The sequence below is a fragment of the Pseudochaenichthys georgianus genome, chromosome 15, assembly GCF_902827115.2.
Source record: "Pseudochaenichthys georgianus chromosome 15, fPseGeo1.2, whole genome shotgun sequence".
Lineage (NCBI taxonomy): Eukaryota > Metazoa > Chordata > Actinopteri > Perciformes > Channichthyidae > Pseudochaenichthys > Pseudochaenichthys georgianus.
This window is the reverse complement of record NC_047517.1, coordinates 5586604-5714759: the sequence shown is the minus strand read 5'-3', so window position 1 is coordinate 5714759 and position 128156 is coordinate 5586604. Positions and strand designations below refer to the sequence as shown.

The 128156-nt window shown below is 41.8% G+C and overlaps 2 protein-coding genes across 2 annotated transcripts; one reads left to right on the top strand and one right to left on the bottom strand.

Moving 5' to 3' along the window:
• Positions 1-1099: 1099 nt before the first annotated feature.
• cdt1 (chromatin licensing and DNA replication factor 1) lies at positions 1100-6964 on the bottom strand. Its single transcript, XM_034100128.2, has 10 exons — positions 6386-6964; positions 5617-5760; positions 4827-5098; positions 4535-4729; positions 3877-4022; positions 3628-3728; positions 2667-2855; positions 2345-2497; positions 2024-2225; positions 1100-1608 (listed from the first exon to the last, which is right to left on the bottom strand). Exons 1-10 carry the CDS (start codon positions 6851-6853, stop codon positions 1445-1447), a joined length of 2034 nt encoding a protein of 677 aa, XP_033956019.1. The 5' UTR covers positions 6854-6964; the 3' UTR covers positions 1100-1444.
• A 4127-nt stretch (positions 6965-11091) lies between these two features.
• piezo1 (piezo type mechanosensitive ion channel component 1 (Er blood group)) lies at positions 11092-127607 on the top strand. Its single transcript, XM_034100629.1, has 54 exons — positions 11092-11540; positions 44157-44252; positions 47562-47727; positions 47936-48077; positions 51473-51761; positions 53275-53488; positions 57287-57458; positions 58750-58848; positions 61738-61810; positions 62590-62696; positions 62844-62923; positions 65685-65865; positions 74366-74471; positions 80512-80693; positions 80919-81067; positions 82096-82254; positions 84008-84093; positions 84641-84807; positions 85547-85723; positions 90027-90152; positions 90729-90929; positions 91106-91310; positions 92135-92239; positions 92709-92865; positions 94453-94696; positions 94924-95020; positions 95239-95404; positions 95735-95824; positions 97926-98008; positions 99153-99221; positions 99309-99403; positions 99541-99685; positions 101687-101758; positions 102443-102615; positions 102698-102804; positions 104924-105094; positions 106165-106423; positions 107696-107884; positions 108704-108913; positions 109020-109260; positions 111109-111241; positions 111417-111564; positions 113354-113506; positions 114540-114601; positions 114733-114891; positions 115022-115169; positions 122230-122418; positions 122888-122980; positions 124006-124178; positions 124301-124423; positions 124509-124588; positions 125487-125670; positions 125872-126013; positions 126187-127607. The coding sequence occupies exons 1-54, from the start codon at positions 11477-11479 to the stop codon at positions 126313-126315; spliced, it is 7830 nt and encodes a 2609-aa protein (XP_033956520.1). The 5' UTR covers positions 11092-11476; the 3' UTR covers positions 126316-127607.
• Positions 127608-128156: the final 549 nt, after the last annotated feature.

Genomic DNA, 128156 nt, shown 5'->3' with positions numbered 1-128156 from the left:
GTCTGTAGGAGCTCGTAAGCCTACTATTTGATTTGTTTTAGATGGGCACAACATGTTTCATACGCAGACCTTGTTTTCCAGCTTACCTGTTAAATACAAATGTTTCAGTGCTACTGCTGAGAAAGTCATTGTTTTGGTCATGGAGAGGTGATTGGTGACAAAGTGTATGAACCCTGACTATAGTAAATGAAATAAGTTGTGCTCTTAAATTATTTCCACTATTTTCTAATAACTTATATAATTATACTTCTCTACAGAGAAGAGACTTATTTTATTTGTGAGTGTACTTTTTAAGAACCATGGAAATACGTTATCATTAGACATACAATGCCAACCATATTATGAAAATAGTGCAAAGGTCAGGGGTCATTAGGAACATGCATATCTCCAAACAGTTACTTAGGATATTTGAATCAGGTACGAAGTGAAGGACCATCAACTTGTCACTCCTTTGATGGGGATTAGTGTGTTCAAAAATACATAGAAGGAAAACTGGGTCTTTCCTATTTTATTTCTCAATAAAAACAATACTTTAAATCCTAGCTAATACAAAATCTGAAAATGTAAGTAAGATTCCTTATGAACAACAAAAACACATGTATTACTTAACCACTATAACAACCTATTTGTAGGTTACTTGTGTTACCCTGGTTTTCAGAGTAGCATGCGTGAGGTGTCGCTATGGGATGGACCTCAGAAGCATCACTCTCAGTTAGCATGTTTGTACTAACGCTTGGTGAGGAACAAGTCTGGTGTATCGCTGCTATAACGATGTACCAAAGCTTTATGGATCAGCAATGCCTTCCAGCTGCTTTGACCTTTTAGCAAGCCGTTTCATTCTCATCTTTACCACTAGAGAAATATTGATAAAGAAAGAGCAGGAGGCACAAATACAACCGCAGAAAGTCTCAATTTATTCACTTCAAGTTTAGATCAGCTTATGTGCAGTTATCGAGTGAGACGCATGTTGTGTATCATGGAGAACAAAGACATGTCTGAACGCAATACGTCTTGTTGGATCTCCCTAATGATTAGGATTTTCTTTAGAGGTAGCATGAGCATTTTATACCAGTGGCAATATAATAAAAAAAAGTCGCCGTCGCTTTACGATTGTCATGTTTAATTAACTGAATTCACAGAAAACAGGCATCGGGATTCTGACAAACTTGTACTTGGTAAACAATGACTTGTAAAAATGTAAACTTTCATCAGTTCTACATTGTAGAAAATAGATCCAGAAAAAGACTGGAACAGCAACAACAGTTTCACGGATGAAACAAAACAAAGCACATCTTCATATTCTTTAACAGAACTGTGGTTAAAACAACCTTTTCTTTTAAAAGAAGCCCTTTAGACGGGAGCTCGCCTTCAGTTCACAGGTCCTGTAGCATGGACCTGAGAAAGGGGGGGGGGGATCACTGAGGTCATCATTCTGTCAGTCCTCTCAGGTCCTCTCCTCCTCGCGCAGTCTGCTGCTCAGTTGGTCCAGGACGATGTTGAGCTCCATGTTCTTGTTCAATTTCAGGTAAAAGTCCTTCCTGATTGGATGAATTTTCAGCCATTCACCGGCCACTTCTGCCAGCAGCCGGATGTGCTTCTCCATCTCACCTGTTCATTAGAGAGGAACAGCCAATCAGTAACAGTTGTTTCAAAATGATACAATAAGAACACGCTTCACATCACATGATAATAGTGAATGCTACAGTAAGACGTGGCTGATCCACCCCTTTTACTTCATACGATGCATAAACAATGTATGCAGGATGGTTCTCAGCTTCTCGCGCAAGTGGTGATGTGGATTCATCTCTGGTGGCTCTGGTTATTACCAAGCCATTCACATTTGTTGTCATGCACAAAAAAAAAAGTGCAGAATAAGTTGGTAATTTTAAAACAACAGGGGCACTTCCTGTCTGAACCTGGCACTGAGGATCTACACAGTATGACAACATGACCTCTCGAGTAGAAGTCAATGCAGTTAGTTCGTACTGAAAATAATCTCTGTGAGCTTAATATCACTACCAACCTGAGCTGAGGGCAGATCTGAAACTGGCCACCATCTTGTTACAGGCCACCTCCATTATTAAAGCTGGTTTCTTCTCTGCCACAAAAACGTTCCGGAGAATTCTGGCCAGCTCGGGGAGCCGTGACATCATCAGCAGGCGCCCCTCCTGGATGGGGTTTCTCGTCATGGCTGCCTGGAGCTTCTGGGCCTCCTTCGCACGAACCTGCAACACCAACAGAGCACCCAAATCAATATGAGGATAACAGAATCCATCATCTAACGGGGTGTGTCCCCATAAAGCACTGCCCACCCAGCACCATGTTCCCCTCCTGGAACACCTACCCTCTCCAACAGGGACTGGGACACTCCTTTCAGGGCCGGTGGGGCCTGAGTTTCTGATGGAGCTGGGGGTGGGGGGGTTGGTGGGTTCTGTGGAGGTGTGGGCTCTTTAGTCTCTTCAGTCTTCAGAGCCAGAGCGGCCAGAGCCTTCTCCATCTGAACGCAGGAAGAGAGGACATTTCCGTTTAGTTTTGACAGAACAATGCTCAGTGAATGCAATCAAAACACTGATAGTGAAATATACAGTTTCCTTATCAATCAACACATAGTACATCAACACCGTTACCCAATGATTATACTTAAATTGTTTTAGCACATGCAGTACCTTGGGCGTGATGAGGGAGCGGGCCCTGTCCAGCACCTCCTGAGCGGTGGACAGTTTCTCGGTGTGGGGGGGCTGGGGAAGCAGGCCGGTGGAGATGACTGGGACCGTGTCCACATTGAAGCGGGGGTGCCAGCGGGTCAGTCTGTCCTCTGGAACCGTCACCACAGGAACCAACGTGGAAAGAAACACCTGCAGAAACAGAGGTCAGTCTTTCATTCAGGGCCAACATATATGTTCTGATTGTCGCTGTGGAAAACAATCCCAGACCACAACACGGCATCTAGTCGAAAACTTGGGACGTGGCCGTGGTTGGAACTCCTCAACATTGGCCTAAAGCCAAAACGAGTGGTGCAGCGATGACGTGTAGTTGGAGACAACAGTAAGCATTGCAAGGGCTCCCTTTTCAAAAAGGAATGGGATTTTTCAATTGGAATTTGAATTATTGAAGAAAATAACATTTGTAGCAAAGACGCACATTTTTGCCAGAGGATCATTTCTACATATTAAAACCACTTTTTTAAATTGTTGAAGCATAAATGCAATCACTAGAAGTAAAAAGCTAACGTTAGGCTAGAAGGAAACTACAGCATAGAAACACGAGTTAAAGTAACCGCCGCTAAGCTAAAGGCGGCTAATGTTGGGCGTGATGACGTTTATTTGTCTAATTTAGTCACTTGTCGGCCAACTGCCGTTTTAAAAAGATACGTAAAACCTTCAGACATTCACCAGTGGGGTATTGACTGATTTATTTGATGTTGTAGAACAAATCGTGAAAATATGGTAAGCGCATTTTAACCACAGACCTTATTTTTGGCATCTAACAAAAAACAAGTTAAAAAAAACACACATCGACCGGCCGACCGGCGCTCAGTGCTGACTCATGTCCGGGTTGTAGGACTGGTTCCTGCACCACTCTATTGTGACGCTTACTGTTAGAAATAGTACTGAAGCAGCGGCTGACCTTGTGGTGCTGTTTGACGACGGAGACCAGACTGCGGTGGAAGATCTGTCTCCTCTCCAGGAGGTGAGTGGCCGAGAAGACAGGACGAGGTTCATTCTGGTCTGAGGAGGACACAGCACACAGGTTAGTGCATGAACACGGCAACACATTATCATGGACACTAAGAAAAGGGGAATCAGGCCCACAGTTTAAAACACTTAATTAAACGGTGTGCTAAGTTGTATTAGCTAGAAAACGTTAAGTGTTTACCGGAGGGGACGACGGGCTCCACAGTGAGCTGGTAGCTGCCCTTCTTAATGCCGCTGGTGAAGGTGGGGATGTTCTTCTCCTGTCGGAAGGTGTAGGCCTCAGGAAACACCATCTTTATCTGACCAACGTGGCTCTCCTCAAAGCGCCTGCGGGGGTAAGAAACGTTACCGTCTGCAGCCTGACCCTACCTCCAGGATGTCGTCAAATCCCAGAGCTTTTGGAAAATCTAATTCTTGTGTGATGAATGAATATTACAAAGGGGTGCTAACGGTAGTTTACACAGACATGACAACAGCACCTCTACTGGACAGTGGGGTGTGCTGCAAGTTCCCTCTTTCAGTTGGAACAATTGTTTTAAGGAGTCCCTTCAAATGTCTTCAACAATGTGTTTTTTCAACAGCTTTCTAATTCATGTCAGTGAAAGACACTCGAACCAGGAAACAATACTACTTAATGATAACTCTTTTTTGTGCATGTAAATTGTCTGCAAAGGCTAACATCCCTGTATTCCCTGCCTGAAGCTCCTCCTCTGTCGAGACAGATAAAGAGCTGTCTGAACATTAAAGCATGGAGACGTGTCACAGTAGAGGCCATACATGCATATATGAACATAGTGTGTGCCCAAAATCACTCAACATTCCTCCACCTGTCCACCTACTTGTGCATCATGTCCTGGACTCCTTGTTTGAGCTTGGTGAAGGTGGTGGTCTCACAGCGGTTGTACAGCATGGCCACCACAGTGTCCATGCTCCTGAACATGTCAGCCAGCACCTTGTACTGGTACGGCAGAGACAACCCCGGGGCGGCGGCCTGGGCGAGGTTGTGGTACCGCTGGTAGGCCGGCTGCTCGGTGCTGAGGGACAACAGGAGAGGGGGGAACAGTTAGTGGAAATGTAGCGTTCAAGCTGCACTCTGAGGGTCTTGCTGTAGCTATGCTTCACTTTGCTCACCTGTCCTGGGATGGGGCTTCACTCGGGCTGCTCTTCTTGGCCTCTCGCTCCGCTTTCCTCCGCTGAGCTTTAACAGCGAGCTCTTTAGCCTGTGCTACAGTTGACTTGAGGGTCTTAGCATCAGAGATGGCAGGGGTGGGGGTGCTGTTGAGAGCTGAAGCAGCTGGAGAGGATGGTGTGGGGGCTGAAGCAGGGCTGGGGATCCTCTCTGCGAGTTTCTTGATCCTCTGAAGGCGAGACTTGAGGGCTGCAAGGTCCTCTTTACCCAGAGCCTGACAGAGAGGGGTTACCATGGGGATCAATTCAGGACGTTCAAAAAGGGAAATGTGACAATATTGTTTTGGTCTTGTTTTTAACCAATCCGACGTACAGAGCAAAACCAACATTGAATGTATGTATCCTACGAATGAAAGAGTGTGTGTGTGTGTGTGTGTGTGTGTCTAAAGACCCGTGCTACATATGCTGTTCATGATTTCACCACATCCTTACAAAGTCATCTAAAGTTTACTTAAAAATAATTCCAAGAAATACTGCCATGCTGCCCAGAACAGAACAACACTGTAGATATCATTTGACATGTTGACTTTACACAGCCAAGCCCAACACAACAATATCATGCATGAGCTGATAACAGTTAGGCGCCTTCATTCCCCACACAGCGTTGGGTTGCACTTAGAAATGTGTATTTATTTAGTTTGCGAAAACATATGAAATAATGATGGACACAAACTGCCCAGATAAAGTGTGGTGACTGGTGAAGCAGTCGGATTATCCAATCACAATGCGTTACCTTAGAAGCCCCTCCGTCAGTGTTCCTGCTGGGGACTGGACTCTTCTGTGGGGGGGTCTGGAGGTTAAGGTGCTTCTCATTGTGTGCAGACACAGAGGCTGCAGGAGCTGATAGGGGGGTCTCCTCCCTGGGCTGAGCGGCAGCCTGCACACACAAACAATCGGGGATGGACAAAGGGTTCAGATTCTTCAACTGAGTGAAATCAAGATAGCAAACGTTTACATTTTAAGTACTGCATCAAGAATGGTACCAAGTTAAAGGTATTAAAAGTACGATTAATGCAAGTATGGGGAGTAAAAGTACTCATTGCAACAACCACAAAACTCTTCACATTTAAGAAGCTCGAAGTGTCTTTCAACTAAAGAAGTCATGACAGCAATTGATGCTGTTAACTAAATATGTTTCTGTTAAACAAATCATGATTTTAGTTATTGATTACAATCTCGGATGGTTAATTATATCTATCCCAAGTGATCATATTGTATAACTTTTTTAGTATTAGTGTCTAGTTATGCATTGCGTTTCAAAATTAATTAGTAAATATAAATCTGTAAAATAAATGTAGTGCGGTCAAAAATAGAAGTATAAAGTAGTATAAAATGAAAATACTCGTGTAAAGTACATTAAATGTGTACCTAAGTACAGTACTTAAATGTTACTTTACACCAGTGGGTTACCTTAAGGCTGTTTATTTGCCTTTTTAAAGCACATTAAGATGTGTTGTTTACATGCATCTGTCCCCATGGAGGAGTCAGAAGCCGAGCATTACCTGAGGCGAGTCTTGAGGGAGGACTAGTTTCTTCCTGGCCTTCCTCTTCGGAGCTTTCTGGACCGCAGCTTTAGCCTCTCTACCGGCCACCGCATGTCGTCTCTTCTTCGCCGTGCTGTGGTCGGCGGTGGCCGAGAACAGCGCAGACCCGAGGTCAAAATCTGTGTCGGCCGAGGTCCGCTTCGGTGTCCGGGGGCTGGAGGGGAAATCCTTCGCGGGGTTAACGACACATGATCCGGGGTCTAGTTCCGATGCCTCATCGATCATTCGGACAAACTCTTCATGGACGGAGGAGGACAGACGTAAATCTCCTTCGTTGTGTAATGACCTGGACCTGGGGACATTGGAGGTGATCCCAGCAGAGCCACGGCCGACAGCGGTGCTCCTGCTCGGCTTGCCTGCTTTCACTGGCTCGGCGATGCCTTTCTTTCTCTGGGAGAAGAAGTCGGTAACTCTAGCCTGAGACATGTTGCTGCTGCTCGGGGCGGACACCGGGACCGCGGAGTGATGAAGGTGCAGGTCGCTACAATAACCTGAAGTCGGTGTGGTATAAATACTGAGCACCCACAATAGATCTCCGGAAACGCGCAACTTCGCAGGAAGAAGAAAGAAAATTCGCGCGGAATTAACTAAGCCACGCCTCTTCCGGTCCACGTCCTAGGAAAATAAAGGATGGATGGGGCAGCCTTTTAAAAACACGATAGATATTATTTTAAACGTGTTGTTGTTTTATACACATAATGTTACCAGTACACATATCTTTATTCATACTTTGATTATAATTTTTTATAACAAATGTATGTATGACGACTTTGACTGATCCTAAATGGATTAAAAAGTAATATACATAAGACTTACTTTGGAGAAAATGTGAAAATAACAAACGTTTCCACTTCACATCAGCTTCTATAACTGAAAAAGTATAATTACATGTTTCTCTTAATGTATTTTAATTTCACAAAATGTCATTACAGTTCTTAAAAGCTTTACATTTGAGGTAATTGTATTTTAATTATCTCAAAACTGAGTTCTCAAAAGTTTAAGAACCTGATCAATCATTTGGCATCACAAGTAATGATCAATGGCTTACACTTGAAACGTAATGTAATGTATAGGTGTCTCCATTGGTAACAAGATATCAACAAGCTATTGTCTGTTTGTTATTTGCCCTTTATTATATTAATTCAAATACAACAATCGAATTTATTCAACTGTTGAGTGACGCATGTCTGGTATGTTATTTGAAAATCAAATGTCCATTGCAACCAAGTAAAGAAAGAAAGTATTAACAATGATTTGACGTATTTAAGCCTACATAATATATTTTACTTCAGAAGCAAATGATAGAAGAATAAACCTAGATGAAATTTCCATATAGTTTAACTTCCCAATCATTTAACCAGATTGCCATGTAGCCACAACACTCATTAACATAGCAATATCCCCATTCTAATGAGGCTTTTAGATTTGAGTACTCAGTATTAATCCTCTCTTGATACATGCACACACTTTTTACATATTCTCAGGGTCCCTTAAATCATGAAGCCCTCTTTGTGCTTCACAAAGGCCTCTTAATTGCACCATAATCAAGACTGAGTAACTAGATTAAGTCTGTAACGCTTAAAATAACTAGCTTACTCCACTGATCATTGTGAAAGGCTTAATGGACATGTCAGAAATAAAATAAGTAATGTATCTCCTTACTTATTCAATACAACTCATGGTTGAGTATTGTTCCCACTGTTGTATCACTGCTTAAGAAGCCTGATGGTTTTAATCAGGGCAGTGGTTCCCACATGGTGGTTATGACCCGGGGTCAGGGCCGGACTGGGACAATAAGTCAGGCCGGGAGTTATACACCCAGCCAGGCCACTACCAGTTTTCTTTGTGCCATTTTGCTGGATTTATTTGTCAATATTTACAGCGGTGCTGCCCGTAGTGATAGCCCTATAGTTTACAGTATACCCAATAACAAACATATGAACAGGGGTTACTATTTAAACAAATGTGCAAATGTATTTGGGAACCTATCCATGTGAACATATTTTAAGTGGGGGTGGACCTCAAATCCTTAAGGAGGGTCCGGGGGCTTGCCCCCCGTAAGATTATTTTTTAAATGTTGGAGTTAAATGCATCAATCTGGTGCATTTTGAGGGGGAAATAAAGAGACTAAACCAGGCTGGATTACTGCAATGCACTCCTCATCGGGATCCCTAACAAAAGCATCCAGAAGCTCCAATACATCCAGAACAGCGCTGCTAGGATCCTGATGAGGGTGCGCAAATATGATCACATCACCCCCATCCTTAAAGCACTACACTGGCTACCCGTGGAACTGAGGATCGAATTCAAGGTCTCCGTCCTCACCCACCAGTGTGTCCATGGAACTGCCCCTCCCTACCTCAAGGAACTCCTCACCCCCCTTACCTCCTTGCGGACCACCCGTTCCAGCAACTCCAATTTCCTCAAACCCCCCAGGACTAAGCTCCGTACTATGGGAGACCGGGCCTTCTGCTCGGCTGCTCCCAGCCTGTGGAATGCTCTCCCCGACCAAATGAGAGCACCACAGACCGTGGAGGCTTTAAAAAAAGGCCTCAAACCCCATCTCTTCAAAAGAGCCTTTGCCTAGACATTTTTATCACCCTTTTATTTTTATTTTTTTATTGCTTTTTAATTAATTCTACCGTGTTGTGTAATGTTTATTTATACTGTTCATGCTCACTACTTGTAGCACTTCGGGATTTGCATTCAAATATGAAGTGCTTTATAAATGGAACTCATTATTATTATTATTATTACTATATCTATGGAAACACCCATATGAAACAGAACTGTACATTTAAATAATCATAAAATCATGGCCATAACCAATTACATATGAAAAAACACTGAAAGTTGTTTATTTATTTATTAGTGATTCATGTATAGTTGTGAGTGTGTCTGTGCTCCTGAACCAGCCTCTCCTGTCTCCCTCCTCTCCCCCCTGCTCCTCTTTGAGGCAGCAGCAAAGACTAGTTTTAGCTCTCAACAAGTTTTAAAAGTTTATATTACCTTTTTTCACCTATTTAACATTTTTTCTTTTTATTCATGCATATTTTACTATTCACTCCCTCCTCAAATGGAAATATGCGTTTACATAAATGGTGACCTGCCCGGGGTCACGTGACAAATCTGTGGGGTCACCAAAAGGAATAAGCAGGACAAATGTGCTGTTCCTCATGTTTGGGAGGGCGGTGGTGGCGAAGTGGATAGGGACTCGGCTTGGCAACTGGAAGGTCACCAGTTGAAGTCCCGGCAAGACCAAGTGCTACCGAGGTGTCCCTGAGCAAGGCACCGTTCCCTACACTGCTGGGCGCCGTTCAAAATGGCAGCACACTGCTCCTAACACTAGGATGGGTCAAATGCAGAGAAACAATTTCCCCACGGGGATTAATAAAGTATATCAAAATAAAAAAATGTTTTATATTATTACAGACTTTCCACTAACCCATGCACACAGTTAACCACAAGCTGGAGACTTACTGCTGGGGTCGGGATCATTCCCCTCTCACAACCAACAGTGTGTGTGTGTGTGTGTGTGTGTGTGTGTGTGTGTGTGTGTGTGTGTGTGTGTGTGTGTGTGTGTGTGTGTGTGTGTGTGTGTGTGTGTGTGTGTGTGTGTGTGTGTGTGTCCGCTGGGGGGCGCCACCGACCCACAAACAGCCCATGTGTTTATGTGTCAGATCTGTCTCGTGGCTTTTAGGGACACCTATTTCCAGCTCCAGTATTGATAGACGTGGTCATGACAGAAATGCCAATCTATAAACATGCCACATCTTTAAAACCAATGCCAACACACTATCCGCCAATCATATATCTGTATTTATTACAATAGTCTTTATTAAGCATATGCTTACACACAGTGGTGTAAAGTAACTAAGTACATTTACTCAAGTAGAAGTAGAAACGTATTATCACCATAATATAGTGAAAGTAGTCGTTGTGCAGATTGATCCATTTCAGAATAATAAATATGATATGTTTTATAATGATTGATCATTAAAGTGTTCTCAAAGCTGGTGAAGGTGCAGCTAGTTTGAATGACTTTGTATACTGCAGGGTTGCTTGTGGATTTACTCCAGGTGGAACTAAAGTCTGATTTAACACTTGATTAGATTTCACATCATTCATCCACATCTGTGAAGTAACTAAAGGTATTAAATACATGTAGTGGAGGAAAAGTACACCATTTACCTCTGAACTGTAGTGGAGTAGAAGTTCAAAGTAGTATGGAAATAGGCTACTTAAGGAAAAATTGTAGGCCTACTTAAGTATTAGTTAATTCACACCACTGAAATAAGCATGACAAACATGTACCAACTATCAGCCAATAATACATCTGTATTACTTTGTATTGGAATCGTCTTTATTAAGCATGTGCTCACACTTTATACAATATGGTGTAATTAGCTTATAGCCGTAAGCAGGAGTCATAAGCAGTGTGTGTGTGTGTGTGTGTGTGTGTGTGTGTGTGTGTGTGTGTGTGTGTGTGTGTGTGTGTGTGTGTGTGTGTGTGTGTGTGTGCGCGCGTGTGTGCGTGTGTATGCGTGTGCAGTGTGTGGCAGTATGCTGTGTACGTGTATGTGTGCGTGCGTGCGTGTGTGTGTGTGTGTGTGTGTGCGCGTGTGTGCAGTGCAGTGCAGTGCAGTGTGTGGCAGTGTGTGCAGGGAGGTGACCGGCAGCAGCCCGCTGGAGAATAGCTCCTCTATGATCGCCCTTCAGACTGCCTGCCTGTGAATCACATTTTCCACCTACTACTGTAACACATGCTCAGCCTCTCCCTGATCTCCCGATCACTGAAACCACTGGGTCTCTGCTGCTGCTGCTGCTGCTGCTGCTGCTGGGAGAGCACAGGACTCCACTGATCGGAAACTATTGTCGGAACTTTCCACAAAAGTTTTGTTTTCTTTCATGGAAGATCAGGAGCGAGTATCGGATGGTGTCTTCACTCCTCTGTCACATCGGATCAATCCGCCGCGATGGAGCCGGACGCGCTAAGTGTTTCTGAAGCTTATTGACTGCTGATTATCGGGGACCTATCGATCTGCGCAGATGGATCTACAGGTGATCGTGTGGCTGTTCTACTGCCTTCTGATGCCCACCGTGCTGCTGACTGGTAACTAACTCTCATTTGGCTTGAATTAAAGGAGCGATCAGCATGTGTCAAAGCCCTGACTCGGAGCCTACTGGGTGGTTCGTGCCCCCGCAGCTGGAGGGAAAACTGTAAAGAGTTCGCCACAGTGCCAGATCTCTGGTGTCTGGTTACTGGAGGCACTGCAAACAGGATCTCACATGTTCCCACTTCAGCCACATCAGGCTTTTTTAGTTTAAGTCAAATCAAATCTCAGTGTGATTTGTATAGGTGTCTCCTCCCGTGGTGTAGCGTTGTTGTGAAACTCGATAGTGAAGTGTTCAGCTGTGGACAAAAGATTCATTATTTAAGGGGTCAGTGATCACTTCTTCAGGGTTGCCAACTTTGGGTACCTGGATGGAGTGAGCTTTTGATATCATGGGTTTAATTTCACATATGCGCACTAAATGACTGCTATCGTGTCAGTACCTTAGCATATATATAGGCCTACAATATATACAAATACACAATATTGGACACAGAGTATAAAGGGCACAAAGTTTCATTCACTAATGAAAGTCAAACACACTGTTTTATTGTGTGCCTGTCGCGATAAACAATTCATTGACTTATCCTACGATAAATAAAAATTAACCCGATACATTTACATTTACATGAGGATGTGACTAGCAGTTTGAAAGGATGTACTTGAATTCTTATTATATATTATCATTATGTCAGTTGTCTAAAAATGGTCATACAACGGTGCCGACAATATTATCGTTTATCGCAATAATTTCCGGGAAAATGTATCCAACAAAATTAATTATCGTGAGAGGCCTATACATGAAACACACACACACACAAACAAATCTACAGACTTACTCCAAACTGCCAAATATATTAATTAACACACTCTCACTCTCATATAGTCTTTGACTCTATTTTGGCCTAGTAGAACAATAAGCAGCAGACTTTAACTCTTGTATAATTTCTATTGGATCTTAGATCTGCGCATGCGCAATACGGGTCGGGGATTGACCGACCGGCTCCCACTGCTCTGCTGTCTGTTAACGTTGTTAATAGTGGTGGGGGCGGGGAGGGAGCGGATCGACAGCTTGAGCAGCTGTCAACTCAACATTGTAAATAACCAACCAAAAACGATTGCCTGTTCATCTTGTTTTTGGCGTGAGAATAGTTTGGGCAGCGTGAGAGCGTGAGATTGAGAGTGAAAGCTTGTGTTACACGCCAGATGCGTGAGAGTTGGCAACCCTGACTTCTTTAGGGTTGGAGTATAAGCCGAATTAAACATGACTTCAAATGTATTTACCAGGTCACAAGCAGTGATGGAAAGTAACTAAGTACATTTACTCAATCAATGGACTGTGCATATTCGAGCTACTTGTAGCCGACTCAGTTGGGAGAAGTACTCAGATCTTGTACTTGAGTAAAAGCAGAAGTACCAGAGTGTAGGAATACAAGTACAAGTCCTGAATTGGACTTTTACTTTTGTACATTTTCTCAAGTAAAAGTACAAAAGTTTTAGCATCAAAATATACTTAAAGTAACAAAAGTAAAAGTACTCATTATGACTGAATCCATTTCAGAATATATATGTATTAAATTAAAACAGGATAATATCATAACTATAATAAAGTAAAATGTGAAAAAATATCCATTCTGCACAAGTACTTTGGATACTTGAAGTACATTTAGCGTATAATACTTCTGTATTTTATATTATTCTGAATTGGGCCATTGTGCCGAACGAGTACTTTTACTTTTTGTACTTTAAGTACATGTTGCTACACATAGACATGTTTACTTTTGTACTTTTACTTAAGTAACATTCTGAAATCAGTGTTTTTACTCATAACAGAGTATTCCTACACTGCAGTACTATTACTTTGACTGAAGTTTAGAATGTGAGTACTTCTTCCACCTCTGGTCACTTACAGGTTGTTGTCTGCCAGTGTTGTAAGTTAGCAGATGAGCACAGAAGTCCTAAAGTGAGGGATATTTCAGGGAGGTTCATCAAGGGAAACAATGTGCCTATAGCGCGTGTGAACCCTGATGCTAATGAAAGTTAACAATTTAATAAGCTTTGCAGTGCATGATTTTCTCAATTTTCATAATAACGGAAACTGTTTTTCAGGGGTGTGGTCATGGTGCACAGAATAGACCCATTGTCTTGTGTAAGTCTGGTATTTAGATTACTCACCACATCTGACCTGTCATCCTGTCGGTGTTGCTGTTAATACTTCTTCTTCTGTGGTATCTCAGCCTTTGGCTTCAAAAGATTTCAGCTCAAACAATTATCCCGCTCCAAGAAGTAACAGGATCCTCCATGCTTTGATTGTTTCCTTTACAATGACTGTCTTGTTTGCATATCTAGTTGAATTTGGTCATATATCACCTGTAATAATGAATTCCCAATGCAGATTTAAAGGTGCCATCCTATTGTGTTTTTCTCCATATTCCATTGAAAAGGGCATGTCAGTAAGGTCAATAATTTACCTTGTTTTATGTTTGAAATGTAATCATGATAGCAGTCTTTCTAGCATGGTTGTAATTGGCAGCAAGTCAGCTTTTTTATGGGCATATTCAGCATTTAGAAAAATGGTAACTCTTTAACAACATGGCTCGTGTTATCCAACATTTCCAGCTCTAGCCAGCTAACATGACACATATAATTCATAGAATTAACCTGGCAGCGAGTAGCAGTAATAAAACTAATCTCGGCTATGCCAACAAGGTGCGACTGCTATTTCCTGTCCCTCATGCTTTTTGCCACAGTTTTGGAATTTTTTTCCAGTCAGTTATAGTCTTAAATGTCTTTCAGACTAAAGCGCTTGGATGCAGTGCATGAGGGGAATCAATTCGAAAGCATTGTAGGATAGCAGCATTGAACTGAGATGTTTAAAGGTCACCTATCATGCTATTTTTAGGCAATAGTATAGGTCTCAGAAACAAATATATAAAAAACATGAAGTGTTTTGCTCAAAATACCAAACAGATCACCCATTCTAGCCATGCCTCATAAACCTCCATTTCACTTCCTGTTTCAAAAGTGCTGATTTGGGGTATAAAGCTTTAAAAATAAATCATCAAAAGGAGGGGGCTGAGCTCATGCGGGACCCGGCAGCTACTGTCTAAACTAAATACTGCCGTGATGAAACGCCATATCATGGATTATTAAGGATTATCTCTGAAACAGTCTGGAGCTCAAAGGCTTTCTCTCTTGCCGGTTATACCACAAGGTGAGTTCCTTTTTATTTCCTGCTTCTTCACACACATGCTCTCCAGTACAGGTTAGCTCTGAGTGTTAGCGATGCTAATGTAAACACCGACCATATTACGTCCAAAACAGTCGGGCATTGTTTCTGATAGCAACGTTTCTGATAGGGCCGTGGGCATAAAGCCAGCCTACATATCCGATATTACGTCATATCGGACGCAAATCTGGATCAGCTCCGTTGTAGCCCCGTTTTTAGAGATTTGGGTATGGAGGAAAAGAGAGAGGGTTTTATTTTCTGATGCTACGTGAGTTCCCTGACACACTGGGGACACATGTTTATGTATAAAAGACATCAAAAAGTGCATTTTACATGATAGGTCCCCTTTAAAAGTTAGATGTGTAAAAATGAGTGCATTATTACACATTAATTGTGAGTTACGTAGGATGGCTACAGATCAGTGACGGACTGCCCATCGGGATTCGCCCGAACTCGGCCGGTACCGAAGTGGGCCGGTCGGACGATGTGGGCCGATCGGATAAGTCACTAGCACCCCCCCACCCCCCCGTTGACAATTTACTAGCGGTATTTACTAGCGGTATTTACTAGCGGTATTTACTAGCGGTACCGAGGTGGGCTGGTCGGATAAGCCCCCCCCGTTGACAATTTACTAGCAGTACCGAAGTGGTCCCGGGCTAATTTTTAGTCCCAGTCCGCCCCTGCTACAGATATAGGGATTGTTAAGGAATACAGGGGATAGGTGAACACTTATCAGATGTCTGTCGTTTTTTAAATATTTCAGTTGAAGAAAATATGTTTCTGGCATTTCTCTTTTGTATTAGCTTTCCCAGCTAAATATAAATGCACATACCAGTAAAATAACGGGTTTGTTTATTAACACAATTCTTGCTCAAATGCAATGCTTGACTTGCATTTGTGGTGAGAATTTCATTTATAGTGGAAAGGACATGCTGTGTATATTGTATGAATCCTTTTCAGGAATAAAAGAAAAGTAGTAGAATTACCGGATATGCAACAGTTGATATAACTCATATAAGCATGGTCAACATGCTTCTCCATGTTAAAAAGAAACATTTTAAGTGATCAAATGGTTCTTATACCTGGTCTTTGACTTTATGACACCACAGCATTTTGCAGAAATTATTACTTTATTTCCTTGTGATTTGACTGTTGAATAGCTAAGCTGTAAATTGATCCAATCCACTGTGTTGCGATGCATTCAGGGGCATTCCATCAAAAATGAATCACTTGCTGACCTGTTGAGCTTTATAGGTTCTACAACATAGTTTTATTAACCAGAGAGTCGACCATTCATAGGGGAGCCCTCAAAGTGGACCTGTTTTGGACAGTCTCCTTCTCCTAATATGGTTGAATGTCATGAAAAAAGAAACACAACAGTATAGATTTGATAAATACTTTTGGTCCAAATGTTTTAAAAGCCAAATTAGATGATTCCTATCTTTTTAATTAGGATGTCAGTCTATGCCTTGGAAAAGCTAACGTGCTTGCACATGCCTGTAAGACATCAAATCAAAATGAAAGAGGATGATTCCTGATGGATCATTACCGGAAAGAAAAAAGCTGTTGCTAAGACCAAGATTACTAAACCACTATCTCACTATTTGATACAGGCCTCAAACCTCATAAATCACAAGTCAGATTTACACACACACACACACACACACACACACGAATTGTTGAGGAATTGTTCCATTTGGTGTGTATGTTTGGGTGACAGAGAGACACAGAGACAGAGTGTGTATCCTGACAGGATGTCACTAGCTAGAAGTGGCAGTGTTTCTGTCTACGGTTGAAATGAGTCTATAGTGAGTCAAAGGAAGTGAAAGGAGCCAATGCCAAAGCTGCGGAGGCAGAGGCAAGAACACACGAACATGCACAAACACACACACATACCATCTGTCTGCAGCTGGTAAAGTAGTCAAATAAAGTAAATAAATGGAACGTCCAAGAGAGTTTTTTTGCAGCTTGTTTTATTTTTGGCTGGACCAGAGTGAAGGGGGGACAGCCCGATGAACACCCCCCCCCCCTGAGTGATAACGTCACGCCACTGGTTGATTTTTCTGTCTGGTGTTTCATTTGCCCCTATAGTCCCGTCACCATGGCATGACCCAGATCTTAACAGTTAAAGTCTAAAAACGAAATGTTATAATAACTGATTAGAGTGATTAACAAATCCATAAAAACAGCTTCTTTCTGTTGAATCTTGTATAAAGAGGCTGGTTGCTGCATGTGCTGTGCTCTGTAGTGACACTGTCACCCTGTGGAGGCAGAGTGGAACTGACACATTATTTACTGACAGGAAAGCAGATTGTCACATGTAGCCTGTCTGGTCCTTTTGTCGACTATGTCCTTTACATGGGTTTTACAGGTTTTCCTGGACATATAAGTTGCAAAAGAAGTTAGAAAAGTAAACATTCCTGTGGCTTTACATTGTGATGATGGCCTGTTTACCTCAAGAGTACATTATGGTACTGAAATCGGTCACTGTGCAGAATAAGTCATTTTGTACTTTTACTTAAAGGACACCTATCATGCTATATTTGAACAATATATTGTAGGGCCGTACCTATATAAAGTATATAAATATAGTTTTTTTTTCAAAATACCAAACAGATCCTGCATTTTAGCCATGCCTCATTTCGCTCTATTTGCTCTTTCCAGCGCTGTTTTTGCAGGGGGCTGATTCTGTGAGCTGCAGCTGACCACGCCCCCCTGCAGGAGAGGGGAGCATGCTCTGAGATCAGCTGCTGGGCTGCAGTGGGGAGAAGAGGGGGAGAAAAAGAGATCTCCGTCCACCGTGTTTTATTCTTATAGAAGTAAGAAGAGAAGTAACGGGCAGAAACCCTCCTTTTTACGCAGCGGTCCAGACATAGACATCAAACGGCGACACATATTCAGTTGCCAGTTCCTTTGGTATTAGGGCAGGGATATCTAGATACTTTCCAAGGTTTGACATAATGAATTGTGCTACTTTTAAAGCAAGCAACGATGTTTTCAAATCTGTAATCAAAAAACTCCTCGAAAACGCTATCGAAGCAGTTCCTGCCGTTGCTACGTTAGTTCAAACAGTAACAACGGACTATTTTTCTTAGCGGATGCATGTCAATTTAAATCAATACAACTATTTTTTAAATTAATAAAATCATTTTCTAAATCCATAAAAGCATTTCAATTAATATTGGGAGTCATGTCGTTACTTTGTCGAGAATGTGGCCATGTAATAAGCGGGATAATGTGCACATTGCATAATGTGCCTTCATGCCGACCTAGATCCCTCCGCTTGGCGTCGGGCTCCTGATCAGCCTGTCGGTGTTCTTTTCCCCATAATGACCGCGTCGCTGCACATTATCCCTTACATATGATTATATATAGGAATAAACAGAAGGGCAACCATGGCAACCATGCAAGGGAAGTCTTCTTCGCTGCTTTTGTGGCAGACTACAGCGCCACTTACAGGCCTGGCATATGTACTACAGCGTCTCCAGTGCTTTCGAGCAGCAATGGCCGGCCGTGGCCCAACCGCTCATTCCCCTGATAGGTGGAGAATTGACCAATAGCCGTAGCGCCACTTTACTGACGTCAGTAAAGTGTTCAAATCTGGATCAGTCTGTATCAGATCCGTTGCAGCCCCTTTTTTAGAGATTTGTGTATGGAGGAAAATAGAGAGGGTTGTGTTTTCTGACACTTTGTGAGTTCCCTGGAACACCGGGGACACATATTCATGTATAAAAGACGTACAAAAGTGCATTTTGCATTAACTTGAATTCAGGAGTTTTACTTGTAATGGATTTTAACGCCATAGTGTTTCTACTTTGACTCAAGTACAGGATCTTAGTACATAATCCACCTCTGGTTAGCTGCCTGAAATAAGGTCTGTGGTTAACACAAGCACAAAGTAGATCTAAGTTTCATTCTACTATATACAACATTTGAGTTAATAGTGAATGTCCAAAGTTTACAGTATATGTGTCTTAAAAACAGAGGTTGCCAACAAGCGTCTCAATGAGACTGCTAACCGTCATCACACCGAACATTAGCCGCCTTTAGCTTAGCGGTGGTGACCACGATGTACTTCCTTTATAGCCTTACGTTAGGCTTTTACTTGTGGAGATTGCATTTATGCTCTAAAGACCAATAACATTTGTGTTAATGCAGTATTTCGAACCCCAACGGAAAAATCCCCTTGTTTTTATCGGGGGAGCCCTCGTGATGCTAACCTCTGGGTCGGCCTACAAAAGTACATCATTACTGCAATACTACAGACCCTTTTTCACGGCGGTTAATTGGACATGACATTGCAGGGAGGGTACACAAAGCGTGTGTTGTGTGTATTGTGTAAGAGTGTTGCTAGCAGTGAGTCATTCCACATCAGAGCTGTTTAACAAGCCTTCATGGCTCAGTGAGAAATACTCAGAGTGTGTGTGAGCTGTGGGGTGTGTGGGAGTGATCCACAGCGAGGAGTGCAGATGCTTTGGAATAGTTTCTCTCTTCAGAAAGAGGGAAAGGCAGAGGTCAGAAAACCAGGGGCAGAGTTGGGCTTTTATCTCAGCAGGAGAACGAGCTGCTGCTGCCGACTGTAAAACTCCTCAGCCTTTTCTTGACTTTGCAGAGCCAAGTCAGATTTTCCTAAATGCTGCCTCCCTTTTCCGCCTCACTTTTAATGGTAAAGACGTGCTGTTGCATGTTTGAGCCAACCTGCTGAGAGCGAGGCGCATTTGGAGAGTTCAAAGCCAGGACAGTATCGGCTGCTCTGCGCTCACTGCCAGTCTGTAATGGAGCATTAACTCATGGAATATGTGACCACAAAGTGATCTGATGGGAAATGTAGAGGTTGTGTACACATGTGTGAAACAGGCCAAAGTTAGAATAACACTGCACAGGGGATAGGTGAACACTTTTGTACAAACACTCTCTCACTAGTCATTTAGTGTATTGTGAGTAACACCAGAGGGAACAATGAGGCCCTGAGGGAAAGACTGTCCCTCCTCTACTGCGCTCTCCTTATTAATACTTTGATGACACACTAAATTACTTTAATTAAATGTATTATGTCAACACATTTCACATAACTGTATTAGGTTTGTTGAAAGCAATAATATTAACTTTAGGTTCAACTTAATATTGTTGCAACATTTCAGTTTTTTCATTGCTTGGGCCAATCCAATAACTAACACATATCCATAGTTTATACAATTAAGGGATAGTTGTCCTTTTGTAGCTATAAGAGAGAATGCATGGAGACCATCTTTTCACTACGGGAAAGCACGGACATACTGTACAGTATGTAACAACGAACAATGTTTGGCAATGTACGTAGCTTGGTGTTTTGCTCTTGTACTTACAGGGCCCTGAACATTAAAGCATGTAAACATGTCCGATAGAGGCACACAATACAGATATGAAATTAGCATGATAGGGCCCCTTTAAGCACATTTGATCCAATTATACTACACCACTGGCTTCTTATTTGACAGTGGTATATACTGGCAGTGTTTCCACAGGCTACAGTAAGGAGACTGAAACAGTTTAGAATAATGAACTGGGTGGGTGTCCTTATCCGTCTCAGCTGCTGATTCAATGTCCCTCATCACAACAGAACATTATCTGTTCTTCCTCGGCCTATATGGAAACAAATCAACTAAAGTTGGCACTCACCCGCTTGTTCTTTGGAATTCCACTTTATCAGACAACTCTTATCAGCAGGTTGAATTTACTCAGAAACTGTGGATGTTACATTACATGTCACTTTTATCCAAAGCATTCAGTACTGTGGGCAGTCCCCACAGGAGCACTTTGGGGTGACGTGTCCCAGGGACACAAGGACATGCTGACTGCAGTGGGAGTCGAAGTCCAGCACTCTATCCACTGAGCCACAGCCACCCATGTTCAGCTTGATACGAAAGCTCCAGAACAAAAGGGTAGTTGATTTGTTTTGTTTCTCATTCTGAACTACCTAATTGTATTTCTATGTGCATCAGTGTAAGCATTACAGTGGCCCTTATGGGTCTTCCCCCTCTCCTGTAGTGTGCTATGAAGTGTTGTGTGCATGTTAATGATCTGCAAAGACTGAAATCCCAAAATAACATATTGTCATCACTACGGTATGTAACACTCACGCTTCAATTGGCTAGCGCTCCAACACATTGTACCTGATAGGTTAAAGGGCAGGACATCTAGCGGTTGACCAATCACAACAGAGCTAACCAATCAGAGCAGACTGGGCTCTGGTTTCAGACAGAGGGTGAAAAGAGGACCTTTTTGAACAGCATGTCACAATAGAGGCACTAAATACTAATATGGACCTGAAAATGAGCAGAATATGTCCTCTTGAACTATGTATTGATAACACAGAGAAATGCTTCTCTTCGACTGGTTGCATGCTTATTGACAGTCAGCTGGACAATAAAACCCTTACCCAGGCGATTTACTGTGAATCAGTTTGTCAGCCTGCATTTCATAAGCTAAATGTCATGATCATGGTCCTTAAAGCAATAAGCCCCAGGAGGCAGGGGTCTGCAGGGGTCTGCAGGGTTCCAGCATGGTGGATCCAGGACATTTTGACCGGGGTGTCCAAGTTGGGACACAGAGCCAGTGTGGGGCGGCCAATGTTCCCATTTACAACTTACATTTCAATATCTGCTGAGTCATTGTTGTAATGAGTGTGTTCATGTATCATCATACTATCTGTTCCATGTTCCACAACCAAGACATTTTGCATTTTGTTGAACATATTAGCGAATGGAAATACCCACAAAGTCATTTGCTATAATTTTCAAAGAAAGAACACATGAAATACTGTATTCTAATATCCTCACAATTAATACCTTTGTTTTTGGTGTTAAAAGACCATTTTTTAGTGTTTTGAGAGCTTTCTCGGGTCATAATCAGGTCATTTTTAAGCTTAGACTTCAAATGCTAAAGAACTGGTAGTTCCATGAAAATGCATGCGTTTGATCCTTCAGTGACAGTCCATTGAAACACGGTCCCTCCAACCTGCGGAGTCTTCAGTGTGTCCTGCAGCTGCTGGCAGACTGCTGTCTGATCACTGGCAGTCATTAAAGGCTCCTGTAATCATCATGTCCATGTGTGGTGTGTTTGTTTTCACTGCCATGGAAGCAGTGGGTATGAACACAGGGGCATGCTGGGAACTGAGCAGTTGGCTCTCTGTTAACATGTGCACGCAGGGGACCAATGATTTTAACATCAACTACCCATCAATTACCTACAGCACCACCTCTGTAGCACACTGTGTAATTAGACAGTGTGTGTGTATGGGTGTGTGTGTGTGTGTGTGTGTGTGTGTGTGTGTGTGTGTGTGTGTGTGTGTGTGTGTGTGTGTGTGTGTGTGTGTGTGTGTGTGTGTGTGTGTGTGTGTGTGTGTTGTGTGTGTGTGTGTGTGTGTGTGTGTGTGTGTGTGTGTGTGTGTGTGTGTGTGTGTGGGGCGCTTTCTTTCCACAAAAACAGGAAAACTGGATTAAAATAGACACACACACACACACACACACACACACACACACACACACACACACACACACACACACACACACACACACACACACACACACACACACACACACACACACACAGCAGCTTTTGGTATATAAAATATAACTGACTGCGTTATCGGTGGATCGGTGGAAAGTTTGGATGTGATGGACTCTCTGACAGGATTACTTTGCCAGTGGTGAATTGGTATGGATTACATGTCATGGATACCCTCATCTTCAGAGGAATAGACAAGGGGAATGCAGGATTCAGGGAGTCAAATGAAAGAGTTTTAAGAGTTGTTTGGGAAGAGGCTGCAGTGAAGAAACTGAAACATTGACTTAAATGAACAGAATTCACATAACTCGAGGTTAGTTGAAAGCAATATTATTAACTTGATTAAAAAAAAGATTAGGTTCAACTTAATAACACAGTCTGTGGCTGGCTGAGACTAGGAGAGGAAAGAGGACTCGGCACTCAGGCTGTAGAACATAGTTCTGCAGGGTGGGGGGTGAGGGGCTGGGGGGTGAGGGGCTGAGGGGTGAGGAGATGTGGGTCACATAGGGCTGCTTAATTAATCGCAATTACGCTTTTAGCTTGCAACGATTATGAAAACAACATAATCGAAATAAAACTATTATTTATTTTATTTATTTATTTTTAATAATGTATTTTATTGGTTTTCCAGTTGAATTATACTTAAAGTTCAGGGTAATGAACTGTTAAAAACATACCGTTCACATTTTGTTTTTCAATAAATGGATGTTTTCAAAGTAAATGGATAATCGTTTTTGATAATCGTGATATCAATTATCGACCAAAAATAATCGAGATTATGATTTTTGCCACAAAGCAGCCCTACTGTCACACCTCACAGACCGGGGTCTGTTGGTCTGAAATCCAGGATCCAGTTAGAGAGTGGTGTTGATGCCCAAGTCACTGAGTTTGGAGAGGATGGTGGTGTAGATTTCTGAACTGATTGTTGCAGCCATTATTATGAACACTGGATGGCATACATGGTGCAACGGGGTGTTTCAGTGACCTCACGGTACAGGTGTGAGTGATTGGGCTGTGATGAGCAAACCATGTCGACATACACACACTATTTTTGGTTGTAAAATTAATTATATTTCAAGCCATTACTTTGTTGTCAACTCGTCCAACTAGTACATCACATGTTAGCAATGCCTCTGCGATAATGAGTGGCAATAGTCACCTGACTGATTTTGATGAACAACAGTCTTATGTCAGAGCTGTTACTGCTGGCCAGGTGGTAAAGTCTAGCACCATGGAGACGGCGTCCTCAAACACCTGTTCTGTCAGGATACCATTTAGTGAGAGTCCAATGTAAGTGGGTTCAGAGAAGGAGTTCCAGAGGAAGTGTTTTTAAAGAACATGGGGATGCTGGTTGTGTGAGTGACAGGTGGAAGAAGTCGCTCAGCACCTCAGTCAGCTGCGCAGCACGCTCCCTGAGCATCAGGTCGGTGTCAGGAACACTAATCCTGCTCAGAGCAGCACCTGTCAGTGAGGGGTGGGGGGGGGGGGTCTTCAGGGTGGGAGCACTGAAACACTGAAACGTTGGCTTCAATTAAATGTATTATTTCAAAAGATGTCACATAACTGTATTATGATAGTTGGCAACAATGATATCAAGTTTCAATAACAAATATTAGGTTCAACCTATTGTTATATCTTTCAATGAACCTAATACAGTTATATGAAGTTTGTTGAAATAATACATTTAATTAAAGTCAACGGTTCAGTTGTTTCAGTGTGCATGCCTTCAAAGCATTCACAAAGGAGGCCTCCCTGGTGCTGTTGTTGGCTTACCTCTGGATGGCCTGGAGGCCTTCCCCTGCGTCCTGGGACACTGTTGTTGTTGAAGGACTGCTCCATCCCTAGCTTGCTGCTTTGCTTGGCGCTATTTGAGATGTGGTTTCAACAGTAATTGCAAACTCTAGAAAGATCTACACTGAACCACGAGTCATTCTGCGTTACAGAGCAGTGACTCTGGATCATAGTAGAGCTTCTGCATCAAGCTTTGTAACGGTAAATGCCCACTCCTCTACATCTGGAGGCTTCCGCCATAGGCCTTGAGAATTGTTATTCAATCTGAAACTAGTGTCCTCACCTGTAACCCTACAGTGCAGTGTGTCATCAAACAGTGTTGCACTGTACGCACAACTGGCTTCCATCAGTTACATGTTAGGTCATTTCAGAAAGTTTGATATTTAAAGCAAATAAACAAACAAACACATTTGCTCTGATTGTAGGGAAAGGGAAAGTGAAGTGTTTGTGGTTTCAAAGGGTAGTTTGTTAATTACCTGGTCCTCTTTTTATTGGTTAAATAGCTTTGTAACGGTAAACAATCACCACGAGCTAACGCAGGCTGGTAGAGAGGACTGCTTCTGCTCACACACACACACACACACACACACACACACACACACACACACACACACACACACACACACACACACACACACACACACACACGCACGCACGCTCGCGCGCACGCACACACACACACACCCTAAGTATACGGCAGTTGTTTGCATGTCAGCATTGTAGTATGCCGTGTGGGGTAGTGAGATGTGAGGAGCTGGTTTCACATTACTGTTCCTCTGATTTGATACATGTGAGGCATAATGTGTACTTTCTGTCGGGGTTCACGTCACAATAATGACAGGGAATACAAATCGATCATTTGCAAAATATGGATTTCCAAATGAAACCCATGATGCAACAGCATGGTGCTGTGATGACATGTCTGCAGGCAGACCTGGACGTCAGCATTAAAAGGGCTCCCTCCACACATGGGAATCTTCCATTGGATTTTTGGAATATTGCGAACTTAGTTCTGTGGAAAACACACATTTATTACACTGACACGTTTTCCTCAGCAGGATATTCTCTATATATGAACACAACCTTGATGGTTTTTAAAGCGTAAATGCACTTATATCATGCCACTAAATATTGACACACTATTCTCAAATATAGTCAAACAAATGTAACACTTCAAACTTAAGCCATTATGATCTAGCAAACTGGTAAACTACATTTGGAAACATATCCAATCATAGTGACATCACTATACCAATCATGCTCTTATTAGCCAGTGCCAGCTAGTTGTGTGTGCATGTTGTGTGCAGCACAGGCAGTATGACACTACATACTGATATACACCTGAACATCAGCAGGAGAGGACTCTTTAAAGTAGAGACACTACATACTGATATACACCTGAACACCAGCAGGAGAGGACTCTTTAAAGTAGAGACTCTACATACTGATATACACCTGAACATCAGCAGGAGAGGACTCTTTAAAGTAGAGACACTACATACTGATATACACCTGAACACCAGCAGGAGAGGACTCTTTAAAGTAGAGACTCTACATACTGATATACACCTGAACATCAGCAGGAGAGGACTCTTTAAAGTAGAGACACTACATACTGATATACACCTGAACACCAGCAGGAGAGGACTCTTTAAAGTAGAGACACTACATACTGATATACACCTGAACATCAGCAGGAGAGGACTCTTTAAAGTAGAGACACTACATACTGATATACACCTGAACATCAGCAGGAGAGGACTCTTTAAAGTAGAGACACTACATACTGATATACACCTGAACACCAGCAGGAGAGGACTCTTTAAAGTAGAGACACTACATACTGATATACACCTGAACATCAGCAGGAGAGGACCCTTTAAAGTAGAGACACTACATACTGATATACACCTGAACATCAGCAGGAGAGAACTCTTTAAAGTAGAGACACTACATACTGATATACACCTGAACATCAGCAGGAGAGGACTCTTTAAAGTAGAGACACTACATACTGATATACACCTGAACATCAGCAGGAGAGGACTCTTTAAAGTAGAGACACTACATACTGATATACACCTGAACATCAGCAGGAGAGGACTCTTTAAAGTAGAGACACTACATACTGATATACACCTGAACATCAGCAGGAGAGGACCCTTTAAAGTAGATACACTACATACTGATATACACCTGAACATCAGCAGGAGAGAACTCTTTAAAGTAGAGACACTACATACTGATATACACCTGAACATCAGCAGGAGAGGACTCTTTAAAGTAGAGACACTACATACTGATATACACCTGAACATCAGCAGGAGAGGACTCTTTAAAGTAGAGACACTACATACTGATATATACCTGAACATCAGCAGGAGAGAACTCTTTAAAGAAGAGACACTACATACTGATATACACCTGAACATCAGCAGGAGAGGACTCTTTAAAGTAGAGACACTACATACTGATATACACCTGAACATCAGCAGGGGAGGACTCTTTAAAGTAGAGACTCTACATACTGATATACACCTGAATATCAGCAGGAGATGACTCTTTAAAGAAGAGACACTACATACTGATATACACCTGAACATCAGCAGGAGAGGACTCTTTAAAGTAGAGACACTACATACTGATATACACCTGAACATCAGCAGGAGAGGACTCTTTAAAGTAGAGACACTACATACTGATATACACCTGAACATCAGCAGGAGAGGACTCTTTAAAGTAGAGACACTACATACTGATATACACCTGAACATCAGCAGGAGAGGACTCTTTAAAGTAGAGACACTACATACTGATATACACCTGAACACCAGCAGGAGAGGACTCTTTAAAGTAGAGACACTACATACTGATATACACCTGAACATCAGCAGGAGAGGACCCTTTAAAGTAGAGACACTACATACTGATATACACCTGAACATCAGCAGGAGAGGACTCTTTAAAGTAGAGACACTACATACTGATATACACCTGAACATCAGCAGGAGAGGACTCTTTAAAGTAGAGACACTACATGCTGATATACACCTGAACATCAGCAGGAGAGGACTCTTTAAAGTAGAGACACTACATGCTGATATACACCTGACCATCAGCAGGAGAGGACTCTTTAAAGTAGAGACACTACATACTGATATACACCTGAACATCAGCAGGAGAGGACTCTTTAAAGTAGAGACACTACATACTGATATACACCTGAACATCAGCAGGAGAGGACTCTTTAAAGTAGAGACACTACATACTGATATACACCTGAACATCAGCAGGATAGGACTCTTTAAAGTAGAGACACTACATACTGATATACACCTGAACATCAGCAGGAGAGGACTCTTTAAAGTAGAGACCCTACATACTGATATACACCAGAACATCAGCAGGAGAGGACTCTTTAAAGTAGAGACCCTACATACTGATATACACCTGAACATCAGCAGGAGAGGACTCTTTAAAGTAGAGACACTACATACTGATATACACCTGAACATCAGCAGGAGAGGACTCTTTAAAACTGGAAGCTCATCCTTAAGGATTATATAGTAGTTTACAATTCATTCCATGTGGCCTTCCCCTCAATATATTCAAATATATCATAATTCTTTATTTCCTAATATGTTTTTTAGATATTGATGGTGAGAGTTTATACTACAGAACTTCCATCGGTCTAAAAAATTAGAAATATTAACCCAAATCAGTCATGTTGTTTCCAACTGAAAAGGAAAACTGGACAGAAACTGATTATTCTCTGTGGAATTTGGAAGATTGCCTGTGTGTGTGTGTGTGTGTGTGTGTGTGTGTGTGTGTGTGTGTGTGTGTGTGTGTGTGTGTGTGTGTGTGTGTGTGTGTGTGTGTGGTGTGTGTGTGTGTGTGTGTGTGTGTGTGTGTGTGTGTGTGTGTGTGTGTGTGTGTGTGTGTGTGTGTGTGTGTGTGTGTGAGAGAGAGAGACTGAGAGGACACCTGTGCCATGGCATGAGTAGAGGCCTAACCAGGGTGCGAACTGGAGGGGAGCAGGGGGAGCTATAGCTCCCCTAGTGGTGACATGAGCTCCCCTGGGAACATGGTTTGTGAAATTTGGTTGGAGCTCTCTAAAATACTGATATGATGACCAAATAAATTTGGGCATGTTTTTTTTTTCAAAGGTGTAAAATAAGTGAATTAAAATTATATTTAGAGTTTATGATTCATGAAAAAAGTGTCGCCTGCTTGCACGCTGCCCGCAGCTCCACCCACTACCAAGCTCGTTTAGTTAGCACTGCATGTTTACCAGGCATTGTTGCTGCTGCTGCTGACATGTCGAAAAGAAAAAAACAACTTACCTTGGGCAATTTCTTTAAAAAGACGGCCAAACAACCTGATCAAGAAGACCAACCGAATGTAGCTGGTGGTAGCACATCATACGTTGTGACTGCTGCTACAACAGAACCGAGAGAGGAGGGAGCTAACGTCAGTGCTCGTGCTAACTTGACAGCTAACGTTAACTTGGGGGCTGAAGAGACACAAGAAGACGAGCCGTTGTGTTGTGTGTGTGGCGTCGCGTCTCTCCAGGCAGTGAGAGGGTTGTGTTGTGCTATAGCTGTATTATTAATATTAATATTGTTCATGGTTGGTGCCGCTGGCTGCTCTTATCGCGTGTGTTCGGCTCTATGTAGGCTACAGCCGTAATAGGCTATAGCCCATGTGAAATAATGTAGCCTGTTTTTGAGTCATTTTAAGTTGATTTAATTAAACAGTCAAACGTTACATTGGTGGTCCGTGGATTATGTATTATCAAGTTGATTGAAGTTTGCGTAGCCCATACATGCTCGGGAAATCTGTTGACATGAACATGATCCATCGGGACGTTTCATGTAAATGTAGACCTGTGGCACCACCCCGTGTGCAACGGATTTTCTCTTTATAATAGGCCTATGTCTGTGCTGCTGCTATTAACGCATGGATCAGCATTCCCCCCCCCGCAAAAAAAAAAAAATCACGGCTCCCCCGGAGACCGTGGTATAGTTCGCACACTGGGCCTAACCCTTCAATGAAACAACAGCAGAAGACAGTGAACCACATTGTTACTCATCACACGTCACAGATATTGCATCAGGACATTTCATGTATTCATACAAATGATATTTTCTTTTTCCTTTTATTGGTCGCAGTTTTTTCCCTTTAGATAAACTCTGGGCTTTGTTGGAGACACCCTCTGGTATCGTCCCTGAAGGCTCTTACCGCTGAAAGCATTCTTCACTTTAAGTATTTTGGGATGTTGGTTTCTTTTCTATTCTTTTCTTTTCTCTGTAGTTGTCATATCTGTGTGGATAAGGGCTCACACAGGTAGCCTGAGCCTCATGCATTGTATTTGTCATCATGTCTAGTTCTTCGTTATTTCCCTGAGTGAATGTGGTCTGTTATTTCCACCTTGATGTGAAGTTTCTCTGGCTGTATCTCTATTTAGCTGCTCTATCAGAACTGTAGGGTCAGGGTGTTTCTGCTCCTCCAGACCTGACTGGTACAGTTTGTATTAACTCCCGTCATTTAATGATGGTATAGATCAGGGGTGTCAAACTCAAGGCCCGGGGGCCAAATCCGGCCCGTGACTTCATTTAATGTGGCCCCACAAGAGCCTGCAAAGAATATAATATGTTTACTATACGGTTACATGCTACTTTACAGAAGCACGTTGCCCATAAACTACATGTCCCACAATGCATCTCAAGTTTGACTTTTCTTCTCAGAATCAGACTTTTTTTTTCAAAATGTCACTTATTTTATTTTGACTTTCTTTCCAGAATTTGACTTTTCTTTTAAAATCATTTTGTGACATTCTCACTGAAGAGACTTAAGTTATTACCCTATCCGATAATAATCCAATGCAGACGGCAATAATGTAATATAATACATTCTTTTAAATATATTAAATATTTATATATGTATTTTTTGTATGTATATAAAACCGGCCCTTTGAGTGCGACCATGATGCTGATGTGGCCCGAGATGAAATTGAGTTTGACACCCCTGGTATAGATAGACGGTGAACATTTTAAACTGGTAGCAAACAGAAATCATTTTGATAGGTTTTTCCAATTTTATAGCATTTATCTTTATTTTGGTAAAATATAATGTAGAGTTGAACATGAATGTCCCGAAGGTGCATCTGGGTTTATGGTTAAGTTGTACTTATAACCCAAAGCAGTGAATAATAACATTACACAGGTTGATGTGAACTTCAGTGATGTCTTCATTCAGCAGACACCGAGCACCCTGTTCGATCAGATCAAACAGACCCACATTGGGATTGTATTTGTCACAGCAAGTTAACATATTCATATCAAAAATATGAAAAATGAAATACAAATACAATACAAATTGTATTTAAAAAACATTAAATATAATTAAAAAAAAAGATATATATACTGTATGTGTCTAAATTATACACAATATAAAATATACAGAAGAAGCTAAAATACTTGATCATAAAAGAAAAATGTACAAACATGGATACTATATTATCAAAGTGTGTAAAGTAGTTAAATAAATAAAAAAACAGTGATGAATGCATGATAATGTGCAAATAGTTCAGGGTTGTTGAAAGGGAAAAACTAAAGAAACGATAGAGCTGGGAGTTCTCTGCAAGCTAAGGTTGTTACATTCCTGGTCCCCAATGACATCATGTCAATATTGAATATATCTCATAAACCTGTTTTATGCACCTGTAGGGACGTTAAAGCTCTCTCTGAATGAAGGCCGCTGGGGGTCCTCTAAAGGAGCTCAGCTTTCTGCATGGATCTGACATGATACAAGTATTAATGATTATTTAAATTGATATCAGGGACTGTATGACACATTACGTACATTAAAAGACACCCACTTTGCTGGAATGGTGATGTAAAGAAACTGTCCTGACTTGCATTTCCTTTGAGCCCTACTTGGATCAGGCCTGAGATCTTAAAACAGATAACAGACACACTGAAAAGGTGCCGTCAATACTTAAAATGGCAGTTTTGGAAATGTTTGCTAACTTTGTGAGATGCAGAGCACAATGTCACCCCAGGAAACTGTAAAACACCTCCTGGTTAACAGGCTGTGGGCGTTTCTTGAGGAGTGTTTTGTAGAAAAAAACCTGAGCAGAGTGAAAGCACTGAGAGGACGAGAAACAGAGCGCACTGGAATGAAGTTTCCTAACACCGCCTGCCAATAAGGAGAGATGTGAAAAACAAATGAAACCATAACAGCTATGTGTTCAGAGGCTGAATACGAGACATGCAGGGGGACAGACGGGGGGTGCTGCAGACTGATAGGTGCTGTGCTGACTGCACACTGTTATCACCCCGTCCACACGCTGCATTCTGGGTGTGTTGATGATTAACCGGGCAGCAGGGTGGAGCTCCTGACACAGAGTTGTTCTGTATGTGGGGGCTAGTTCTGTACTTTTTAAATATAATGTGCTGAGACGTCGTTTTATTAAGGAAGTAGGACCTGGATCAGCATCTTTGATGACTGTGCAAACACTATATAAAAACCTATCCAATATCCGTGTTCCAAAATGTTTACAATATTTGCAAATCATAAACCTTGGAGTGGCAGATAAGGGACTTTATGGAAGCCAGCAGTGGATGATATGGCACTTTGTGATCAGTGTGTGTATATAGCACTCTTCTAAGTACTCTTGAAAGTGTTGTGTATCTCAGGATGGTGATTTTGCTCGGCCCAGTCATCGTCCTGACCTTTACACACAAACCTGCTAGGATTACTATTCATTGGGCTTTGGGCCATTTCTTAATAATAATGAACATCCCCTTTGGTTTGCTCCAAACTGTTCCTCTCCTGCCATCATCATGACCGGCTTTACAATTATACGCTTGTTATGTGTTCTGAAAGTATAGATACACGTTCATACTGTAGCCAATACCATAGACTTAGAAACATGTGAAAAGATGCCTTATAGTGTGTTTAACTTTAATATCCTTGTATTCCCCTCTTTATTTAGTTTTTCCACCAAAAGCTTATTTTTTAAAAAGCATTTAGTTATGTCTTGTACCAAAACAGGCTAAGATCCTGGTGGAAGAGTGTACACGTGAGAGATGAGTTCTCCACCTGTTGGAGAACAATGGGCTGAGTGAGCGTGTTAGCGGCAGTGAACTAGCTCTCATGCTACAATACCACACAGTCAGTGAATTGGCATTCCCACGTCAGATGACTGACCACATGAGTCACATGTGGAAGAGAGGAAATACTTTCTCCGTCTCCAGGCCAACGATGTGCACTGTTTGTTAGAGCTGCAGCGGGTCACAATGAAATGTCTCCTCCTGTCAACACCAGGAAGAGGCAATAATGAGCTGAACAACACAACCTGAACAAAAACTCATCTCACCCTAATTTGAACACATTTACTTTCCATCTGCCCCTAAGTATCTCTTTATCCAGATACTTTTAGTTTTGTTTGTCCAGATATCCAAAAATGTGCGCCAAGCAAAGTCTCTCCCTCGCCTCCATTGGACTCCCGTGACATTATGACATCACGATGAAACACTCATGCTCAGAGGCGCGGGAAGGTATTTTGAGTGGGGGTGCTGAGGTGCTGGACTCCAGTGAACACTATTACGGGCACTATAGAGCTCGCACAAAAGCACTCCCCACACGCAAACACACAGTACACCCGCGACTGTTACAATGAAGGCTCGATAATCAGCTCACGCCATATAGGCGGGGGTAAAGTGCTATTTTTTACGAGTGGGGAGCGGACCTCACCTCCTCTAGGGGGGTCCGGGGGGATTCCCCTGGGAAGATTCTTTTTAAATATTGAAGTTAAAAGCATCAATCTGGTGCACTTTGAGAGCAACATTAAGAGATCTATGGATACATCTCTCAACATCCAGATGAAACACAACTCTAAGCAGATGTTCTTTTTCTTTATGGATATTTTACAAATCACTCCCCTTTCAAACTATATTCTTGTTTTACTGCCATATAGTATTTCATAACTGTTTTTCCTTTATTCTCTTATTTGTTTTGTAACGATAATGATCATATGAAGGTGTGCCGCGGAAATAATCTTTTGAATAATTTGTGACCAAACCCTTTGAGACCCACTGAGATAACTTAGACTAAAGTGAACTATCTAAACACTCAGAGAGTCCTTTAGCTCACCTGAGCCTCTCAGTCTGAGAGGAGAGCTCTCCTCCAGCTTGTTGTGGAACAAACAGCTCTGTATGTCCGTTAGTGCAGCTAGCTAACCAGATGCCAACAACACGGTCTGGTCTGGTGTCTTGCCTCTGTTGCATTCACTGAACATGGGAAATTACAGTCCTGCCGTCCTCTCTAGTGTCTTGATGAGGTTCACGTAAAACACGGTTAATGTATTATATTATGGAGGTAGAATTGTCCGGGGCTACAGAAACAACATTCGGGGCAGGCCAAAATATTATTTTACCAACAATGTGGAATTTATTGGCTACATATTACACACGTTATGCACAGCGGGAGCAGCAATAACCGTCAAATAATAATTCAGACAGGGGAGCTCCGCACCCCCTGCCTGCCGCTAGGGGGTGCTGCAGCGCCCTCAGCACGCCCATGCTCATGCTTCTATTGGCTTGCGCTCCCACACATTGTACGTGATAGGCCAACGGGTTGGACATCTCTAAGTGGTTGACCAATCATAACAGAGCGGCCAGCTAACCAATCAGAGCAGACTTGGCTCTGGTTTCAGACAGAGGGTGAAAAGAGGTGCTGCAGCACATGAGAACAATAAAGAGCTTTTTGAACATTAAAGCATGGAGACATGTCACAGGAGAGACACTACATACTGATATACACCTGAACATCAGCAGGAGAGGACTCTTTAAAGTAGAGACTCTACATACTGATATACACCTGAACATCAGCAGGAGAGGACTCTTTAAAGTAGAGACACTACATACTGATATACACCTGAACATCAGCAGGAGGGGACTCTTTAAAGTAGAGACCCTACATACTGATATACACCTGAACATCAGCAGGAGGGCACTCTTTAAAGTAGAGACCCTACATACTGATATACACCTGAACATCAGCAGGAGAGGACTCTTTAAAGTAGAGACACTACATACTGATATATACCTGAACATCAGCAGGAGAGGACTCTTTAAAGTAGAGACACTACATACTGATATACACCTGAACATCAGCAGGAGAGGACTCTTTAAAGTAGAGACACTACATACTGATATACACCTGAACATCAGCAGGAGAGGACTCTTTAAAGTAGAGACACTACATACTGATATACACCTGAACATCAGCAGGAGAGGACTCTTTAAAGTAGAGACACTACATACTGATACACCTGAACATCAGCAGGAGAGAACTCTTTAAAGTAGAGACACTACATACTGATATACACCTGAACATCAGCAGGAGAGTACTCTTTAAAGTAGAGATACTACATACTGATATACACCTGAACATCAGCAGGAGAGGACTCTTTAAAGTAGAGACACTACATACTGATATACACCTGAACATCAGCAGGAGAGGACTCTTTAAAGTAGAGACACTACATACTGATATGAACATGAAGATGAGCAGAATGGCCCCTTTAACACTCACATTGCTTTATGAAGTCGCACTCAGCCAACAGTTCTTACGTCAGACAAGCTAAATTAAATGTACACTCAAGTGACATTGCTCGAGTACACTAAGTTCAGGCCTGGAGAAATGTACGACATAAAGCTAAAATTACCAACGGGGGGTGATATCTATGGGCTCAGAACAGTCTCATAATACACACATGCACACAGAAGGATTCACACTTGTATTTCCGGATCCACACTTGTGTTTTTCAATGCACACACATGTATTCCGTTTCATATACATTTAAATAAAATCCAATTACAGAAAAAAGTTTTACATGTGTATTTTTGATCCTCACATATTTGTTTTCCGTTTAAAACCTCTGAACCTGCAAACACAAACCGCTTCCTGTGCACGGATCGCTGTGCATTCGTGTGTGGGTTTTTTGAGACTCTCCTGACGGTCAGCCGATTCGTACTTGTAATTTTTTCTATCTATAGCCAATCAGATGTCTCCTCAATTCTAAGCCAATCACATGAGCCCCGCCGGTCATTATCGGCCGATATTCACTCTTAATAGTTTGATCGGTGCTCTCTATAAAGGCCGATCAGGAGAGCTGGATCTGATCGATATGGACATAAACGCAAGTGAAGTATAACCGGACGTGAGAGAGAGATCAGATCAGCTGCTGAGTCTGACGGAGACACGCAGCTCTGCATGATCACCTGATGCTCCGCCCTCTGTTTAGCGAGCTGACCGGACTGCGGAAAATGCGTATATGAAGTAATCTTACCCTCGTGGGGGCGCGCTCATGTGATTGGCTTAGAATGAAGGAGACATCTGATTGGCTATAGATTAGAAAAAATTACAAGTACGAATCGGCTGACCGTCAGGGGAGTCTCAAAAAACCCACACACGAATGCAAAGCGATCCGTGCACAGGAAGCGGGTTGTGTTTGCAGGTTCAGGGGATTCAAACGGAAAACTAATATGTGAGGATCAAAAATACATATGTGAAACTTTTTTCTGTAATTGGATTTCATTTACATGTATATGAAACGGAATACATTTGTGTGTGCATTGAAAAACACAAGTGTGGATCCTGAAATACAAGTGTGAATCCTTCTGTGTGTATGAGTGTATTATGAGACTGTTCTGAGCCCACAGGTATCTGCTATATAGAGCTGACATGTTTAGACCGCCTTCTTGGATTAAAATAGTGATTGCAACTGAAGACAGCTCCTTTAATTGCAACATCTCAGGTATCATTTGGTGGATAGTGAGAGGTTGTTATGTAATCCTCTAAGAATGTGTAAGATGATCTTTGCAGATTTGATCACTATGGGGATTTCAAGTCCATTTTACAGGACAGAGAACAACATTCTCTTGATTGTGTGATTGCTCTTATATCCCCAATTGATTGAATTCTTTGATTTTCAAATTGACTGGTTAATGTGCCATTTCATTAGTGTTTTACGACCCCTGTATTCATCTGCCTGTCTTGTTTGTGTTTATTTGTTGTAACATTGTTCATGCTGCCCTCTTGGCCAGGTCGCTCTTGATAAAGAGATTTGAATCTGAATGACACTTTTTACCTGGTTAAATAAATGATATATATATATTATGAACAGGCTGAGAGAATGCATGCAAAGGAAAGAGTTGGTTGGACCTGTCTTAGCTTGGCTGTATGGGTTCATGTCTGTGATTGGCAGAATTCACATGAAATAGTGTGAATGTAAGGAAGAGGAAACACTTAAAGAGGGACACAGAGAAAGGCATGTGTCAGTGACATCACTCCCAGGGTACGGACAGGAACACACACACACACACACACACACACACACACACACACACACACACACACACACACACACACACACACACACATACACAGACAGACAGACAGACAGACAGACACACACACACACACACACACACACACACACACACACACACACACACACACACACACACACACACACACACACACACACACACACACACACACACACACACGAGTCAGGCTGCAGTAGCTCTCCGTGGTTTGTGGTTTTTCAGGGCTGGGTTTGTTTGGTCAGTGTTGTTGTACAGATTGAACCAAATGCCAGGACAACCTTTGGCCTTCTGACTGGTTCGGTGGACACTAAACAATCCCGTCTGTCCTCTGTGTCTTGTCCATGGTGCTACTATGTGCAGGAAATGTAATAAAAGTTGAATGTATAGGAACTCACGTGCCTGTTTTATAGTCCTGACCACCTAACAAAACAAACTGATGTCAAAAGAGAGAGAAAGGTAAAGAGGTACAGAGATGGAAATATGAAACAGTCTGTTCATCATGTTGAATCCTGCTGAGGTCTATCCTGCACACAGGCAAACAGACAATAGGTGTTATCATAGGCGGCGCGTGAGCCTCAGGTTTGGGAAGGCTAAATAACTTTTTTTACCTGACGCTGCCCGCCTCCTGCGTCTATAGAAAAGAGATCAACTCAGTGAAAGCACCGCCTGCTGACCAATCAGAGCTCAGTGTGCAGAGTTTAAATCTCTCAAGTCATATTAAAGGATAAAGGAAATACAGTTTAAACTGCTGTATGCAGAGAAGACGCCGACGTGTCGCACTTATCATTCATATCACATTCAATCAGATCATCGATCATATAATATCATAATATATCACATATTTCCTGATCTGAGTCAGCTGAGCCGTATCTGGCCGTGCAACACTCACAGTGTCACATACTGTATGCAGAAGTATTATTTTAAGCAACACATTAAGTTGACGAAACACTCAACTCAAATGTAATTAAAGTCAGATCCACTCGTGTCTTAGATGGGGTGTTGCAGTATAACTTGAGACATGACAACTGGCTATATTCTATTATTTTCGTCCTAGGAATCCGGGGCGTGTACAATACATTGAGGATACTGTGGTGGAGTTAAAATAACAATAGCCTATTTCTTTTTGAAATGTGATGGAGTACAAGGATAGTAACTGTGATTATTCATGTTAAGTAGCCCACAAGTAACTAAAACAATTGCAAGTGCAATAAGAAGCTACAGGAACGTTAATCTACGTCGGTAATATTAACTTTATTTAACATTTACGGTACAAGATTTACATCATACAGCCCATGTAGTATAATATTTTACAAATGATGAATTACAGCAAACATGTGCAATATATCCATTATTACAGCTCCGTGGGCTGGCAGTAAGGCCATATGGGTCCGTTCTAACGGAGCGTCCACACTACAGCTCCAAAAATAGCTTGGAGCTGGGCGTGTCTGGAGCTTGGGGATTTTATTCAAGCAACACGGCCAACAACCAATCACATGAATCTCCCGCCCCCGACATACAAAGCAAAAACCCCCGGGGATTTTATGCGAGCAATATATATATAAACTCCCCAAACAGGCGAAAACATACCAGTTTCCCCCACTGTCTCTGCCACCTCCCTCCATGCCTGGTTCCTCCGGTTTGTATCCCGGGAGGTGAAGAGGGTCTGGTCATACAAAACCGGGTGATTCGCTACGGCGATAGTTAGTTTCTCCTCCGACTTTTTTTGAAAATATAGAAATGAACGGCGGGATATCTCTCCCAGCTTAGACGCGGTTTGATTGGCTAGCGCTTCAGCTGTCAGATTTTGGGAAACGGGATTTGATTGGCTGGCGCTGGCTACTCCGGCGTCCAGGCGACCAGAAGTTGAACAATGTTCAACTTCTGGTCGCCTGGGTCGCCTGAGACGCCTCGCTCGGCTACCCACAATTCAGTTCGGCGAAAAAGCGCGGCTACGTGACGTCATCCCATTGAAAGTGAATGGGCAGCTTGGAGCTGCTTGGAGCTTTCGACGCTGTAGTGTAGACGGGCCGTTATTGTGCATCCATGGGTAAAGATAAACGCATGTAGTGCTGAACACGTAACATGAACGTGCCGGGCGGCGCGGTCCCGTGGGTTAGATGCGCGTTCATAATGCCGAGGGAAATAACTCTCAGAATAACGTTATTAGCACATTTTTACAACTTGAGGAACGAATGTTTTTAATAAGGGCTATACAAGTGTTCATACTGGGTTGTTTATTTAGTTTAAAAAAAAGTATCCAACGAGTTACAGACCACTCTTTCCCAATGTAAGTCAATGGGAAAAAGTGTTTCTGGGCCCAGCAACCTAAAGGAAGTGTAGTATCGCCGTTTGACCAGCACGAATATTCTCATCAGACTCCGGCGCACTTCCTGGGGGCTTGGTTGCGGCTCGCCTCGAAAGTAGACGAGAATAGCCGATCGCAGCCGGGGGAGGTCTCAAAAAGCTCGCCTGAAGCATGGATGTATAATAAGAACTGGATACAGCGTGGGAGGCGGGGCCTCATTCATTCCTATGAGAGTTGCTCATTAGCGCATGATGACAAAATGGCCCAATTTTTGAGAGAGCGAAACGTCACAGATTACCCGGCATGCCTGAGAAGTACCCGTATGTGCGCTCATAGAGCATGCGCAACTTTAACCACGCCGCACAAAAGGCTTGTTCACATTAAGCACGTGAATTTGCGTACACGTAACAGCACCGCGCTTTCATGACAGCATGGTACTGGATTTATATTAACGAGGCGGCAGTTAGCGGCTAGCTAGTAAATTATTCTAAATTACACTTCATGTTAAGTAGCCCACAAGTAACTAAAACAATTGCAAGTGCAATAAGAAACTACAGGAACGTTAATCTACGTCGGTAATAGTAACTTTATTTAATACAACATTTACGGTACAAGATTTAATCATACAGCCCATGTAGTATAATATTTTACAAATGAAGAATTACAGCAAACATGTGCAATATATGCATTATTACAGCTCCGTGGGCTGGCAGTAAGGCGATATGGGTCCGTTGTTATTGTGCATCCATGGGTAAAGACAAACGCATGTAGTGCTGAACACGTTACATGAACGTGCCGGGCGGCGCGGTCCCGTAGGTTAGATGCGCGTTCATAATGCAGAGGGAAATAACTCTCAGAATAACGTTATTAGCACATTTTTACAATTTGAGGAACGAATGCATCTTTTGTGTAATTAAATGCTGTTCACTTTTATAAGCTTCCCTTGACTCTTTTCAGTCTCTCCTGCCTTCAGGGTTCTAGAATTACTTACAATCCCCTTAAAACCACTGTGGGGGAAACTTCTGAAGCAATTGGAATCAGGACTCAGAGAGACACGAGGAGAGCTGGAGCTTTGATGGCAAACACTGACGGTTTATTTGGAGCTTCGGCCGGAGAGTTCACAAGACATGTCACGGGCTACGAGTTGACCACAGGTTGAGATGCCACAATCAATTCTGAAGAACTCTACCCCAGACCCATGTATTCAGCTAGTTCTGAGAGAATAATCAACATTGTGCATAACAAGATAGAATGGTAACACCTCTTTGAGCTGACGCCAAGAGGCAGGAGCAGGGAGACAAAACACTGAGAGCACAGCAGCCAAGGTTACAGGTGCCTGTGCTCAGTCAGGACAGTATGAACTGATACACTGGGTCAAAGTTATGGGCCTTGGAAAATATTCCCTGACAACCACGTAAAACATATTTAGTGTTAGTGTAGCGGCCAAAATCATATAGAAATGAAATGAAACTGATAATTAACTTAAAGGAGACCTATTATGCTATATTTGAATAATATATTGTAGGGCCATACCTATATAAGGTATATTTATACATTTTCTTTTTCAAAATACGAAAAAGATCATGCATTTTAGCCATGCCTCATTTCGCTCTATTTTGCTCTCCTCCCCCCTGTCTTTGCATGCACTGCAGCTGACCACGCCCCCCTGCAAAGGAGGGGGCCGAGTTACGAGCGTCATGTTACCATGCTGTTACCATGCCACGGAAACCTCTCATTCCCCTGATTGGTGGAGAGTTGCCCATATAGGCGGAGCTCCTTGTCACTGACCTCAGACTATTTTCAAATCTGTATCAGTCTGGATCAGAGGAAAAGAGAGAGGGTTGTGTTTTCTGACACTTGGTGAGTTCCCTGACACACCGGGGACACATATTCATGTATAAAAGACGTACAAAGGTGCATTTTGCATGATAGGTCCCCTTTAAAATAACACTGCCGCTGAGGCACTAGTCAGCGGAACTTACGCAGGGCAATGATCCAAGTCCAGACAAGAATCTCCGTTTGTGCATTTATGATCTAATATCATTAACAAAGGACAATCAGGTTTCCTATGTTTCTTTGCTTTGGCCTTTCCTATGGCTTCCTTTCTTCTGGCTCAAAACACCCTGATAAAAAACCATGTGCCTACTAGTGCTCTGGCTCCCACCTCCACCTGTCTCCAATATATACAATTACACCAGGTGCTCTAATCACCCAGTGCCCAACACTGCCTTCAAAATAAAAGCATAGAAATTACTTCAATAGCAATAACTAATAATTAGGGCTGTCAAGTTAACGCGTTAATAATGCAAAAAAAATAATTAACGCCACTAATTATTTTAACGCGATTAACGCATGTGTATTTTTTTTCCTTGGCCGCCCCGTAGTTTCAGAGCGCATCGAGTTTATAATACCATCTACAAGCTGATGCTGACAGCCCCGCTCCTGCCGCCCGCTTGGAGCAGACCACGCTTCCACACTCACCGGCAGGCACCGACTGGCCATCTGGAGGACCGGGAGGGTGTGTGTATGTGTGGCCCGAGCGAGCGAGAGAGAGACCTTACGTGTATTGTTTTGTTAGCATCTGGTGCTAGCTAGCTGCGCTAACGGATATAAGGAGCTGTTTAAATGAAAACAGAGGAAGGACATTTCGCCACAACTGCACCGAGCACTTGACTTGATGCAGGAAGCAGACAGTGGGACATTGTAGGAGAAGTCAGCACACTCATGATTGCAGCGTCCAGGTAGCTCCCGTTCGAGCATATGCCTTGAGTTGCACATAGCTCCAACGATCCAACAGACACGCACACGCAAACGCACACGCACACGCAAACACACACACACACACACACACACACACACACACACACACCATTTGTATTGTATGAGAGAGGTTCCAGGTTGAATTGAGGCGAATATTTGTAATGTTCAGGTTGTTGTGTTTAATATTCATGAGAATATTTGTCATTGTTCAAATGATAATAAAAGCATAAAGCATATTTGTCCACTCATATGTTGATAAGAGTATTAAAAACTTGAAAAATATTCCTCTAAGGTACATTTAGAACAGATAAAAAATGTGTGATTAATCGCGATTAACTATTTTAATCGACTGACAGCCCTACTAATAATACATTTACTATAAACAGCAAGAAAAGAAATGTTTAACTATTAAATAATATAAGGCAATATATAGCTCCAACAGTTAGTATCGAAACAACACCAGTTAAACTCAATCTAACAGGTGTCAATAAACTGAAAGCCTACAGATTTAAAAGTGCGTAACATAACAGATTGTGATATTTCATGTGTGCAGGTGAATATGTGTGCCTAATAGAGGCAGAAGAGGAATGTTCAGGTTTCTTTAGGAATCCAAAACAAATTCTGAAATCTTCAAAAACACAAGTGATATTCCGCTGATGGTGATTTCTGTCAGGGAGTCACAATGTATGAGTCATCCTCTGGGGAGAATGCATTTCACAGGACATTACTCAACAATCTGACAAGTGGTTGCCCTGGACAACAGTTCATAAGGAGGCATTAGGCAATGCTGCAGTCTGCTCGGTTCATGCTGCTCCACCATGTAATGTAGGGCTGCCAATCAGTCAGAACATGTTATTGTGTTAGCAGCAATAATAATCTGTGATTATTTATGATTAATCACAAGATTACAATTCTAGTATTTACTGGTATTTTTGGAGGAGATCAAACAAATACGCCTGTGGTGTTGTTACAAATAAATGCATGACAAACTGGTTCAAGAAATCAGAGGGTTTTTACGTTATTATAACATGATTAGTGAATCATTGACATGAACTAAATCATGGACAAAGTCGCTGTGACGCCCCTCAGCACAATCATCACAATCAGAATCCCTTTATTAATGTGCTCTACTGGTTATAATGTGTGTCCTATCATACTGCAGCTCTATCTGTTCAGTGGAGACTCTGTCCACTATCTCCCGCTTCATCAAACATGGCTCTGCAAAATGCCTTTCCTACATTTTAAAGAAAAATATGCTAAAGCACGCTCGTGAACACACTCGTAAACTGTTAGCGCCAGAGCCTCGCTGCGGGGAAACTGTGGCACTCGTAATTGCGCCGCATTTGCGCATTACATGAATCGCGCCGCATTTGCGCATAACATGAGGCCCCCTCCGCAAGATGAGGCCCCCTCCGCAAGATGAGGCCCCACACAGTCTGCGTGATCTGCGTGTAGGGAGGGGCGGCCCTGGTTACATTAGTTGTGTGCCTGGTGTTTGATTTACTACACTATATACTATGACTGCAGACAGCCATAAAGCTCTCACCTCCAGGAGCACACTGTGATCTCAACAGGCTGAGATTAGTGCAGCCCCTAACCGGTGAGCTACTAATTATCACAGCATGAGCCTAACACGGTCAAATAAGCGTGCACAATTCCTTAATGTCCAGGTCCTAATACTGGCATATCCTCCTAACTTCTTTAAGCCATCAACACCTCGTAAATCCCTCTCGTTGTACCACAAGTGCAGGAGAAGCGAACAGAGCGTTCTCACGCAGACAGCAAGCCCTTTCTGTGGACTCTGGAAAATACATCGTAGAAACGACAGCCTCAGGTCTCTAGTGGATTTTAGTCATAAAATACACTTGTCCCTCCGCTCATAATTCTTAAAGCTGCAAAGCATTGGTGAGAACAACAGAACTCTAAATGTCTGTCAGGAAGATGGAAGTCCAATCAGAAGATACAACTTGATAGAGATGTTAAGAAGAAAGAGACAGAGACACAAAGTTCTGCATATTCCCTCAGTCTATTCTTTACTCAATTCTGATGAATCCATTCATTCACAAGGTCCTTATTCCAAAGCAACAGAGTCTCTACCAACATGGCTGCTCATGAATGTTCTTCTGATTTGCCATTTTAAGACTAGGTCTTGTTTGGTGCAGGCATATAAACGACATGGTTTAAGTCAGGGGAAACATGTTATTACGGTCATATGTGAGCCAAGTGTCTCATATTGTGAAGTATTTGTTTGAACTGATGTTCACTCAGTCTTTGGTAACTGATTGGGTATACACACGTGTGTGAATGTGAAGCAATTTCGTTTTTAGAAATGTGCTATACATGTTATGTGTAGGTCTCCCTGTCTTTGCACAGACTATATATCCTGGTTGTTGGGCATCATACTGTATTATTTCTCATATTTATACATGCGGAACGATTTGTCAGACCTAGTCGTGTTGCATAGAATAATCATAAATGCTTAATACCCCAATTACACACATGTCTTAATGCCAAGTGTTAGGGGTATTTGCTATGTAAATGATTCTCATGCTGTTTGTTGACTCTGTTGTTTATGTGTTTGCAGCTTGTCTTTTTCGCTACAACGCTCTGTCCCTGGTTCACTTCCTGTTCCTGCTGCTGCTGCCATGGTTCCTGTGTCCCAACAAGCACACCATCAGAGGTAAGACCATCTGTCACATCCCTTTAGCGCTTCTTTTTTTAACTCGACATTTGTCAAATTCAATGTGATTCCAATCAATGTCACTCCTGCTTGTTCTTGCCTTTGTTTGTTTGTTTGTTTGTTTGTTTGTAGTCTTTATTTAACCAGGTGAAAGCCCCTTGAGATCAAAAGATCTCTTCTTCAGGGTGACCTGCAGGACACTAGTTACACATGTAACATAAAAACAACTGAACAACAATAAGGAAGACATACAACATAATGTACAGGGTACAGTTTACAAACTCTATTCACAGTGACAGGTACCATGAGCATCAGAAAGCATGGCACCCAGCCGAGTTTCAGAGTGATGCAGGGGAACCAAAGTGCTCAGTTTCAAACAGGTTTGCAGACTGTTCCAAGTTAGTGGAGCTGCTCATCTAACAGCTTTCTTCCCTAAGACAGTCCTAGCACTTGGCACATTTAATAAAACAACATCATGAGATCTCAGGCAATACGTACTTTCAATTCGTCCAGAGATCAGAGAGCAGATATAAGATGGTAGTTTACCCAACATGGCTTTATAGATGAACATGTACCAGTGACTGAGCCTCCGTACAGTTAGTGAAGGCAGACCTGCCTCTGCATACAGGGTGCAGTGATGAGTAAGTGCTTTACAGTTAGTAACACATCTCAGAGCGCTGTGATACGCAGCATCTAACTGTTCCAGGCAATGGGCAGGTGCATTCATATATATCAGATCACCATAGTCCAGCACAGGTCAAAGGTCACAGAGCCTTTTCCTGGCTTCAAATGAGAAACAGGACTTGTTCCTGTAGAAGAACCCTAGCCTAACCCTCAGCTTTCTAAGCAGATTAGTGACCTGAAGTTTAAAAGTAAGACAATCATCAAGCCAGATACCAAGGTATTTGTAACAGGCAACAACTTCAAGTTTTTACAATATCAAAAACAGGCTCTGGTATCTTTGTTGCTTTTGAAAAGAGCAACTTGATTTGCTTGTGTTTGTCTTGTGTTTGTCTGGAGATAAGGTGATAAAGTGAGTTAAAATAACAAGTCACCAAGATCTGGTTATGTCGTTAATATAGTTATCTGTCAGGTCCAACAGTTTGACTCAGAATGCCTCATGGAGCCAGGTCTCTGTACAGATCTCAGCACAGTCTTGTGGGTCAGCATGAGTCTTATTTCATCTCATTATCCTGGGACCGGACATCAGCCAGTGGTAGTCTGGTCAGTGGAATAGCATTAGCGGGATATCTTAGCTTCTCCTTAATATCTTAAATATGTTTGACTACACAAGCCATAATGCTCCGGTAATAAAGATAACAATTAAGACAATAATGTAGAGAAGTTCATGCAAGTTATCGGCGGGTGCACCTACTGACGCACAAGAAATACAAAGTACATACTGAAGGGATGCTATGAGAAGAGGGGACACGGTGTCCAGGTTCATCCAAACAGAGATGATTTATGAACCTGCCTGTGCAGAGCCCTATGAGCTCTGTACACTGGGAACAAGTCAAACTGCTTTTTCATATGCAATATCCTGCGCCACTGACCTTTTATTTATTGATAACAACATCAACAATGTATTTGTAAGCAGAGCAATGAAATGCATCTATCTTAGTATACTGAGAAGCTAATTGGACTGAGAAGTATCTTATTTTCTGCCTTTCTGCACGACAGCTGGTAGAAGTTATGACGTCATCTATAGGACATAATATAGTCTGGTCAAAATACATTATGCTCACACGAGTCACTCAACAATGGGGGGTTTGTTCCCTCATTACAGTGTGGTGGAAACAACGTGTTCCAGCCAATACTTCCAGCACAGAGACAAGTTCAAGTTTACATCAAACTATTTAAGCCTCTGATGACAGTCTTAGAGAATGTGAGATGAGTAGGCAAACTTTATCTTACTCTACTGCCCCTTCACACAGTTCTGAAAATACTTTTTTTCGTACTCATTTACACAATTTGGGTTGCTGGAATATTTCTGTTGGCCACAAACAGCCAATGGAATTGTTCCTTGGCTCACAATGTGTTGAGTGTGTGTGTGTCGTGTGTGTGTGTGTGTGTGTGTGTGTGTGTGTGTGTGTGTGTGTGTGTGTGTGTGTGTGTGTGTGTGTGTGTGTGTGTGTGTGTGTGTGTGTGTGTGTGTGTGTGTGTGTGTGTGTGTGTGTGTGTGTGTGTGTGTGTGTGTGTGTGTGTGTGTGTGTGTGTGTGTGTGTGTGTCAGACCAAGTAGACTACTCCAGTTCATATTTATTTATCCAACACTCTTTGTGATGCAAATTGAATAGCCTGGCACAATCCTTGATGAACATACCCATCATGCACTGGGGAAGCTAACAATGTTATCTTGGCCAACTGACGTTTTCCCCCGTAGTCATTCTGATGCGGTGATCAAAAAGCATAGAGAGCCTTTTATTATGGTGGGAGAATCGTAAAGAAGGAGAGAGGGTTGGGGACTTCCCCTAAAGGAAAACCCTCTGGCCTGCCAAGACCCCCCCCCCCCACACACACACACACACACACACACACACACACACACACACACACACACGACTAATAGGAAGCAGCAGTGTTTGCTCTGAGGAGAATCAGGAGACAGTTGAAGTCGGACCTGGAGATTACTCAACAGCTGGCACATGTTCAAATAATCAAGCCTTCAAGCAAAAGGCTGCTGTCTATTTGTGATTGTCTTATTATTATGGGATTAGGATAAATTAACTACACTTTAACTTAAATAAAAGATGATCAAATCTGGTGGAAATATTGAAAATAGGCCGTACCTCAAAGTAGCATGAGCTGAATAAAAAGGTTGTAATGTTGTCCCAAAGTTCAATAAACAGTTGCTACAAAATTGGAACATGTCAGAGAAATAAATAAAGCTAACAGCAGCTACACGTCAGGGTAGCGCTTTATAAATCTTATACTACTACTTGTTAGTAGGAAACATTCATTGTTCATGGCGTGAATATACATAGGATTATTCTTAAGGTTGTTGTTTCAGTTCTGATGGAGCTATGCTAGCAGTTTCCAGCTGCTTCCAGTCTTTGTGCTAAGCTAGGCTAAACACATTGTAGCTTCTCCTCTGACTCTGGGTTAGACAGTAACCGGAGGATTTATCAACATGCCAGAATAAGAATACCTTTATTTGCCCCACATAGGGGAAATGTACAGGAATCCTCACCTTTGGTGTATTTCACTCTATATCGACACAAAATTGAATCATGTATTATGTTATTTTTGACTTTACATGGTTCCTCAGGATCAACCCTCCTTCCCTCTCTCTCTGTTTCTTGTCCTCCAGGTCCCACGGGTCGGTTAATCAGAGCGGTGTTCTGCACCAGTCTGCTGTTTGTTCTGGCTCACATCTGCTTCCAGACTGTTCTATACACATACCCCCCCCTCAACATCGCCATAGGGGATAACTGCTCACAATGGGACGTCATAAGCAGACATATAGGACTGTCCAGGTAACAGCTGTAGCACCAGATATTCATTCTACTGTCAGTGATGGTTAGAGCATGTGATACACCCACACATTTGAAGGAAGATCAAACCAGATTCATTTTCTTTGCCCACGCTTTGGAATATAATATTTTTGGTTGAACGCATGTGTTTGAAGATGGAAAAATGTTTGACCTCCGTTGACCTCTCTATACATGTGTGTGTGTATTGTAGGCTTCCGTTGGATGATCCTTGGAGTATGATACGCCTTCTGTCTCCTGACCTGGGTGTGTGTGTGGTTGCCTTGGTAACAATGGTCCTGTGCAGTAGATTGGTCAGCAACCGGGAAATGGTGGCTGCTGCCAACATCACATCGGTGAGTCAGTGTGGGAGGTTCAGTATGACTGAAGGGTCACTGCCCCAGTAATTTATTTTATAACTGCATTTTGATATAACATATGAATTTCATTGGAACCACTTTATTTTGAAATGCTTTCACTTTAAATATCAAACGTGTCATGCTTGTCCCGAAAGACACTCTGATCAGATACTCTTTATGTCCCCTCTGTCATCATTTCATTTATTTAAGACAGGGAAAAGGTTATCATGTTTAAAACATGAAAAATGTTTCTCCTTATTCACAGATTGATGATAGTTTGATTGATTGTGTTTAGTTGGTTGAAAAGTAGAAATATTTATGAGATGCTGAAACGCAAAACTATTAGTTAAATGGACCTGTTACTTAACAGTTCTGTAAACTTGGTATGCGTGTCATGGTAAGTCATTAGGGAAGTGAGATTAATCACATTTTATTTATGGACTTTGTTTATTGGTTTTCCATGACGATTTCATAAACATTCAAATTAGACACATTTAAAATGAGTTTTTTTGGTTTTAACCCTTGTTGTGAGTCTTGAGGTTTTTACAACCCAACTCGTTTTGGCGAGTCCTGCTTAAAATCATAACAGGAAGGAAATCAGAAGACACCAGGATACCAGTTAAACAATACTCTGTTTTAATTATACAAGGTAATAATGCAACACAATATAATACATTACCATACAATCTAAAATAATATACGTAATGTAAGGAGTACTCCTGCCCTGGTTCACGTGCCGCTTAGACCCTTCGGCGTTGGGAGACCGAGAAGAGAGAGCGAACCTAAGACCGAACAGGCTTTCATACCCAAACAAACAGGAGGGGTAGGGTCAGCTGGTCATCTTTTCAGGTCATCTCATTGGGAGATGCAAAAGATGCTGTATCACAGTGAATCAGCGCGTGCCAGCAGAGAACCAAACTGTTTCAGTTTGAAGCTAAACATATCCTATCATGTAGCTTATCACACAATACAATAGTCATGTGTTTTCCTTTATGAAAGCCATACTTGTTGGGAATGTATCAGTCATGATCTCATGAGCTCCTCAGGACCAGCTAACCAACAGAGCGTAAGTGTCCTCATACCCCCCGTCTCTGAACTTCCATCCACCCGAAGTCAGCTTACCCAGAATCAGAAGGACCACGGTCTCTCTTAACTGTGTGACTCAATTCTCAAGGCCTGCAGGATGCGCATCATTAATTTAAGAAGAATTTAACCATTATATCTGGGGAAATGTCCCTCACTATTTGCAAAGCCTATCAATGGTTTAACCAAGAAAAACACTCAAAGGGGTAATCTTTTCACTCAAAACAGAACTCACAAGTAATTCTGCATCTTCCCTCCTCAAAAATAGCCTAAAAACACCCTTTTGATAAAAGGGTAAAAGTGAAAGAAAAAGACAATTGCGCTAATCTACTTTTAAGAAAAAGGGAACATTGTTTCAGGAATCTATAAAAAACCTCTCTATATTTAAGAGGAAAAATGTACTTTTTGTTCCTTCAACTATTAACACACAGGAATGTATAACCCCACACATATATTAGGGATAACATGATGCAATGCACCTCCTATATATGGGTGACATTAAAATGAATATACCAAAAATATGCTGCATTATTTCTTCTGCATAATACCTTACATCAATTTCCACACCCTGCAAGCAGCAGTGTCTAATTATGGCTCCTGGTTTGTCATTCGGTGTCTCTGGTGTGGCTGTATCGCCGTTAGATATTTATGACCCCCTGAGGAAGTTTTCTCTGAATTTTGGTGACCTCTTGACCCATCATTACCCTTTAAATCATTGACAATGTATTAAAATGGATGAGATATTCATGGTCTGCTGAGGATGAACCTAATGTTATGTGACGCCTGCAGATCCAATGTGTGGTCCCACACAGTTACGCTGTAAAAATCGTCAAATATTGTCAAAGCGGCCTTGAGGGATGCTAGTGGAGTTTTACACCATACCGTTGTGCTGTTACTAGCAGATCATGAATAGATATGATATGATGTTGAAAGCTGCACCAATTCATAGTTTTATTTTAAGAAGGGACTTAATAGCTGTTTTTAGTGAAATATATTCAGACACAAAGCATCATTATCATCTCATTGGAATTGGGTTTGTGTCAACCTGAGAATTAACTATCCAATACGCTTTCTCCTTAACCAACACAATCATATTTGGCTCGCAAGGTGCTCAAATCTTCCCTGTCAGTAGCTGTAATAGATCTGAGCGTGCAGCGGGGTTTCAGCACTCTTATGATGGAAACAGCTGCTTGTTAACTTCTGTAGTGAACAGTATTCCTGGAAACTGTCATGTGTAACAGGAATAATCAATGCTTGGATGCATTTGGAATCTCGCTGGAGTGATTTATCATATTTCAAAAAGGATGAGTTTCTGAGGTATTTCTGACCCAGTAATAAGATGCAGGAGATCTTTGCCAGCTGTTACTGTAAATCATGACTAATAGTTTTTCCGGAACTTATTTATTTCCTTAGCAGAGGGATATAAGAGCACCCTGTGTGTATTTGAGGAAGGGTTTCTGTTTTATTCTTAGTCAGCCCATGTTGTAATCATGTGATGAAACCTGAATGTCTGGATTCACATCTATAATGTTGAACGTTGAGGAGAGACAACTCGCAGTAAAGACAAGTGGAACAATTTGTTTTTGTGTTAAATGCAGCATTACACCCCGAGGCTGCTGCGCTCTCCCATAAGCAGCACATATACTGCAGTATAAGCAGTGTGTTTAGAAGCAGGGGCCCTATAAAACCTGGACTTCGACATGGTAAGCATTTCCATAAGCAGTTAAAAAGACGTCCAACAATGAAGATAAATATAAGCACTCAAATGTTGCACACATGCAAGGACAGGATGCAGGAACCATGACGCAAAGGGACTTAAAGGTTCATATCAGTATGTAGTGTCTCTACTGGGACATGTCTCCATGCTTTAATGTTAAAAAGCTCTTTATTGTTCTCCTACTGCCTGTGCTGCAGCACCTCTTTTCACCCTCTGTCTGAAACCAGAGCCCAGTCTGCTCTGATTGGTTAGCTGGTCGGCTCTGTTGTAATTGGTCAACCGCTTAGAAGATGTCCTGCCCATTAGCCTATCACGTACAATGTGCTGGAGTGCTCCCCAATATAAGTGAGTGTTACACAGTGATGTCACTGTGTTACAGAAGTAAACAAAGGACACTAATGGAGGCGTTTCAGGTAGGGGCAGGGAGGTCTGAGTGTGAGCATAATAGGGCCCCTTTAAGCCTCACCTACATATATACTGGTGGAATCACTGCAACTGAAACTAAAGAAAAACAAATGTAATGTGGATTTGATGTGTGACTGTATTTTACCTTAACAATTGTATTAACTCTAACCTTACTTTCCCAAATCAGCTTGAAGACTATACAACAGAAAAAAACACAGTTTGTGATGATGAGGATGAGGAGGAGGAAGAGGAGGAGGAGGAGGAAGAGGAGCAGGATAAGAAAGAGGACAAAGAGGAGGAGGCATCAGGAGATGAAGACGAAGAAGAAGAAGAAAGGTTATTACCTGGTGACCCTGACGAGCAGGTTTCCAGAGCAACGAGAGCCAAGCAGCTGGCTGAGCGTCTGAAGGCCAAGGCCCGGAAAATGCTGCGGGACCTGGGGAGGATCTTAGCCATCAGCCTGCTGGCGCTGGCTGGTAGGATCTGTGACACAGCTTTACCTCCTCAGGGTCACATCACTGGTTCATTTCCATAGCTGGCTGAGGAGACTTCACCTATACTTAGTGTGGGTTAAGGCCTCTGACAGTACTTAGATTGGCACCATTTTCTCTAATAGACCTACTAAAAAAACCTCACAAAGTTGAGTTGGTGATATCAAAGTTGCATTTGATATCCTCTTTATCAGGTTCATATGTGTACCCCGTGTCTCTACTCCCTCTGGAAGGACATTTGGGATTTTCAGGCCAAAAACTATATAATACACTACAGGAAAGTAGAAAATACCAAAAGCAGAATAGTTAAAGTATTTGTCAGTGAAAATGGGCACTTCCTACAAACGCCAATGTGTGGCAGTTTTTTTATTTGTTAGAAGAAATCTTTCCCAAGATTCCAACCTTTATTACAAACTAGGAAACAAACACACAGGCTATGGCTGTGCTGGATGGCAAATATGAAGTTTACATTAGTTTTTATCAGATTAGATTACACTTTACTATCATTGCACAGAGTATAACAAAATGCAGTTTGTCCCCAACCAGAAAGGGTCCTGGCTGTCCTTGAACGTCGTTAAAGGAGTTGAATGGACAAAAAAAGCTCAGGTCCAAAAGTTGTTGTCGGCTATACGATGTATACGCACAGCAGTACCGAGTGAAACAACTTGAAACCAGTATGCAGATAACTGCTAATTCACAGAAACTAGAAAACATCGGGGGTGTTTCTCATTGTCGAGGAAGGCTGCTCCAGAGCCATTATTTCAAGGATGCTACGTCATCGAGTCCCGCCGAAGGACTGTTCCAATGTCCAGGATGCTCGAAATTCTACCGAGGCCGGCGTCCTTCGTTGCGGGACATTTTCGAGGCTGCAGATGTGTATCCTCCGCGGTTTTAAAATCCCCACAATGCTTTGCGCACGGACAAATTTCCAAAATCTTTGGCGGAAATCGCACTCCATTTAAGGCAAGGCCTCGCATATGACGCACACCTGCACACCTGTTAGCCTGTTCCACCATTCTTTGTTTTCCGAGGCTAGGAAGGATTCCGGCCTCTGTAGAATTCCAAGAATGCTGGTCATTGGAACAGTCCTGCGGCGGCATTCGATTACGTAGTATGCTTGAAAATTTCAAGTTCAAATAGTGGCTCTGGAGCAGCCTTTCTCGACATTGAGAAACACCCCCAGAGTCTTGCATAGTGCACAGGCCGCCATCTTGGATCTCTACTTTGCATTTTGGGAAAGAGGAAATATGCATTTTTCCCAAATTGTTAACTGTTTATTAAAACACGACTAACACATTTGATCTAAAAAAATATGCTATAACTGTCTATAACAGTCAAACACTCAATACTTATGATAAAAGAAGAAATGTCGGTCTGTATTTTATTTTTTATTATAGCGCTTTTTTTCAATGACTCAAAGCGCTTTTAGGAGAATGTGAATTATTAATTATTGTATTGATGTTTCTCTCCTTCTCCCCCCCCCCCCCCCCCCCCCCAGGCATCACTCTGCCCTCTGCCTTCTCTGCCATCTACTTCCTGCTTTTCATCGGCGTGTGCACGTGGTGGGCGTGCCACCTTCCCATCAGCCACCTGGGTTTCAACGCCCTGTGTGTGATGGTGGGCTTCTTCACTGCGGGTCACATGGTGTGTTTGTACCTGTACCAGAGCCTGCTGGCCCAGGGCATGTTCCCCCCCCACAGCCTGTGGGCCAGGTGAGACTGCACAGCGCTCACTCTGATAGATGGAGAGACTGTTAGATATATGCACTGTCCCAAACTAGGATGTTATCTAGGCATTGCACAGGAGTTAAAAATACAAACATATCAACACTAGAAAAGAGTTTTATAAACAGGACAAAGTTATGTGACGAGGCCCTCTGTGTCGCGACCTCTTAAGTGAACCAAACAACCTGACTCTGGTCCGCTAAAATAGGTGGTCTCGGAACGCTTACTTGCAAACTCTGGAGCGGTTCATTGCTGGTGTGAACGCAGTCCGCACCAAAACATGAAGCGTAGTAGGCCTATTTACGAGTCACAAGAACGCGGATATCTTCAAAATCTTTAGCGAAAGAGTCTTTCAAGACATCCGCGGTTTTTTAGTTAAAGAGTGAAGCAGAATAAAGTGTTGAACAGTGTAAACGTGTAAAGTAAAAATCCTCCGTCAACTACATAAAAGTAAGAACACCTGTCGTCGGTGAAACGCCCCTCCTTACTGCAGAACGTCTCTCATTATGTTATAATGTTTTTTAACGGACGTTGTCTGATTATATAATCATATGCAACCAATGCAATGATTACAATATAAGGACAGGAAAAAAACAACAATTAAATAGCTACATATCATTAACAAATTAATTGTTGCCGCTAGTGTCTCCAGATGAACAGCAGTGCCGACGCTCCATGGCGGAGGCTCCGGTAGAAATTGCCGGGATTTGCGTTTTTACCATGGTTTTTACCCCCGGCCCTTAATGTCTGACCAATGGTTGAACAGCATTTTCGAGCACATGACTTGTGTTTAAAGTTTATAGTCCATTTGAGTTTTGTCCCTGTGAACGCAAACCGAACCTTCTGAACAATGAAACAATGTAACAAACTGTGGTCTGGTGCCCACCAGAAAACGGACTATTAGGTGATTATGCACCCCAAGAGTTTGGTTACAGGATTATATTTTATTATATGTTTATATATATATATATATATATATATATATATGCTATTCATTTTCGTATGTGCTGCCTTATACAGTAGATCAAGTCCTGTAGATTATTATATATATTCTCTTGTCATCTCATCCGTGATTTAACATGTCAGATCGGCTACAGGCAGGTAGACCTACAGACTCAAACATGTAGCTCAGTTTTTGTGACTCATAAGTCACAAGGAAAAACAGCTGTTCTTCCTCCAGGTGAAGATATTTTTTGCAGGCATGTTCATCTTGTAGCATGAAGGGATTTCGCCAAAAAAAAACAATATACTATAAATTCACAATAACCACATAAGTGAACTTTAAGTAACCTCCACATCTCCAAAAACCCTTCGTATGTGCTTCACTACATCTTGTTTTCCTCTGACCTAGACAGTTCTCTTCCCTCCACCATGTCTCTGTTCGCAGAAACATGCAGCATGCCTCACAGTTAAGTAGACGACACATTCATTAGGCAGAGGGTTGGAAGCTAATATTCCTAATTAAATCTGAATATCTATTAATAGTGTGCTCGCAATATGACATCTATGTGGGAAGAAAACAGAAGGTGGCTCAGAGAATGTGTGAGATTCGAGACGAAGAGAAGAAGGTGAATGTGTGTGTCAGAACAGAGTGTTAAGGCTGCACAAAGGCGTGGAATCAAATGCACGATGCAGAGACAAACAAAGTATCAAAATAAAGTGTTTTAATGTAATCAGGTAACAACACACTGAATACATAAAGTAACAAAACAAACACTCAATAAACCGTCTAACCTATACTATCAAAAAACGACTTACTTAACCTAACTCTCTATGGACGATAACTCTAAGGACAACGACAAATGATCTTAACGCTGGAATTCTTGGAACACACGAGACAATCTGGCAACGAGACAGGGGAAGACGAGAACTATATATACTAGACAGACAACACCAGGTGAAGACAATTAGACAATCACAACAGCGGGAAAACAGACAAGGCAGGAAATGTACTTTAGACACATGAGGGTAGACAAGACTATCAAAATAAAACAGGAAGCTATCTAAACACAGAACATGAAAGCTAAACTAGGGAACAATCTTAGCAGAGCCGTCTACGCACAACACAGAGGAATGTGAGCAGAGATTTTGTTTTCTGCTCAGGTATGCGTGGAATGACTTTCGATAAGCGATCAGCTGATGCCTCATCCTCTCTGCCGTTCACAGCAGCTGAGTCGCAGTAAGAGGAGCGGGCGAGGCATCATTCCTCTGTTCAGTTTCTCTCTCACCTGTCATTACACGGTGCTCTACCAGGTCTCTGTGTGTGTGTGTCACTGAGTGTGTGTGTGTGTGTGTGTGTGAGAGTGTGTGTGTGTGTGTGTGTGTGTGTGTGTGTGTGTGTGTGTGTGTGTGTGTGTGTGTGTGTGTGTGTGTGTGTGTGTGTGTGTGTGTGTGTGTGTGTGTGTGTGTGTGTGTGTGTGTGTGTGTGTGTGTGTGTGTGTGTGTGTGTGTGTGTGTGTGTGTGTGTGTGTGTGTGTGTGTGTGTGTGTGTGTGTGTGTGTGTGTGTGTGTGTGTGTGTGTGTGTGTGTGTGTGTGTGACTCACAGGTATAGTAAAACTGTCAAGGTTTCAGCAAGAAGTTAGGGAGGCAGGTATAACAAGAAGCACGTTTTGAATTAAATAAAGTTGATACAAAACCAGGGGGACCAAGGCAAAACAAAACAACGTAAATAAAGAGAAACTGAACGATGACAGACTGGAGTGCACGAGGAACAAGAGCGAAACACAGGCTAGGCCTCGGGGAAAACGAAATAATTCATACCCTTGAGTTTCTTGCCTTTGTTTCTTTTTGTTTTGTAGCTTTGTGCAGATGGTATTTTCGCTGCAATAAGTGTGTTGATTCTACATGTGGGTTTTTCTAGTAAATAGAAAATGAACATTAACACCATTGCATTTGCTACATTCCTGTGGGATGTGTCTGTGTTCTGTGTTCTTGAGAAGAAAACAGATGGTAGTGACTCAGTCATTGTTCTGCTTGATTGGCAACATTTTCAAACCAGTTTTAAAGCTGCCATGACTTTGATGGCTGTGTGAAAGTAGATCCGGCCCGGTCTTCTGACAACGACCTGTGATGGTTTAACAGCAGCTGGATCTGTCGTAGCTGCAGTTCATTGATCAATGTTGAACAAGGGAGGAGGGTTAGGGTCATGGAGGATGCTGTCCTCTTCTGCTTCCCCATCGTGTTCTGACTCTCTATTAGATGTTGTGGCTGTTCATATTCAAATTCAAAATAACCTTCTATTAATTATATATTGTTCTTAATATGAATGAATCCCCAAAAGGGCAGTAAGTAACAGGCAACTTGTAAACAGAGAAACCCGGTAACATACAACAACAGTACACCAAAGAGCTCAAATGTGGAATAAACATTCTCTGTTGGCCGCTTTAAACATTGGCTCAGTTTTGACATTATATTTAAGATTTTAAGAGTTTGAAAAAAGTACCCACGTTTTAGTATGATTTGAGTTTCCAGACTTGAATTGGCTGCACCTCTGTTATGTGTCAAATCAATAATGACCTTTTACTCTTTGCTCTGTTGGCTTGCAGATTGGCTTCTAGTTCATCTTTTAGATCTGCACTAGGCAGACTTTCACTCTGAAGAGTCAGTTTGAATAGCTCCACTTGGCTTACACTTATCTTAACAAACTGACAGTTTAAGAGGTATGATTGTGACTGGGCCACCCCAGACCCACATACATCTGATCACCACAGCAGTAATAAGCATTTGTGCGACATGCCGTTAGCGTTAACTCTATTCTTCATCTCTTTATCTGTGCTCCTGTGCAGACTGTTTGGTCTGAAGGACATCATCATCCCAGGGAACTGCTCCTCCCCCTACGACCTGAACCTCAACGCTGACCATGACTGGCCCGTTTACGTCAACCCAGGAATACTGCTCTTCCTCTATGTCACCGTAGCAACCGTTCTCAAGACAGGATATCATGGGACATCTAACCAGGTCTGAAACTTCTTCTTCATTGGTACTGACTGAAATGTGTCCAGAGCAGAGAGGATCTAAGCAGAGGGGAGGCTGTGGCTGAGGGGGGAAACCAGAGGGTCAAATCAGAGGGTCAGAGGTCAGATCACCAGCCACTAGTCACAATGTCAAAGTGTCCTTGGGAAATACAGATAAGATTTGTAGGCCTGGCCAGCGGTATTGAAGTGTCGCTTTGGAAAAACTTTAATTAAATGCCATGTACTGTAATGCAATGTGCAATAACAAAAACAAGTAGGAATGAAATGTATGGATGCATTCGTAGCCCCTACATGTTTACTCTGTGGTTTGTTAATAATAATAATAATAATAATAATACATTTAATTTCAAAGCGCTTTTTCAGGTGCTCAAAGATGCTTTACAGTGGTGATAAAACGAGATAAAATAGAATAAAAAATATTAAAACAGCAACACAACATAATTCACAAATTAAAAGCCAGTCTGAAGAGGTGTGTTTTGGTCAGTGTTTTGAAAGTGGGGGGGGGGGTCGGTGCAGTCTCTGATGTGTTGTGGAAGGGAGTTCCAGAGGGTGGGGGCAGTGACGGAGAAGGCTCTGTCCCCCCAGGTTCGGAGCTTGGTTCGTGTGGGGATAGAGAGGAGGTTCGCTTCTGATGAACGAAAGCTGCGGGAGGGGGTGTAGTGGTGAATCAGGTCGGTGAGGTAGGGGGGGGGCCTGGTTATTGAGAACTTTGTGTGTTAGCAGAATCATTTTGAAATGTATTCGTTGACGGACAGGGAGCCAGTGCAGGTTTTGAAGGACAGGGGTGATGTGGTCTTTCTTGCGTTATTATAAATCTGCGTCAAAACTAGAAAACGTAATCTGTAGTTCTTCGATCACAGTTCCTGATTTAAATGAAATCCTTGCCAATTGTAAATGTCCATGTGCTGCATGTGTTTGGCCAACATTGCTAATGACTGAGGACTTTTCCAAGTGGGGGTGGAAAAAAGGACTGCCTTGGTTTTGGCACCATTAATATTAATATGAACTAAAATGATGTAGTATTGTTAATCGTTTTTTACACCTATTGGACAATCCCCACACCCAGCTACTAGTGTGCACATACAGTCAGCTGTCATTAGCGGTTTGCTATTTAGCTTCCTACACATGAGAGCAGGAGTTCAGAGACATACACGTATTTCAATTGAACAGATGTGCATTTACAGTGATAGCTGCCGTGTCTATGATGACTGCAAGAAATCAACAAATGTTTCTCTTTGTGTTTTATTATGAGATGCTGTTGTTGTGTTCTGCAGGTGAAGGAGGAGCAGCAACAGGAGAAAACAGAAGAGGAGGAGATGGTGGAGTTGAGGTCCTGGAATCAACCCAAAGATAACTATGAAGATGACACACAGGTAAATATTAATTTCTCTATGTCTCATTTAGTATGGAGGCGTGTGGTGCAGTGAGTTGTGCGTTGGTGTTTGGATCTGGATCTGGATCTGGATGAATACTGAGCAGAACCCAGAGGTATCACGCTCAGTGGGGGATGGATGATCCCCGCTAAATGTCTCTTAAAATTTGCCGGAAGCACTCCACGGTTTCTGCGATGACAGCTTCTTCTGGTAGCAAGTTCCACTCTCTGATTGTTCTCGGAAAGAAGAAGTATTTAAGAGTGTCACTAGTTGCGAAAATTTGCTCGAAGTTCAAAGAGTTGGCTTTGCGGGTGGCACTTCTTCTAACTGGCTCTAGGTAGGCTACATTGATGCATCAATGGCTGAGATGTTATGGACAATCTTGAAGAAGAGAACCAAACGAGCCAATCGCCGCCTTTCACTTAATTCCACCCAGTTCAACCGCTTGAGCATTTCTGTGACACTGCTGTCCCATTCATAATCTCCAGAAATGAATCTTGCACCTCTTCTTTGTACTGATTCCAGGGCATCACTGTCTTTATCAGTGTAGGGGTCCCAGACCGAGCTGGCGTACTCTAGTTTAGAACGTACTAGGGTCACAAAAGCTGTCTTCTTCAGTTTCTGGGGACAGCATCGCAGGTTCCGGCGTAGGAAGCCGAGCGAACGGTTTGCCTGTGTTACAATTTGTCCAATGTGTTGGACAAATTTCAAGTTGTTATGGATTTCTACCCCAAGATAAGGCTGGTGGGTCACCTCTTTTAACACCTGGCCACATAGAGTATAGTTTTTAATGTGCGGGTTTTGTTGATTTGCTTGTTCGTAGGATGTAGCACTTACTAGTATTAAAGCACATTCCCCAAGTGCTAGCCCATTCCTGAAGTCTAGTCAGGTCACCCTGTAGGTCTTCTTGGTCACTTCCATTTTTAATAGGCCTGTAGAGCAGGCAGTCATCCGCGAATAACCGCACTGTAGATGCTACATGTGACGGCAGGTCATTAATGTAGCATAAGAAAAGCAATGGACCCAGCACAGTGCCTTGTGGGACACCAGAGTCAACGTGAACTGTACTTGATTTCACCCCTTCTATGACTACTTGTTGGCTTCTTTGCATGAGAAAGGTTGTGGTCCAATCAAGTATTGGGCCGTTATACCCATGTGGGCCAGCCTTAGCAACAGGCACTTATGTGGAACCGTGTCAAAAGCCTTTGAGAAATCAAGGATTGCCACATCGACTTGCAATTTCTGGTCATGATATTTTGCCAGGTCATGCATTGTGACTAGGAGTTGAGTTTCACACGAATGGTTTTGTCGAAATCCATGCTGGAACGGGGTGAGGACATTATGCCTTTCCAGGTGATTCAGCAGGTGTTTGCAAATGATGTGTTCCAGGAGTTTACAACATACTACTGTCAGGGAAACTGGTCTGTAATTTGCGGCGGTGTGCCGGTCCCCTTTCTTGAATATAGGCGTAACGTTTGCCTGCAGCCAGTCATCGGGTAGATTTCCTGTTTGCAGTGACTGCGTGAATACGCATTTGAGCAGTGGGCCTATTTGGGGGGCCAGCATTTTGAGTATACGATTGGGTAGACCATCTGGGCCGCTAGCCTTGTTGATCTTAATATTTGCCAGTAGTTTGGTCACTCCTTCAGTCGTGATGATCAGGTCTTCTATCTGCGGGGCTGGATCTCCTGATATAGAGGGCTGGCTACCATCATCCTTAGTAAATGACATCCTCGTGGATTCATCTTCTTATTACAGACACATGCATTTCCTAACATTCGGTCTATATGCTGTAAAATGTATTATCTCTTCGATTTACACACGGCATCTATTGCACGTCTGTCCGTCCTGGGAGAGGGATCCCTCCTCTGTTGCTCTCCCTGAGGTTTCTCCCATTTTCCCTTTAAACTGTGGGTTCTCTCTGGAAGTTTTTCCTTGTACGATGTGAGGGTCTAAGGACAGAGGGTCTGAGGACAGAGGGTCTAAGGACAGAGGGTCTAAGGACAGAGGGTCTAAGGACAGAGGGTGTCGTTTTTCTCATACTGATATTCTGAACAATCTGTGCTGTTGTATTTGCTGTAAAGTGTCTCTACTGTAGGCTAATTTTATTATATGTACAGCACTTTGGCTCCACCAAACATCGTTTATAAATGTGCTATATAAATAAAACTTGATTTGATTTGATAAATACAGATTTAAATTGTTTGTTGATGAGTTCAGCCTTGTCTTTGCTGCTACTGTAGAGGTCTTCACCCTCTCTATAAGGGGAGACTCCAATGTTGTCCGCTCCACACTCTTTGACATATTTCCAGAATAGTCTGGTATTGTTTTCAGCAAGACTCTGGGTGAGTGTGTTTTCGATATAGTCCCAGTGTGCACTGCGAAGGTTATTTTTAACATGTTTCTTTTGGTTGCGGAAGTTTTCCCAATCACGAGTTTTGCCTGATCGCTTGGCTTTGTTGTATAACTTATTTTTATTTTTTATTTGGCGTTTCATGCAGTGAGTGAGCCAGGGCAGGTTATGCCGTGTGGTAGTGAACTTGGTCGGGGATCAGGGGGTCACAGGTTCAAACCCCGCTGCAGTCAGCATGTCGTTGTGTCCCTGGGCAAGACACTTCCCCCCAAGTTGCTCCTGTGGGGATTGCCCACAGTATTGAGTATGTAAGTCGCTTTGGATAAAAGCGTCTAACAAGTGACATGTAATGTACTGTAATTTAGTAATCCATTAGACGGTTTAAAGAGACTGCAATGGAGGTTTAAAAAATGCCTCATATCCATCATGAGTTATATCAAGTTGGATTAAATAACGATCTTAAGAAAACTGTCACATGTCCACCATATTGAACAGTTGTGAATATTAAAGTATTATTTGTGTGCTCTTTGTTGCAGCTCATGCTCCTGTCGACGGGCTCAGAGAGCAGCAGAGGAGGAACCCTGGCTGAGGAGAGTCCTGCCGATCTGGGTATCAATGCTTTCATCTGAACTATCAGGGGTTTTGTTTAGAATGTACTGTTTGTAAGGATGATAAATGAATTACAAATAATGTTGAGGAATCTTGAAATAAAAAGCAGAAATCAAATCTGAGCTGACAGAAAATGCTCCGTTTTAGTTTAATACACACAGTTAAGCTCTCACACACTATTGTATGAACATATAGGGTCACCTACTGAATTAGAAACAGAACAAATGAACCAAAGTCTCGGTCTGGGACACCAAAACCATAAACAGATGCAGGCAGTAGGCGTATAGATTCACACTTAAAGTGTTAGCCTACAGAACAGTACAGCTCACAGAGAAGAGAGAACATCTGATCCTTTACAACAGACCATGTATGCTCTCATTAGTTTTCTAGTAACATTGTAATCCTGCTAGCAATCCACAATTGTCTTTAGAAATGTTACAGTAATCTGATAACGTCTTTCTATGTCTCTTTTTTATGCAACTGCAAAGGAATACAGGTACCTACTTTTGTATCCTGTTCACGTAATCCCTGTCCATGTAATCAGTTACCAAGCTTGGTGGTGATGTCATCAGGTCATCATATCTAAGCTATTAAAAGTTTAAGTATCTGATCAAAAAGGGCCAGCTGTAATTCACTGAGATGTTCTTTAAAGTTCATTTCCACAGAAAGCTAGAGTCCTCACATATGATCATAAACAGTTGATCATATGTCTTGTTGACCCTCCTCAGTTGGTTGTTCTTGTTATGATCTGCATTCTGACATGATTGTTTCTTTGGCAGGTGTTAGTGCCCCCCCCAGTGGCCCCCAGCAGAGTGAAAGCCCTTTCTTCCTGCTGGGGAAGGTGGTCATGCAGCAGAGCTATGTCTGTGCTCTTATAGCCATGATGGTAAATATTCAACATGATTTTATACATATATACATTTACATAAGACCAGTGCTATCACTCAATGAACACACCGAGGTTCTAGAAGCTTTCGTGAGCCTATAACAATATGGATGTCACATATTGATGAGTTGTGTCCATGCTGTGCAGGTGTGGAGCATCACGTACCACAGCTGGCTGACCTTCGTGCTGCTGCTGTGGGCCTGCCTCATCTGGATGCTGCGCGCCAGGTGACTATTCAAGACTTTGATGAACAACTTGATTATCTTTAAACGTTATAATAACTGTTGAAGCGACTGAGAGGCTGAGGTCAGGCCTGGTTGCCTCTGTCTGACGCAGGATCAAAAACTAATGCTGAGATCCAGAAATGCAGAAATGCAATAAAATCTTAATTTGATTGAAAATGATCAACTTGTTATAACTCTGAATAATCCAGCTATGAAAGGGTTGCAGTCAACCAAAAACACTCTGTAAATGCATTAATTGATTCCAACAGATTCAACACACGTCTGACACGATCACAACATTTAAATCCCACCCCACAGTGTAAACCCTTCTTTATGTTTCTTTTGTTATTGTTGCCCCATTGTTGTTGTCATGTTTTGCTTCTTTTATTGGGTCCAGGAATTCTGTTATGCATTGTTAGGTGTCCTTGGCTGTCCTGAAAGGCGCCACTAAATCAAATGTATTATTTATTATTATGAACAGATATTATAAACTAAACAATGCATATCTTAAAGGTGGGGTAGGTAAGTTTCAGAAACCGGCTCGAGTGCACTAACATTTGAAAGTACACAGCCGAAAAGAATCCGCCCCTTCCTTCAGACTTCCTCACAGAGCACCTCCTCCAACACACATGAACGCGCACATGACGTCAGCAGACTGGTGAAAGTGGCCGCCTGTTGCTGGCGAGTCATTGAAGTACTGCTGCGGACGGCACGCCCAATGAGGGCACGAGATACATTTGTGCGTGCACGAGATGGAAGGCTGACAGACAGGGCGGCAATCCAATCCGTTTAAACGGATTTTTACAGTACTACGGCTTCCACAGATGACGTTTTTTTATGGATTTTTTGTCAAATCACTTAAGATATTCATTGCTATCGGGATGTTAAGAGCATTCCATGGAATATAACAACAAGTGTATCTCGAGCCGGTTTCTCAAACTTATAGGGATGTAACGATACCAAAAACTCACGGTACGATAATATCGCGATAACAAGTCCACGGTACGGTATTTATCGCGATATTGAACAATAAAAAAAAAATGTACTCGGAAAATGTTTCTTTATTACATAATAAATCTGATTTGTATAGCACTTTAGTAGGATAGTATTTTAAAGTGTCAAAAAACAAAGTGACAGTAACAGACTGGAACAAGAAAACCTATGACGGTAGATATGGTGCAAAATGCGAGAGCGTGTAAAACCTGATGTGAGCACTTGCAGAAAAAAAATCTGAGCTTGTGTGCATACATTTACACTTGTATAACATATCCACGTAACTGTGAATCAAATGTACACTTGTATAAAATATCCACGTAACTGTGAACCTAATACAAGTGTACATTTGATTCACAGTTACGTGGATATTTTATACAAGTGTACATTTGATTCACAGTTACGTGGATATTTTATACAAGTGTACATTTGATTCACAGTTACGTGTATATTTTATACAAGTGTACATTTGATTCACAGTTACGTAGATATTTTATACAAGTGTAAATGTATGCACACAAACAAAGATTTTTTTTCTGCAAGTGCTCACATCAGGTTTTACACGCTCTCGCATTTTGCACCATATCTACCTTAATAAAAACCAGTGTTTTTGTAGTACTAACAAACAAAGTAGGCATTTTATTTGTGCCACTGAATCTCACAAATAAACAAGGACATTTAATAATCAGACCCTGCAATAAAATAAATCAAGTTTCACTTTAGTTTTTCAAGTAACTCAACTCAAACTCACTAGTCACTCACTCAGCATCATCAGACAAGTTTTTAGGAATATGAGAATGTCCACATTTCCAGGTATTTATAAAATGGGATTTTTGGGCATTTACACTATCCCCTGCTCTGGAAAAAAACTCTCTCGCTTGATACTGATGTTATCAATGACGGAAAAATCTGAAAGCAGTCTGTCATTTTGACAGATTAGAAGAAATTCGGAACAGCGCCAACGTTTCCCCGCAGCGAGGCTCTGGTGTTATGCCGTGTTATGCATGTCCTCCAAAAGGAAATGATATAGTTTCCAAACCGTACTTTGACGTACAGATCAACACATGTCTGGGAGGTTTTGCTTTACGCTGTGTGCGCTCCCGCGAGGTGCATGCACACACGGCATAACACCGCCCCCCCCCCCCCGTTGACAGTTCACGAGCGTGCTCTCTTGTGAACTGTTCAGACCCGACGAGTAATAAGGGATTATGACGGATATTTTACGATCCTGTCCGCCAAAATGACGAAAGTCTAACGCCACCTCAGAGGGACGGAGAGATATGCTTTGGCCATGGGTGACAGCAGTGGGTCAAACTGTGCATTGTCTCTCCACCACTGCAAAAACAATACAGTTTTTGCCAAGAAGGTGAGGCTTATTGACAGGGCGAGATATAAATATACTGTTGGTACTTGTCAATGTCTCTAGGTGTGTAAATGTAGCACTGTAAATACGATGTCCTTTTGTGCCATGTTGGACAGGTCTCTCTTGAAAAAGAGATCGATGATCTCAATGGGACCACCTGGTTAAAGGTTTAAAACAAAAACAAAATTAATTAAAAAAAAAAGATCGTGGTAGATTTCGTCAGTCTCACGACGGTAATGGGACGTTTATTTACCGCGATACCGCGATATTCGGTATATCGTTACATCCCTACAAACGTACCTACCCCACCTTTAAATGGTATAGTTTCCTAGTTGTGTAGATCTCACCGGCTACATTGTGACTGAGCCCCCTCTCACATGTTGTATTCACTGAGCTGTGTGTCTGCAGGCGCCATGCGGCCACCCTCTGCTCCCCCTTCATCCTGCTGTACGGCCTGGCTCTGTGCTGCCTGCAGTACGTCTGGGCCATGGAGCTGCAGCCGGAGCTGCCCACCACCGTGGGCACCATGAGCCTCCGCCAGCTGGGGCTGGACCGAGCCCAGTACCCCTGTCTGAGGCTGGGAGCCATGGTAAGAGGAGAGGAAGGATTGGTCACTGACTTGATGGTGATGAAGTATAAGGTTGTGACTTTTTATGAGATTATGTATGATATTTGTATCACTGACTGACAGTAAAGTACGGAGGCCGACAGCTACAACAGCACAAAAGACTCCAATCCGGAGAAATGCGCTGCAGCTGCAAAACGATTCAAATATAAAAATACAAATGTACTGAAACACATGGAAATACTGTAATACATAGATACTGTATGTTAAATGGATATATCCGCCTTCTTTCATTTATCTTTCCATTCCCACAACAATATACATAAATAAATGACATATTTTGGACATAGTTCAAATGGTGATTAATCATGATTAATTAATTTTTAAGCTGTGATTAATCTGATTACAATTTTTAATCGTTTGACAGCCCTAATATATATATATATATTTAAAAAATATATATTTAAAAAAATATATATTTTATATTTTAATTGTTAATGAACAAGGTAAATATCATACAATCGGTATCACAAAAATGTATAATCTACAATACAATCTCGTTTAAAATTGTGTTACGATGTCTAAAGTTACTGATAAGTCACATGTTTCCTGCCTGGCCTTGCCCATGGCATTAGTTTATCATTACCGGGCGGAGCCCCCGAGCCAAACAGCAGCAACGAGCACATTGCAAAAGTCTCAATAGTAAACTGTGCCGCCGAAACATAATTTCAGCCAATCAGCGCCGTCAAATATTTTGGTCACGAGGGCGCTCACGTTGACGAGTTGTTTTTTAGACTCGTGAGTGACCAAGGCAACACATCCTCACTCCCAGGTCGGCCTATGTTGACGTTATGTCAAGTCCCCTGCCGGCTTTTTCCAACGCAAGGGGGGGGGCCTTAGCGTCCATTTTCAACGCGAGGGGGGGGGCCTTAGCGTCCATTTTCAACGCAAGGGGGGGGCCCTTAGCGTCCATTTTCAGCTTTCCGGGATGTCCATGTGCTTCTATGGACGCTCATGGAAGCACGGCATTCGTTTGTGTCAACTGCCCTTAAAGGCAATGAAGACACTACACTACCCAGAATCCCCAGCTATCGTTTGGACTACACCATGTGCTCTGTTTGACAAACCCCGTGATAGTCCTCAAGCTCTGTGATTGGAGAGTGTGCTCCGAGGGTTACCGAGCCTCGAACAGCACTTGAAATGGGATGGAACCACGGCAGACTGTTCAAAACTGGATTTGAACGGGTCCACCGCGTCCCCCCCCTCCCCCACCCCGTCCCCAGAACTACACATGCTGGCTATTCTGTTTCGCAACATGTTCTCTATGGCACGTCTCTACTGGGAGTTGTAGTTTTAAAAGACGTTTTCGTATTTCCCATAATAAGAAGTTGCCAGTATTAAACTGTGTACATCCCTGGAGGTTTAGGGGACAGGAAACACTCACATTTAAAACATATAATTAATAAATGGGTGAAAATTGCTGGTGCCCATAATGGGCAGTATTAATATATATACCCACACGCCAGCTAAGGTCAGAAGAGCTTTATTTAACAGCTGGACTTATGTTTGTGACCCCTCCTGTTGTTAATTGATAACATTACATTACATTACATTAATTGATAAGCCTGAAACTTGCACTTGTCAAGGTTCATAGGCACATTTTGCAAATATGGCAGTAGCCATCGATCAGCTTAAGATAAGATATACTTTATTGATCCCAAGTTGGAACATTTGCGTTACATCAGCATGTGTAACAGTTAAATCTGCAGTGGTGTTTATTTGAAAATCATTTAGTATAATCACACAAATTCTGTGTTTTATATTTAACAATTCTGTGTTCTTTATTTATTGATTGTTCAATACCTGACAAGGCCGGAGATGAAATATCTGCATACATCTTATAAGAGCATAATACATTATGTATAATATCAGTTAAAATAAGTGCTTCAACATAGTTAACATTGCTGGAGGTATGCACACATATTGATAGATGTCTTGTAATGCACTATTGAGGAACCTGCGACCCAAGTTTTTCATTCAGTGCAGAACTACACCATAGTTGTGTAGGCCTATATGATCTGTCAATAAACCTTAGAAAATCTTGAAATCTTGAACGGGATGTGCAAAATAGTCATTATATACAGTCTTTAATTAACTATTAGTAGAGAATAACGAGTAATGAATATACTTTATAGGGATCCTATTAATATCTAATAATAAAAATAATGAAATTCAATAACATGCTTTAACCATAGTCTCTTTATATCATATGTGCACCTTTATGGTGTAAATACAGCCTATCTACCAATTGGATCAAATATAAAAGTGAGCCGAATTAGTGTTGATACTGCAAGGAGACATATTGTGTGAAAAGAAATGTAAGATGTTGTTTAATGGCTGATATATTTATGATCCACGTCACGTTTTCAGTTCCTCATGTTTGTCTTCTCATCAGGGCTCTATAAATACAGAACTACGGCAGATATGTAATATTTAATGCAGCCGAACCGTGTATTACAATGCCGTTATGTGATGACTTTCAAAGAGAAAAGCAAGCACACTCGGAATAAGGTATTATTTTATTTTCTTTAAACGTTTTCGGTCTGTTTCCGGTATTTGTTAATGACGATGTGCTGTGAGATGTGAGACTGGAATTGCACAGGGGGAAATAACGTATCTTTAGATGCGGATTTTGTTAACTAATATGTTTGCGCTGTGGACCAACACGATACATTGACGGGGAAGGGGGTAGCAATAAAGATAACACCATTAAACAGTTACACAACATAACAGAAATAATATCGATAGCAGCGTCCCTAGCAACCACCTTGGTAACAATGAAAACGTTGGACGCAATTTCCTGAAGTAATCTTCGTAATAACTAGCAAACTAAAGATCATGTACATCCACTGCACACATAATCTGAAATAACAACTCATATTTCTCGCATCAAATGACATCAAAACGCATTTTAATGGCCAAACTAACTTTAAAATAGGCATTTTACACCCAGAATAAAACGAAGTTCGGCCATGTTTTCTTTTTCTGCAGGGAGAAATGATAGCTGGGGATTCTGGGTAGTGTAGTGTCTTCTGCCATCATTTACTCCGAAAAAAGATTTGTTTCTCCGAATCGAAGGGGAAAAATACAAAAGCATTGCACACAATTTAAACCAATCAATGTTGTGTAATTAACAAGGATAATCTGGTGTTTTTTAGTCGATGAGTAGTGCAGATATCACTGTAAAATCAATCGTCAGTAAGGGGAATATTTACTTCCGGGTGTACAATTCTCCGCTATCCAATGAGAATGGACGCTCACATTGCCTTTAAGGGCAGTCGACACAAATGAATGCCGTGCTTCCATGAGCGTCCATAGAAGCACATGGACATCCCGGAAAGCTGAAAATGGACGCTAAGGCCCCCCCCCTTGCGTTGAAAATGGACGCTAAAGCCCCCCCCCTTGCGTTGAAAATGGACGCTAAGGCCCCCCCCCTTGCGTTGGAAAAAGCCGGCAGGGGACTTGACATAACGTCAACATAGGCCGACCTGGGAGTGAGGATGTGTTGACCAAGGTGACGCAGTATTTTGATGAGAATGGTGTGCAGGTGGAGTCGCCGGACCTCGGTCCGCACCCAATTCCGTGCAAGAGCTACTCTCCAATCCTTTCGAAAGGAGAAGTTTGGGAGATAAATTGATACTTAAAGACCTTGGACCGGACCAACCCGATTTGTATATATCACAGCAAGCTCGTGAAAAAGACAAAACGTATCAACGAGGCTTCTCACATGGCGAGCTGGATGCAAACAGGTAAATGCTATCTTTTGTTTCCCATGCTTGCTCTTCAAACAGCCGGGGACAGATATGATCTGTTCAGAAACTAGACAAAAGTTACACAAATACAAACCACAGACTGTCTGTGTCATGGAGAATACAGTCGCTGGTTTATTTATGTCTGTATAGGCCGTTGTTGTGAGTGTGGACGGTCAGCATATATAACGTTAGCTTAGCCAAGCTCCATTCAGAAAACAAGCATTCTAAAAAGTTGTTCGCCTGCCGTCTGTCTGCAGACTTGTCAAAGCATTAATTCATGGTTTTTACTAACCGGTATCAGAATGTTGTTACGTCGGCATCATTTAGAAACGTGTATTACAATTTAATCACGGTAAAATATGTTCATGTTGTTGTAGCTGTAGCTCCCGAGCCAGCGCGTCTTGTTTGAATGATGCGAGTAAACACAGCTGGCAGCCGCGGTGAAACTCGAGCGACTAGAGCGATGCGATAGGAGCGTTTAGAGCGAAGCGAATATTCGCATCGCGTCCGGTCTGAACGCAGCATTAAAGCGAGCTCTCCTTCGTCACACATGTTGCCACTTGTTTGTACCATTTTCAGATGATTTGTAATCTGTTCTAGAAAAACAATGGTTTTTTTTGGATTTCAAGAAGCATATAGAACAAACAATGGATGTATTTTATGAATATTTATACATGCTGAAAGTAGATTTAGATATGTTAGGGGTTAGATAGAGCTGACAAATGCATCCGATGAAGTCTGTTGATGATCAGAGGCTGTTGTTGGGGCAGCATAAATGTTTTTTTGTTTTGTAGGCAGACCATGCAGGACTCGGAGAGTTAAACTTGGGCCTGCGACCATAGTTTTACTGTATTTTGTTTTGGAAATCCACAGCGGAGGTTTGTGTCGTACTATGCGGTGTATTTTGCATTTCTCTCAGTAGCCAACGATCTGTGAGTCTGTTGGACATAAACTCCGTAATAAATGCAGTCTACATTTCATAAGAGGTGTAAAACCTGAGAGCATTTTAAATCGCATTTGAACTAAATGCTTATATAATCTGTGGTTGTATTTGTATTGTTGATTTAATCTGTGAACGAGGCGATATAGAGAAGGTTAAGCTGTAATTATTAGGCTTTAATTTGTTATATACTGTTGGAGTGATAAGCAGGCCTATAGTTTTGGGATATGTGTGCAGTCAGGTGGTCCATGAGTGTTTTTTATTGGTTAATTGGTCCTTGGTATGAAAAAGTTTGAGAAACACTGCGCTAGTGGATTGTCAAAGGGGGAGCCTCATTGCGGGGAAATTATACACATGGCTAGTCCGCCCCCGAAAAAATGTCTATGAACACGTTATTATTATTAATAATTAAAAAAAAATGAAATTGATAAAAAAAATAAAATTATTTTGTTAATTTTCAATTTTTATTTTGTTATCATCTCTCGACCCCCACTCAGGGTCTCGCGACCCCCTGGGGGGACCCCCACTTTGGGAACCCCTGCCTTAGAGCACTGTGTGATGAGATAATTAGCTCTAAAGCTGAACATTTGACATCCAATTGTTTTCATCCTGGTCTTTCCAGTGATATGTCATTGGTTAAAATTGCATGCTGGGAAGTTCCTCTTTATTTTCATCCAAAATGGCTGGCATACCAAAAACAACATTTTATAGAAGCAGGAGTCAAATATTGTTGAATAATTGGAGTCAAATATTGTTGAATAATTGTATTTTTAACATGAAAATCCTATATGTTCTTGTTTATTAACATGTGAGGAACTATATAATTAGTTCTGAAAGCAATTAAATAATTCAAGTTTTCAAATAACAGCCCTTTTATAAATGTCCATTCTAGTGGACGTCAGGACCGTCTTTATGGACTTAATGACTCAATATTGTTGCAGGAGACGGAACTGAAGCAGACATTTTCTGTACCAGATAGTTCAGGGAGATTAAGATTTGGAGCTCTCAGATGATGAGAGAGATGAGAATTTCACACCTGGGATAGAAGAGGGTCAAGAAGAAGGGGGGGAAAGATGCAGGAGGCTCCATGAGCACACAGATAGATACATAGAGACAGATAGGGACGAGCTGGAGAGACATGGCCCTCTGTGGGCCAAGAGTAGCACGTATGTCTTATTGTTGTTTTTATTTTAAGTGGAGCCATGACAAATGAGAATTGCCTCAGGAATGCAAGCTTTGTTTCTATGAGCATGGTCAAATGGAGACCACATCTATAAAACTAGTCAAGATGACCACAGCCCGTGCAGACTGGAGTCAATGATGTACTTTTCCCACTACATTGAATACAATGTCTTTGAAGATCTGGAATGATTCACCAAAAACCAAACTAGTTTTTAGTGACCAAATAAACAGCAATGTTCAGATCAATTACTTATTTATGTTTTAAATAAAGGTGAATGTATTCTTGTATTAATATCATTCTATAACCATAATACGTTACATAGTGTGTCTGTTAATTTTGGCTATCTTTTCAAACTAAAATGGTCCCGACGTCCTCTACAGTGGACATACTGTAACATTTAAAAATTAAATTAAATTAAAAAAGTCTCAATTGCGAGATGTTCTTTTAACCCGAAATAGGTAGGAAATAAAAATTATTAATATTAATAATTTTTCCTCGGTTCCCAGGAGGTTAAACTGGAAGAGTAGGAAAAATAGTGAAGAAGCTTAATATTTAAAAGAAAAGGTTTACAAAAGGTATAAACAACAAAATGTATAGCCTCAATGTCTGGAAATAGCTGAATAATTTAATAGTTGAATGGTTTATAGCTGAAAGTAGGCTGATGGAGTTAAATATTAAATGTATGTAGTAGTGAATGGATGTGTATTAAGAAGAGAAAAGAAAGAAAAAACACTTTGAAAAGCAGCAGAATATTTTAACTGCAAACTTTTGAACTAAAACCAAACGTCACCAATAATGTATAAAATATGTGGAACGTGTTGAAGTCAGTATGAAGTCTCCATCAGATAGAAAATAATAGGCTGAGACAGTCTTTAAACTCCAGCCTGTGTGTTTGTGTTTTGAGGTGACAACGTTATCAAACGTGTGTGTAAGCCCAGAGATCAAAGGTTACCATGGTGACAACGTTATCAAACACCTGTGTACGTGAGCCCTGAGATCAAAGGTTTCCATTGAGATGTACTGTGAAAGGAGAGCCTTCCCATTATTCTGAATGAGAAACAATGAGAAAAAAAATGTCAACGCATGGAGGATGTCAGGACCGTGAGGAGCGTCAGAGTCTGCTTTTTGTGCACCTTCGGGTCAATAATGTGGCCTTTTTGGCAGATTTACTAAAGGTGTGCAGCTGCTGCTCTGAGGAAAGATCAGGCTGAATTTACAATGGGCCTTAATGGAGACATGTTGAACGTTTTTGTCACTCAACAGACATTTTGTTGAATTATTTTGCTTACTTTTTTTTATTTTCCAACCTAGGAGAGATTTTCCTATGTTTTTCATGAAAAATTATGTCTCAGGAGTGTAGGGTTTGGGATTTATGGCAGGTTTAAAAGAAATGTTTAAGGCGAATTTCAGACTCTCCTCCACTCTGTTTTGAGATCAAAGCACTCTAGACCAGGGGTCTCCAACCTTTTTCTAACCGGGAGCTACTTTTGAAAAAAGAAAGTGGCTAAGAGCTACTCATGTTATTTTATATAGATTTCAGTGCACATATCACATTCGTGACTCCAGAGCAGAAACATTAACATTAACATGAATAAACTTTACTTTCTCATGAAGAGAAAAAAAGACAAATAATCACCATGCAATACTGAGTTCTGCTTTAACATCAATAACTACAGTAAACAGTTTTACAGATAAGAGTGCAAAGTTCCTAATTTTAATAATAACATTTCTAGCTCTATAGTTTAAATTATTTCAAGCATTTCACAAATTAGTTTCACATGTAAAAGGGGAATATGGCTTGTGCTTTTCTCAACTTGCATCAAGCAAACATATGTCTTCAAACATTCAGTCTGTCACTGCATTGTTGTCTTTCTCCTGACTCAGCTAATGTGACACCTGGCACTGCATAGCATCCTCCAGAGCACTGTACTGGGGAGTGTGTCCTGACTCAGCTAGTGTGACACCTGGCACTGCATAGCATCCTCCAGAGCACTGTACTGGGGAGTGTATCCTGACAAATTCACTCTGATTGAGTCATTGAGGTGTTCATCAGTAAGTCTTGTCCTGAATTTGGATTTGATAAAGTTCATATCAGAGAATGCTGATTCACAGCGATATGTTGCAGGACAGTTTCAGTGCAGCAGTTTGAATGTTTTTGAATTTCTCTGGGTCCAATAGGGGAATGGCACAGTCCAATTAGCCAGGCACCTATATATTGGCAGGTGGTGTTCATCAGCTCAGCCTTTTGCCCGGAGCAAGGTGACTTTCAAGACACTGACCACAATTAACGCCTTTAAATAAGATGTATTATATTATTATTATTATTATTAATTAGGCTCTTATACATGATTAGTAAATATTCTCCAAAATGAAAGTTATGCACAGGTCGGTTACCCCCATGATATTGGTTGAATACTTAGTGTTCTCTATGATAATGTACTGCTCTGAACAGCTGAGTGCAGGGAGGGTTCATTTTAATGTTAGGGTTGGCTTTCTCCACTTTTCAGAAACACAGTGAAGTGGATTCTTGCTCTCCATGTGTTTTCTGTGTGTTTCCATCCCTCTCTCTTTTTCTTTGGCTCCCCCCAGCTCCTGTTTACTTTAACCTTCTGGCTGCTGGTGCGTCAGTCAGTGAAGGAAAACTTCAGCAGGAAGAGGAAAATGACCACGCCACTTCAGGAGGTCACTACAGGAGGTCAGACATCTATAAATCACACACACACACACACACACACACACACACACACACACACACACACACACACACACACACACACACACACACACACACACACACACACACACACCATGTATACATCACTTCAGGGGACATTACATTGACTTACATGCATTTCCTGGAGACTTATCCTAATCTTAACCATAACCAACACATGCCTAACCCTAACCCTAACCCTAACCAAGTCTTCACCCTAAAAGTAATGATTCCCCTCATGAGGACCTCCATGTTGTCCCCATAAGGGAGGCGAGTCCCCACACGTGACTGTGTAAACAGATGTAGGTCCCCACAAGTATAGTAATGCTAGGCCACACACACACACGCACGCACGCACGCACACACACACACACACACACTCTTGCTGGAGGCCTGCTCCATCATGATTTAGGCTTTAAATACACTTTATGCTGATTGTAACTTATGGAAGGGGTGAGGCGTGGCCCCTAACACCGATATCAAGCCCCCCCCCCCCCCCCACCGTATACACACAAGCCCCCCCACCGTATACACACAAGCCCCCCCACCCATAACAAGGGGTGGTCTTTACAATGATAAGAAGCTGTGACTGCAATGAAAATCAAACAGCATTACATCAATAGCAAAATACAGAGGACCAAATAGTGTAGTAATATTTCTTTAATAATTCATTTTAACATTGTGCCAAATGAACAATTTCCTGATAAACAAGATGAAAACCTTTAGATTTTTAGGTAACGGGTAATAGGATTTCATTGAATAATTTATACTCAGACAGTACAAAACAACGCTGTAAAAGGTCAAACCAATAGAGTGGGCAACGTTCTAATGGGGTTTACACGATCATAAAGGGACAGTTTACACAAAATACACACAACTCAAAACTAAGTTCCTGATTGGTTAATCATTAAACATGTGTCGCTGAACAGCACAGAACATGCCGTTTCATTGGAACAACTACACTTTCAAACAAAAAGTTAGTGTGCTCCCTGGTTTTTACAGGTTGACATATCTCCTTTTGAACTATATAAATAACATTAATCTTGAACTTGAAAATATAACAAAAATCCAATGTGGTATTTCAGCCAAATGAATAAGAATAAAAGTCCCTCGGCAGGTCAGAGTTTGCTTCAGGATAAACGTCTGCTTCATTAAAACCCTAACACTAGCATTATTATATCAGAGGATTAACCAACTCGATATGTACAACTCTGTTTTATAGACTGTAGACTTTTGTTAGTGCCACCATCACCATCAACCAGTTAGCTTTGTACAAATACACAAACGTTCTACATATGAAGAAATATGTTTCCAGTCTGCAGAGACATGTTTGTGAATCCGTGTTTACTGTCACTCTCCCCAGTGGTAGAAATAATAAAGTTTATTAACCAAGTCAAGTTTAATCTGAGTATTTTAATTTTATGCTTTTATTTTATTTATCTGACAGCTTAAGTTACTAGTTACACATTCAGTTTACTAACTAATATAAAATATTATATATATGAACTAATATATAAACATTGTCAAATAGTTATAGGTTAAAATATAAACTTGTGATATGATTCTGAAATGGGCGATAACATATAAGTAATGCCAGTTCTTTTGTGTTTACTTAAAGAGCCTGTGACACGAGTTTCCCCCATCATCCAAACCCATCAATTTGAGTAAATATTGTCCCTTTGAAAACCGTTACTGAACTGATTTTGGATATTTGTACTTTGATAACCATTAATCTGCCTTCAATGTTGACCATTTTCTGGATCTTCTCGGGGATTCTTCAAGTCCCGCCAAATGACGTGTGACGTCATTGCGGGCACAGCGCTCCAGCTGCACCGTCCAGGATCGCAGCTTCTGCATGTAAACGCACGACGGCGCACACAGCAGCAAGCTCAGACAGCGATGACAGTTTAATTTTGAACGTGTCTGAGAGCTCATGAGGCTGAAGGATCGGTTTATGTTGCATCTGTTATAAGTTTAGGAATTAGGTGCGTCAATATGGGCGATCATACGGTCATGTAGCCAGTGGTGGACTGGGACTAAAAATCATCCCGGGATCAGGCTTGGAATTTCGTCATTTTAGGGGCAAGGCCATTTGGCCTTCCCGTTCACATTTTTTTCAAGGGCACAAAGGACACATGACAGGGCACAAAGGCCGTTTGGTTAAATTACGCTGGTTTTACCTTTCAGATTAATACCGTGACATTCTCATTCACCAAGAAACATTAATGATGTATTAAGCAGGAGTTACAGAATACAGAATACATGCTCTAAAATGTCATTTGTAACATATTCCGTTACATTACTCCATCTAATTACCGTATTCTAAATACTTGGATTACATCAGCGCTGTTTTACATTTGATCAAGTGTGAATCAAGCTGCTATTTCAGAGTTTGAATCACCCACATGATGCCAGCAAAAACCCACAACTTAACTATAGGATAAACTGAAACATTATGCATCATCTCACAGAAATGTCAGAATTTTAGTTCAAAAAGCCCAGAAAATCATATGAGAAGGATTCCAAAAGTAACCCCTACAATTCCTTCAAAGAGAGACGTATCCTCCTAACTAGTGATGATAGCTCACCAGCTATCGCTAGTCAATCAACATGACGGAAAAGTGTAGCACTAACGTCAACGCCAGTCGTTTTACAAATGGCTGAATGAATAGCAATAGTGTTTCTTAAACGTATACGTTAAGTTCAGCCATAAACCACATAAGTCAGTCATGTATTATATCAAAACCGCTTAGCAAGAAAAATACTAGATTCAAAGGTGCCAGCTATCTGCTAGCTTGTAGAAGCAACACTAGATGTAGACCCATTGAAGGGAAGACGTTAGCGCTATCCAAACTAGCTAGCTAACGAGTCGACTTTAAATAGGCTAATACAATGGTAATTACCTATCAATAGTACTTTCTATAAACACGTAAATGTTAAGTCCTTTCAAATACTACCACATCATATCAAAACAGCTTGGTCCGCTTGCTTACCTGTGCTTCTCTTGCTCCCGCGGCTGAGGAGGAGGCTGTCGGGCACCTACAGGCATGTCCGACGGAACAATCACATCAGAGCAATCGCTCTGATCCACAGGCACGGGACTATACTACTGCGCGCACTAGTCTAACTTCACTGGCGTTATTTACACTGGAATTTTTGACAGGGGCACAAAGGCCACTTTGGCCGTGAATTGCATTTTTTTTCACGGGGCATCACGGCCATGGCCGTCGTGGCCGTCGTGAAATTCCCACCCTGCCCGGGAGTCTCGACCGGCCCACTTCGGTACCGCTAGTAAATTGTCAACGGGGGGAGTGGGGGATGTCAGGGGCGGCGGGTGCTGTAGATAGTAAATGTAAATATGTAAATATTTGTGTCACTGCATCCTGGTAAAATACAAATATAATGTATAATGTCTGTGTCTTTGACATTAGCGCTGCTAGCCACCTGTGCCCTGTACTACGAAGCCAGTTCAACAGACCCTGGATATGTTTGAGTAGCAAACAAACTAACAACAACAAACTAACAAACGAGATCTCGCTAAGCGGTCCTACGACGCTGGTTATCAACTCGGTAAATCAAGCCAGTGTTTCTCTCTCCAGCTGAGAGCGCGTTCACGTCTAAGACACGAGTGGATCTGACTTTAATTACATTTGACTTGAGTGTTTCGTCAACATAATGTGTTGCTTAAAATAATACTTCTGCATCCAGTCTGTGACACTGTGAGTGTTGCACGGCCAGATACGGCTCAGCTGACTCAGATCAGGAAATATATGATATATTGTGATTAGGGCTGTCAAACGATTAACATTTTTAATCAGATTAATCACAGCTTAAAAATTAATTAATCATGATTAATCACCATTCGATCTATGTCCAAAATATGCCATTTATTTATGTATATTGTTGTGGGAATGGAAAGATAAATGAAAGAAGGCGGATATATCCATTTAACATACAGTATCTATGTTTATTATAACATTTGTCTGCATGTCAAAATGAAAGACAACCCACACACCTATCAATCATCAAACCGTGGGGTCTTAATTCATTACGTGTTGATTTCTATCAACGGGGAGTACTTCAGGAAAGTCGACAGAGGGGGGGGGGGGGGCTAGTGGAGTACTTCGTGACCACAGAGTGTGAACGTTGTGATCAGCTGTTTGAGCGCAGTTCTCCAGTGAAGGGGGGAGTCTCCCTCAGCAGCCGGTTGGCGTAGTTTTGGCACAGTTCCGTTGTACAGACCGACGTTAACAGCAGCCTGTCTGTGCACACGGAGACCGACTCTGTCGTCCGGTGATCTAACCGCCTTCTGGAAAAGCTTCACAAGTACGTCGGTACGCAAATGCGCTTTGTGACACAAGTGACGGTACGCATTTCAGATTACGCACATAACCTGCGTACCAGTTATGTGCACCCCTGTACCAGAGCCATATTATTACTATTATATGGTAAAGAGAAGAGTATTCTCCGTCGGGACTTCCTGCAACAACACCACGCCGTTATCAAAGATGTTCTATTGAGAAGACGATCACTACGTGACAAAAGTTTTCAAAACCGTGGCTACTGAAATCAAGCTTACTAACTGCTGTCTGTGCAATTTACTCCGCGCGAGTTGGCAGACTTTATTTTGCTTACTTTAACATCATTTTTCATGGTGGGGCTAAGCCATTTCTTGGTATGGGTGTAGCCTACCCCAGCCATACCCTGGCGCTGCCACTGGTGGGATGTATGGGGCGGGCCATTCTGCACATGCGTTAAATGCGTTAAATATTTGAACGCAATTAATTCAAAAAATTAATTACCGCCGTTAACGCGATAATTTTGACAGCACTAATTGTGATATTATATGATCAATGATCTGATTGATGATGTGATATCAGTGTGATATGAATGATAAGTGCGACACGTCGGCGTCTTCTCTGCATACGGCAGTTTAAACTGTATTTCCTTTATCCTGTAATATGACTTGAGAGATTTAAACTCCGCACACTGAGTTGATCTCTTTTCTATTGACGCCGGAGGCGGGCAGCGTCAGGTAAAAGAAGTTATTTAGCCTTCCCAAACCTGAGCCTCACGCGCCGCCTATGGGGGATGTGCTAGTGACTTATCCGACCGGCCCACTTCGGTACCGGCGCATCGGGATTCGTCCCGATGGCCAGTCCGCCACTGCACCCAGCCCACGTAAACTGTCAACGGGGGGAGCCTCGCTGCGGGGAAACGGTGGACCTAGTGTCCCGATCGGAGTGGGAATAATAATAATAATCCGTGCGTTTTATCCATTAATTTCCCCAACATTGTGGTAAAGAAAACACACGTTTAATCCATGTTGGTGTACTACAACTACAAAAAGCATCGGTTTGTTTTCTCATCAGGAAATGCAGACCGGCTCAAACAAACGATTTTTAATCATCATCCTCACGATCATTTAATGTATCATATGTTCGCCGAATTGACATGAAAGCACTAATAAATGTAGTTTCATCCACTTGAGTTTACAACTACAAAAATAATCGATTTGTTTTTATATTACATCCGACGGGAGGAAATTCAGCAGCTCTCACTCCCGATTTGTAATCCTAATTTAATCATCATCTTCACCACGATCATCTATGTTTATGTCGCCGAATTGACATGAAAGCACTGACAAATATGAATATACTGTAGTCAACTTCAGTACAACGTTATTAACGTGCCTAAACTCAGTAATTCACGCATGACGACACACTTTGTCCGTGTTTGGCTCTCTCGCCGCACAGTGAAGCGTTCCCGCATTGACGTCACTTCCGGCTTCCCCCAAAACTTCAAAATGAGTCGAAGGAATTTCCCGCGATGTTCGAAATTATTGATATTTAACGGAACGGTATCGCTTTTTCTTTTTTAAATTGACGGTTCGAGATGACTAGTAGCCCAATATTTCATTGCACAACAGTTGTTGGGAGGCTGTCACAGGCTCTTTAAGTAAGATTTTGAATGCAGGACTTGTAACAGAGTATTAAATCCCCTTCCTCCTGTTCTCCTTCAGAGGAGGGGTCCTCTAATGAGTCGGTTCTGAAGGTTCTGGGAGGGATGGTGATGAGCTGTTACGCCAAATACTGGATCTACGTGTGTGGAGGGATGTTCATCATGGTCTCCTTCGCTGGGAAACTTGTTGGATATAAAATCATCTACATGCTGCTGTTCCTGCTCTGCCTCTGCCTCTACCAGGTAGGATCCCAGACAGACACTCACACTAACCCCACTGTTGTGCAATATGTAGTTCTTTACAACAACATGACAATGTAATCTTGTTATTACTGGCAGCTACTTTGTCTCGCACTACTTACACGTTCCCCTCTGCTGTATCATTGTAATTGTTTCTGCTCTGGGGTGAATAGAGGGTTTCTGATACTGGTTGTGATTGTGTTGTTGTGACTTGTTCCTGTTCCCCAGGTGTACTACTCCCTGTGGAGGCGTCTGCTGAAGATCTTCTGGTGGCTGGTGGTGGCGTACACCATGCTGGTGCTGATCTCCATCTACACCTACCAGTTTGAAGACTTCCCCGGATACTGGAGAAACTTCACTGGTTTCACAGAGGAACAGTACGTGTCGGGGTCTTTAGGTTTCCCGTCTCTTTCTCGATGTACTATATATATATATATATATATATATATATATATAAAAGGCGCCGAAACTAAATGCACACCACTACGGGAGATATATATTAATTCCAACAAGTTGAAAGTCTACAAACTAAAGCTTCCTGTCCCCTGTGGTGTTATTGAACAAACACACCTGCAATAATTATAACCACCCATAATGTGATTTCTCTCTGAATGCAACAAAATCAGGGCCTTAAAACATCAGAATTATTATAAGATATTACAGAATTACATCTACTCAGATTCAATCAATTGATGGTTAGAATACGAACAATGTAAATGCGTAACGCTCATTTGTATATTGACTCTGACTTATTTACTCCTCTACACGGCTGCTTCCATTTCCCCGTGTCTTTTTCAGCTGCAGAAGCGTTCTGCTGGCGTTCATTTATAGTTTGTGATTTTATAGAAAGCAGAACGATTTTTTAAGTGTACATGCCCTTTAACAGTGAGCATCATCTGGCGGCCCGCGGGCCAAATCTGGCACGCCAGACATTCTCATCCGGCACACGCTGTGGCGCTGGTGGAGTGGTTAGTGCGTTCGCCCCCCACTCATTTTTCATTTACAACGTCTCGTGAGTAATGTGCAGTACCGGAATCCAACAGAGGCAGCAGCTGCGGGACAGTAGCCTGCGTACTGCGTAGCCTTCCCTGCCCTGAAGAAGAAGTGATCCTTCGTTAGCGTGAAGAGTCTGCTTTATGCGCTCTGCAGTAGCCCCCGCTACGAGGCTCCCGCGACTTGACAGTAAAATTCAGGGCTATATAAAAATAGCTGGCCCCCGAAAGTGTCTCTAGGAATAATTTGGGCCCTTGGACAAATGTAGTTGGTGATCCCTGCCCTGTAACATACCAGACATCACCACAAAGCAAATGGAGGCTGTCTAAACACAGTCATTTAGGACAAAGATAGATACAAATTCAAACTGAAGTGATAACTGTATATAATGGTAACCTCCCCCCCTCCTCAGGCTGGCAGCCGTTGGTCTGGAGACCTTCGCTCTCTCGGAGCTCTTCAGCAGTATTCTGATCCCTGGCTTCTTCCTGCTGGCCTGCATCCTGCAGCTGCACTACTTCCACAAGCCCTTCATGAGGATCACCGACCTGGAGCACATCACACCCATACACAAGTAACACTCTCTAAACACTCCTCACATTGCGTCATATCAGCATGTGAATGACTTTTCTTCTTCTGCCAATTACTTCTGTATAAAACTGATAATATGTGTGGGATGCAAATGAGATTTTAAGCAGTATTACATTAGGAGAAGCTAGGGAGTTGAGACCTCAAACATAAGGCGCTTTCACACCGCAGTACTTTTCCCACTTTAGTTCCGATATATTTCCGAAAGGTTGCGTTCACACCAAAAAACTCCGGAACAAACATTTGTTCATGGGAACCTTTTTACCCCCTTTTCCGTCCCTGTTGATTGCAAACTCCCAAAAAGTTTTGTGAAGCCGCCATTTTATTATCCTCGCCTTAGCATTATTAGCATTAGCATTAGCCCAGCGCACAAACGCAGAGACTAACTTATGACAACACAAAATAAAACATGGGAGCGGTGGAGATGAGGAGGTGTCGGCGTTCTGGCGATTTACTCGGAAGGCTTCAGCAGCACTCCCAGCAGCTTCCACTGAAGCCTTCCCCAACTCCGGGGACTTTGGGTGGTAGTATACGCCGTGAAGTTGTTTGCGGCCTGCCAGTAAACCCAAAGCAGAAGAAGAAGTGACGTCAGCGGCTTCATTTGCCTAATCCACCCTCAGGGACTTATTCAGGTGTGAACCATAGACTGGTGTGAACGCGATCTGTACTTAGTTCATGAGAACGGGCTAATGTTACCCGGGCAACGGCCCGTTTGGCCTTTTTGGCTGACCTGCCCCTCTGGAGAGAGCGAGAGTTTGTTTTTATTCTTTCTGTTGTGGCCGAATCAACATAAGCCCACAATTAGTATTGTAGCGTCTCGCTGCGGGAAACACACTTCGTCAGCGCTGTCATCTGCCGGTGCGTTAAGACCACCTCAGTGTCGGATTTTGGAAACTTGATTTTTAGTTGTCTCATGGCAGTTAGGGTATAAGGGACAAACCAGGGGACTTTACTCCCTCTTGATACCGTCGGTTATTTACAAAAAAAATACCTAAATATAGCCTACTTGTTGTTATTGAGCTTCTGTCTTTCTGTGTCTTTGCATCTGTAAACTCCCTCAACGGGGCCGCTCGCTCTCTTTTCTTGATCGCCCTCTCATGGGTGAACAGTTCAATGTCCCGCTTCATTGTAGGATTTCTGCCATGTCTCTACGTCAGTTTGACCATCTCTGTTATTAAGTTATGGAATAATAAATAAATAAGTAATTAGATACCTTACCGTTACTGCACTCATAAAGAATGATAAGAATAAGAATAATGCGTATTGAACTGGTTTAATTAATTAGTGAGTTTATTTAAAGGTAATTAGTTAGAGGCCCTATTTTATCAGTATGTCTGCACAGCAGTTACAATGGTCAAACTACATTAGGACATAATTGTCCCCATTGTGTCTTTAATAGTTACTAACATTAGATATTTTGATGAGATATGGACCGCAAAACTAAAAATGTCCCTGGTTTTCATTTTTTAAATCAAGTCACCGAATGCAAGTAGTCGCCTTAGCTTATTTTGTTATGAGATGTGAATTACTGTTCAATTTAGTTGATGCAATAATCGTTTGGTTTCTTTTACATTAAAAACAAGTTATAATTTTCAAAAGATCTTGTGTTTTTTATTGGGTGGGGGCTTTTTCCAGTTTAGAGCAATAGCCCCTCCAAATGTCTGTGCACGTCCCTGCTCATACCTCTGGGAATTAAAATGTTTACTTTAAAAGAAACTAATGATCGCATGTTCCTCCAGGAAGAAGAGCGTGGAGAGGACTGAGCAGACTGACTTTGAAGAGGAGGAGCTGGTGACCAACATGGAGGAGGAATCTGAAGACGAAGGTGAGAGAAGCTCTTCTTACAATTACAATGCAACTTTTTGACACAAATATTTAATTAAATGTACACAGTTTGAACATAAGCACAGCCTGAATATCTGAACATAGATTCTATCCATCAGCTCACTGTATCTTAAACAATAAAGGATGGCTCCCAAACCATTTGTAGTCAAATAAAGCTTGGGAATCAAATAAAAAGTGATAAATAAAAAATTGACTTTTGATGGTGTCTAAATCTGTCATGGACTCCTCCATTGATGTATCCTCCTCCTCTCTCTGTCTCTCCTCTCTCTGTCTCTGTCTCCTCTCTCTGTCTCTGCTCCTCCTCCTCTCTCTGTCTCTCCTCTCTCTGTCTTTGCTCCGCCTCCTCTCTCTGTCTTCCTCTCTCTGTCTCTCCTCTCTCTGTCTCTCCTCTCTCTGTCTCTCCTCTCTCTGTCTCTCCTCTCTCTGTCTCTGTCTCTGCTCCGCCTCCTCTCTCTGCTCCTCCTCCTCTCTCTGTCTATCCTCCTCCTCTCTCTGTCTCTGCTCCTCCTCCTCTCTCTGTCTCTCAGTGGAGTTGACCCCCAGTAAGTGGGGTCTGGTGATGGACAGGATACTGGTTCTGTCCAGAAGGTTCTCTGACAACCTCACCAAAGTGCAAGTGTTCATCTGGAGGATCCTGGAGCTCCACATCTTCAAGACGGTGGCCTTCTTCTCTGTGTGGGTGTCCCTGGAGGAGGTAACATCTAAGAGAGAAAGACATTAATAAAACAGTGTAGAAAATCAGATACCTCTTTATCTTCTTAACATGCACACTTTAATCAATGTTTTGTTTTTCTATATGAGTCATCCAGTCAACACATGCTACAACCTGTGGTGGGAAATGTACTCAGACTTTTCCCTGAGTAAAGCAGCAGTACAAACTTGAAATTCCTGCATTCAAAACCTTACTTACATGTAGTTAAAGTACATAAGTATTGGCAACAAAATGTACCTAACATTCCAAAAGTAAAACAATTGTCTGCTGATTTCTGAATCATGTACACTCAATTATGAATGTGTTCATCACAGCTGGTAAAGGTGGAGCTGCTGCTTGATATCTTAACCTATAATTATTTACCAGTTTATTTATTAGTTGATTTACATTTTGTATTGGCTAATAATCTGAATCTATAATTAGATTTCAGTTAAATGTAGCAGACTGAAAGTAAAAAATGTTGCTTCCAAAATGTGGAATGGAGGTATAAAGTAGCAAAAAGTACTTCAACATTTGACTTGAGTATAGTACTTGAGAAAAATGTAAGGGATAACATAATAAGTACAACTGTAATCTTGCCTTTGGATGAGCAACTTGTAAAGGATGTGAATGAGTTATGAAAGCACTGTATCCGGAACACAGAGCCTCAGAGATGAATGATCTGCACAGATCTATATGTGTTCCATAATACAACTGAAGTGTTTGTGTTCTGTTTGTGCAGCCCTCGGTGATGAACCTGGTCCTGGTGGTGCTCTGGTCCCTGGCCATGCCCTTCTCTCGCTTCGGGCCCATGGCCTCATGTCTGTCCACAGCCTGGGTGTGTGTCATCATCATGTGCAAGATGCTGTACCAGCTCAGTGTGGTCAACCCAGCAGAGTACTCCAGTAACTGCAGCCTGGTGAGCATCTCTCTTTGGTTTCAGACTTACTTACAGTCTTACAAATCTGTATGTGTTTAAAGAGTACCATATTTCTCCATTAACAACTAAGATCAAGTGGAAGTGTCTGCCTCTCACATACGCAACGCATAAAGATAAGCTTTATTAGAACATAATTGACAATGTAGCGCTGAGTTTGAACCAGGCCTAGGTTACTCTTGTGGTCAAACTGAAAGTCTTGCTACAAAGATCTTTTGCTTACTAATTGTGGGGTGCTATTCTATTCAGACGGTCTATACAGTAAAAGTCCACAGTAAGATACCTGAACCACCAAAGGCCGGATTGGCTGCAGAGGAGAGAGAATGAATGGAATTCACAAGACAAGAAAGGATAGGAGAAAAAGGAAAGATACAAGGTTCAAAAACAAAAATACTCTAAAAGCTTCACATTCTTATGAATTAGTTCAGGGCAGAGCTGAATGCAGGTCCAACACTAGATAGGATTTAACTGCACAGACACCTGTGAGATATCCAGGTAAAGAGTTCTGGAATAAATTCTGACTTCAATAGATTTTGCACCCAAAAACCAGAAAATGTGAGAAATGACCCCTTAAATTATGACTTCTGGTGATGTTAGAAGGGGGGGGGGGAAGGACACATTGAGGCTTAAAAATATGAGATAATCCATAATCTAGCGCGTTCTCACTACACACAACACGGAACCAACTTTTGTCTTATGTTAAGCACACATATTGTATAAATAAGCATGTAAACACCGTGGACCTAACCTCCTCTAGGGGGGTCCTCGCCTACTCTAAGGGGGTTCTCAACTCCTCTAGGGGGGTCCGGGGGCATGGTCCCCCGGGAAGATTTTTTTTAAATATTGAAGTTAAAAGCATCAATCTGGTGCACTTTGAGAGCAAAATTAAGAGATCTATGGATACATCTCTCAACACCCATATGAAACGGAACTGTAAGCAGATTTTCTTAGCTAAGCTAACTAGTGTGTGTGTGTGTGTGTGTGTGTGTGTGTGTGTGTGTGTGTGTGTGTGTGTGTGTGTGTGTGTGTGTGTGTGTGGTGTGTGTGTGTGTGTGTGTGTGTGTGTGTGTGTGTGTGTGTGTGTGTGTGTGTGTGTGTCTTGCCAACCCTCCCGATTTTTGCGGGAGACTCCCGATTTCATTGCCCTCTACCGGTTTCCTCCCGGGGTCATATTTCTCCCGATCTCTGACAAAATCTGATTTACTCACAACTGTTTTCACTCTGACGCGCGCAACTCAAAGTCTGAGAGGGTCAGGAGTCACAGAAAACTGAACAAGAATCGACAACTCGACACTCTGCTCACTCCTTTCCTGTAAAACACAGGTCCAGCCCACACATATGCTCCATGGCAGTGGTGTAGTCTACTTTTTTGTAGTGGGTATACTCTAATAATTGTATTCATCCATCCTAGAGCGACGCATCGCGGAGCGACACCTGTCTCGAAACAACACCTCATGAACACCATCACACTCACTAATGCATAGCTAGTCTTGAGACTGGTTATGTGTTATCAACATGTCAATGTATTATAAGCTGTATGTGACGTTTAACTGCCAGTGACATTAACAATAAAAAAATAAAAGAATGAACAATGATGGAAAAAGCCCACTTATCTTCTAGGGTTGAACAATTAATCGACATTTTTATCAATATCTCAATATGGCCTACTGCAATTTTCAAGTAATATACAATAAATATGGTCATGCTACAGACGTCCTGGCCCACACATCATATTCTACACTTAAAAAAACATCTGTGTTTCGCATAGATCTGCACAAATATCACACAATAATCATTTTAAACCTATTTTTCAATGCATTAGTTTATTCAAACTTGTTCAGCCCTATTATCTTCCATAAATCATTGTCAAACTATGTACTGTATCAGCTTAAATGAACAAGCAAACATCCTTGAAGTGCTACAAGACAAATTAGCTTCAAACAAGAAACAAATTAACAAATAAGCTTCACCTCAATACATGAGGGTTGAAAAAGCACTCAACATGTCCATACTGGCTTCACTGTGTTCGACCACTCGCCCTGCAGATGGAGCCTCGTCAATGAGAACAGACAACTTGCTTGAAGATGTCACAATACTGTGAACTATTTTTTTCTGCATCTCTTTTGCTATGTGTTTTACAATTTTTGTGGAACTGTACCTTGAGTGCAGACTAGTGCCCATTTTGGCACAATTTTGTTCCTGAAGCTCAATGAGACTATCATGGTCAGTAAAAGGTTGGTTCATCTTCGCAAGATGGTATGCTGTTCTGAATACAGAATCTGTCTCTGCAAACACAGTCTCTGACACAGCTCTCACCAAATCCTGTCCACCCTTCTCCGTGAGCTCCTGGGCTATTGTGTGTGCTCTGGAGTCTGGACGTCTCATGTCGTCTAATCTATTTACCTAACTTTCTGTCCCTCCACTCTAACCAAGGATGCCTGTTCTTAAATTCCATAGCCTGACTTTCAGTCCACAAGGCTGGCCAGGAGCTCTCATCTGTGTCCGAAACAAGGAGATAATATAAACATTGTGTTCTGACCACACAAACACACACACACACACACACACACACACACACACACACACACACACACACACACACACACACACACACACACACACACACACACACACACACACACACACACACACAGTATCTCCCTCCCTTTCTCTTCCATTGATCCACCACACTAACGTTGATCAAGTTAGCTAGCAAGTTAGCAAGTTAGCTACAGTTACGTTAATGATATCACCTTTAGGACAGCCACCTGACATGGCTCTTCTTCTATAGTGGTAATAGGGGAAAACATTGAAATATTGTCGTCTGTTTTCGTTTCATGTTTGCTTCCTGTTTAGCGCTCCGCGAACTTGAATGGTGGACGGATCAAATTCTGATAACGTTAGAGAAACTTGGGGTTTGTCAGAGCCGTGTGTTGCTGTTGCTTAGCAACAGGCCAGGGGCCACAGGCCACATGCGACGGAAGCTCCAGACGTCCAAAAGTATTAACGAAGAGGCGAAAGCGTGAAAGCGCAGTCACAAAATGAAGTTGTTACGTATCATCGCTCATTTTTAAGAGGGTATACGGAAATCACTGGCATTTTCTAGTGGGTATACGGCGTATACCCGCGTATCACGTAGACTACACCACTGCTCCATGGTGCAACAGGCATTGCCCTTACAACTACAATAAGCATGTACATGTTAATCTACAGCTCCAGCGATCCACTAGCACCGGAGTCTCCACCTGCAGACGCAGCCATCCTCGATAACTACTGTAGCGTCACCTTGGATACGATTCCAAACAACTCACAGACACACAGGGCGCTGACAGGGCGCCCTATGACCATCAGATCTGACGACGCTGATTGGCTGAAATAGTTTAGAGCTCCTTTCTTAGCGCCCAGTCGAGAGAGGGTAATGATACAGGCTGTGGCCAGGCAGGAAACATGTGATTTATCAGTAACTTTAGACATCCTAACACAATTGTATTGTAGATTATACATTTTACTGATACCAACTATATAATATTTACCTTGTTCATTAAAAATAAAATAAAAATATATTTTTTAAATATTTAATTTTTTTAATGACAATCAAACATGTGGGAAGAGGGGGGGGTGGCACCCCTATGGGCCGGCCGCCACTGCATTAAATGTACTGTATTTGTCATTTTAAATTCAAAAGGAAGTTAGTGTAAGTGAAACCAGGATGTGTTCATATTGCTTGCTTGTTGCAACAATTTCTGTTGTGTTTGAGTTTAATCAGGACAGCCAGATCTGAACATTTTAAATATATTATTAACATTTAAATTGTAGTTTATACCCCGTTTATCTAGGCCCTTTTTGGTTTTGTTTTATGTATATGTCACACTGTGGGACTGCGGGAAACGGTATCTCGAGATTTCTGGATGTATAACACATGTAGTAATTTTGACAATAACAATAAACAATAAACCAGAGCAGTCATCATTGTTTCTGATCATCCAGTCATAATCTATCTATAGACCGTCACCTTACACAGATATGTGACTTATGAGACTGCCAGGACTGTAGCATTGCTCAGCTCAGCTCAAGGCTGAAAGTTAAACCCTGCTTATTGTTCAAGAAACAGCTCTGCACTAGATATGTTCAATACAAAACAAAATAGATAGAAATGGTTTCCTCCCACAAGCTGGGGCAGCAGGTGTTGTAGAGGAACTCATCACTGGATAATAATGTGATCCAGTGGGAGCTGGGGTTATACGGTGTTGATTCTCCCGCTTATACATGTTTCTTTCCCTCACAGCCTCTATCAAATGAAACCAACCTGCTGCCAGAGGAGATGATGAACTCCTCTCTGTATAAAAACCCAGTGGATCCAGCCAAATGGTTTGGAATCAGGAAAGATGTGACTGTTCTGGGATACAGCAAGGTATGTTCAAGACACCCTGCTGTTTCTGGACACAGGATGAGTAAATGTGCTGTTTTTAGTGCCTATGTTTTGAGCTGGACAAAAGAAAAACTATTCCTCTTTGACAAACACATGTACACATTTTAACACCGGATTAATGAGCTAACGTTAGGATAGAAAACGACATCATAATCACAGGGCTGCATCACAACCGCTAAGCTAACAATGATGTTTAGGCGTCTCATTCAGCTACTTGTTAGCAACTGCTGTTTTTAATACACAAAGAAGCTCTGGATATTCACCAGTGGGGTATCTACTGACGTATTTTATCTCATTCAAAGACGTGAATATCTCTTCAGCGTGTGTTAACCAAATACCTTATTTCATGCATCTAACAATAAGTCAAAGTCAACTTTATTGTCAATCTTTCAGTTTGTGAGTACAGACTCGTGTAATCACGTAAAAAAGCCCACTGACTTTGAGCCGTTTGAACCAGTATTGCTAATGTGCTAAATGTTTTTTGGGTTTTCCTTCACTTCTCTTTTGAACTCAGGATTGAGTTGGTGTCCTGACTGATTTGTATTTTCTCTTTTGCAGAACCATCTGATAGTGCTGATGTTGTTGGTGTTTGAGGCCACAGTGTATCGTCACCAGGCCCATCACTACCGTCAGCTCCAGCGCTCCCCCCCCACCGTCCCCGCTCTGTTCCCCTCCGCCACCAGGGACACTCTGGACCAGGGCATCCTCCCCTGCCTCAAGTACCTGATCAACTACACCTTCTACAAATTCGGATTAGAGGTAAAGTGTAGCTGCTCGAGATCACTTCCTTGCTTTACCAGGGTTTTTTTGAAATCTTTTTTTTTTAAAAAGACAGTAAATAAAGGAAACAACACTAAAATATTTCCAAACATTAAAGTTTTAACTGCAAAAAATAATAATCAAGTAGTAAAATAACAATGATCTCTTTTTGAAAGATCTGCTTCCTGATGACGGTGAATGTGATTGGCCAGCGGATGAACTTCCTGGTGATAATCCACGGCTGCTGGTTGGTAGCCATCTTGGTGAGGCGGCGGCGGGCAGCCATGGCCAGGATCTGGCCCAAATACTGCCTCTTCCTGTCCATCTTCATGATCTACCAGTACCTGCTGTGTGTGGGCATCCCACCTGCCATCTGTATGGGTGAGTCCATGTCCAGATAAGAGCTTCTCCAATACACAGCAACAGTGTCTTATAATAATGTTCGGTTTGTGAGTAACACCAATATTGTTTATGGAGATATTATATATTATAATATGCCCAGTTTTCCTGCACCCAATGTGCCCTGTGGTCCCAGTCTATTAGCTGTTCTCCATACTATCTAATGGTAACCAGTACAGTACATTAAATATGTTTTATTTGTGGATAGCTAAAGTCCTGACCCACCTATTGGATATTCTCTGCTCCACTAGCTTTTTCCCAGAGGGAGTGTTTCATCTGTGAATCATCCTTCTGGGGCATTATGCCTATATTGCATGTAAATTCTTGTCTGTCCCTTTTGTAGATACATATGTTTAAGCTCCCAGTCCCTATATCTCCCCAAAATACCCACAAAGCTGTTCTAGGATTAGAGCTATTTAAATTACACTGTGTTATAAGAAAATGTTTAGCAAAGTGTGTGTCTTTTTCAGTTTGGTCTGCTGTTATATAGTAATTGAGCTGATCAGGAGATGATGTTGGTATATCAAGCGCACACTACTTTAGCTTTTATGCATATCATTAAAATAAAAGAATGGTTCTCTTTTTAGCAGGGCTTTGTTTCAGTTTCTTGGCAGGGAGACATCAATGTTTAATTCATTCCAAAAGTAATATCATGTCATATGTAATGAATGCTGTGCGAAACATGGCATCATATTGAACTCTACTAAAGGTAAAGTACTGTAAGACATTCATTGCAGAGTTGTGGAAAACTGTAGAATTGTGTAACAAATGTTCCTTACTGATCTGTTTCCTGTGTTGTTCTGCAGACTACCCGTGGAGGTGGAACACTCCAGTGCTGATTAACTCAGCTCTCATCAAATGGATCCATCTGCCCGACTTCTACACCGTGCCCAACTCCAAAAACCTCATAGGTCAGTGGTGTGTGTTTGAGTTTATACAATCTATGTTGTGTACATCTTAGTGTACAGCAGCCATGTTGTTCACTGTCATTCTGTTTGTGATTAAACTCATCCCATCCACGTTGCTATGTATTCCATTGGTGTGAAGCTACTGTGAATAAACCTCATGCACAGATGCTTCACATGTAAAGCCTTTAGTGACTCAGGTTTCCCTGTCCTGGTCTATTTGTGATTCATGATACTCAATTTAACAAAAGAGCCACTAAAGTACAGCTAAAGTCCACGATTAAAGTGTTCTAATTGAGCAATATTAAGGTGTTTTTGCTGACAGAAATATGATGATGATGATGATGATGATGATGATGATGATGATGGTGGTGATGATGATGATGATGATGATGATGATGATGATGATGATGATGATGATGATGATGATGATGATGATGATGATGATGATGACGACGTGTTGTGTGTGTCACAGCGGACTTTGTGCTGCTGGTGTGTGCGTCTCAGCAGTGGAAGGTGTTTGAGTGTGAGACCACGGAGGACTGGATGGTTCTGGCCGGAGAGAACACTGACAACCCCGACCCCATGGAGGGGCGACTGTTCAACCCCGCCCCCAACTTCATCAACTGCAGGTACTAGGCTTGTTTGAGACACATTGCGGCTCGCCTCGAAAGTAGACGAGAGTAGCCGATCGCAGCCGGGGGAGGTGTCAAAAAGCTCGTCTTAAGTCGGACAGCTCGGACTCGGAGTCGGCTTGACTGGCTGGGTTTGCAATGGCGGAAATTCCATTTTACCCACTGTAGACAAAGGTGATCTCCATTGCTTTATATAGGTGTGTTAATTCAGTCATGATGAGGAACCACACCAGTGACTGGGTTCCATAATTAGAAATGCTCCTCCCTCTTAATGTTTGCAAAACTGATAGGTGGACGGGCTACAAATGATCAGTCCTTCAGATCCGCACACATGAAGCTTCATGAGCATGAATTGAACAGACCTGCTGCTGTGTTAATTCTTTAGCTGCCACTTTAAGCTTTATGATGTGTACAACATGGATGTAATTTGATTTAATCTTGCCATTTTAAATGATGTATTCAATAAATAAGGTTAAACCAAATCATTACATTACAACAGATTTTATTTGAATGATTTGGTTTAACTTAAAGAGAAACTTTATTGTTATTGCACATATTACAGGTACTGAGACAACGAAATGCAGTTTAGCTTCTAACCAGGTGCAACAAGCAGTGAAGTGGAAAGTAATGTACACAATCTACAGAATAACATATAGAATGAATTGAATGATGAATAAACAGTGGGGTATGAATACACTAGATATCAGCCTGTGAGCAGTATGAACAGTGTGTATGAATATGCTAAGATATATAAAGTATGAAAACGGTAAGCAGTATAGTATAAAATATATAGATATTAATTTCATGATGATAAACATTGTGGAACAATGATGAAAAATGGGAATGGATGTGGCGACGTAAAACTGACACAAAACAACAAACTTTTGCCAGCCAATTGGAGAGTTTCATCAGCAGCACGTGGTAAACACCACCAATGAGCGCTCAGCTCGAGATACCAGCGAGCCGTTTCCCATCAAGCATTTCGCTTCCGCAGCTCGTGGAGAGCAACTGCGCCAACTCGCCTCGCCTCGCTCTCAAGGCTGCGGGCGTCTTTGTCCCGCGAGATTTCAAAGTCTCATGTGGGCGAGCCTCCAGAGCAAGTCGGACAAAATGACTAACCATCATGCAACGCACTAGCAACACGTTGATCGCAACTGCGCAGGTCTTGCTTGTCTCAAACAGGTGAGGGAAATGAGCTGATTACAAGGGCCTGGAGGAAAGCGGGATCTGAAATGACAGGAGAGTTTAGATGAGGCATGAAACAAACAATAATAGAAGTGTCTAACTTGTGACACTGTCTGTCTGTCTGTCTGTCTGCCTCTCTGATAAGGATACATGTCATTTCTGTAATGCAGTTTTATATTTCTTATTAACTAACATGTACACAGAATAATACCAACATATTTATCACAAGCTTAAATCTGTTGTTGATATTATGTAAGGCTTGGATATCTGTCGTTCAAATCACTATTAACTTGACATGAATGTGAATATTTGTAAATTAGAGATGTTGGTAATCTAAAGTTGCGTCATCGATTTAAAATGTGTTGGACATTAATGTTGTCTCTCCCTGTCCCCACCCAGGAGTTACCTGGACATGGCAAAGGTGTTGGTGTTCCGGCACCTCTTATGGTTCGTGCTGTCTGTGGTGTTCATCACCGGGGCGACCAGGATCTCTGTGTTCGGGCTGGGCTACCTTCTGGCCTGCTTCTTCTTCCTGCTGTTCGGGTCCCGGCTGCTGGTGAAGTCCTCCAGGACCCGCCTCGCCCTATGGGACTGTCTCATCATGTACAACGTGGCCGTCATCATTTCTAAAAACATGCTATCAGTAAGTATACAGCTCATCATGTCTTATCACGTGTACATCGATTCCTCTGACTATTTGTGGCCCGGCTAGTGATGTCATCAGGTCCAAGTGCCCGCTGTGGATGAATCCTCTTGAAGGATCTGCACACATCCGCTCTCGCTCACACTGCCACTCAAAGTGGTTTTTCTCAAACTTAAAGATGCATAGAAGTTCTCCAGTCATATTCCTTTTCTCTGTGTGTGTTTCAGATCCTGGCGTGTGTGTTCGTGTTTGAGATGCAGAAGAGCTTCTGTTGGGTGATTCAACTCTTCAGCCTGGTGTGCACGGTCAAAGGATACTATGACCGTAAGTGTTTTATTCCTTGGGCTATTATCTAGTATTCTTGCATTTTGTTTCATTGTTTTTATCTTGGTTAATAAAGGACAATTGATTTAGTATTAAACATTACAATTAATAACAAAAAGAAATCCCTTTTCCTTCTAATTCTTAAACTGGATCAACATTAGACAGTTCTGTTGTTGCTTAAACTCTGACTGTGTATTCACGAGCTTGTCTCCCCACAGCCAAAGCAGTGAGTGATAAGACGTGCAGCCTCCCGGTGGAGGAGGCGGGCGTCATCTGGGACAGCATCTGCTTCCTGTGCCTGCTGCTGCAGAGGAGGGTCTTCCTCAGTTTCTACTTCCTGCATGTGACCGCAGAGCTGCAGGCCTCTGCCAAACAGGCCTTCAGGTAACACCAGGAAGTGACTGATGAGGGAGTGAGGAAGGCTCACCAGATAATTACATGACATTTTATCACAGATCGCAAAAAAGGTGACATACTGTAGTATACTTTATGCAAAGTGCCGATAGAAAGTATTCGCCCCACTCTGAATTGTTTGGGTTATAATTGTTAACACCATTGATTTAAAGTGGCTTGATTGACATTGCTAAACATGAAACAGTCAGATCTGAATTATTCAGATTTTAATTAGTTGCAAAGATTCGTTAACCATTCAAATAATTGTCTACGTGTCACATTCGCCTCACCAAAAGCTGGGACGTCTGTCTCTTTCTTCAGGGGGTTCGAGCTCTTCAGAGCCAGCATCGTGAAGAACATCAAGTTCCACCAACAGGTTGAGAGGAAGTCCCTGTCACAGCTCAAGAGATCGTAAGTGTGCCACTACAGTAAGTGCAGCTGATGGACATTGTTTCAGGAGAGGCGTTGTAACAGTGGACCAAAGAGAATGTAGAAGGCGGGCTACAGGTGAACGCTCTGTTAGCGTTGTTCGTCAGTCCACCTGTTTTTAATACATTTGTTTTGTCCTTTTGTCCAGACATCTGTGATCCTCTGAGTGTTCCTTATGTTACTGTGCAGCTGAAGGTTTAGGTGTTGGTTGAAAGATCCACTTGCTAGCATGGCTGTAGGCTCTGGCTGATATGCTGTCTGGCTTAAAGCACATGGACACCTGATCTTTGTTCTGATTTGTGATCGTGGAAGATGTGATTGCCTTAGTGTTGGTTAGGTCCATCGGCTACTGTAACCTAAACGGACTGTAACACTCAGTTATCAACACATTGTCAATCAATCAATCAATGTTTATTTATATAGCCCAATATCACAAATGTTACATTCGTCTCAGTGGTCTTCACAGTGTGTACAGAATATCAGTATGACAATACGACACCCTCTGTCCTTAGACCCTCTGTCCTCAGACCCTCTGTCCTTAGACCCTCACATCGTACAAGGAAAAACTTCCAAAGAAAACCCAGTTTAAAGGGAACATGGGAGAAACCTCAGGGAGAGCCACAGAGGAGGGATCCCTCTCCCAGGACGGACAGACGTGCAATAGATACCGTGTGTAAATTGAAAAGATAATACATTTGCAACATAGGTAGTCCAAATGTTTGGAAATGCATGTGTGTATAATAGAAAGATGAGTCCACGTGGATATCCATCCAGGACCGATGATCCAGGACCACAGCCACGACTCAAGATCCAGCGCTCGCGATCGCAGGATCATCCATGACTCCGGATCCCAGCGTATATAGACACCAAAAAGAAAGACATTTGGGGAAGCTGGGTTAATCGGAACATGAGAGGACACAGGTATAGACAGAGAGAAGGAAGAAGTAAGATGTCCCCCGACAAACTAAGCCTATATCAGCAAAACTAGGGGCTGAATCTAATCAGCCCTAACTATAAGCTTTATCAAAAAGGAAGGTCTTAAGCGCACTCTTAAAAACGGATAGGGTGTCTGCCGCCAGAACACAAACTGGAAGCTGATTCCACAATTGTGGAGCTTGATAAGAAAAGGCTCTGGCTCCCATTGTACTTTTAGAGATTCTAGGAACAACCAACAACCCTGCATTCTTGGAACGCAATGCCCTAGTAGGACAGTAGGGTATAATGAGTTCTTTAAGGTAAGATGGCGCCTGCCCATTAAGGGCTTTGTAGGCGAGAAGAAGAATTTTAAATGCTATCCTGTGTTCTATAGGGAGCCAGTGTAAGGCAGCCAGAACAGGAGTAATGTGGTCCCTTTTCCTAACTCTGGTTAGTACACGAGCCGCAGCATTTTGAATCAGCTGAAGCGACTTGACTGACTTCTTGGTACTCCCTGATAATAAAGAGTTACAATAATCCAGCCTAGAAGTAACAAATGTGAATTGTTTACCAATGAGTCGTTTCCCTGGCTCCACCGCGCGTATACAGAGTTGGTCGGTTAGGGACTGTCTCTACTTCAGGACTCTTCTAACTGAAGCTGAGGAAAGAGGCTGTGAGCTGCACTGTATTGGAGATGGTGAAGTTAAAATGTTAGTAGACAATAAGCCAAAAAGGTTGTGAGATTAAGTGTGTTCTGAAGGGGATACTACAACAACAACAACAACAACAGAGGAATCCATCAGGTAGATTTGTGTGGGGTATGTTTTGAATGTTCAGACAGTTCTGCACATAAGCAGAAATCGTGCTGAAACACATATTAGATACCACAGATTTATACATCCATTAATAAATAAGAATGTGACAATCAGTTTGTCTCAATGTTTTTGCACAATTCATTTGTAGCGCCCAATTTAATAAAATGTCAACTTAAAAAACATTTTATTAAGACCTGCCTGCCAAAAAAACACCACCCTTTTCAGTTAGTGGATTGGATGTGGCAAGAAACCCATAGTTGACACCAGGAAGATGTAGCTTTACATTAGGGCCACAGATCACATGTATTATATAATGAATTGTGTTTGTGGCCCTTTCTGTCCTCTCCTCTCAGGATGCAGAGGATTCGCTCCAAGCAGCAGAAGTACAAAGGTGGACACAAAACAAGTGAAGACTCTACTGAGAGTCACACTGCTGGTAGGTGTACTGGTCGACTAGAAGCTATCAGGAAACCAAACAGATCTCTGGGCCTGTCCGTATGTCGACTTGTTTTTATCTGCAGATGCTGCAACCTCAGGGTTCTGTCAGTTTCACTCTGAAACACAGAACCCAGCTAAGCCTGCGGAGAGAGGAATGTTGTGACAGTGGACTGAACTTTAGTGTTTTCACATTGATATACCACATCCTTCACATACCACTTGTTATTACTAGAGTATATTTTAATGATAATATATGTACGTGTTTACTTGAAACTATATGAATCAATGTATAACTATTAAAGTGCAGAAGAACCCCACAGCTTGCTGAGACTCACATTCCTGCTGAGGACCTGTTTAGGTTGATCATAAAGCATGCTGCAACCTTGTTTCTTAAAGTTGCACTGTTAACAAAGTTATATTACTATAATCCCATTATGTTGTTCTTGCAAAACCTAAGCCTTTTTCTTACTGACAGTATCCGGGGAGAATCAAGACGGCAATTGTCAGTTTCACACATCGCACACAAAGAAGCCTTCACGCTTACTGAAATATTTTGTTTGGAATAGACGAGGTGTGGCGCCTGGATAGGGTGTACAGGAGACGAGATTTGATTTTGGTCCAAAAATATCAACATTTTAGCAAGGGCCCTTACCAACAGAAGTTCCTGAATCATGTCATCTCTAGTAAGACTTTTTCGTGGCCATTTTAATGAAAAATGATCCGACCTCTTTACCATTACATCTTTTACATGACATGTCATTTGTTAGACGCTTTTATCCAAAGCGACTTGCATACATTCCGTCCTGTGGGCAGTCCCCACCGGAGCCATTTGAGGTGCAGAGTCTTGCCCAGGGAACCAGCCTCCCACCGGATGTCTGTTGGTTTTGGTTGTATGCAATAACATCAACTCTACTCATATGTGGCTCTATTCAGACATGGCATGAACGCAATAATAACATAATGGAATCTCCTGGGCACATTCATTGTTTACATAAAGATAAACCATTTTAACGATCTTTTGGCATTCACCTCCACCGAAACCCAAATGAATGTTTTTAAAACTGATTGGCAGAACCATTATCAGGTTTGTCGTGTGCATGAATCCTCTTCCTCCCATCTTACCTTCTCTTGTTCCCCTCCAGAGGCCAAGCGAGGCAAGAGGGTTTCCAGGAAGAAGAAGTGGCACCAGCCGTGGATGGACCATGCTTCAGGTGATGCAAACACTTGTTATCTTTGATAACCCAAATGAGGCATCAAGTATACTAAGAGAGACTGTAATGTGTGTGTTGTTGTCACAGTGCTCCACTCAGGAGAGTACTACCTGTTTGAGTCAGACAGTGAGGATGAAGAGGAGTCTGAAGAACAGAAGCCTCAGAAACAGACTGCCTCTCAGGTCAGATACAAAACTGATCTACAAATAACCATCAAAGAGAAATCCAAGTACAGGGACACATTTGTCATTATGCATGTGAAGTTTCAGCAGTAACATTGTAGAGTCTCATGTTCTGATGTTTCTGTTTCTTCCCTCAGTTAGCGTACAAGGCGTGGGTGAGCAGTGTGAAGACCGCTCTGAGAGAACGGCAGAGAAACCAGAGACAGCTGAAAAGGGTCGAGAGGAAAGAGAAGGAGAGAGAAGGGAGAGTGGATTCACAGCAGGAGGCTTTCACTGCCATCGGTGAGATATTCGTACACATGTTTTGTTACCATGGTGTTGTCAGCTGGTCCCATAAACCTTTGCTACAGTATGTTATTATGTGTTGCCATTGCCAATTTATTTGCCATTACATTCCTACTTATGCAAATTCAAAAGTGCACTACAGGAATTCTGAGTTCATTAGAAGTCATAATGAGACGTAAGGATTTTAGGACTCTTTACCTTAATTACGACAGCAATTCCACAGCCCAATCAGGGGGGACATGTTTAAACTAATGTTCCTATCCGCTACAAAGCCCTTCCCCATCCACACGTCAGGACATATCTCCTTGCTACTGCTGTCTGTACTCCCAGCTGATAGTAAGGGTCAACCCATCAGAATAAAAGGTTAACATGTGACCACATTAAGCTACAGCAGCTCTATGGGAAGGTTGAGGTGCACAGACTGGTGATTCTGCCACCCAGAAGAACCACAACCATCTTCAGACCAGTCTGGACCCACAGGGACATTGTGCATCTGTGCTGACGTGGTGATCACAGACTACAAAAGCAAGAGCACCCCAACATGTCATCAGAAGACTGAGTGCAGGGAATGAGAAGATTCCTTCTGAGAGGGGACATTAGTAAAGCTGCTGGGCATGATGACATCTCTTGTTGTTTACATGAACAACCAGCAGCTGATGAAGTCACACACATGTTCAACATACCGTGGTATCACTATCACAGGAGTGTTCCTATCTGATCCAGACACACACCATCATCCCTGTACCTGCAGGGTCTCATTAACTACCGCCCTGTGGCAAAGCTTGTTTATGGTTTGTTCTTGTGTAGTACAAAGGAAAGTCTACATTATTGTGTAGCTTGAGGGTCTACACTCAGTATGAGTTGTAACATGTTAATATTCTTAAGCCAAGTCCCCAAAGACTTACCTGAACTATAACTTCATCCTTTTAGTGACATAGTTAAGGTCACTTAGTTTAACTATCCCAACTTTTACGACTGATGTTTGATAACCTGGGAGAAAAGGAAGGGGACAGACGATTCTCCATACATTCAGTCAATGACAACTGGACAGCAACACGCATGTTGTGTGTTCAATGTTTCCCCATTATCTGTGGGGTTTCTTTGGGTCCAAGGAAAGAAGGTGTCGTATTGTCTTATTGATATTCTGTACACACTGTGAAGTCCACTGAGACAAATGTAACATTTGTGATATTGGGCTATATAAATAAACATTGATTGATTAATGTGAGAATGCTGTTTATCAACTTTAGTTTAGCCTTCAACACCATCATCCTGTCCAAACTGATCTCTCAGCTTAGAGACTTTTGTTTAAAGACTTCCCTCTGTTACTTGAGGCTGCACTTCCATGTCTCCTCAACCACGGAATGTGGTGTCCCTCAAGGCTTTGTACTTGGTGCTTTCGCCTATTCCCTTTTCACCTATGACTGCCCCCCTGTACAGTATTCCAATACCATTTTTACATTTGCAGACAACACAAAGGTTGACCTCGATAACAAGAAAGATGAGTCCAGGACCTGGCTCTCAACAACAACATAACCAAAGAGCCCACTGAGATGTAATAAAGACCAAAGGCATGCGCAACGTGTTGCCAGTTAGAAACTTCTGGGTGGCCGGGCCGCCAGATAGCTTAGTGTTGAGAGCTCGCGGCCAAGTATGCAGGTTTGAATCCCGCTTGCTGAACTTCCAGGCACCCTCTGGCCCAAAAGGATATCTAAAAGAGAAGAGAAATATTTGGGTAGCCAGATCATGAAGGACCTCTCCTGTACCAACATATAAAACCAGGTCAAGAACGCTCACCAGGCACCACAGTTCTTGCACCTATGGTTAGAACTAGGTTAGCAACTGCAACTCAGTATTTATCAGAATCAGAATACCTTTATTAGTCCCACAGAGGGGGAATGTACATTACATACATTCCCTTTAGAAATACTCAGGAATAATTCCTCTTTAGCCAGCATGATTACAGCCTCCCACATTTGTTTGTATGTGTGAGTGTAGGTTGTGGAGACAGTGATGTGTTTGAGGACCCTTGCCTTCAGGAGGAGGAGGAGCCAGAAGAACAGGAGTCTGGTAGGTTCCCATTTGTTTTGTTTTGCTTCCTCAACCTTTCACCCTCACAACATGTACTTAAGAGATAATTGGTTCAGATTCTAGACTTTATTATGTATGATTACCCATAATAATAAAGTACATAGATACAAGTTCAAACATGCAACAGCACATCCTATTTAATAGATCTCATGTATTATGTGTCTGGGTTAAGGGAACCAAAACACTCCGAAGCAAAGTCAGTAGCACAAAGGTAATCAAGTTCAGCAATGTATTTGACTTCAGAGCAATGGCAAAAACAATAAACAAAAATGATTACTTAACTAAATGAACCCTAAACTCCACTTACCAAAAAAGAACAAAAGCTTCAGACCTGAGCTCCCATCATCTGAAAAACGGGAGGATCAGGGCTCGACAGAAAACAAGAAAAGGGCTTTTCTACTACACTGGTTCGAGTGTTCAAAATTCAAAATGATAACAGGAGCAGGTTCATTATACATTATAAAACAAGACGGAACTAGTAGAAATGTGGTGATATTTGGACTGCTCTGCATATATTTTCTCTACATACAGTTCATTTAAAAAATAACTCGCTGTATCCACTATATCTATTCAATATATGGAAATAAACCTACACAAAAAATGAGGTTTCTCAGAAGTTTAATCCACAGTCAATCACAGCTCGTCTCTTTCCGGGCGCTACAGGTCACGGGGAGATGGTTCAGAGGATCCTGGACATCCTGCGCTTCCTATTGGCCATCGTTCTGGCCATATTGGACGGGCTGACTCAGTGGCTGAACCTGCTGACCAAACAGTACAGAGAGACTTCCACTGTCCTGTGCAACGAGCGCTACTTCATCATACACAAGATACAGCAGGTACACACAACAGCCAATCACATACATTTAGAGCTACACATTCAGCGCACACACTCTCACTCAGGTGTGTCTCCCTCCACAGCATAACGCCACAGCAGACTCCACAGAGGAGCAGCTCTCTCAGGACAGTGAGAGTCCCACTCTGGAGACCTGCCTGGATGAGAGCGATCCAGACTTCCCCAGATACAGGTGAGTGTGGAAGAAGAGTGTGCCACGGTGTCTTTTATTCACAATCCACAAATGGGTGAGAGACACCACGCCTTAACCTGTTGAGCCCCACGGACCCGCCGAAGGGGCCGAAACCACAACATCTGCAAGCAAAAGTGTCTGAGGGCTTCTTAAGATTTAATAAACTATGAAAGTTTCATATCCAGGTAACGGAAAGAAACTCAGCTAACTGATGATATGAACTATTTTTAGCAAAAAAAAACAAGACTAATGCTGAGCCTCTGAATTAGCCCTGAGCGAAAAAATGCTAACGCCGTTAGCACAGAACTCACAGTATAAAACCCTTATTACTTATCGTAAATGCAAATCCAACCCATCGATTAGCATCGTGAGAATACACAGATTAGATAGGTATCAGTAGCATCACTCCATGATCAAAACTCGTGACATGGGAAACAAAAACAGACATCACAACATGTGGCATTAGGTAGCAAACACTGCACATTTCTTACCTTAGCTGTTGTTCTGATCAAAAGTTGTCTTCAATGGCATTAAAACGATAAAAACGCTGCTGAAGGTTAATCCATAGGTTAATTCAATGTGTCTGTCACTTTGAAATGATTTCTGATAATCCATCAGCAATAAACCTAGTTTTACATTTTCAGATTTCAGAGCTAAGATAGGTTTCACTTTGGGCAAACTGTGTGCGCATAGCTCTAATTTCTCAATGGTAACGTGTGTGTATATGTGGAAATTCCCCTTCGATTCTATTGGCTCTAACGGTTCAAAAGAGATTTCAATCATCAAAATCGACCAATGAGTTCCAGATAAACGGCAAATACGCCCAGATCAGCCCAAATGACAGAGGTGGAGTTTTTTTTGCTAAATCTCTCTAAAAAGATCAAATGTCACTTGTTTTGCATCAATCTTGATACAGGGTACTTATTATATGTTATAGTTTGGATTCCTAAAGCTTTTAGTCTTCGATCCCATCATCCAAGGGTAGTTTCCACTATAAGTAATGATTTTTCTTTGGACGGATACATTCATTTACATTTTTTTACTATGTTCAATCTGAATTTTCTTTAAAATAAAAAACATCTATATTGATTCTGATTTTTCTCCATCCAACTCACAGGTTTATCATTACTTTGAGAAAAAAGATTATTAATTTAACCCTTTTATAAGTGTAGTTATGGTCATTTGTTCTGGAGGTGTCGTTTTTTTAGCCTGAGACCTGAAAAACATGCTCGGGGCTTAACAGAGCACATCACGTAAATATGATCCACACCTGGCAGGAGAACACAGCTTCCGGTGATGTAATGAGAGCCTGTCTTTATTCTGTTAACATGTTAAGTAACTTGAGTATTTCCATTTAACGCTACTTTATACCTTTCTGCCGCTACATTTAAAAAATATATATATATTTACAATATATTTATTTTGACATAAACCAGTGCAATAACTGTTTAAGATACAAAAGGTGCAATTATCCAAAAATACTTAGAAAAGTTAAGAAAGAAAGTGGTGAACTTGCATCTTTTGTGTATCAGAGCTTTGTTTATCTACATCAGTAAAGTGGTGATTGAGATGAAAATATTAACACTTTGTATGTAATATATATGTGTAATTATTAAGAGGAATTTTCTGCAGAATAAATACTTTCACTTTTAATACTTTATTTAGGTTTCTGATCATTTTTTTCCAATTGTACTAAGTGAGATTTTAAATTGTGAGATTTTCCCTTGTAATGGAGTATTATCACATTGAGGTATTAGTTCTTTTACTCAAGTATCTGAATTCCACTCTAGACAGTTGGATTCCCAAACAAATTGTGTGTGTGTGTGTGTGTGTGTGTGTGTGTGTGTGTGTGTGTGTGTGTGTGTGTGTGTGTGTGTGTGTGTGTGTGTGTGTGTGTGTGTGTGTGTGTGTGTGTGTGTGTGTGTGTGTGTGTGTGTGTGTGTGTGTGTGTGTGTGTGTGTGTGTGTGTGTGTGTGTGTGTGTGTGTGTGTGTGTGTGTGTGTGTGTGTGTGTGTGTGTGTGTGTGTGTGTGTGTGTGTGTGTGTGTGTGTGTGTGTGTGTGTGTGTGTGTGTGTGTGTGTGTGTGTGTGTGTGTGTGTGTGTGTGTGTGTTGAATCAGCTGCCTGGAGGTGGACAGCAGGGGGGTGACGGGCCGCTCCACCCCCGGGCTCAACAGCTCTGGGGACCGGTTGACTCCAGACCCCCCCTCCAGCAGCACGGAGCTGATGCCAGTGGAGAGCAAACAACAGAACAGACACTCGAGAACAGCCAGCGAGCTGCTGGGAGACAGGTAGGAGCTCAGGGATGGAAATTCAGTTTTGAGCAATATGACTGGAAAACAAAGAGGCTTCTGGAAGATGGGACTTATATCTAACAATACTGAAGGATTAATCAAAGCTTGGCCAAGGGAAACGGCAGATGAACGATACAAGTGAATATTGTTGGACTGGACTGCAAATGTAACTGATTCTTAGACTGCTCATAAACATATCTGCTTCTAGTCAAAACATCTTCTGATCCAAAAACAAAGGTGCCACCTTAAGATAAACATCCCAGCTGTTCCTATCTTCCTAGTTTGACTTAAGGCCTACTCAAATGATTCATAACAGGAAAAAGGGCAATGTCAAATAAAAATGAGTGGTGTCAATCGATTAAAAAATGTTTTCGTGTTATCAAAGTAATAGAGTTTAAAAGACTAGTATTAACTTGTATATTGTGAGGGTCAGATAATACATGTGACTTTTCTCACATTTCTTTCTCTTTTTACTGCCATGCAAATTATGGAAAACTTCCACGCTGCAGTTGCAGTAGGAAGTTGGACTCAATCTTGATGTGCATATTTTTGCATTAATTGATTGATTTTTTTTACGCCTTAAGGTTTCCAGATTAACCACAAGCGTTTATGCATTAACAATAACAGCCCTAATAGAAATATGTATAAGGTCTAATGGTTGAATATGTTAATATATATGTATACTAAATGATAGAAATCACTAAAAAAGTAATTACCCCTCATGACTAAAGAAGACGAACTGCGGTTTCAGAGGTTTCTTATGCGTCTATCGCAGCAGTAATACCACAATATTTGCGTAGTAAATGTGTTAATAGAAAATTGTTATTTTTGAACTTTTGTTTTACTTGATAACTCTGGATTTTGGTTTTATTAGATATTGGAATTGTGCACATTGTACACAAAGCTAACTTTTACATCTGCACAGTTTTCCACTTACTGCACTTATTTTATTCTATTACATGTTGACGGGTATATATATATATTTCATCTATATTTCATGTACATATTGCTATATTTTAATAGTATAATAGTATGAATACCTACTCCTGGTTCCCTCCTCTGTGCAGGCCGTTCTTCATCGAGGAGCTGGAGCAGAGCAGGGACTTCTACCACACTCAGAGCCGCCTGCTGCAGCTGCTCTTCGCCCTCTACCACCTGCTGGCTGCCAACTCTGAGCTGGTCTGCTACCTCATCATCGTGATGAACAATGGGGTCAGCGCCTCGGTCATCTCCCTGGTCCTCCCCATCATGGTGTTCCTGTGGGCCATGCTGTCTGTTCCCAGACCCACCAAGAGGTTCTGGATGACTGCCATAGTCTACACAGAGGTGAGGAGACACACTCCAGAAAGTAAAGTTCATTATTAGAACTCTTGAAGGGAAACTGGGGAATTCTGTTGATTTGTTTTACTACCTGAGTAAAAACAATCCCAAAGCATCAGTTACCCCGAGGTGCAAAATACAACTGTAATATTAAAAACACACTTTTGGAGTCACCCAAGATCCACCAATTGATATCAAATATCTCACGGTGGATTAGCTCCAATTGCTCAGCTCTACTGACATATGTATTGCCTTTTAGCCCTTTTTTTGGTTTAAGAGGGCACGTGCTTCTGAGTGAGTGAGTCATGTGCTGCAACAACAGCAGTGCCACCGTGTGGTTCCAAACTGCAGTGTCAGCAACACATGCTTTCTTATCAAAAACCCAGGTTCAAATCCTGCCCCTTCCTCTGTTTTGGTTTAATCGCCCACAACTCTAGTGTTTGTGCCTTGAGTCAAGACAGTGAGAGAGAAGGGAGAGAGAAGGGATGACATGCTGGCAGTGAACGCCTCATGTGGGCCTCCAATCCCTGAGCTATCTGGCAGCACAACTCTACTGTTTTCTTCTGTTTCGCTTGGATCGTTTCTAGAAGCAGCAGACGGCTGTTTTCAATCCAAAAGCTCTGTCAGATTCCACTTCACCTGCTTCACATTTAAAACATGATGAGTAATAGTTCAACATAGTGGAACAATAGAAGCGAAAGAGAGACAGATTATTTTCAGGAATCGGTGGAGTAAAAAAAAAAAGCTAAAGAGAGTATTGACATGATATTTATCAGTTGGACACAAACACTACTACAAATGAATTCTAACACTTCAACTTATCATTTAATATACTTTCAAATGCTCTGTTTACAGCTTTTTTTTCTGCATCCAACTGACCAAAAATACAAGTTAGGAGAGCTTAAAAATAGTCATTAATTTTAGCTGAATTGATAAGGTTTTAAGTGTTTGGTGTTTTAGGTTGTGTCTATATTTTGACAACACTCAAATAGATATGTGTGATTTATAAATAACACATTTTGCCGTATTGACAATGAAATAGGAAGTTAGACTTGAAGATACATGAAGATTTGTTTTCAGGACCGCCTGCTCTGACATGATAAAAGGCAGACCCAACCATACGCTTGATCTCCTTATCGCTCATTGATAGCATCACACAGTACAGTGTTTTAATATTACTGGTGATAAGTCAGTTACTGGGAGTGTTATGACAGCTGTGATGGGGTCACCATGGTTACTGATGCTCTGACGGGTGTTGCCATGCTGTTCTGTCTCCAGGTGATGGTGGTGGTGAAGTATCTGTTCCAGTTTGGATTCTTCCCTTGGAACAGTGTGTATGAGATGACTCTGAATGAAGACAAGCCGTTCTTCCCTCCCTGCATCCTGGGCCTGGAGAAGACCGACAACTACATCAAATACGATCTGCTGCAGCTGCTGGCGCTGTTCTTCCACCGCTCCCTGCTCATGGTCAGTCTGTACAGCGGTGTTCCAGCTGTGGCACCGGGGGAACCACATGGGCATAACTGGCCACTTGTACATGTTACAGTTAGGACAGTTTCCTCTTGCTGCTCAACCCTTAAGAACTGTGTGGCAGAATGCACTTCAGATACAGCTGATGGACACAGTTTACAATGGTGACAGAATTCATCAAAGCAGGCTTGTCATTTAATTTTATGTTTTTGTTTTATGTTTCCAGCTGTAGCTTATTTATCAATATCATGACTGAAGTGCGGATGTGATTTGAATTGGCCTACTCTGTTTAGCTTTAACCAATATCACCTGTGACATCGTGAGACAAAATATAAAGTATTTCTTTAAGCCCAATGTCACTATAAGGGGATATTAATGAAGACTTTAAATTATTATTTAAATGATATCATAAACTGATATCAGTAGCAAAATGGCTGGCTAAGGGATTCCTGCAGCTCGTTATTTTATTAGCAGCTTTAAGTGTCTTTTAGCACTGTGTAAAGGACATTTATTTGTATTACATTACATGTCACTTGTTGGACGCTTTTATCTAAAGTGACAATCTGAGTCTTAAGCATACTGTTCTTTTTATTTTCTCCTGAGAATCTACTCATTAGTTAATGATGAGGAACAGCAATGTTCTTGTAGGTAGATCTAATTAGCCCTAGTGTTTAGTTTAGTATAATATGTCAAATTGTGCTCAGACCGATGTTTCTAGTGTTCATCTGTCAAGATGCTTACTTTAGCTTTACATGAGAAAGGATTTGGTAGACCTGTCTCCAACAGAAGTGCTCAATATAATTCCTATGTGTGTAGCGGTATGGCCTGTGGGACCATGAAGGCCCCCTGGAGGAGCAGAGCCCCTCACCAGAGAGCTGTAAGGAAGAAGGAAAAACGAGAGAAGGAGATGAAGATGGAAGGAGGAAGGAGGGGAGAGCAGAAGAGGAGGGCGAGGAGGAGGCCCGAGTGAGCTCCACATCCACCCTGGAGAACCTGGAGATCACTGAGCTGGACCCAAGTGAGAAGGTTGGTGCCAATACATGATATTGGATGTTATTTTGTAATGTTGGTTTTAAAGGCATTAGAGTACTTTTCATATTATTATTTTTCAATACATATTTTCTCCCTTTAGGATTCTGTGGACCTTGTAGAGCCCAGCACCAGCTCTGCTGCCCCCGCACAGCCTCCTGCAGCTGAGGCAGCCCCCAGAGAGGAGCCTCCGTCTGGGCTGAACATTGAGAATCTTCCCAGCAGACCTAGGGAGGATAGGATGGAGGGAGACAGTGAGCAGGGGATAGAGGAAGTCCCAAAGAAAAGCAGCGGTCTCCGCTTCAGAAAGAAATCTAAACAACCCAAGAAACAGAGCAGCAAAGGTGAGTGGCTTGATCATGTGTGGACTGAGATGGTAGATCTGTGACTCGTCATGGTAACAAAGCTGCATTCCATGTCGGTGTACCACATTCAAGGATGTATATGTGTCGTAAATTATAATCCCACCATCATTCTGCATGTTTGATAAAAAGACATCCTCCCAAAGATAAAGTCCATTATGAGTCAACCTCAATGCTTGTTGGACCATCTAACAGGGCTGGAAACCTTCTTTTCAGTGTTGGTCCCAAATTGAAACAAACGCGGTTTGCTGTCAAAAATGTACATATCATATTTCCATAATGTACTAATCAATACTTAAATCAGGCAGTTATTGATGCACATCCGTGTTTCCCTTGCAAAAACAAAATCTATGGTGAAAATGATCCTGTCTGAACAACCTTTTTGGTGTTCTACAAGTCTCTACCAAGACATGCCATTGCACGGGTTGCTAAATGTGTGGCTGTGTTGTAAATGTACGTAAGCTAAGTTCAGCTGTTCCTGGAGCGAACACTGACGGCTAACATGCATGCTCTTATTGTTAGCTGCAATAATTTTTACAACTGATTCTAGAGATTGAAATAGAACACAGCTCAAAGTGTCAAAACTCAGACTACACTCAGCGCTTTCCAAGACACACCACTTTACAGCAGCACAAAAGCATGGAATCCGCATTCAATGTACTGTATGCTTTATAAAGAGAAGGAACTAACATTTTTACTTAAAGGTCACCTATCATGCTATTTGTAGGCAATAGCATAGGTCTCAGATATATACAAATATATAAAAAACATGTCTATGAAGTGTTTTGCTCCAAATACCAAACAGATCACCCGTTCTAGCCATGCCTCATACCCCTCTATTTCACTTCCTGTTTCAAAAGTGCTGATTTGGGGTATAAAGCTTTAAAACATAAAAAAACTGATAAAAAAAGGAAGGCGCTGAGCTCATGCGGGACCCGGCAGCTACTGTCTAAAGGCGCGAGGCGTGTGGTGCAGTGGGTTGTCCGTAGGTGTTGGGCTCAGGGGGTTACAGGTTCAAACCCCGCTGCAGTCAGCATGTCGTTGTGTCCCTGAGACACTTCACCCCAAATTGCTCCTGTGGGGATTGTCCACAGTATTGAGTATGTAAGTCGCTTTAGATAAAAGCGTCTAACAAGTGACATGTCATGTAAACTAAATACTGCGGTAATGAAATGCCATGTCATGGATTATCAAGGATTCTCTCTGAAACAGTCTGGAGCTCAAAGGCTTTCTCTCTTGCCGGTTATACCACAAGGTGAGTTCCTTTTTATTTCCTGCTTCTTCACACACATGTACTCTAGTACAGGTTAGCTCTGAGTGTTAGCGATGCTAATGTAAACACCGACCATATTACGTCCAAAACTGTCGGGCATTGTTTCTGATGGCAACTTTCTGATTGGACCGCGGGTCCACATTTCAGATATTACGTCATATCGGACGCAAATCTGGATCGGCTCCGTTGTTCCCCGTTTTTAGAGATTTGGGTACGGAGGAAAAGAGAGAGGGTTTTATTCTCTGACGCTGCGTGAGTTTCCCGACACACCGGGGACACATATATAAATACATCAAAAAGTGCATTTTGCATTATAGGTCCCCTTTAATGTGCAGGTTTCACTGCTGTTCCAAATAACAAAGATCATTCTGAAAGCTCATCAGTAAATGTGCCTGTTTCTGGGCTCCACTTTACTGGGTATTTAAATCTCTTTAAGTTACTGCTACTGTAGCACGTTGAACAGAGGCATCATGTTTCAAAATGTACATTTTTTATTGTTTTTGTTGGTTTGCTATTCTGTTTGAATGCCTCATTGGTTCTGGTTCTGTATGCTCCAGAGGAGGCCACGGCTGAGAGTGCAGATCCCTGTGAGGAACCAGTGAAGAAGAAGCAGAAAGGCAGGACGAGAGAGGAAGCCAGTCAGAAACTGCTGGCTGTGGGACACAAGATAAAACATGTCTGCATCTCTGGGTGAGCGGGATAGAGAATAAGATGTCACCATAACAGAAGCCATAAGTTAGTTCAGATTTAAACAAATATTTCCGTTGCAATCATAGGAAAAGTAAAGTACAAAGTGTAATGTATTTCGGGAACGTGATTACTGTTTCCAGCAGTGCAGTGTTTATTGATGGTGTCCCCCCTGCAGGATCCAGAGTGTGTACCGGCCGGCGCAGAGCTTCTTCGGGGGGATCCTCCATGCTGAGTACCGGACTGCCACAGATGTCTATGCATTCATGTTCCTGACTGATGTCATCGACTTCATCATCGTCATCTTCGGCTTTTGGGCCTTTGGGGTGAGAAATGGGTGGGCGTTTGGATGGAAGATGTCTTTATCTCTTTGAACAGAAGGCTATACTGCAGCCAGCCACTGGGGGGCGATGGAGATTTTTGGCTTCACTTTCAGGGGACTGACATTTCACTCCTGTTAACATAAAGTCTAAACATATACAAATGTGTTGCCTATATAGCACCTGTGCAGTTAAGTGGTGGGTGTGCTATCCTAGCTATTAAAACAAGTAGTAATTAGTCACTGATAAATAATTATATTACTTATTGATTCTCAAATGGGAGTACATTTTTCACAACCGCAGGCGTGTTTATTTAAATATCCCCGTCTCTTCATTTCTTGGCTCAGCTTTGAATTTAAACATTAGCAGACGCATGTTAAATGCAGTGACTTGCTCACATTTTCACAGTACTTCAAATGCAGCTTGTGGCATTTTATGAGGTTTGCACATTAATAGAAAATGCAGTTTGACTGACATACACACATATACAACCAGCTACTGAAACACCACATTAACACTTAAGATGTGTAATCCTTAACAACAATATGTTTGAAAAACATTGTTATACTTTAGAATTTAGTAGGTTAAAGAAATCATCAACTTCACTCACAATTGACCATGTCTTGTGTGCTTGAATCATGTGATTTTTCCACTTGATCAAACACCTAACCGCAGTTACTGGCTGTTTTGAAGTTATGAGATGAGTAATGTGACCTGATAAGAGGATATCAATTAATCTTACTAATATTCCATATCACATTCACCTAATCTTTTGACACATAGCACAGCTTGCCCAGCATTAACAAAACCAGCAAGTGCATGTGGAAACTACCTACATGTTTACTTGTAATCCATTTCATTGCAAAGCGAAAAGCAAAGCAAGTACATTAATTTTAAACTTATTTTGAAGTGAATATGCCTACATTTTTCTTGTTGCTGTAAGTTGGATTTTTTATGGCTAAAGGCATCTGCTAAATACAATGTAATGTATAGTAATGGGAAAAAGTTAATTGAATTCTCAGTCAATAGCTGCATCACATTTGTTAATATTCTAATTATATACAAATTACAAAAAATTAATCTAATTAATTAGAGGCTTTGTAATTAATTAATCGAAATTAATCGCATTTTTAATCAAATATACATATTTGACCTGAGAACAGTGAGAAGCAATGTTCACACTCCAAGTGGTCTACAGTCGAGTGCAATCCAGTGAGCTGGTTATTTTCTCAGACGTGGACTGACTTATCCTGGCCCTGAAACCAGTCGTCTGGTTGAGTGTGGGTTGGGTCAGGGTGTGGTTCCTTGCACTCGGAGTCGGGCTAACGTCCACGCTAGCTGCTACATGCTTTGCATTTAGGTGATACTTTAGGCTTGATGTGCTGCGGTGATATGCAAATTCTTATTTGCATAATTTGCACACAACCGTGCTCTTATCGACGCTTCCATCCGTCCGTTTTTTAAACCAAAATGTCCCATCCGCGGGGCCGACCAAAGCGGTCTCATCAGCTTGTTCGTTCATGTTTGACTATTGTTCACCGTGGTTTGTTGTTGTTTGAAGTCCCATGCGGAAGTCATGAACGTTAGTTGGTGCTCCAGTATAATCGGTACGCCTGAAACTCATCCAGTGAGAAACGTTCCGCTGTGCAAAAATAAGTGCAATTAAAGTGCGATTAAAATGCGTTAATTTTTGTGTCATTAATTAATCTTAATTAACGCGTTAAAGTCCCGGCCCTAATACAAATACTATGTAACATTCCATATTTGTATCAAAGAGTGTCTGTCTTCCCTTCAGAAACACAGTGCAGCGGCGGACATAGCCTCCACCCTGTCGGAGGACCAGGTCCCCGAGGCCTTCCTGGTGATGCTGCTCATCCAGTTCAGCACCATGATCATCGACAGAGCGCTGTACCTGCGCAAGGCTGTGTTAGGAAAACTCATCTTCCAGGTTCAGCTCATGTTTTCAGAGTATTAGCATTCATGCATTTATGTCTTTGTTTAATATTCTTCCTTTGAAGAAGTCAGGATGTGGGTTGTGGCACTCTATAATCACAAATGAGTGGATTTTCATTCCTGTATTTCAGCTGAAAGATTTGATTTGTAAATTCATGTCGTCCAATTACTTCCTAGATAGACAGTGACTTTTAAGGAGACCCAGAGAGTCCTGCAGAGTGACCTTGCTCTTCTTCATAAAAACATCACTGTATTATAATAGACATCTCAGTGTTTCACGTGTGTGTATCTGAGTTTCGATTATCTCCTCAGCCCTTTGAGTGATCGACTTCACACTTGGTGTTTGTTACTGAGCACCAGAGGCAGTGCAGAACTGTGTGTGAAGTTACTTGGACCAGCAGTTCTGTAAATAAATGATCTCCGCCTGGCCCTAATTAGTTTAAGCGCTTACTCTGACCTGTAAAAGTGTAATAGATTTGCATTGAAATCCACACAACAAGGCAGCCATGTCTGCTGACAGCCAGTATCAGATGTTTTATTTCATAGAGTAGCACACCTCCCCATGCCATTACACTACTGGTGGTGTGTGTGTGTGTGTGTGTGTGTGTGTGTGTGTGTGTGTGTGTGTGTGTGTGTGTGTGTGTGTGTGTGTGTGTGTGTGTGTGTGTGTGTGTGTGTGTGTGTGTGTGTGTGTGTGTGTGTGTGTGTGTGTGTGTGTGTGTGTGTGTGTGTGTGTGTGTGTGTGTGTGTGTGTGTGTGTGTGTGTGTGTGTGTGTGTGTGTGTGTGTGTGTGTGTGTGTGTGTGTGTGTGTGTGTGTGTGTGTGTGTGTGTGTGTGTGTGTGTGTGTGTGTTAACATGTTGTGGTACAGGTGCCTGGAGCAGCCAAAAAGGTGTGCCCCCCTTCAAATGAACATGTGTGTCCAGAAGATGTGTCCACCTGTCTAGTTCCTCAAAGCTTGGCACATACATTTGGGGATTTGTATTCCTTCCTAATACCCTTCCTTCCTTCCTTCCTTCCTTCCTTCAGGTGATCCTTGTGTTTGGGATCCACCTGTGGATGTTCTTCATCCTGCCTGCTGTCACTGAAAGGTGAAGTCAAATGATTCATGTATTTATTGTATTAATGGAGTTTTCATGGTATTCCTTGGTTATCACCAATATCAGAGAGTTCAAGTAGATTTAACACGCTCTGTTCTTCTTCATCTCTCGTCTCTTTTCAGGAAGTTCAATCAGAACTTTGTGGCCCAGCTCTGGTACTTTGTCAAGTGTATTTACTTCGGCCTGTCAGCCTATCAGATCCGCTGTGGATACCCCACTCGTATCTTAGGCAACTTCCTCACCAAGAAATACAACCACCTCAACCTGTTCCTCTTCCAAGGGTACGGATACAAAGCCAGTCCGACACACACTGACACAGATTAGGTTTCTAATGGAAAGGGAGGGAGGTATAAGGGGTCTAGAATCACCGTACAGTATGTTTACAGTTTGCTATGGATGTTGTGTTTGTAGGTTTCGTCTGGTTCCCTTCCTGGTGGAGCTGAGAGCAGTGATGGACTGGGTTTGGACTGACACCACTCTGTCTCTGTCCAACTGGATGTGTGTGGAGGACATTTATGCCAACATCTTCATCATCAAATGCAGCCGTGAGACAGAGAAGGTATGAAGTACATGAGAACAGTGATGTGTCCGGAATGCATCAATGAAACTAAATTAAAGGGCAACAGCTTCTTCCAAACTAAAGCAGTATGAAGTATATGTGCAGCACCATTTTTCATTGTTAAAAACCAAACTTAACATGGGTTTAAATGCGTTTTGCTTGTGTAGTGTAAAGAAACAATAATTATGTTGTTTATTAGGGAGAGACTGACTAGCTGCTGTAAACATAAAGGCTTGTTCACTTCAACTGAAGCTCCTATGACTGACACCATTAACATGGGTGTCCTGTTTTAATGTAATCAATTGGCAGACTCCAGACAAATTGAGCTTCAGCTTTCAACACTGATGTGGATTTGTACACCTAGCCAGAACAGCCATAAATGAGGAGCTCATTATCCTAGGAATAACCACCTTGTTTTATACTATGTCAGTAGTAGTAACCATACCGCTTTCGTCAAAAAAGTGACAGGTGGTGTGACAGGTCACACCTCTCCCTACTTATGCAAATGAGCTAAGTCCCGCCCCCCATTGCGAGATCCTTTGATGTGATTGGGTACAATCATGTTAATGAGCTAAGTCCCACCTCCCATTGTTCGAGATCCTTTGATGGGTGTTATCACAGGTAGGTGTGAAAAGCCCCCCTGTGTAGTGCCTTTTGTTGTCTAATTCTTTGATGTGTTGATTAAGGCAGACTCTTTGAAGTTATGTTGTCTGGCCCCTGCCCCTCAGAGTTGAATAATTAGCCTTTGATGTTTGCCCTTTGATGTGAGGTGTTATAACAGGCAGGTGATAGTGGGGGTGGAATTAGACTCAAACTAAATTAAAAAAGACAGTCATTTCCACTTTCCAAGTCACCTTTCAAAAAAGAAAAATGGCAAGAGACGCCTCGAATTGGGTTTAATCAGCCTGTGACAACTTACCGCCATCCGTCCGGAGCGCCAGTCAAAAAATGAATGCAGCAGCAGTGCGGGGTTCAGACTCCTACAGCCGAAAGATCTGTGCACAAACTTATCTCGTGCCCTCTTTCTGGTCATGTGAGCATTCATGAGTGTTGGAGGAGGGGCTCTGTAAGGAAGTCTGAAGGAAGTGGCAGATTTTCCCCCCGGTTATGTACTTTCAAATTCTAGCTCACTCGAGATGGTTTCTCCAAAATGACAGGTTTGCATCCATTAAAGTGTAACTAAAAGTATCTTAGTAACACAAGAAAAGAGAATAAAGCATTGATGTCAACAAAACTGGATTGCTCCAATGAAATAATAAATAAATAATTTCAAAAAGTGCTTTTAAAAAGAACAAATGTATTCAGATAAAGTATTTTATTTTCAGAAATGTTTTAAGGTTTTGCATACATAAAAAGTGTATCTTACAGTTCCTTTGTGAGAGAATTACACACAAATCTGCAGAGTGTCACTAAAACGTTTTACGCAGTAACTGACATTCTGTATGTGGGTTCACACCCGAGCTGCTGCAGGGGGTGATTATGCTTGGCTCTCGGGGGATGGTGGGTTAAGAGTCAGATTCTTAACGAAATCTTTACACATACATCTGCCGAGTGTCTGTAAAAAGTCTTTAAATAAAAAAACTTGCCTTTTTAGAGTCAGAATCCTAACGAAATCTCCTCAAACAGAGTACTTCATGGTAGTGGTCCGCTTTTATACACAAGAGTGTATCTTTTCAGTAACTTTCTCAGAGAATTTAAGCATAAATCTGTCAAATGTTCAAAACAGCCTTGTTTTCACTGAAATAGCCTCAAAATCACAAACTGACATTAAGAGTCAGATGCTCGACGAAATCTAATAAAACAAAGTACTTCATTATCTACTTTTTCAGCTTTTATACACAAAAGTGCAGGGAAGGTATGCTGATTTAGAACACTATCTGTGAGATGCAGTTAGTTTTAAAAAATAAAACAAGATCAAATGAAATAAAAACAGCCATTATTTTTCACTCTTTTGTAAAACGGACAGTTTCAAGAAAGATGACACCGTGTTTATGCAGACATGCAAAATATCTGAAGCCCTATAAAAAAATGTTACAAGTATATTGTGTTGAAAATATCTCAAAAAGTCGTAATATTGTATAATGTGATACCTGAGGATATTCTCTTTTTTAATTGTAACGACTGTGAACTAATGTGTAATTACTTTTTACTAACTATAAGAAAAGTCTCTCTGAAGAGGGGAAATAATAAAACAATTAAAAAAATCTAATCTTTGTCTTTTTTATAATTACTTTACACCACTATAAGGAAACCCAATATTAAGTTTTGTGTGAGGTTGTACTAGGGATAATATTATAATGTTGCTGTACCCATAAAGAATGTGTTTCTGCTCCATTTCACTCCATGAAGCCTCCAGCTTGTACAAGGCTCCGCCTCCACTCAACATAACATGTCCCGCCCTCCTCACCAGAACATTTAAAAGTAAGGGGATGGAAATAGATGAAAATAAATACGCTCAAACTAAATAACAGGCCAGTCATTTCCACTCACCAAGTCACTTTTCAAAAAAGAAAAATGGTCAAGAGAAGCATAGATATGGGTTTAATCTGCGAGACGCCTGTGACAATGTACCGCCACCAGTTAGGAGCGCCAATTAAGAAACGAATGCAGTATCTGGGCCGGGTTCAGACACCTCTCCAGAATATGAAACAATTCCGATTTCACTGTGTCCCTAAACCGAGACTTCTTGACCCGAGGAGTAGCATCAGCAGCAGTAGTACTGCAAGATTCGGGTTTCCCAAATGGTGGTGTTGATGGTGGACTCTGTTCCTGGCTGCAACTCGCGGGGGGAGTCTTGGCTTTTCTCTGCTCCATGGCTAGTTTACAACGGTCGTCTTAGCGAGGTCCTTCGTTTTAGATGATTTGCTGAGTGGAGGGTGTGGCTTATTGCGTTGAATGGGGGGAGTCAATTATAGAATTGAGAGTTTTTAGAAAAAAGTTCTTTAAGCGTTGTAGCTTTTTCATCTCATCTCCAGCAATAGGTCATCATTTAAGAACAAGTAATAGTTTTGTCAAGATTCTACAGAAAAAAGTCAAAAAAGTATAGTATGTCAGAAATATGGAAAAGTCATTGTGTACAAAGAGTATGTTGAAAATCAAAAAAGAAAAAGAAAACTCAATTCAATACAAATTAATGAATATTTTACCCTGTTGTAAAGTTTTGCACCCCTTAAAGAAAAACCCCTTCCTTACCAAGTACTTCATATTATACTCTTTGTTAAGTGTTGCGTACATCAAGGTGTATCTTAAAGTAGCTTGGTAACAGAAAATAACTAAAATATGTAAGTTTATCAGAAAAGAAAAAACCTTGTTTATCTGAACAAGTGTTGCATACACCAAAGTGTGTCTAAAAGTATCTTAGTAACACAAGAAAAAAGAGAAGAAAGCGTTGATGTTAACAAAAACTGGATTGTTCCACTGAAATAATAAATAAATAATTTCAAAAAGTGCTCTTAAAAAGAACAAATGTATTCAGATAAAGTATTTTGTTAGACTATTAAGTCCACGATGGTTACATTTAGCCCCTAACCCATTTGTATGATATGTTTGTTTTCTTAATAAAGCCAGAATCACCTGAATTAATTTTGTCTCCATACCTTTTATTTCTTACATTTTGTAACAATCTTAAAACATTTGTAGAGAACAAACACTGTGGTTAAAATGAGTGTCTTTATGACGTCTCTCACACAGTTGGTATTTTTCACAAAATGCATTGTTAAACACATCATCTTGATACAGAGATAACACATTTTCGTAAGACAACCCCGACACTCTTTTTACATAGGTAGAATACACAATGTTTTTCTTTGAGGGGTCCTTAGTTTAAAATGATCTGGTGAGGAGGGTGTGACTTGTTATGTTGAGTGGGAGGCGGAGTCCTCTGTAAAGGTGAGATTCTTTTTCACCAGTATAATGTCCATCGATGTCTGACTCTGTTTAAAAAGTTCTTTAAGCTTTGTAGTTTTTTCATCAATCATTTTCAGCCAAGCAGTCAGAGGCACCCGCACAGATGTCTGAAAAACTCCGCATGTAGAGTTAAAATACTCCAAAACAAAATCATCAGAGGAGTCCTTCCCCAGCGTTTCCAAATGGCTTGCACGGTAATACCATCGCCCCGATGGTCCGCTTTTAGTTTCCCAGACGGTGCTTGTCAGGACTCTTCTCACTTCTGGCAGCGGGGAAATAACTCTTTCTTCCTCCACATTGAGGGGCGGCGGTAAAATCTCTTCTTTGATCTCGCATGCTGTCTGTGTTTCTTTGCTTTTCTTTGCAAATGTCTTGTACACCGCTGGTTCCACTATGGTTTCTTGATGCACTACAGTGGTTGCGTGGAGATCTCTGGAAGACACCAGAGTTAACACAGCCCAATCTGTTGAGGTCAGTGTCGCTTTAACACTGCGGGGTCCATACGTTTCTCCATTCTTCAGATTGTAGAAATGCAGTTCATTCGCCATATAGTTGAATACATAACCCCAAACATCGCCATTTTTCAGAGTCCATTCTTCATGAAGTTCTTCGGCTGGAGGTGTCTGAACCCGGCCCAGATACTGCATTCGTTTCTTAATTGGCGCTCCTAACTGGTGGCGGTACATTGTCACAGGCGTCTCGCAGATTAAACCCATATCTATGCTTCTCTTGACCATTTTTCTTTTTTTAAAAGTGACTTGGTGAGTGGAAATGACTGGCCTGTTATTTAGTTTGAGCGTATTTATTTTCATCTATTTCCATCCCCTTACTTTTAAATGTTCTGGTGAGTCTGGTGAGGAGGGCGGGACATGTTATGTTGAGTGGAGGCGGAGCCTTGTACAAGCTGGAGGCTTCATGGAGTGAAATGGAGCAGAAACACATTCTTTATGGGTACAGCAACATTATAATATTATCCCTAGTACAACCTCACACAAAACTTAATATTGGGTTTCCTTATAGTGGTGTAAAGTAATTATAAAAAAGACAAAGATTATATTTTTTTAATTGTTTTATTATTTCCCCTCTTCAGAGAGACTTTTCTTATAGTTAGTAAAAAGTAATTACACATTAGTTCACAGTCGTTACAATTAAAAAAGAGAATATCCTCAGGTATCACATTATACAATATTACGACTTTTTGAGATATTTTCAACACAATATACTTGTAACATTTTTTTATAGGGCTTCAGATATTTTGCATGTCTGCATAAACACGGTGTCATCTTTCTTGAAACTGTCCGTTTTACAAAAGAGTGAAAAATAATGGCTGTTTTTATTTCATTTGATCTTGTTTTATTTTTTAAAACTAACTGCATCTCACAGATAGTGTTCTAAATCAGCATACCTTCCCTGCACTTTTGTGTATAAAAGCTGAAAAAGTAGATAATTAGGTACTTTTTTAGGTAGATTTCGTCGAGCATCTGACTCTTAATGTCAGTTTGTGATTTTGAGGCTATTTCAGTGAAAACAAGGCTGTTTTGAACATTTGACAGATTTATGCTTAAATTCTCTGAGAAAGTTACTGAAAAGATACACTCTTGTGTATAAAAGCGGACCACTACCATGAAGTACTCTGTTTGAGGAGATTTCGTTAGGATTCTGACTCTAAAAAGGCAAGTTTTTTGATTTAAAGACTTTTTACAGACACTCGGCAGATGTATGTGTAAAGATTTCGTTAAGAATCTGACTCTTAACCCACCATCCCCCGAGAGCCAAGCATAATCACCCCCTGCAGCAGCTAGGGTGTGAACCCACATACAGAATGTCAGTCACTGCGTAAAACGTTTTAGTGACACTCTGCAGATTTGTGTGTAATTCTCTCACAAAGGAACTGTAAGATACACTTTTTATGTATGCAAAACCTTAAAACATTTCTGAAAATAAAATACTTTATCTGAATACATTTGTTCTTTTTAAAAGCACTTTTTGAAATTATTTATTTATTATTTCATTGGAGCAATCCAGTTTTGTTGACATCAATGCTTTATTCTCTTTTCTTGTGTTACTAAGATACTTTTACTTTAATGGATGCAAACCTGTCATTTTGGAGAAACCATCTCGAGTGAGCTAGAATTTGAAAGTACACAACCGGGGGGAAAATCTGCCACTTCCTTCAGACTTCCTTACAGAGCCCCTCCTCCAACACACATGAACGCTCACATGACCAGAAAGAGGGCACGAGACAAGTTTGTGCACAGATCTTTCGGCTGTAGACGTCTGAACCCCGCACTGCTGCTGCATTCGTTTCTTGACTGGCGCTCCGGACGGATGGCGGTAAGTTGTCACAGGCTGATTAAACCCAATTCGAGGCGTCTCTTGCCATTTTTCTTTTTTTAATGGTGACTTGGAAAGTGGAAATGACTGTCTTTTTTAATTTAGTTTGAGTGTATTTCTATCTTCATCTAATTCCACCCCCACTATCTGCTGGCATCATAGCCATAAGGAAGGGGTGGAGAAAAGGGGGGAGGCTGTGAGGGGGCGGGTAGACAGTCTCACGCATAACTTCAAAGAGACACCTGGATTAACATCAAAGGTTTATAACACACCAGTGTGAAATCACACCTGCCTGTTATAACACCTCACATCAAAGGGCAAACATCAAAGGCTAATTATTCAACTCTGAGGGGCAGGGGCCAGACAACATAACTTCAAAGAGTCTGCCTTAATCAACACATCAAAGAATTAGACAACAAAAGGCACTACACAGGGGGGCTTTTCACACCTACCTGTTATAACACACATCAAAGGACTAGACTACAAAGGGGTGTGAGGGGACAGGGGCCTGTGATAACACCCACCAAAGGATCTCGAACAATGGGAGGCGGGACTTAGCTCATTAACATGATTGTACCCAATCACATCAAAGGATCTCGCAATGGGGGGCGGGACTTAGCTCATTTGCATAAGTAGGGAGAGGTGTGACCTGTCACACCACCTGTCACTTTTTGACGAAAGCGGTATGGTTACTACTACTTATGTCGCACTTTACTGTCTGTGATCAATGGTTGATATGACCCTTTCCCCACATCACGTTCTCTTTGAAGCTGAAGGCAGGGCACTTATCTGATACCATTACAATATGTTCTGCCCTCAGAAATACCCACAGCCCAAAGGACAGAAGAAGAAGAAGATGGTGAAATATGGCATGGGTGGACTCATCATCTTCTTCCTGATCTGCATCATCTGGTTTCCTCTACTCTTCATCTCATTGGTCAGATCAGTGGTGGGTGTGGTCAACCACCCCATCGATGTCACAGTGACCGTCAAGCTGGGAGGATACGAGGTAATGGACTTTTATAGTAGTGTCTTTTACCGTCTCTTAAAGCAGAACAAAATATTCTTTTAAAGCTGCTACGGCAGAGCAGCTGCATCTACATGTTGTATTTGATCAAATAGTCTGCAGTGTTCAATTAATTGGCAGCATAAAGGGATTATTTTTGATAGGAAATTGGCGTTTAAATTAGACAGTTATTTAATTTTGTAAGTATGTTTTAGGCTGTACTTGTTTTGATGAAAAGGCACAATTGCCAGGAAGGTGGGACATCTGATAGATCCTGGACCATCATTAGAATACTCATAATAGTAAGGTAACAGTGTGCAAAGATTCACAAATAGAAATCAATCCAGTTGCTAGGACTCTTTTGAGTCTACATACAGACACATAGAATAAAGGTACATGTGTAAAATGCAAAGGACACAGCGTGAAATTATATAAATTTGCATAATCCACCATTTCCTCTGTGTATGTCTAGTCCCTGTTCACCATGAGTGTGCAGCAGCAGTCCATCCAGCCCTTCACAGAGGCTGAATATGACCAGATGACCCAGACATTTGGAGACAATGCGGTGCGTACTGATTTCAGTTAATTGAAATGCATGTCTGTATGCACTCTTATTGTCTGTTTTTCCTGATGTTTGAGCATTTATGTAAATAAAAAATCATCTGATCAGTTTCTTATAATTCTGCCAGCTAGGTGTAAGTGTATGTATACAGGAAATTACTATAACAAGTTGTTATATCACTCAACATGTGCAAAATGTGAGTTGCAGTTTTGTTCAACTCCACAATATATTTTAAATAGACTCTAGGGAAAACAATTCAATACCACAAGGTTAGATAATGTAAATGACTTATGAATGTTTCATCTGTAATACCAAGAATTACTGTTTTACTCATCAGTTTAAATAGCACTAAATTTCATTTCAAACCTTTATTTATACAGATAAAATCCCACTGAGATCATTGATCTCTTTTTCAAGGGAGACCTGTTCAAGTAGTTCCACATGAAACATAAAAGCATAAACAGAACAACAAAAGGACATCATCCAGCATCATTTACATAATGCTAGCCTTTGCTGTGAAGAAGTAATCAAATAAAGACAGAAATGTCCCTGCTGATTGTTCAAAGTAAGATGGCAAGAAAGGAAAGTCGAGGCACTGGGGTAACACCAGGGTGGCTGCTTGGTCCCCTTCACTTTCTTTCATATGCACAACCTCCCTTTGGTCCCTTTATCTGCTCACATGGTTTATTTTACTGCTGCAATGCTGAGGATAGCAAACTCTATCTCTCTTTCCATACTGCCTCTGAATGTCCCTCAATTAGCCTCACTGATATACTGTAACTCCCTTTGGAAAAAAGCATCTGCCATGGATAATGTCATCTTTTTGCTGCACGATCTGATCCTCAGAAAGAGTAGTTTGAATCACATTTCTTCACCTGCTCAGTTGTAACATCATTGATGACTCTGACATGGTATACTGTATGTTAACAAACGTGTGTGTGTGTGTGTGTGTGTGTGTGTGTTACTTGAGTAGCCACCTGTCTGTATACCTGTTTTTAATTAATCATTTTGTGTGTATGTACATTTAGGTGGCCATGCAGTTCATCACGCTCTACAGTTATGAGGATATCGTGACGGCCATGATTGAAGGTAGTTCAGGATCTGTGTGGAGGATCAGCCCCCCCAGCAGACAGGAAGTCATTAAAGAACTACTTGGAAGTCCAGTGGACCTAACACTACGTCTCGCCTGGACTTTCCAGAGGTAAAGCCTTTGCTCTCTAATAACATACCCCACTCTCTAGGAGTATCTTAGTATTTCTTCTTGTCTCTAAAGGCTGATTTTATTCACCCCTCTTTCTCTCTGCATGTCTCTGGTTCTGACAGGGACCTGGGTAAAGGAGGGACAGTGGAACACACGTTTTACAAACACTCTATAGCCCTGGAGCCTGGGAACCCAGTCAGAGCAGAGCTGGCCTCACTGCTGGTTGGAAACCGCACTGAGCCTGTGTAGGTTGACTCTGACAGGATGCTCATGGTTTGTAGTTCATATTACAGTAGTTATATCTTACACATGCTGTGTTCTCTTTCCCAGGCATGTTCCTCATATGTTCCCTAACTACATCCGGGCCCCCAATGGAGCTGAGGCCAAACCAGTCTCTCAACTTTTCAAAGGTCAGAGGTTATTATACATTATATTACAGTACAGTACAGTACATTTTAGTATACAATACGATTATACTTTAATGGTCAGATCAAGTCTGAAATTTGACTTGCATCACAGCAGCTCCATGTGTAACATCAACATAGACAAATATCAAGACACAATAAGAAGAAGACATACTTTATTCATCCCTTACAGGGACATTTCTTTCCCCACTCTGTTGTGTTTACACACATTACACACACAGAGGATATACATGCACACACACAACCACATGCAGATAGGAGAGGTAGCAGAGCAGAGAGGCTGCCAGGTACCCAGCGCCAAGGGAGCAGTTTCGAGGTTAGGTGCCTTGCTCAAGGGCACCTCGGCAGTGGCCTTGGAGGTGAACTGGCATATCGCCAGCTACCAGCTCACTCCTTTTTTTTTTTGTCCGATCGGGACGTGAACCGGCGACCCTTCGGTTCCAAGACCAAGTCCATACAGACCTAGCCACTGCCGCCTCTGACTGAGCCACTGCCGCCTCTGACTGAGCCACTGCCGCCTCTGACTGAGCCTCTGACTGGGCCACTGCCGCCTCTGACTGAGCCTCTGCCGCCTCTGACTGAGCCACTGCCGCCTCTGACTGGGCCACTGCCGCCTCTGACTGAGCCACTGCCGCCTCTGACTGGGCCACTGCCGCCTCTGACTGAGCCACTGCCGCCTCTGACTGAGCCACTGCCGCCTCTGACTGAGCCACTGCCGCCTCAAAATACATACATTTTTCAATACATGAAAAACAAACAACAAACATTTAACATAACAGCACAATCACGAGAAGTATAGTACAGTACAGTGAACTACATAACAGTGGTGTACAGTACATTGTGTGTTTATACAAATGTCTTTAACTGATGTGTTGTCTTGTAGGTAATGAAGATGGTTACCTGAACATCACACTGTCCCTGAAGAGTGACAGGTCACTTAATGGGAACCAGGAATGGTGGGACATTGCCATTGCAGACTGTGCCCCCTCCCCATGTGGAGTTCTACCCATGGTCATATTCAATGACAAAGTCAGCCCCCCCAGCCTGGGTTTCCTGGCTGGATATGGGTAAGAGAACCCACAATCACAAATATATACATGGGTTTGATAAAAACCTTTTTGGTATCTCTCATTGTGTTGAATGTTTGTGTTTGCATGTGTTGTAAATGGAGAAACAATCTGTAATCTGACAATAAAGTATAACCATCTTCATTTGTGAGCAATTATTTCTTGGATGTAAATGTCCTTCTTTCTTCCCTCTCCCTCCAGGATCATGGGTCTGTACTTGTCCGTGGTTTTAGTCATTGGGAAGTTTGTGCGAGGCTTCTTCAGCGAGATCTCACACTCCATCATGTTTGAGGAGCTGCCCTGTGTGGATCGCATCCTGAAGCTCTGCACAGACATCTTCCTGGTCAGTGTGTGAACATTTACATTCTGTACACACATGTATTGTATTGTATTTTTCAAATTCTAAGAAACAGATCTTTAACTACCGTAATCTAGTTGTTGCCATGCTGCTGTAAGTGCACTGGAAAATCATGTCTTTGTAATCATCTTCCACCATCTCATGTTTGTGTGATTCAGGTGCGTGAGACTGGAGAGCTGGAGCTAGAAGAGGAACTTTACTCCAAACTGATCTTCCTTTATCGATCTCCAGAGACTATGATCAAATGGACCAGGGACATGTACAGTCGAGAGCAGGACAGATACTGACTGAATGATCATGTTTGGTTGTAAAAGAACACATATCTGAAGCTCATTGCAAAGACGTCCAGAGGACAACACAAGCAGGGCTTCTAGAGAACACTCGGTACCAGAGTGGACTTTGCCTTACAGCCACGGAGACACATGAAAGGAGATTTACACTAATCAACATCTTCTGCTGGACATCTGTTGCATCTTCTCTGCTGCCTGAGCATTTTCATCAAACCACCTCACACTACAGACTTTTGAGAGTAATGTCCCTCTGTGGGTGAGATGGACAGCAGCTGGATGTCGGACCTGCAGGATTGGGACATACCGCCCCTGAAAGGCAAACTTAGCAGTCAAACTCGGCTGTGTTAAAGGGCAAAGGTCAAACAAGAGAGAAGTCAGACCTCTGTGTATTGGAGCCATGCCGGTTGAGTGACTGTGTGCTTGCAACTAATTGTAGGTCGCACCATCTGAAGTTACTGTATGAGTATGCCAAAGAAAATGTTCTGTGCTGTCAATCAAACTCACAAATGTCTTTAAGATCATGAATTATTGTAAAGTGTTGTGTTTCCAGCAGCCAAGTTACTTTTAACATCATGAACCGAGGTTTGACCAAACATGTCCGCCTTAAAGTGCCTTTTCATGTTTCAAGAAGTAGCCATATTCTGAGTTTGGACTATTTATAAGCAGCTCTTTCAGTTCCCGGCCACCATAGGCCAAACAATGGAACATATGTGGCATGAACACTTAACTTCCAAGCTAGAAAATGTCTGTCGCACAGACCTGGTGGTGTGACACCTTTTGAAGAAATGTATCTTCGTAGCCTTGAGAGCTCAATGCATTGTAAATAAAACATATGCAAATAGACAAAACACAAGCAAATAAAAATAAAAAATGACTATATTGATAGCTGCATAAAGAGAAATGAAAACTGTTTCCAGGGGACACTTACAAGTGATGCACAATGCTGGGAAATATATTTGCCCTCATGGTTTTTGTCTTATGAAGTTATTGAACTCCGGTTAAAAAACGAGTTAAGATGTAGTTCGACTGTTTTGGCTTATTCTTAATCATGTGATTCAGTTGTCGTTGCAATTGTCATTCAATTCATCTGACAAAATTCACACATTTACCTGAAACAGGCTGACATTATATTAGCTGTCTACAGTTATTTTCAGAATTGTCACAATTCAAGGATGAAAATATATTGCAAATGGTTAATTAATGGTGTAAACTTACTCATTGTACACATCACTTATTTATTAGAAGGGATAAATCCAGATTGGACTTGCAGAATAAAGTTTGTTATTGTATTTTGCGAGTCATTTGAATTCTTACCTGTCATAGTAGTGTGGGACAGGTGTGAGCTTTCCACTAAATGGACAGCCCCACCTTCTTCAAGGAGGTTCTGAGGAGAAAACAGCCATCAGAAAACACACTGGAGTGGATATTCAATTTTCGTTTTAAAATTGAGAAACCAAAATTGAAATACAAGGCGTTTTTCTTTATCATGGTCGAAAAGGGATTTACTACATTTAAAAAAACGTGATGATTTTCATTTTCTACTTCTCAAAACAAAAAATAAAATCACTAGCAAACAGAAACAAAAAACTACCGTTTTTCATATTCTGCTACCGGAAGTTACCTTACAAAATAAGAGCGCAGATGAGGACTGTCAATCCGTGTATCTACGGTCCATTTGTTTTCACAACGAAAACAGCCCAGAAAATGAATGTTATGAAGGGCTGTAAATATAATAGGCCTATGTCTAAAATTCACAACATTGTTAGAGATTTAAACTATGCATCGATTCTGCACTGCGGTCAGCTCAGCCGTCTCTCGAGTTTATTCTTTTTTCTGCC

Bases quoted from the DNA above. Each gene is read 5' to 3' on its own strand.
- cdt1 (XM_034100128.2), bottom strand. From the start codon at position 6,853: ATGTCTCAGGCTAGAGTTACCGACTTCTTCTCCCAGAGAAAGAAAGGC. The intron at 4,730-4,826 runs GTGAGCAAAGTG...GTTGTCCCTCAG, and splicing joins GAAGCCCCATCCCAGGACAG to CACCGAGCAGCCGGCCTACC. The intron at 2,226-2,344 runs GTAGGTGTTCCA...TTGGTGTTGCAG, and splicing joins CCCAGTCCCTGTTGGAGAGG to GTTCGTGCGAAGGAGGCCCA.
- piezo1 (XM_034100629.1), top strand. From the start codon at position 11,477: ATGGATCTACAGGTGATCGTGTGGCTGTTCTACTGCCTTCTGATGCCC. The intron at 90,930-91,105 runs GTAAAGTGTAGC...TCTTTTTGAAAG, and splicing joins TCTACAAATTCGGATTAGAG to ATCTGCTTCCTGATGACGGT. The intron at 113,507-114,539 runs GTTCAGCTCATG...TCCTTCCTTCAG, and splicing joins TAGGAAAACTCATCTTCCAG to GTGATCCTTGTGTTTGGGAT.